The sequence below is a fragment of the Micromys minutus genome (genome assembly GCF_963924665.1).
Source record: "Micromys minutus genome assembly, chromosome: 1".
NCBI lineage: Eukaryota > Metazoa > Chordata > Mammalia > Rodentia > Muridae > Micromys > Micromys minutus.
Window position 1 is genome coordinate 171,325,561 of NC_137969.1, and position 143,792 is coordinate 171,469,352.

At 44.0% G+C, this 143,792-nt stretch overlaps 2 protein-coding genes and 1 pseudogene across 12 annotated transcripts; 1 reads left to right on the forward strand and 2 right to left on the reverse strand.

Moving 5' to 3' along the window:
- Window positions 1-9,216: 9,216 nt before the first annotated feature.
- KIDINS220 (kinase D interacting substrate 220) lies at window positions 9,217-93,508 on the forward strand. Of its 10 annotated transcripts, none has more exons than XR_013975599.1 (34): window positions 9,217-9,343; window positions 16,781-16,921; window positions 18,900-18,998; window positions 20,113-20,211; window positions 21,207-21,305; window positions 21,903-22,004; window positions 24,415-24,513; window positions 27,270-27,467; window positions 29,460-29,558; window positions 30,389-30,487; window positions 30,933-31,031; window positions 33,644-33,821; window positions 35,736-35,900; window positions 36,680-36,859; window positions 37,440-37,605; window positions 40,332-40,483; window positions 40,679-40,968; window positions 42,084-42,224; window positions 42,895-43,138; window positions 44,594-44,682; window positions 46,112-46,256; window positions 48,290-48,452; window positions 66,730-66,908; window positions 68,632-68,858; window positions 70,732-70,845; window positions 71,522-71,578; window positions 76,265-76,297; window positions 78,001-78,033; window positions 81,253-81,384; window positions 83,054-83,152; window positions 84,202-84,438; window positions 86,971-89,591; window positions 91,581-91,641; window positions 93,077-93,508. XR_013975599.1 is itself a non-coding variant. In XM_080940087.1 (34 exons), the coding sequence occupies exons 2-33, from the start codon at window positions 16,814-16,816 to the stop codon at window positions 91,638-91,640; spliced, it is 4,266 nt and encodes a 1,421-aa protein (XP_080796213.1). In that variant the 5' UTR covers window positions 9,217-9,343; window positions 16,781-16,813; the 3' UTR covers window position 91,641; window positions 93,077-93,508. The 10 variants fall into 10 exon arrangements, 9 of the variants coding, with proteins under 9 accessions (XP_080796213.1, XP_080796212.1, XP_080796214.1 ...); XM_080940087.1 differs by having other exon boundaries at window positions 86,971-87,051; XM_080940086.1 differs by lacking the exons at window positions 91,581-91,641; window positions 93,077-93,508 and having other exon boundaries at window positions 86,971-89,844.
- LOC308416775 (dynein light chain 1, cytoplasmic-like) lies at window positions 12,258-12,642 on the reverse strand (annotated as a pseudogene). The gene has a single exon. The product of its transcript is annotated as a dynein light chain 1, cytoplasmic-like (transcript).
- A 26,703-nt stretch (window positions 93,509-120,211) lies between the features above and the next one.
- ID2 (inhibitor of DNA binding 2) lies at window positions 120,212-122,382 on the reverse strand. Its single transcript, XM_080919783.1, has 3 exons — window positions 121,974-122,382; window positions 121,614-121,677; window positions 120,212-120,908 (listed from the first exon to the last, which is right to left on the reverse strand). The coding sequence occupies exons 1-2, from the start codon at window positions 122,319-122,321 to the stop codon at window positions 121,621-121,623; spliced, it is 405 nt and encodes a 134-aa protein (XP_080775909.1). The 5' UTR covers window positions 122,322-122,382; the 3' UTR covers window positions 120,212-120,908; window positions 121,614-121,620.
- Window positions 122,383-143,792: the final 21,410 nt, after the last annotated feature.

The window sequence follows — 143,792 nt, forward strand, 5'->3', positions numbered from 1 at the left end:
GATCTCAGGTCTCAAGGCTTACAAGGACAAGCACCTTCCCCTCATTGAGCTGTCTCACTGGGTCTTAGATGTGCTGTGTGTGTGCTTTGGGAGGTAACCAACCCTAAAGTAAAGCATGAAAGTTGGTACATGGATCTGCAGCCTACAGCAGACTTAGCAGTGAAGAAGGCATCCATTTTCCTAGCTTGAAAGAAAGCTGGCTTTAAAGCCCTGTGGCCCGCTCCTTCTTATCTCATGTCCTGGCTTGAGTTTTGCTCACACTGCATATTCAGTTTCTTCATCAGTGACCTATAGGCCCTTCAGTATGTTCTTGAGGTCTTTTCTTGGTTCTGCTGTGAAGAACTGTGTGTGTGTGTGTGTGTGTGTGTGTGTGTGTGGAGAGAGAGAGAGAGAGAGAGAGAGAGAGAGAGTTTCACCGGCATGTATGTCTGCACCACGTGCAAGTCTGATGACACAGAGGCTAGAAGGCTGTATTGAGTTCCATACAACTAGACTTACAGATGGTGAGCTTACGTAGTGCTGGGAATCAAACCCAGATCTTATTTGCTTTCCATTGTTGAGCCATCTCACCAGCCCTGTTGTGCTCTTACTGAGAAGCTGGGTTGACCATACAGAGAAATCTAGTCATTGTGTTTCATCTGTGGAACACCCTGAGAGTAGCGGCGCCCCCTCCCCCACACTCATTCAGTTACTTTCCCAAGTGCATTATGGCAGTGTCTTTAAGAGCAACGCTTCAGTTGGGTTAAGCGTAAAAGCAGTTTGTATAGGAATTGCTGCTCAAGTTCTGGGTAAAGGAGAATTCATTGCTCCCTTGGCTTGGTAGGATGAGCCTACCCTCTAAGGGAAGCCTTAGAGCCCTGTTCCCAGCACAGAGTGCATGTGCTGGGAGGGAAGGAAGCAGGGCCGGGGGAGTATGGGTACAGGAGGACTTGGCTCTCCTCTGGGCTTAGATGCTGGGATACGTGCCCAGCTGGAGAAAAAGAAAAGCTAGGTCAAGGATTCTTACAGCTCTTAGTAGAATAGGAACAGCAGGGGTTGAGAAGGTTTATTCTGCCAGCAGTATGTGGACCTATTTACCAGTAACTTTTCCCCCAGTTAGACAGGAAGAGTGGGGAAATTGTTTAGCTGTTCAAAGGAAGCTCGGGCCTGCAGGTATAGAACACAGCCTGGGGCTGGCTGTTCATTTAAACGGGTGTTCCTCCTTTATCATAAAGGATTGACTTTTTTCTCCAGGGCTAGGGATGGGATGCAGGGCCTTGTGCGTGCTAGGCCAGTGCCCATCACTGCTCTGTACTCCAGCATCACTTTTCCAGAAAGGATGGTGCACAGAAGGCAGGCACACCATCCTACGATGATTAATCTTTCTCAGCCTGTCTGGACTTAAAACCACCCAAAAGCACACCTCTGGCCCTGTCTGTGAGGAAGACCTACTCTGATGAGAGCATCAACATTTATCTCCTCTCCTGCCTCTCCATTGCAGAGGCAGTATGACCAGCCACCCCCAGCTGCTGCCCTGCCTCCCTGCTGTCACAGACCCTGCCCTCAAACCATAAGCATAATGAGCCGTCCTCAAACTGCTTTTAGTGGGGTATTTTTTAAAAATCATAGAAATGAGAAAAAGTAACAAACTGCCTGTCTAGCAGAAGTTAACAGTACCAGTATGAACCTCTGGGTAAGCTTTTCATTTGTGAGCTTCACAAATGTGTGAATTAAAAAAAAACAATTCTATTTCTTTCAGCCTTCCTAGGTTTAACCTAAACTACAAGTTGTGCTAGTTCGAGCTGCCTGTCGGTGAAGCCAAATATCAGCTTCAGTTTTTAAAGTCATGAAATAGTGAGTTTTCTTTACTGGTCACATCTTCTACTCTATATGTAAATGTAACTTTTTTAATATATTTATTTATTTTATTTACATGAGTACACTGTAGCTGTCTTCAGACGCACCAGAAGAGGGCATCAGATCCCCATTACAGATGGTTGTGAGCCACCATGTGGTTGCTGGGAATTGAACTCAGGACATCTGGAAGAGCAGCCAGTGCTCTTAACCACTGAGTCAGCTCTCCAGTCCCTAAATATAACTTTTATTTGTGTGATGTAATTGTAGTCTCCAGGGCTTCCTGTCTCAGTCTGCTACCCTGGACCTAGTTCTGGAAGCTTCTGGCCTCTATACAATCTTAGCAAATCCTAGAATGTTTTCAGCCTCTGAGAATGACTACTGAAGAAGCTCACTCTTTCTTGTTCTTTCTGAACTGTGGCTGGCTGGTTCAACTTAGCTGTTCTGGCTCAGACTCCTCTCCATGCTGACTGATTCAATCTGGCTTCTCTCCCAGCCTTTGATTGGATTGTTCTACTTGGCCTCAAACTAACTCTGGCAATCTGTTCTAATCTTCTGGCTTTTTGTTCTCTATTCAACCTGTCTTTGTAAATCTCTCCTAGTAAAACTGCTGCCTCTCTCTGTCCAGCTCTCTTAAATTTCCTCTCCTTCCTGTCTCTTCTTGTGAGAGTTAGGCATATCTTATTTCTAGAAGTCACTTTCAAACATAGCTGTATCCTTCTACCAACTAGTTTTACCTTCATTGTTCAGGACTAAAGGTGTGTGCTAAGGGTGTGTCTATAGTCCAGCCAGAGCAACCTTGTTGCTGGATTAAAATTCCTCTATACTACACCTCTCTGTTTTTAAGTATGTTTTGTTTTATGCTTGAGTCTTTGTCATAACTCTCAGAGCTATATATGGCATATTAGGCAATCAGGGCATAGGTCCTGAGGACTAAGCAAGATAAAGCTGGACATGCTGTACCCCAAGGTTGTTTTCTTCACTTACTATCTCTTTTCTTCAAAGTGTATGTGTGTGTATGTGTGTGTGTGTGTGTGTGTGTACACAAGTGTGTACACATTCCAGAAGAGCATGCTGAGTATTGTCACTCTCTGTCACTCCCCATTTGTTCCTTTGAGGTGAGATTTCTCCCTGAAACTTGGGCTCCTGACTTCATGGCTAAGCTGGAAACCAGCAAGCTACAGTGATCTGCCAGTTTCCACCTCCTATCCCACTGCCTCAACTGACCCCCCGCCCAGAGCTGAGGTTACAGGCTGTAGTGGGATACCTGGCTTGTTACATTATGGGTATGATGGTTTGCATATGCTCTTCCCAGGGAATGGTACTATTAGAAGGTATGGCCCTGTTGGAGTAGGTATGGCCATGTTGGAGTAGGTTTAGCACTGTGGGTGCGGGCTTTAAGACCCTTGTCCTAACTGCCTGGAAGTCAGTTGTACAGTAGCAGCCTTCAGATGAAGATATAGAACTCTTAGCTTTGCCTGCACCATGCCTGCCTGGATGTTGCCCTACTTCCATCTTGATGATAATGAACTGAACCTCTGAACCTGTAAGCCAGCACCAATTAATGTTGTCCTTTATAAGACTTGCATTGGTCATGGTGTCTGTTCACAGCAGTAAAACCCTAAGACAGAAGTTGGTACCAGGGACTGAGGTATTGCTGTGATAGGCCTGACCATGCTTTTGTTAGGAAGAATGTGGATTTTGGGACTTTGGAGTTGGAAAGCAGTGGAATGCTTTAAATGGGTGCTTAATGGGTGTCTTGTTTGCCTCTTGTATCACTGGACATAATTTTATGAAAGCAATTTTCTTTGGCAGTTCATCAGGACTTGGACAGAATGAATTAAAACTTTTGTTCACTCTTAGAAAGAATAATAATAAAGTAGATTGTGAGAAAATTCAGGATATATCTAATACAAGGGAACTGCTGGGTGACTATCTGTCACCTGACTTTCTGAGTCAGTAGCACCGAGGAGCATGGGACAGCACACACAGGCTCCAACACACACAGGCTCCTGACATTTGGTTCCATCAGGAGTTTGGCCCTGTGAGTCATAGCATTCTTAGTGCTCTGTGTTTCTAATGCATTACTTTTGGTGAGAACTCCCTTGTGAATGGCTGAAAAATCTCAACTTGCTGCCTTGGCTATTCCATTAAAGTTTTAAATGGAACCACATGCCGCTACAGTGCTGTTTGCTGGGTTTTAGGACATTGTCCTCAGAGCATAGCAGGTATTCCCATCTTCATCAGAGCAGCCATGATCCATAAGGGAGTCTCGAGTCAGGCCTGGTGACCTCTCAGAGTTAGCAGATGGACACCTGAGATCGCAGCTGTTCCCTCCTGCACTTCCTTGCCAGGTGAACATTGCTCTGTCCCCAGATGCATGTACTCTTGTAGTCTTGGGAGGTGGTGGAGTGTGCCGAATGGTGAAGGTTAACAGAAGCCAGGGACTCTATCTCTGCAGCTATGGGGTAATCATCATCCTGCTAGGTTGAGATTTTTCAGTGTTGTGGCTGTTTGGAGTCCCACACACTCCTATAGGTAGGTATCTCAGGAGTAGAGGAGGGGAGGAAGGTAGGAGGTAGTTGGAGGAAGAGGGTCACTGTATTGACTAGTTTTGTGTGTCAACTTAACACAAGCTGGAGTTATCACAGAGAAAGGAGCTTCAGTTGAGGAAATGCCTCCATGAGATCCAGCTGTAAGGCATTTTCTCAACTAGTGATCAAAGGGGAAGGGCCCAGCCCATTGTGGGTGGTGCCATCCCTGGGCTGGTAGACCTGGGTTCTATAAAAACAAAAAAAAGCAGGCTGAACAAGCCAGGGGAAGCAAGCCGGTAAGCAGGTAAGTAAGCCTGTATGGTCTCTGCATCAGCTCCTGCCTCCAAGTTCCTGCCCTGTGTGAGTTCCTGTCCTGACTGTACTTGGTGATGAACTGAATAAACTGAATAAACCCTTTCCTCCCCAACTTGCTTCTTGGTCATGATGTTTTGTGCAGGAATAGAAACCCTGACTAAGACAGTCACCCAGGGTTTGTCCTTATATGTTACCCTAGTCTTTCCCTGTGTTCTTTTCTCTCCCTCTACCACATGTTCACAGTATCATGATGTTCTACCTAACCCATGAGGCCAAGGCCCCAAGACTGCTAAGCCCATGAAAGTTATGAGTCTAAACAAATCCTTCCTGTCTTAAGTGGGTTGTGTCAGATGTCTTATCACAGTGAATCAAAAATAAACAGCAGCCATTTGTCATTTGTTAAGCAAACACCCCCAGAGCATCTCTGCATCAGTGTCCTTTCTTCCCACTGTGACAAAGTCTCTGACAGTAGCAACATGAAATGAAGGAAGGAAGGAAGGAAGGAAGGAAGGAAGGAAGGAAGGAAGGAAGGAAGGGTCTACTTCAGCTCACCGTTGGAGGGTAGAGTTCATGGCAGCAGGGAAGCTGGGGCTTGAAGCAGCTGTGCCATGTCCATCAGCAGCCATGAGGCAGGGGGTGAGGGCTGCTGGTATTCAGGTGGCTCGGCTTGGGAATGCAGCCCAAAAACTGTGGCACTCATGTCTAGGGCAGGGCCTCCCAGCTCAACCCAATCTAGAAACTTCTGTGGCGCGCTCCTCGACCAGCGAGGAAAGACGACCACCACCAGAGGATTCTTCTCAGATCATGCTTTATTGTGGGAGCCTCTTGATTGAAGGGAAGAGCAGGAAGCGAGGGGCCCCAAACTACCCTAGCTGTCCGCTTATATAGGGAGAAGCGCATACGGGCTCACCATGATTGGTTGTCACCAGTCTGCTGACACCAGAGGCCTCGGGATTGGCCGGAGATAGGTTATGTACTGCGCATGAGCAGGGTGCAGTGCCTTAGCTGACAAGAGCATTACTATATATGGAGTTGTTTACCTCAAACCGTGAGGGAGCCAGCGCCATCTTGTAATGGCATCCGCATTTGGCTCCCCACAAACTTCCTCTTGGGTGACTGTAGATCCTGTTGACAGTTAATGTTAACTCCCATAATCTTCAAAACCACTCTTCTTTTCAATGTTGTTTAGAGTATGACTTGACCAGTAACATTCATGCTTCATAGCTCTGGTTAAGAAGCCAGAGAATTTTTTATGTGTTTGTCAAATTCTTTGTGATGAAGACACATTCATCTTATTTACTTTTTTAAAAAAAGATTTATTTATTTTATGTATATAAGTACACTGTTGCTGTCTTCAGACACACCAGAAGAGGGCATCAGATCTCATTACAGATGGCTGTGAGCCACCATGTGGTTGCTGGGAATTGAACTCGGGACCTCTGGAAGACCGGTCAGTGCTCTTAACCACTGAGCCATCTCTCCAGCCCCATCTTGTTTACTTTTAAAAATACTTAATTTTCTAACTCCTCTGGGGTGGGGGAAGCGGGTACCATAAGAGAAAGGGAATCAGATACCCTGGAACTGAATTTATAGGCAGTCATTAGCCCACCAGTGTGGGTGCTGGGAACCAAACTCAGATTGTCTGCAAGAGCAAGTGCTCTGAGCCAGCTCTTCAGCTCTACATGCTTTATAATCACAGGAGAGGAACACTCTAGCTGAGACTGGCCTTAAATTGACAACAATCCCCCTACCTCGTTCTCCTTTGAGCATTGGAAGTATGAGTATGATCTATCATACTGGCCAAGAAAGAACCACTTTAGAGTAAGGTAATGTAGAAAACATGCTGAGATTTCTGTGGCAAAGATGCTAGACGAAGAAACTGAAGCCACAGAGAAGATTAGACTGCTGATCGTTAGGCCAGGGTGCTGATGCTATGGGAAAAGGCCCAGGGCGATTAAATTGCGGCTTTGGTGAGAGCAGTGAGGAGTGGAAAGATAATGCTTGTTTTTCCTTCTGCGTGAAAACACACGAGGAGGTGAGCCGGGCACTCAAAGCCAGTGACTCAGAGTCTTGGCTTGTTGAGTGATTCCCGAGTAAAACCTGTAGGGTGTATTTCTGGGAACGATCTATGAACCAGAGAAAGAGCAAAGGACACGGGAAAGTGTGTCTTTGAGAAGCAAAACAAAACAAACAAACAAACCTGAGAACATCTATCTTAGTTCCGCAGTAGTTGGGTTGGAAGATTGGGTATGAAGGTTCACAGTATGGAAGGAACCAGGGGCTGGCAAATACTTGTTACCAAAATGGAACTTTCCCGAGTCAGAGTAAGTAACCTTTCGCAGAGGCAGGAGGTAATGGATAGAAGCTTGTAGATCAAATACAGCCTCCTTATCTCTCCCAACCCCCACAACATTTTGAATGCTTTTAAAAATCATCTTTACACAATATTATCTAGTCATTCTCGACTCATTAAAAAATTCATTTTACTGCAGAAATGCCTGATTCCAGGGCAGGGCAGGGCAGGGGCTGGCTTTATGATTGTGGGAATGTGTTCCCAGCCTCCCTTGCTTCTCCTCAATGAGCCCATCCTGGTCCCTTAGCCTCCAGTTCCTAACCACAGTGCTTTCCAAAACAGCCCTAGGGTGTGCTCACTGAATGTCTGCAGGGACTTGGTCTCAACAATGGGAGAAAAGGTGGGTTCCTGGAGTAGGGCTTGGGTCTGAGACAGAGACCTGCTTTGCCAAGTTCTTCAAGAATCCCTGGTAGGGCTCTGCAGGGCCTGGATGCTCCTAAATTGGGGACTCAGCACTTTTCTCTTCTGCCTACCTCATTTAGTGCTGTGTTTCCAGGGTTCCCAAAGGCAGGCAGTGGGATGTGCAGGTGATGGGATGTGCAGGTGATGGGATGTGCAGGTGATGGGATGTGCAGGTGATGGGATGTGCAGGTGATGGGATGTGCAGGCCTTGGGGTGTGCAGGCTGTGGGGTGTGCAGGCTGTGGGGTGTGCAGGCTGTGGGGTGTGCAGGCTGTGGGGTGTGCAGGCTGTGGGGTGTGCAGGAATTGGGATGGGCAAACAGTGGGGTGTGCAGGCTGTGGGGTGTGCTGACACTGGGGTGTGCAGACAGTGGGGTGTGCAGGCAGTGGGTGTGCTTGCCCCTCATTCTGTCCTGGTTTCCCCCTGGAGGCAGAGAGCTCAGTGTAGGAAAGCATGTGCCTGGTCCTAAAGGCAGCTTCCTGGCTTGTGGAGGCCGTTCCATTAACCTACTTGTCCTTCTGTTGGAGTTACAGAGCAAAGGTGTGTGCCACAAAGCCCAGTGTGTCCTGGCAGGGTTTGAGGGGAAGGCAGACAGAACAGGGGCAAGGTCTGTGAGGGCAAGCTTTTCAAGAGCCTTACTTATAGGAGCTGTGGGGAATGGGCTCCGCGGAGGAGGAGGGCTATTGAAGAGTTTAACTGAGAAATGCTTAGTGTCCTGAGGGATAAAAAGGGGGTTCTGTGTGGGAAGAGGAGTTGGGAGAGTAGGCAGTCCCATGGGGGAGTTCCAAAGCTTTTAAATAGATCTGAGTGATTAACAGGTACAGCCAGGTGATGGGTTGGTTAGACAGTATGGGGTGATATGTGAGATACTTCTCACTTCCTGTGATGGATCAGGAGGGGCCTATAATGTCGGCCCTATTGGGGATGAGACTGACTGTGTGCAGAATTCTGGAACTCTGAGGCAATTAAGGTGGGTGGAACTGGAGAGGGAGTACCAAGCCTGGAAGAAGACTAGGAAATTGGTGTCACCAGGCCCGAGGAGGGGAATATTGCCAGGATGATGTTGCTGATGGTATTCAGCATGGGTGGTCTGGAATCAGTTAGTAGGTTTTGGTGACCTTCCAGAGACACCTTCTGCAGAGGTGGGACGGGCACAGTCGGGAGGGGTCCTGGGGGAAATGGTGGGTCCTCAGAGAGCTGGAAGGAGGCAGTATGGAGGTCTGCTGAGGCAGTGCACTCTTCTGATGATGGAGAAGGCAGCCTTCGGACTCCTGGACCCTAGAAGGAGAAACTAAGCTGCTTTCATTTGCAACAGAGGACAATGACTTCCAAAGTTGTAATTGTGGTTTATTTTTCTGCTTATAATGCCAAGTATGGGTTATAAATTAACTTTCATAAGACTGAATGACAGGATAAAAAGATGCCTGGGGCACCTGTGGAAAATATACTCATTTAGCTGGGACGGCTGGCAGGTGGAGACAGAAAGATCGGGAGCATAAGATCATCCCTTGGCTACATAGCAAATTTGAGGCCTTCCTGGGCTACTTTGACTCTGTATTAAAACAAAAACAAAAACCAACAAAAAACAAAACACAAAACATCTGAGGCCAAACCAAAGAAGCAATGTCTCCATTCCTTTAAAATAGAGGGAAGGTCATCCAAGTCACTTCAACCCTGCTACTCTTCCTACGCTGCGCTCCAGGGGCGTGGCTATCGGAAGCACCGCCCACCCCACGAACCACGTGACCTGTCAGTTCCTGAGTCTCAGGAAAATGGCCGCCGGGCGTGGTACGGGGACTCTGCGAATAGCTGCGAGCTCTTGGCGTCGTGTCCTCTGACAAGGTCTGCGGCGCTGCGAGTCTTTTCTGCAGAGCCGAGGGCGCCGTCCTCGTCCAGGCCGTGACACGGTCAGTGCGGAGGCGGAGAGGTCGGGTGAGGGAGGGCGACGGAGGGTCCGAAGCCGTGGTGGTGGTGGCGGTGGTGGGGGACGAATCTGTAAGTGACACCGGAGTGGGGGAGGGGGCCGGGGTCGGAGACCCGGTGCGGGGCGTGCGGGCTGAGAGGGCGCGGTCGGTGCAGCGGAGGAACGCGGGGCTCTGGTGCATCGTTCTCGGGTGGGCACTGGCCGCCTTCATTGCTGTCACACCCTTCACTTACTCCCTCAGCAGGTGCCCCTGAGGCTTATCTTCTCGGCTGCTCTGCTTTCCAGGGAGGAGAGTTGTTTTCTTCTGGGCTTTCTTCGCGGAACCCACTGCCTCATTGTACTGTGCTGGCTTTTAAACGCCTTGCAAAATACCGGCAAGCCCCTGATTAGAACGCGTCCATGTTTGCTTTGTCAGCCAGGAGTGTGGGGATTTGTATATTTTCCCCTCTATGTTGTCTTCACGAATAGAAAGGTTTAAACCATTTTAGACCATTTTCTCATTAATAACTGTCTGTGGAGCGCTCCGCTCCCTAGAGGTGCTTGCTAAAAATGCAGCGGTTTTGCTTTTCCAGAGATCACCATTTCTTGGTATGAGGTGTGGCTGAGGAAAAACCCCTTGGAGGTAATTCTGATAGGTTAGTCCCTGCTCATATTTTGACATCACGAAAAACTAGAGGTGTACGTTAAAATGAAAAGACACATAATTTATTTTTAAGGGTGGTTGCGTGTCTCGTTCAGAACCAAAATTGAAAACGCTGTGGCAAGGTGCGTTCTTTGTTCCCAAGCTTTACAAAGACAGTCTACTTGATCAGACTGATTTTGGGGTCCTTGTTAAAAATTTGTTTCTGAGCTCCACCGCAGATCTGCCAAACTGGAACTCTTTGGGTAAGGAGACAGTATATAGTATTCAGCATGCTTTGCAAACAATTGCACACCAGTTTGAGAAGCCTTTTAAACACTTTGAAAATGGTTTCCAGACTATTCTTAGGGGTTTCATTTCCACAATTTCTTTTCACTTCTCCTTTTCTATCTTCCTTCCTTCATTCTCTCTCTCTCCTTCCTCCCCCTTCTCCCCTTCCTTCTTCCCTTCCTTTCTTCCTCCCTTTCTTTCATAGGTCTTAATATGTATCCCTGGTCAGCTTTGAACTGACAGAGATCAGCCTGCTTCTGCCTTTCAAGCCTGTGTGCCACCACTTCATTCTCTAATCCAGCTCATTAAGGGCACCCCACAACTCCAGTCAATACCAGGGTGGCTGGTGTGAAGGGGCAGACACATGTAAATAAATACCTGCTGTCTTCCTTCCTAAGACTTTCCCATGTCCTTTCTTTCCTCTCCATTTCATAGTATGCAAAGGTGCACTTTCTCTGGTATTCATGACAACACAACATTGATTTTCTTTCCCAGCCATATGGTTTATTATTATTTTTTTCACCTAGAATATCTCAGGGTATTTTGTTCTGCCAAAAATTCAAACATTGGGAATTCTATTTTCTTTTTTCCCCATACACCATCAAACCAATTTTATTTCTATAGCAACATTTTCTCACATCTGAGCCTGAAAGTAAAAGGCATCAGCTCCTGACAGTAAACACAGGCCAGATCAAATTAGATTAAACCCCTCAGTGTCTAACCATGCGGCCTTACACCATATCAGTTAGTTGGATCCTGTTGGGTTTCAAATAAAAATAGGTCATAAAGAGGTAGAAGGACTCGATTCATGGAATCCTGTTCAAATAGATAAATTGTCCTGTCTGTGGTCATCTGGCTCCAAGTACCCCATCTTTTCTGCAGATAGGAGACAAATGTCGGCTGTCACAAAACAGTGAAACAATCTTGAGGGGTGCCCATCTGCAACCCCAGCACTTGGCAGGTGGACAAAGGAACACTAGTTTAAGGTTGTCCTTAACCATTACATAGTTTGAGGCCAGACTGGACTTCCCAAGACACCGTCACAAAAAAATAGCCTTTCGAGATGTCATATGGAATATAGACCTGCTGCTGAATCCGAGTCTTAGAATCTATACACAGTAGATAACCTCTGACTGCCACATGCACACACATGAACAGCAAAGTTTCACACTCCTGGTCCTGATAATGTCTAATTAAAATCAAGTGGATAGGAAAACTTGCAAAGTGTAACTGACCTAATGCTCTAAGAAGTATCTTCTGCCACTGTGTTACAGCTTTTTGGCTTCTTAAAAATCACAGTGACAGCCAGGGATGCACAGAGAAACTCTCAAAATCTCCAGTAAAAACACTTGTGAAAATGGAAACAGGCAACCCTACAGGGACTCTTAAGATTCCCAAAGTTAAGTGTGGGTTGGCTGCCTCATCCTCTACCTGCAGAAGTCTCCTGTGCAGGCTTTTCTCCTTAGGCTAAGGTAGCTCTAAATTGCCAAGGGAGAAACTTGACTACAGACCCACAGCTTTACTTAGGTCCTTAAGTGATGCTGTGACTCACATTTACTGATTTCTGAGCACAGCTAGTGAAAGCAACAGCCTAGCAAGCCAACTCTCATCCACGCTGGCCTAGAACCTTTGGCCTCCCAAGTGTTAGGCTGAAAGGGATGGTGCCTCAGACCTGTAGCTAATAAGCCAAATAATCTGGAAAAACAGGTATGACCTGGCAAACATTCCATCAAGAGAACTAAATTGTCTAATCCTACAAAATATGGAGTCCTCAGACTAGTCATTTATCAACTGGCAAGCTTGTCAACCCTAACTTCGTTGAACAAACTAGCAGAGGCATTTACATTTTCAACAGGTTTATTTTGAAAGGAGTTACCTAAGGGAGAAAAAATGGGGGTACAGAAGTATGGACCAGAAAATAAATACAAATGTAAGCTGTTTTACTAATTTTATAACCACAAATGTGTACAGAGAATGATGCCCTGTACTAAACACAACAGACAGAAATGAAGTGTTTCCTTAGCCAGGCTGAAGATCCAGTGTCTGGTGTTTGGAATTTAGGATGCAGTCCTTGGTTTTGGATCATGGGTGTTTGGCACAGTCCATGCCTTTGACCAGATTTGAACAGAAGAATGGCCACCTGACCCAGGTAGAAGTAGATGAAGTGTTGGGCTTCATGTGTCACATAACTACCAAAGTTCCGGCCCACAGTGCAGCGCCAGGTGGGGTTGTACTTCTTGTCAAACTCCTTCTTGATATGGGCTGCAATATCCTGTGCTGTACTTCTCCAAAGCCTGAGCAGCGCACTCCGAGTCCTGTTGCTTCTCTCCCGACATGTCTACAGTTTTGATCACCGCCTTGCGGTCGCACATGGTTACCGTGGAGCAAGGGCCTTAGGGAAGCAGCAGAGGACAGCCGGTCGCTACCTAAGCCATGGCGCATCTCGGGAATTCTATTTTCTTAAGTTTAATATCTTGCATTTCTTTTCCACTTTAATTGCCTGATTCCTTTTATGTAGGATGTCTGTTTTGGTCTCTAATTCATGCCTAGAGTTCTGAGTCTTTTCCCCCTAGTCTGTACTGTGTATGCAAATATTGCTAAATTATATTTTCTATGATCCTGTGTGAGCCTGTCATCTGCTCTTCCAGCTTTTGCTGAGGAATGTCAGTTTTTTTTTTTTTTTTCCTTCCCTGAATCCCTGTTTAGAAGGTATAAGCAGAAACCTTGGGGAAAGGACACTTCCAGGGTCCAGGAGAGGTCAGGATACTGTGTAGCTTCATGATCTTGAATAAGGGTCTACCCTTAGGCCTTACTTAGGAAGAACCTTCCTCTGTTCGTAGCTGCAAGCTCATTCTCTGATGATTGTGATTTTACACATCATCACTAGTGACTTGGACAGTTTTAATTCCAATCCTGGACTGGCCCAGCCTATCTTTTGAGTGTCACATATAAAGATTGCTGGTCTAGCCCTGCGTGTGACTGGTGGTAGAGAGCATACTGCTGAGGGTGGCAGGGGCCCTCTCTGTGGACAAAGACACGCAGAGGCATCCTTTATGTACCTATATAGTTACTTAACTTGACCACTCTCTCATGAGATCCTGCTTGTTCTAGGCCTGTAATGGGTTCTGGAGACATAACAGTGGAGACAGATTATAAGCTTAAAGAGACAGATCTGAGCCGTTGTGGACTTTGAAGTCATAGCTGTCACTTGTATGCAGGGCGTGCTCTGGCTTATTGGGAGTATAAATGCTGGCATTTCAGGTTGGTGAACATGGGAAAATTTGTGATTCTACCAACACTGGGTTGGTTCTACTATATGCCAGGCACTTCTCCAACTGTTAGAACTGAGCAGTGAACAGAGCTCTTATTCTTACCGAACTCCTTGTTGGGGTAGGAAAAGTAGTTTAAATAAGTAAATGGTATGCTGAGTCATGCTAAACACTATCCTGAATAAAGCTGAGTAATGGAACAGTGACAGTAGTGGGCAGCAAGAGCTGTTCTCTACTTAGAGGTTGGGTGTGTCTGATCAGGTAACATTTGTATGGAAACACAAGATGGCCTGAATAAGGAGAAGGGGCAGTTTAAGAAAGGGATTCAAAGCTAGAGCTAGGTGTGCCATGCAAGGATGTGATACTGGGTTGTATTCTAGCACTTAACAGTGTATGCATTTTAAATAGCTATGATGTTGCTTATATAGTTCTTAGACCCCCTCCTTTAATATAGCATAAGCTTTTCAATAAGTACAGTTTTTTGGAAACATTTGATGACAATCTATCAATCCCTTGTGCAAATTTGTCACAGTTTGTTTATCCCTAGGCTTAAAATATGTATACCTGTGTATCTGCCTGAGTTTGTTTATACCATTTGCATGTAGGTGCCCTGGGGAGCAGGCTCCCCTGGGACTAGAATTGTAGGAGATTGTGAGCAGGGAACCGAACCCAGATTCTTGTGAATCTTTCTCCACATTTTTCTTTTCTCCACACATTAGCATTGCTTCCTAGGTGTGAAATTATTGGATCAACTAACTTTTTTAAAGGAAGGGCAAATTTATATAATAAATCTACATGTTATAAAATGTACTGTTGGGTATGGTTTTGAATTTTGACAGGTCCATGTGATTATGTAACACCAGTACAATCAAGAGAGGGAATATTCATTAATTCTCCAATTCTCTTGCATTCCTCTGCAGTGTCTCACCTTTTGTTTTATACTTAACCTAGCAACTCCTGATGTTTTCTGTCTGGTCTGGGTAGTTCTTGTTCCAGAAGGTTATATTTGCAAGGACTCATATAGTGCAATAATAGTATCTGCCCCCGGTTCCTCAAGGTACACGTACTTCCTGCATATAAAACATGAATGATATCCAGGACCCCAGAATTCTTGGCTCCTCACAGCATCAACTCAGTTAAGTTCTAATGCCGTCTTCTAAATCCATCCTGATGGGGCAGTGACACAGTCAACCCAGACCATCTGTGAGCCTGTGGGACTCAGGCTGCAGGCACATGCCTGTAATCACTTCACTGGGAGGCAGAGGCAGAGGATCTAGTTGGAGGCCAGCCTAAGATATTATTAAGAGCCTGTTTCAAAAGCATACAGACAAACAAAAACTAAACCAATGCAACAAAATAGGCAGACAAAAAGACAAGTTTTCTGTTCCAGAGTAGGTTGGAAGGAGCAACTTAATTCTCTTAGCAGAGGTAAAGATTTTTTATTTCGATGAGCCCTCTTCTATCAGATTTCTCATTTTTAATCTACTGTGCTTTCATTTTTATGTTAAAGCAGTTTTCTTAATCAGAGATTGCAGAGATGGTGTGCTTTCTTATAGCAGTTTTGTGCTTTGGGTGTTATATTTAGGTTAGCTTTCAGTTAGAACTTGTATAGAGGGCAGAGTAAGGGCTGAAGGTTTTGCATTTAGATGTCCCATGAGAAAACTACATAAAACAATTTAAAAATATACTTATTTATGCTTTGACCAATTTAATATATGTATACAGTATATCTTCTACTATACACCTACCCCACCCCCTCCACTTCCTCCAGATACCCTTCAGATTTCTACTTTTCCAAACTTACATCCTAGTTTTGGTGGTGTGCCAAGCAAACAGGATACTTTTCTAGCGTGGAGATTGGTAGAGAGCAAGGAAGTGGTCAAGGGGTGGACATGCAGGATTACTGTAAGGCAGCTCAGGTTATTACTTTTATACCCCCATGGTAGGTTGGAATTGCTCAGAGCATGACCTGCAAGAATGAGGGACCAACTATGGGTATGTGTGACGAAGAGAAATGTAGCCAGCAAGCTGAGCACACATGCCTGGGAATAGTGCATGGTCATGTAGTCAAAGGTCTGAGGGAGCTGGAGGAGGCGGGGTCATAGGTGTTCAAGAGGTGAGAGGCCACTCCATTTACATTTGCTTTTTCTCTCTTCTGAGAAGCCATTGGAGAACTTTAAGTGAAAGGCTTCAGTCCAACTTAGTAAGGTTCCAGTACACATCTCAGCGACAGCATCAGTCACCTGCATGCTCATCAAAGATGCAGATTCAGCGACCCCCACCCAGACCTACTAAGTCAAGGCTCTGAGAGGAGGGCCCATGGATCTGTGCTTTGAGCCCTACTGAAGATTCTGATGCATGCATGCCTAAAGGTTCTTTTCTATTTTTGGTTGATAAATACTAATTTTATATACTTACATGTTATGGTCTAGTGTCTCCATGTGTGCATGCATTATGGGATGATCAACTCAGCCTAATTAACTTGTTCATCACCTCACATCCTTATACTTTCTTTATAAGAGAACATTTAAAATAGACCCCTCCCCCCGCTACTTAAGAAAAACACTATATGTTATTGATAAATGGAAGATACAGAGTACAGAACCTTTTGCCCTGGTCTGACTAAAACTCTGTACTGTTGAACCATTTTCCCCTTTTCTGTCCATTCCCACACCCCTGCCTTCTAGCTCGTTTAGAAACCCACTGTGATACGTTATAGGTAGAGAGGTCAGAGTGGCTGGGTGGGAGCAGGGAAACTAGTTTGGAAGCTGTGAGATGCATCAGGATGGCTTGTACTGGGCTAGTAGTAGTGATGGGGGCATTGCCAATAGATATGAGACCCAGACGGGCTTGCTATATTAGATTAGGCTATATATGGGATTCAGTATCACGAAGAGGGCTGAATCACAGGTAATTCTAAGTTCTGGGCCCTAGAAGCTGGAGGGTCCAGGATCTATAGCTGCTGTGACCTGAGGTGAGGATCAGTGACAGGCATAGCTGGGGTAATAGTGATGAAGTTTGGGCTCTATCTGGCTTGGGTTTTGGATGAATTAAATTTGATTTGCACTATGAGTCTGGGAAAGGATAGCTTGTCTGCATTTTGACAGTTGGTGTGTAGGAATTTTTAAAAATATTTCTACCATTGGAGGTGTGTCTGAACACATTTAAGGGTAAAACTGAAGTGTATTTGATCACAACTTTCTAATCAGAATGCACATTTTTGTCTGACTGGTCTTTACAGGTGAATTAAAGCCGGCTATAGATTTCTGTGAAAATGTCGGTTCTCATATCACAGAGTGTGATAAACTATGTGGAAGAAGAGAATATTCCTGCTCTGAAAGCTCTTCTTGAGAAGTGCAAAGATGTAGATGAGAGGAACGAGGTGAGGCCGAGACTAAACTCTTCAGGGATGTGCAGACTGCTCTCTGCACATGATGCTGTGCTGTGGGTGAAGGTGGGAGAGGCAGGCGGTTTCCCCTGCTCTAGCGGGTGGGTTCACAATGTGACTTCCTGTTGAAAGTATTTTAGTCTGTGTTTTGAAAGCTCCTTTTAGCTCCTATGAATTGCTGGATATTGAATTTAGGTTTATTGACTTTCCCCTGATGAGATAGCCAGAGTGCCTCTGGGAAGCTGTATAGAGTGTGTGGACCTCCTCTCTCTTCAGATTCACCTACCAGGCAGAGTTAGGATTAAATATTTTCTCACTGAAGTCTGAAATAGGCATGAGTTGTTCATTCCACAAACCTTTGGATTTTAGATGCTGCATGTTTTGGAGAGTATTATATAAGTCATGCTACTGTTAAATAATTAATTAATTAATGTTAACTTACCTAAGATGTTTCTGTTAAGTGGTATGAGCAAAAACATTGCTCGTATTTCATTAGATGCAGTGTGAGGGCTGAAAACTATTTGATAAGGCATTTTAGGAAATAATAAACTTTTTAACTGTCAAAGTATGTCTTTAGTCTTAAGACATTTCGATTATTTTGCATTTTATGTGTATGGGTGTTTTACCTGCTTGGATGTATGTATGCCTTGTACATGCCTGGTACATGCAGAGGTCAGAAGAAGGCTCTGGAGTAAACAAATGGTTGTGGCCTCAGGTGGGTGTTGGGATTAGAACCTGGGAACTCTGTAAGAGCCACCTGAGCCATCTCTCCAGCCCCTTCTTTCTCTTTTCAGTGCTAGGGATCAAGTTCATGCCCTTATGCAGGCTACATTCATAGCCCTAAAACTGGTATTTTTAATTATGATTTAAAAAATTTTTTATTGAACCCTAGTCATATTCATTCCCATATCCCTTCATGTCCACCCTCTGTCCTTGCAACCTACTCCCAAAAGAAAACAAAAGATAAAAATAAAACAACAAAAAAGAAAAAAGTTGAAAACAAGCATCTCATTGTGGCAGCTCCTGTGTGTCACATACGCTCTTTGCTGGTGTCCTTCCCTGGTGCAGAGTAGGCTGTGTGCTGGACTGAGGCTGCACATCTGACCCAATAAAAAAATGGAGCAAGACTTTAAGAGATGGGTTTTATATGTGCTTATATAATTGGACTTAATTTTTGGTGTAAACTTTTCCCTTTTTAAACTTTTCTGCCTCTATCACTAGATGTCTACTGGTGATGTCTTAACTTGGTGCTTCCCAGTCTGTTCCGTGTCTTGATTGACACCTATGGAAAGTGAACATGTGCTGTGCTTGCAGTGAAGGGGACTTAGTGCTGGAGCTCTGTCTTAGATCCATCTGCTCAAGCTCTGCCCCGTTCGCTGCATTCGCTTTTGGAAGGTGGAAAATATACTTCATGAGTTAAGGTTATGAGAGGAGGCTTAAACTACATGTGCAAGTCATAATGTGTAACATCTAGTTTTTAGTATCTCCTCTGGCTCTGAAATAAAACATGTATGTTTAAAATGTCATTCTATAGCGCATTTTGTATGGAAAATTAGGTCACCATAGGTATTGTGAGATTTTGTATATGTTGTGGTAATTGTTTGCTAGATCCTAGTACTATGATGTTTACTGATTCTGAATGAATTCATAGCTCTAAAAGAGATTAATAATATTATGTGGGTTACACTTTTAATGGCTTTGATATTCATTTTTTTATGGAAATTGAAAACAGGGTCCTGTACATTTGAGGCAAGTGTCCACTAGTGACCTATATAAATATACCCTAACTAGTTTATGACTTTTAAATCATCAGTAAACCAAACCTATAGGTTTAAAGTTGTTGCTAAATTAAGGAAACAGAGGAAACACAGCAGTGCTTTGCACACCTTTGTGAAAAGGTGGATGTAGAGGTGAGCAGTGTTGCAGTGAGAGCACATCGTGTTCTAAGCTTGCTGTCCTGTTTGTTCTCCAGTGCGGCCAGACGCCGCTGATGCTCGCTGCTGAACAGGGCAATGTGGAAATAGTGAAAGAGCTGCTTAAGAATGGAGCCAACTGCAATCTGGAAGATCTGGTATGCATAAACTCACTTCCTCACTAGTCCTCCTCTTCTTTAAATTGTTCATAGCAAGTACTTAAAGAATAATGATTAAAAGTTGTACTTGGAGGGCTGAATGTAGTGATTTATGCCTTCAGTCCCCATCCCAGCACTCAGGAGGCAGAAACAGGCAGGTTTCTGAGTTCCAGGCCAGCCTGATCTACATAGAGTTCCAGGTTAGCCAGGGCAACATATGAGCCATTGTCTCAAAATAAATGAATAAATAAATATTTTTAAAAGTGCTTTGAAACATATCTTACCTTTGCCTAATATGCTACAGGTTTTTTTGTTGTTATTTTTGTTTGTTTGCCTTTTGAATCACTTTTTGCTTTTAACTGAGTATTTCAGCACCTCATGTTTTTTTCCTATGTACATGGTACCCCTGAAACTCCTATCTGTGGACTCAGGTGTCTCTAGAATATTTCACTGTATGACCTATGCTGTTAAGTGATTTTCTGTGATTATATTGTTCCTTGGTAATGGTTTCTTCTGACACTGCTTCTGAGGGACAAATTACCATCCAGTTTCCTTTGAATTCCCGGTATTCTTAGAGTCACTTACAGAATCACATAGCTATAGTCTTTTGCTTTGAGTGACCATTTGAATTTTTTATTTTTAAGACCCGGTCTCATTGTGTAGACCTCCCTCTGCCTCTCCAGTGCTGAGGTTAAAAGCATGTGCCACTACCCTTAATGTGATCATTTGAATTAATTCACTCTCTAAATAAAAGCTAGGACAATTTTGTTCTCATAGTTCCTTGTCACAATCTTTCTAATGTCCTCACTTGCAGCTGCACTGTATTACTGTGTGAGTGTGTGAGTGTGAGTGTGTCTTCATGACAGATTGCAGGCTCTTTAATCTGTGGAACAGTTGCTAGCTATGGGATCACCCTTTAGGTTTTGGTGGCGCTTCTCTCCCCCAATAGTCCTGACATAGGCAGGCTTTAGGCAGCTTCCACTTTGTTCCACAGCCTTAGAGTGGCTCACACAGCATCAGTGGGAAGATTGCCTGGGCTATAAATTCAGGTGCATCCCTCACTTTGGAATGCTGTGTTTTATTTTGAAACATGTCATTTGGATCACTCTTCAAGGATAACTGGACTGCGCTCATATCGGCATCTAAAGAGGGGCACATCCACATTGTGGAGGAGCTGCTGAAGAGCGGGGCCAATCTGGAGCACCGTGACATGGTATGTGTGCTGTGTGAAACACAGGAAACCTTGTCTGTTACTTTTATCCTAAAGACAGGGTCTTTAAGTGTTTTATGACTTGAGGTTGGATGTTGGAATGACTAAAAACATTTTAAACGCTGGTGTTATAGTGTCTCCTGTTTAGAATAGTCATTACTTCAGTTTATCTCAGAATTAAAAGTTCTCAGCTCATTTTTTTGGGGATGATTCATAACATAGTACTTTAAGAAAACTTATTTTATTTGGGTTGGATTTACAAGGTACATCAGATAGTTTAAATGTTTTGGGTTAGTTACAGGCTTTGGAGTGTGAGTCCAGGCTGCTGTCCATGAGCACTGCAGGGCTCAGAGGACATGGTCTGTAGTTGCCGCCTACCTCCTGTTTGGTCATGATCTGGGTAAGCGATACGAGTGAGAAAAAGGAAGATTTCTGTCTTATTCTGTAAGATGTTTAACTTTTTAGGACCTCAGTTTTAGCAGTCCAAGCAAGGAAGGAAATTATCTGCCTTGGTGCATAAAGCACACATCCCATCCCTCAGCTGACAGGTTTGCAGAGTGCTCATGGTGTAAGTTTTAAAGACACTGCAGCTTTCTCTCTCTTCATAGTAGACTAGGCCACACAACAATTTTGCTTCCATGATTTTATGTTCTCAAGCCTAGGGAGATATTACCGTACTTGCCTTGGATGTGAAATGCCCCCAGATATTAGGCCCCTCACCCCCTTCCCTGCTTCTTCTTGCATTCTGGGTACTATGGCTATAAGCAGCCAGAGTGACTCTTAGAAGCATGAACATCCTACTCTAACTTTTGTGATGTTTACTTTACAAACTGCAGCGATCACTTATAGACTTAGCAGATTTTATTCAGTTCATGTTCAATTGTATATTTCTGAGGCTTGAGAATTTAAGACTATCATTGTTATAAAACAGTGGTGTTACAGAGATGCACAAACAGCCTGATTGAAGTTGTTCCTTGCTTGTCCATTTTGTTCCTTAGGGGGGATGGACAGCTCTCATGTGGGCATGCTACAAAGGCAGGACTGATGTTGTCGAGTTGCTTCTTTCTCATGGTGCCAACCCAAGTGTCACTGGTTTGGTAAGCACTAACAAAAAAAAGTGAATTTTTAATGTGAATGGTAAGTTGTCTTACAGAATGTAGGCTTTTTATACTTCATAGTGAATAGAGATTTTTCAGATCATACTGAATATTATATAGAATGCTAGTTTAAGACCCAGTGAGAATTTTATGACAATGAGAATTCTGTACACTATCTTTTTCTCATCTTCTGATGAAAAAGCGAGTCTTTGAACTCAAATGTTCACCATAATTGTGTAACATTTCAGAAAGAGAGTGCGAATTTCTTAGTTACCTTCCCTGTGCATCCTCACTCTGTGTTTCCATGAAGTCATACCATTTTTCTACATGCTCTATTTTTCTGTACATTGTGTACATTTCCTCATTTTTAAATTATTTCACTTATTAATCTTTCCTGTTGGCTAGATAATCACATTAAATAAGCTAACTGCAAAAATAAATGTGTTAAAAAAATAAATGTGTTGATAATATATGTATCATTAAGTCTTAACACATCTTAGTTGTCGGTTTTCTATTATTAGTACTTGTGAATCTATGCTGTAAATGTCCATCTAAAGACTGTCTTCTCCTGTCCCCATGTGCGCCTGTGTACCCCAGCAGTACAGCGTCTACCCAATCATTTGGGCAGCGGGCAGAGGCCATGCCGACATTGTGCACCTGCTGCTGCAGAATGGTGCGAAAGTCAACTGCTCTGATAAGGTGAGTCTCAGAGCCCGTTAGGGGTCTGCTTTGTGTTGTGCTTACTTAAACAGTCCAGGCTGTAAATAGTTTCAGTGGAAGCATCTCTAATGCGTCTTATTTTTGTATTTCAACATTTTTACCAGTGTAGTCACAGGTTATAGATGAGTCTTGTATTTCTGTTTCGGACTGAGTGTTCTCTTGATATTTGTTGGATTAAATTTATTACTCTCAAAAGGTCAGGGCCAATGAACTCATGTTTTTACCGTTTGAGTTTTCTACTATAACTCTTTTTCCTGTTTTTTTGTCTTGTCTGCTGTGTTTGTGTGACAATGATCTTACATTTCAGGTTCAGTTGTCTCTCTTGTGCTTAGTAAAGCTGGTGGTGTGGAGATTGGAAAGCATGGTTGCAAGGTGCATGTGGAAGGGAGGGCAGTGATGGGCCCTTAAGAGGAAAGGCTGGTGGAAAGTTGGTTAGGCAAGGAAAGCCTGAATTGTCAGGACTTGAACTAGAGACTTAACAGGAATTGAGGAGTGAAGGAGAGGATGTGATGGGGAGGGGGCAGTTGAGTAATGTCCTGAAGAAACGGGGGGAGAATAGGATCTGGAGTGCAGGAGAAGCCAGCCTGGCAGGGTGACACACATGGATACTCCTAGCCCCCAGGACGATCACCAGATGACGGCCTGTCTGGACTATGTGCTGAGACTGTGAGAAGTGTGCACATAAAAGGGTTTCATTTAGAGGGAAAGACCAGAATTTGAACTTGAGGAAAAGTAGAGACATTTACTGAGGTGGTTGAGCACTAACTGAAGAGCCATTGAAGTTGACAGGAAGTCAGATAAGGGAGTTCCTCCCAGAGAGCAAGAGTTATTTGTAACGACTTGAATCTGCTCCTCAGGGTCAGCTGACCAGCATGATGGGAAAAAGAAAGGACAGACATTCTAGTGTGTGTATCAGTTTCTTATATATCAGTCTCTCCGGCGGTAACAATGCAATCGATGCTCAAGAAGTGAGAGCTTATTTCCAGTTCATACAATTAAGGCTGTCTGGATGGGCTGTGGATGTGCAAGTCTTTTATCTTTGGGGATAGCTGGATATTGTTTTGTGAGGTTAGGGAAGGTGTTTCTGACAGACAATGTATTTCCTACAAAGGACACTAGAGATGAGGAGTGAAATTGGGGAGTTTATCCTGCATCCCTCATCCTTCCCCTTAAGCCCGTTCTGAGGCATTGACTAAGAATATTGTTCTCCTTCACACACTTCCCCTTTTGTTAGGCCTCCAGTCCCACCTGCTGTATTCACATCCTTGCTAGTCTGTCGTGAGAATTATCTGTCTAGGGCACTGTGGGGTACAGTCTCCAAGAGCATGGTGTGAAGGTGTCTGGGGTCATTCATAGAGACTAGCCACATATGGCTATTTAGATTTAATTTAAAATTAAGTAAGAGTAAAAATTCAGTTTCTTAGTCATAAGCTACATTTTACATACTTACAGTCATATATACTAGAGGCTTCTTACTGTATTGGGCAGTGTGGAATAATGGAGAATTTTTTTTTTAATCCTTACTGGGCAGGCTGTCAGGGTTTATTAAATGTTTATGACCATGTACAAATGTTATTGTTCATAAATGTCACTGTGGGTATTTCCACATCTGTTGATTGGCAGCCTTCTCAAGAGACAACATTACTTTTTATGTGTAATTTATAGTTCTTGATGCTTTCTGATCATGCTTCATGAGGGTGCTTTCAGTTTCTGGGCTGAAGATGTCAAAGATACAAGTTGATTTGGGGTTATGGCTCAAAGTGCAGATCTGAAAGCTTGGTGGGTCCATGGGTTTTTGTTTGGTTAGGTTTAGTTTTGGTTTTTAGTTTTTTCAAGACAGGGTTTCTCTGTGTATGCCTGGCTGTCTTGAAACACACTTTGGTGACCAGGCTGGACTCAGAGATCTGCCTGTCTCTGCCTCCTGAGTGCTAGCTATCTATTGCTAGCTTCATTACTTTGGCCCTGTTTTGAAGCCTCACTTTCTTGTGTGAAAATGTGGTGTTGTGACTTGTGCTTACTCTGTGATAAAGACTTCATGCCTTACTAACTGTGTGGAGCTGTCTGGGCTGTACTCCACACTTGATCATTCACCTTTAGACTGCTAAACTTTCCATTATCAAAAGTCAGGGAAGCAGTGCATGCTGGGTAAGGATATGACTATGGTGGAAAGGTCATCTTGGTTATAAAGTTAAATAAAGTTGATCGAAAGACACTTCATACAAAAATGACTATTCTGGACAAGTAAGATGAGGAAAATAGGTTTTTGTCTAGGACCAAAATTATGATTGGTATATTTATCTAAGAATATTCAAAATATAACTTAATTATAAGTTGTTTTCTTTTAGTTCATGTCTGACAGTAATTTTGAATTCATTACCTGTTTTAATAGTATGGAACAACTCCTTTGGTATGGGCTGCCCGGAAGGGTCATTTGGAATGTGTGAAGCATTTGTTGGCCATGGGAGCTGATGTTGATCAGGAAGGAGCTGTAAGTACCTCTTTTCCTAATCTTTCTAGCACAGTGAAGTTTGTGCTCTAAGGGAATACTTTATGCTAGTACAAACCTAGAAAATTCCCTGGAGTTCTTAAATGATTTCTTTTATAATTTAAATCTTAAATGATTTCTTTTTGAGCTGGGACTTCACTGGGTGGTCTAGGCTTTCAGTGAGTTCATGAACTTCCTGCCTTTGCCTCCCAAGTGCCAAGATTTCTTAAGTGTTACTAACTTTGAAAATAATAATGCTATAATAAAAAAACCATAATGAATATTTGCCTTTGAGAATCTGTTACTAATATACATAAATTTGGGAAACTAAAATCATCAAGAATAATTTTTTAGTAATCTTATGAACTAAAAAGTTCTTTATATCAAGTAGTCTTCTGCCCCCTCTTTTTTTTTAAAGTTTTATTTATTTTATTAATATGAGTACACTGTCGATGTCTTCAGACACACCAGAAGAGGACATTGGATCCCATTACAGATGGTTGTGAGCCACCGTGTGGTTGCTGGGAATTGAACTCAGGAACTTTTAACCACTGAACCATGTCTCCAGCCCTCTGCCCCATCTTTTAATTAAAAATAGTTTTTTGAGATAGGGTCTCACTATGTAGTCCTGGCCTTGTAGAGCAAGCTGGCCTTGAACTCACAGTGATCCTTCTTTTCTGCCTTCTTAGTGCTAGGACAAATGGTCATACCAAGCTAAGTTTTAATTGTAATTGTAGGTATACATCATGCTCCATTAAAATGACTTTTCCTTAACACTGTAAAGTGATGCTAGACTTGGTGGGGTCTTTAAGTTATTTTTTTTCCTCTCAACAAACAGACAGAGGAAGTCAGAAGTGAACGGTTAAGGTTAAAAAATGGGGTCGGATCTAACTGACTACCAGTCATTAGCTCATTATTGACCACCAGCTGTGTATCTCATCCTTGCCAAGAGTGCTGAGGAGCCACGAGGAGTCTCACAAACAGCTTTTTCTTAAAGGTTCTAGGAGTATTTCAGGAACCAGTATTTGTGTGCAGCAAGCAGTTTTAAGGTCCTGAGGACTATTACTATTGTTATATTAAGTTAGACAGCACATGATGGAGTCTGAGAGGAGATACCACCAAATCTCAGGACATCTGAAGCCAAGTTAAACTGTGATTCATATCTGACTTCCTAGGCCAATGGCATCCAGTGTTTTCTCTCTTACCTGATAGGAGAAGCCCTTGTCCAGGCCTTCTAGGCACTGTTCTCCTTGCTGGAACCACAGCAGGGTCCTGGGTCTACTGACCTCTCCTGAGCTATCAAGTAGATGAATGGCTGGTTGTTGTGATGATTTGATGATGAGGAACTCCATTTAACTTGTCAGGAAGGTGTCGAGTATTTTAAAGGACTATTTAGAATATGCTAATGGGATTTTAGGAACTGTTAAAGATCATTTATTAAACTTTTGTTGAGATATGCTCTAATTCTTAATTCATTGTTTGTGTTTTTTCTTAATGCTTCATATAAATAATACTCTTAGTTTCAGTTTGATTCAGTTTACTTGTGTCATTGTCAGTGTCAGCGTCAGTACCAGTACCAGTGTCAGCAACAGTACCAGCGTCAGCGTCAGTGAAAGGGTTGTTCCTGCATGTAGATACAGTATGGGTTATCATTGAGAGAACTGAACTCCGGTAGTCTATACATTATATAACAGAAGTGTGTATTTTTGAAAACTGAAAATACTAATAGCTCAGGGGCTCAGTGGATAAAGCACTTGCTGCCAAGCATGGTGACCTGAGTTCTGTCCTTGGGATCCATGTGCTGCAAAGAGAAAGTGAACTTGTAAGACTTATCTGACCTCCACATGTCCACATGTGCATATGCTTAAGTGAGCACACAGAAAAAATGTAGGGCTGGGGAGATGGCTCAGTGGTTAAGACCACTGACTGCTCTTGCCAAGGTCCTGAGTTCAATTCCCAGCAACCACATGGTGGCTCACAACCATCTGTAATGGGACCTGGTGCCCTCTTCTGGTGTGTCTGATGACAGTGTCAGTGTATTCCATACACTAAATACAATAAAATAAATTTAAAAAAAAGAAAAAATATATAAAAAAACATTTTTTAAACACCTGAACATACGTCTCCAGCCAGTTTTAGCACATGTCTGGTTATTTGTATTGGCATTTTGTCAGAAATAACTTTAAAAATTAAATTTGTTTATTTATATATTAAAAGTAGGCACATGTATGCCACTGCAGACATGTGGCATTCAGAGGACACTGGCAGGAGTTGGTTCTCTCCTTCCACCACATGGAGCCTAAGGATCGAGTGGAGGCCATCAGGCTTGGCACCAAGTGTCTTTACAACTGAGCCTCCTTGCTGGCCCAATCAGAAATGACCCTAGTGACTGGAGAAGTGGTCCAGTGGGAGAGCCCTTACCTAGCGTGCTCAAGGCCCTGGGTTACAAGCCGGCACCACCGACTGTTAAAATGTGATTTATACTTTAAAACTAGTCTGTATGTGCCTTGGATATGTGCATGTGAGTAAAGGTGCCTGCGGAGGCTGGAAGAGGGCGTTGGAGGCGTTGGGTTCTCTGGAGCTGGAGGCACAGTGCCAGTGCTGAGAATCAGATTCTGGTCCTCCCCAAGAGCAGCAAACCCTTAACCACTGAGCCATCTCTCTAGCATTTGCTAAAAGCTCACCTGTTTGGAAATAGTTTTCCGATTTTTGTATGCATATGTTTCCTATGAACACTGACTTCTCTTTTCCTTTCCAAGAATTCGATGACTGCACTTATTGTGGCAGTGAAAGGAGGTTACACACAGTCAGTGAAAGAGATTTTGAAAAGGAATCCCAATGTCAACCTAACTGACAAGGATGGAAACACAGCTCTGATGATTGCATCGAAGGAGGGACATATAGAGATTGTGCAGGACCTGCTGGACGCCGGAACCTACGTGAACATACCCGACAGGGTAGGGGCCTACTTCAGACTTGGTGGTGGTGGTGAAGTAGACAGAGAATTAGTTAGTGGTTCCTTATCAAGACTCTTCACATATGACATGAACTTGTTTTAAGAGAAGTTTTATTCCTACCTTTGAAACCAATGAATTAAAATTTCCAGTCTTGTTAAAGAATGTCCTTGTTTATTTTTGTCAGATATTTCGTTACTGGGAACGTCACACATATGGTTAATTTGTAGCTCTCTTTGATGACTATCCTATAGGTGTTTCTCATAGCTGATGTTATTCATCATTCAGTACTTAGTACCTTTATACTTACGATTTTTTTCTCTTGCCTGACTTCTCTGAGGTTTCATATATGTGTTCAGAACTCTCCACTTGAATGTGTATTTAGTGTGCTTTAAAAACTTTCAGCAAAATAAGATGGAAGTTGGACTGTTTTTGTCTTTTCACTACTGCAAACCGTTTTTCTTCCATTTTCTCTGTCTCAGCGAACAGGCCCACTACCCACTCTGCTGCTTTCTCTTTTCTTTCCCAACCCCATGCAGTTCTGTTGACTCTACATGAAACTCGTCCTTTATATGGGTTCCTCACCACCATTGCCTCCCTGACCTAAGCCACCCTCCCCTGTTAAAACGGATCCTAAGATTCTCTGTTGCCTCTGCTTTACCTCTGCTTGTTGCTGAATGCATGCACTCCTTTGTTGAAGCCACCCAAGCAAGCCTCTCTCTTATACTTTGGATATGTAAACACTTGAGGTTTACAGACCCTGCATGTCAATGTCCTTACTTGAGTCCTTGTCCTCATTTTGTGCCATACTGCCTGCTTAGAAGGCAGCAGCCCTATTAGGTCCCTTCTCTTTCTTTGCACATGATCAGTCCTGCTGGGTCTGGCTGTGAGCACCAGCTGTGCTTTCAGTCTAGAATGCTACCTACACTTGGTGGCTCCTGTTCGCCATCCTGCCTCTACTTACTCCTACCTAGTTGGAAAGGTCCTTAGCTCTCCAGTCCAAATGATCAGTTATGCTATTCTGTTTGCATACTGTTTGCTTTGGTTCATTTATTTTAATTGTTTGTTGTCTTCTGTTAGAATGTAAATTTGCTTACAACTAGGACCTTGTTTTCTTGTTTCCCTTAGTTACAGTTTTCCATAGTTACATTCTTAACTATGACTGGTCTGCTTTGGGCTTATGTATGCTGTTTGTGGTACAGCTAAAATACTATACCATGATGTTAGACTTAGAGCGCTCAAGGAATAATTGACTTGCAGCATGTTGGGGTTCTCAGAATGGAGGCAGGCAATGGCTCGCAGGCTCACTTAGCACAGAAGTCTACAGCTGACCTACAGTTTAGCAATAAAACAACAAGACACCCGCCTATGGCAAAATTAGTATTTGAAGTAGTGAGAAGCTGTGATTCAAAATGACTGTTGCTGGATGAGTGTCATCTGAGGAGCTGTGCTTGGGAGGTATTTAACTTGGTACAGATCCTGTATAGGACGATGAGGTAGCTTGTATGTCCCTTCCTGTGACTGCCTACTGGATGTAACCACGGCCACTGCTCTGGAAGCCAGTCCTGCTGTCCTTCAGAGCCATATCAGCATGCCAACTCAATGCTCCCAACGTAGAGCCTGTTGCTTTTATCCCATGGCAGTCTTTGAAGGGATTTAGTACGTAACATCCAAACTGTGTATCCTGTGATTTCAATCGTATGTATGATGGGAAATAGTCTTCAAAGAGACTAAGTTCCACCTGAGTAATTTATTTTTCAAAGTTTCCATCATGGGATTTCATGAGTCCTTATTCTAAGGACTGTGTCCTTTGTGTCCTACTCAGAAGGTTGCTAATATCAGATATTATCAGTTAATTAAAAATCTCACTTTAGTGATAGTCTTTTTTAAAGAGAGTGTTTTAGAACACAGCTATTACATTAATAAATGACTAACCTTAATTTCAGAACTGTGTTATTTGTTTAGTAACTGATCTTGTTTTTTTTGTCCTTTTAGAGTGGGGATACTGTATTGATTGGGGCTGTGCGAGGTGGTCATGTTGAAATTGTGCGAGCACTTCTCCAAAAATACGCTGATATAGACATTAGAGGGCAGGTATGTGCACTCGGACTGCCGTGACCATGAATGCTGTGTCAAGTAGTCAGGATGTTGCTCCTACTTCTGTGGAGATGAAAATGTATGTCCTAATGCATTGGCTGTGCGTTATTGTTGTTACGTTTTATTGGCACTACTCTAAAGTTCTAACGCACTCCTGTAGCTGACACGCTAGAGGAGTCGGTTCTCAGCTAAAGCCATGTTTTCACTAATGGATGGTCCCTAGATCACCTGTTGCAGAACACTGACAACTCTGTGTCTGTCAGTCTTGTGCATCTGTTTTTAATCAAGTTTTAATTGATGTTCTGAATTTCTGCTTTCCAGGTCTGTGTGAATCAAAGGTTTGGGTTTTGAGCCAGGTAGCTTGGTGAAGGAGCTGTTCAAGATAGTATAGGGTACAGGGTAAATATAGGCGAATAAAATACAAAAGAATGCATGTGTCTGTCAGACACATTCCTACTCACCATCTTCACTGGGCCAGCATATTTAATAATGACCTGCCCATAGCAGAGCTCAGGTATCGGTGACTTGTAACCTGCTTTTTCTCCCTGAGGTCTGACTACATTACACAGTGTACTTTGGGGCTGTGGAAGTGACACAGTGACCTAGTCTTAGAGTGTGTGAGGCCCTGGGCTCCGCCAGGCACCACAGGAACAGAAGACCACTTATTACCTTTGTGGTTTACTCCTTCTTTACTTGGGTAATACTAAGCTTTTCTAGGATCCTTTCATAACGAGTTTCTCAGAAGCAAATCCTACAAGTATAAGTATATATTTTACATTCATAAGTTTCTAGTACTGCATCTCACATGATCTTCTTTCCATATACAGGACAATAAGACCGCATTGTATTGGGCTGTTGAGAAGGGAAATGCGACAATGGTGAGGGACATCCTGCAGTGCAATCCTGATACGGAAATATGCACGAAGGTACACACCTGTTTTGTTCTGTTCTAGGTGATGTCCTGGGTCAGGAAGCACACGGGGAGCTGTTCACAAACCTGAAGAGGTTGCCTCCCCGTGTTCTTTATGTTCTGTTTGGAATGCAGAACACACTTGCTTTACACAACCTCTGTGAGCCAGGTTTGGTTTCCCATACCAGGCATTTTAGCTTTACTTAAATCATGTGAAACTGTATGAGACTTTGGTAGTTAGCTGTGTGTGCAAGTGTCCTATATGAAAGTATATTTGTAATTTCTATAAAAAGTTAAAGTGCCTTAGTCATATAATGCTATTTCTATACAACTCACTGGTTGTATGGGAAAAAAACATCTGCTCATCAGTTTGTAGATTATGTTTTCTTTAGAATATTTCAAATGTGGACTTACTGGGGTAAAGGAAAGCTCTGTCTTTTAAACCTTGTCTGTGCTCACAGGACGGCGAGACACCACTAATAAAGGCCACCAAGATGAGAAATATTGAAGTGGTGGAGCTGCTGCTGGATAAGGGGGCTAAGGTGTCTGCTGTGGACAAGGTAAGAGCAGAGCTGTGCACGGCGCCTGTGGTGAGGTGCTGGTAGGCTGATGGGCATATCTGGAGGAGCGCAGAGTACCGTGTGAGAAGCCAGTGCCTGACCTATTTTTATTGTGTGTGTGAAGAGATGAGCAGCTGGGATTGCACACGGGGGACTTTGATTCTGTTTCAACATCCTGTTGTGGACTGAGGAGGCTTAGTGTGTTGTCTGTTTTTCTTCTGTGACTCATGACCAACTGTTATGGACAGTTAAGGAGTTGTCCTTGACCACCACATAAGGCGGACATCTCAGGGGTAGCTTACCCCAGGAGAAAATTATTCTCCAAGTAGACAGTAGACTGGCATTGCTTGTCTCTTACAGAGGACTGAGATCTATTTCCTAGCACCACATGGAATAGCTCACAAATGCCTGTAACTCCAGCTCCAGGAGATCTGATACATTTGTCCTGTCTCCCTGAGGACACACGCTTACACGCACATGTCCACATACACAGGCACATAAATTAAAATTAAAAACATTAAGAAGGGAATAAAGTTAAAAATGACTTTTAGTTGCTGGGATTTGAACTCAGGACCTCTGGAAGAGCAGTCAGTGCTCTTAACCACTGAGCCATCTCTCCAGCCCTCAAAAATGACTTTTTGAAATTGAAAACTTATACTGGGTGCAGTGGTACATGCCTTTAAGTTCAGCACTCAGAAAGGACTTAGGGGCAGGCTGATCTCTGTGAGTTTGAGGCCAGCCTGACCCACATAGAGAATTTCAGGCTAGCCAGAGCTACAGAGTAAGACACTGTCTCAAAACAAAACAAAACAAGACCCAAAACAAGCAAACAAAAAACAAACACCCAAAGCAAAACAAGAACAAAAAACAAAAGACAGAAAGAAAAAGAGGAAAGAAAGCTTGAATAACCTATTTCTATTTGTGGACAACTTCCCAGAATTGCCTTCTTTCTTGTGCCACTGACTCATAGTTGACACTGTGCCTTCTTTGGAACAAGAAATACATTGGCGTTCTCTATATAGAAGCATCATGGAACATGTTTATAAGTGATTGTTTTGTGGTCATTGTATGTCGCTGTGGGAGACAGAGTCAGTGTGCACTTGCTGAACACATTGGTACTGGGAATTGATAGTGTTCTCACTTGTGCTTGGACAAAAAAGAGGTTGCAAGAGTTCTCACCTGGGATACTGGAGGTAGAACCAGGCCTGAGCACCTGCAAAGCCAAGTGCTAATCCACTGAGCTGTGGCACTGTCCTTTAGTGTCTGAGTGACACCGATGTGAGTCTTGAATCTGGCTTTGCACAGACCATGTCACAGAAATAAACAGGGAAGCAAGGTGCTTGATCTTGCTCTGTGCTTATTTTCAGCATATTTGTGGGTTTTCTTATGTTTTCCAGAGATTTTGTGTGCTGAGGATATCCTGTCTTCTCACAGGCTTGAGAATGGAATAGAGTTGGGTTCTTATGATATGTTGAGTTTGAGGACTGATAGACAGTTGGGGGATGAGGCTCTGGCAAGACATCTAGTGTGGGAACTGGGGGGGTCAGTGCAGGATGTGGGAGAGGTGGCAGCAATGAAGATAGAAGGGTAAAGAACAATGACAGTGATCAAAGTTCACCTCGTAGAGTGTGTGCTGTGTTGTTGGTTTTATAATTATTCTTGGTTATGAAGGTTTTTCCTTTTATGTCATCAGCTATATAAAGTCGGAACTATTTTGTCTTCTGTCTTTGTATCTTCCAGTGAACCCAGCACATGAAGTTCTTTACACTGACTTAGTTCAGTAGTTATTGGAGCACATGCCTAACACAGGAAGAGAACTTACAGACGTGAAGCAGAAGAGCAGTTTAGATAAGGGCCTTCCTAGGAGCCATGGGAAAGACACGCAGGCCTCTTCCATTCAGTGTCAAAGTGACCAGTGTAGATGAGAGCTGGGCACTTAAGTTCTAAGTTTTCCATCAAGGGTTGTCTTCAAGGGAATGTTGGTGAAGCAGTAAATTGAGTACTAGGCAGACTGGGGCAGTTCTTCACAAGTGTGAGTTTTCTTAGTGTGGGATGGGAGTACTCATGTGATTGAAGAGTCTCATAGGGAAGAGGCAGTTAATGCAGGGAGTGAAAGATGAGGAGCATGGGAGCTACTGTAGTGCTCAGAGGAAAGATGTGACATCAAGGATTCATAATGGCAGATGCTTGACAAAGGCTGAAGGGGCTGCTGGGATTGATCAGGATGGCCAAGTACTGCCATGAAGCCTGGTAGAAGAGGACATGAACTAGTTGAGTAAGGCTGCTGATGTCCTTGGCCAGTGATTGTTCTGGTGGACAGAAGGGTGCTGAGGAGATGGTTCTGGCCTGGGAGGCATGCATGACAAAGGCTGTTGTTCTTTAAGTGAGCTGCAGGGAGAGATACTGCATTCTCAGAGCAGGAGCTGGAAGTGGCAAGGAAATATTTCTGAAAAACACTTGTATAGTTCTAGGGAAAGGAAACGAGAAGAATACAGAGATCCAAATTTATAAAAAATGTAAACTCCCAGACCGTCTGCTTTATAGAGGCATAAAGTGTTGCTCGGAGCTGCTTTTGAGAACAGACGAGTTCAGCCTGTGTTGCCATTTTACAGAAAGGTGACACTCCCCTGCATGTTGCCATCCGAGGAAGGAGCCGGAGACTGGCAGAACTTCTTCTACGGAACCCCAAAGATGGGCGGTTACTTTACAGGCCTAACAAAGCAGGAGAGACTCCCTACAATATCGACTGCAGCCATCAGAAAAGCATTTTAACTCAAATCTTTGGAGCCAGTAAGTAATGGGTTTTGTCCCTGACTATGCCTGTACCTGCACAGTTGTGTGTGTGTGTGTCTGTGTACATACTTGCACCTGTACGTGTGTGCCTGTGTGTTTATATATGTGTGTGTACATGCATTTATTTTTGTGCATGTGCATGTGTGTTTTGCTGGAGGTCGAACCCAGGGCCCTGCCAATACTAGGCAAAACCTTTATCATTGAGCAACTCAAACTTTAGTTTTTAAATGATGGATTTCCAATAAAAACATGTGGAAAATAAATGGCTCTGGCCCAAAAAAGATTTTAAAAGTTTTTATTGTATTTATTCACTTTCTTTTATTATGCGTGTATATATGTCTCTCCAGCCCCCCCCCCCCCCAACAAAAAAGACTCTTTAAAAGATTTTTAGTGAGATAAAGGGTAAAGGCTCTTGCTGCTCAAGCCTGATGCCCTGAGCCTGATTCCTGAAACTCAAGTTTCAGATGGAAGAACAGAGCTGATTCCACTGAGTTTTCCCCTTACCTGCCTACTTGGACTGTGGTCTCCTCTATGGCCATCATAATTACATACTTCCTAGCTATTCTTATACTTTTAGAATGTTTTAAAAGTTTTATTTATGCTTTGTGTGTTTCTCTCCCTCCCTCCCTCTCTCTCTCTCTCTCTGTGTGTGTGTGTGTTTGTGTGTTTACGAGCACGCACACGTATGCACACATACCTGTGGAGAATAAAAGAATGTTGGATCCCTTGGAACTAGAGTAACACACCATTTTGGATGCTCACTCTAGATGCTGGGACCAACTTGTGTCATCTGGAAGAGCAGGAAGCCCCAATAACTACTGAGTCAGCTCCAGCTCCTCTTACTTTGTCTGGCTTTTCATCTAAAAAAATATTCTCACTTAGGAGGAATTGGTACCTGAGTCATTGTCCCACGCCCACGCTTCCCGCCGCTAGGAACAGGCGTGCAACAAAATGAACAGCTTCTTCTGCGGATAACCTTTATTGAACAGCACTTTGAGCAGGGGCTTCATGAGCAGGAAACTTGTCTCTGAGTCGGGGACTCCCTACCGAGTTCTACTGTCTAGACGGCCTCTCACGCGCAGTCCCCCATGAACGATCTCTCTGTCCAGTCTCTGTCCACGCGGGACCTCCCGCAATCTCTTTTACTGAGTCTCTTTCCACGTGGTGCCTCTCCGCCATCCCTCCACGTGGGGTCTCCCGCAATCTCCCCACTGTCTTCTTCTTCTTCTCCCGTGGGGGAGAAAATGCACTGCTATATATGCCTAGGAGACTTGTGTTGCTACCTGATTGGTGCATCCTCCTGTAGCTCAATCACGTGCCCCGGGGGTGGGCTGATGACGTATGTGGCGCATGTGCATTAAGTCTCTTGGCTGGGCCACAGCTCTGTTTGCTGAGTTCTCGGCGGGAAGCCGGCACCACGTTTGGGTGCAGCACAAACGGCTCCCTACAAGTCATTAAACCTTTCTGCAAAGAATTATTTTGTCTTTGATCATCTGTTGTATTCTTTAGCAACACTTTATAGTGTATGTACTTAGATATTTCTAGAGTTGAAATGGTCTTGAATTTCTTTCCCATCCATGGCTCTAAGGATTGCACTCAAGGCTCGTGCATGCCAGCGAGTGCTCTCTGCCGACTTGTCCCCAGCCCTGGAGCTGGGATGAGTGACAGAGAAGAAAGCATAACTTGCCAGCACGTTTTCTCCGCTTGTACTGCAAGACGATGTATCTTATCATTAAATAATAGATATAATAGATGCATTATGTTCCTTAAAACATAGTATTTGTGTAAGAACCCCTGAAGCTGTTTTTATGCAGGTTTACATGCTCAAGATAAGGTTGTTCCCGGTCCCAACCCCCAGTCTTCAGTGATAGCAGCATTTAATGTAAGGATGTGGTATGCTTCTAATTACAGGACACTTGTCTCCTACGGAAACAGATGGTGACATGCTTGGTTATGATTTGTATAGCAGCGCCCTGGCAGATATTCTCAGTGAACCCACCATGCAACCGCCCATTTGTGTGGGCTTGTACGCACAGTGGGGAAGTGGCAAGTCTTTCTTACTCAAGAAGCTAGAAGGTAAAGGCATGTTTTCTGAAGTCTTGACATGCTTTCCAGCATTTTGTTGTGCAGTGAAGCTCTGTGAGCAGCTGTGTTGTCACAACGTCTGCTGTGGTGGTTGGAATTTCTCTCCTAGAAGACCCTCCCACAAGTTTTCTTTCTAAAACAGGTCCGTTTGTGGGCCAGCATCGAGTTTAGATAGCCCTTGGCAGTGCATCTCATAGATTCTTCACATACCTGTCAAGTTGCAGATCCTCCAGTGAGGTGTGTGCTGCAGTCAGGACTAAGTGCATTGTTAATATCCCAAGCCTTTTCTGTTCCAACCCATTCTTGCTCTTCAAGCACGGGCTTCAGTACTGTAAAATAAGAATGACTTCAACCTGTGCAGAAACAATGACATGTGGTTCTTTTAGGCTCCTTGTTGTACCTTTAAGAACCTCAGTCAGGGATGAGGGGATCTGATGTTTGGAGACAGTGCTTTTTCTGCTTTTGCTTATGGGAACTATTTCATTTAGTACAAACCATAAAAAGCCATTATAAGTAAAACTTAGACAGATGAGAACAGTGGAGAAAATGGTTTTATGCATTCCAGTATGAAGCAGGACTGTGGGGGATGGACGGGTAGGTGTGCAGTGGGGTCAGGATGCTCTAACTCATTAGAAGAAAATGCTAGTTTACATGATTAAGCAGCAGCAAGATTACCTGTTAAGTGCCCTGCACAAGTTTATATTAAAACAGGAAAGTTAAAGAATTAAAAGTTATATCTAAGCAAAACTTCAAATTGATTTTCCTTTCAGATGAAATGAAGACGTTCGCAGGACAGCAGATTGAGCCCCTTTTCCAGTTCTCATGGCTCATAGTGTTCCTCACCCTGCTGCTGTGTGGGGGGCTCGGCCTCGTGTTTGCTTTCACAGTTGATACAAACCTCGCCATCGCAGTCTCACTGAGTTTCCTGGCTCTCCTATATATATTCTTTGGTAAGTCTTTGGTGTTTTAAAAATCTTAGAGTGACAGCGTACATCCCTGGCTGGAGCGGCTTTAAGCAGCAGTACAGTTGCTCACACTGCAGCAGGACCGACTGACTCACACGGATCTGTCCGTGCCACTCACTGCACTTCAGCAGACCTTGCTGAACGGAGGGCTCCGTGCCTGTTGCTGGCCAGCTCTTGGACATTGTGACCATTGCTGTGCTGTTTAATTTTTCTGAAAGCAATCTAGAAAAGCAAAACGGTCTCTTTCTGGGTTGTCTTCAGTTGCAGAAGAGGAAATAGGTTGATTATTGAAGGAAGTAGTAATGTTGGCAGTTGCGAACATGACAAAACCCAGCTCCTTTGCATCAGAAACTACCAACTTGATTCGCTTATGATTCCAATGCCAATTTTTAGTTTCTGGTTTCACACACCTCCTGTATGTTGAGAAGGTCATTTGAGGGACTCTTCAAGGAGTATTTAAGAGTTAGTATGGACCATAAATAGTTCCATAGGGTTGGCTCTCCTTTACCTGCTGCTTGACTATAGAGAAAACAAGCTGCTAACTAATTCAAACTGTGAATTTCAGTCATCATTTACTTTGGCGGACAGCGGGAAGGAGAGAGCTGGAACTGGGCCTGGGCTCTCAGTACCAGACTGGCGAGACACATTGGGTACCTGGAGCTCCTCTTCAAACTGATGTTTGTGAACCCACCAGAACTACCGGAGCAAACTACAAAGGCTTTGCCTGTCAGGTGAGTTGGTCTTTTGACAGAAGGAATCTTTATTAAGGGTAACAAAACAATTTAAAGAATTTTACAGTCATCATATTCCAAAAAATATTGGAACCTTAGTGTTTTAGTAGAACAAAAGTATATCCCAGTACCTTTGAGAAACATTTCATAATATATCTCCTTCCTATGCGTGAGGTCACTTTTCCATAAGACGAAATCTGCTGATTTGTATGGTATTTTGTTTGTATAGATACCTCTCCCTCCTCCTTGTGCCTGTTACATACTTAAGACTTTTCTGGGAGTGGTGCCAGGGTTTAAACCAGGGTTTTATTGAGTCACACTCCATGATGGGGCCACACCTCACCTCCATTGCCATTCTTTCTGATACCTTCAGGGTAGAATCCTGGCAGAAATAGATCTGAAGTGAAGGCCTAGCTTCTCCTTGAAAGAGCAGTAACCCCTGGAAACCCTGCTCACACTGACTTGTTCTTTCATCATCTCTGCAAGTAGACGGGTGTCTAAAATTATTGAGTATCTCAAATGGAATCATGAGAAAAAGGTGTATAATAAAGAAATAATGAAAGGGGTAAGATTCTAGATGAAAGAAAGTTTTTTTTTTTTTTTTTTTTTTTGGTAGAAAATTCAGAGCAAAAAGCTTCCATAGGAGTTGGGAAAAAGAATTAAAAATCTGTTAAAAGGTTATGAAGTTTTAAATTATAATAAATAAAATATACATAATTTCAGTTAAATATAAGTCATTCTAACCATCAAAACTGTGCTAGGCATATAGGTGAGAAAAAATAAAGGTTAAAAAATGAGCTGGAGAGATGGCTCAGTGGTTAAGAGCACTTACTGCTCTTCCAGAGGTCCTGAGTTCAATTCCTGTCAACCCATGGTGGCTCACAGCCATCTGTATTGGGATCTGATGCCCTCTTCTGGCATGCAGGTGTATATGCAGGTAGAACACTCATATGTAAAATGAATAATGAATAAAGAAATCTTAAATTTTTTAAATTAGGAAAATAATTTACAAATACAGCTGGCCTTTACTCCTAGGCTCTGCATCTCTAGGTGCAACTAACTGTAAATTATAAATATTTTAAAAAATTGTACCTGAATTAAATTGTATAAACTTCTCCTTGATACCATGCAATGTAGAACATGTGTTTACTGTTTACTGAACATAGCATGTTCCTTGCATTAGCTATCATGCAGAATGCAGAGATGGTTTGGAGTAGACAGCAATATGTGCATTTGTATTTTGTATGAGAGACTTGGGCTAATCCTAGAACCAGATACATCTGAATACTGAGGAACCATTGTAATCAGCATGTAAATTTAAGCATTAGAAAGATTTAAAGCTGAGTTTTAAAGGGAAGCATTTGGGGTTGGGGACATGACTCAGTGGTTATCAGTGCTTTCTGCTTTTACAGAGGACTCTGGTTTGGTTCTAGCACCTACAGCGGGTGACTCCAACATCAGGGGGTCTGAAATCCTCGTCTGGTATCCACAGGGATCTATACAATGTGTGTGTAAATACACACAAATTAATCATGAAGTAAATATTTTTTAAAAGAGTAAAGCATACAATATAGGATAACAATGGAAGAAACTTTTACAGAGAATTAAAACAGTTTAAATGAACAAGATGGGAGTTTTGAAACAGAACAACCAACAAAGTATCAGTTAGGACCACAGTATATAGTACAGTGTCATTCCAGACTGTAACTCTGAAGCATGTTTTATCTCCTGGGTTGAAGTCATTATTAGTTTAGACATGGAAGGAAAAGAATGAATTCTGAGACAGAAAATGTCAGGAAATCAAAAATTTTTTTGAAGAATAACTCTGAAAAGAATATTTTACAATTGTTTCTAAATACCTGGTATATGTTAGAGCTATAAATAAAATCAAACATTAGAAAAGTTTACTTAATTTTATTATTTTTAGGTTTATTTTTTTATTTTGTGTGTGTATGTTTCGTCTCATGTATGTCTGTGTGTGTGTACATGCAGTGTGTATGGAATTCAGAAGAGGATGACAGATCTCTGGATTTGGAGTTGCAGACAGCTATGATCTGCCATGTGGGTGCTGGGAACTAAACCTGTGACCTCTGGAAGAGCAGCTGGTGTAACCATTAAGCCATCCCTCCAGCTGAAACCTTGTTTCTAAATGGTATTTCTAGGTTTGGATTTCCTGTGTGTACTGAAGAGTCTTCTGCTCTGACCTCGGCTGGTATTAGAGCACTCTCTCTTCTGCCCCTGATCTGACACAGGCCAAGCTCTGCACCACTCTCTACTTTCCCATTGACCAGTCACACATTTAACACGTTGGTGTCTTTCCTAAGAGAATATCTAACATGCTCAGAGAAGATAATTAATCACACATCTGCTCCACTCCCTTAGAACTTTAAAAGCAAAGCAAAAAATAAATAAATAAATAAATAAAATAAATGGGGGCTGGAGAGATGGCTCAGCAGTTATGGGGGTCTGGAGTGATTCCCAGCACCCACATGGTGGCTCACAACCATCTGTAAGTCCCCTTCTAAGGATCAGACTTCCTCCTCTGTCTTCTGTGGGTACCAGGGATACATGAGGTGCATAGACAACAAACAGTTTCTAAAAGAAGAAACAGGCACTATCTTTAAAAAAAGGAAATGTAGACTAACTGAGAGATGGCATGCGTATGTAGCAGTGTAAACATCTGTGTAACATCCGTGTAACATCCGTCTTGGTCCCCGCGCCTCCAGGTTTTTGTTTACAGATTACAATAGACTCTCCAGTGTGGGAGGAGAAACTTCCTTGGCTGAAATGATCGCGACCCTCTCAGATGCTTGTGAGAGAGAATTCGGCTTTTTGGCTACCCGGCTGTTTCGAGTATTCAAGACTGAAGAGACTCAGGGTAGGATTACTTCCTTCCCCTTCTTCCTTCCTTCTTGGTTTGTTTCTAGGGCTGAGGGAGGGAATAAATGTTCATTTATCTTTATGAGACCATGAATTGAACCTTAGAGTCATCATGTGCTCCTGACCATAAAGATTACAATATTCTGAGTACATAGTATGGTAATAATTGTTAATACTATTTATTCTATTTCAGGTAAAAAGAAATGGAAAAAAACATGCTGTCTCCCGTCTTTTATCATCTTTCTTTTTATTGTTGGCTGTATTATTGCTGGAATTACCCTTTTGGCCATATTCAGAGTTGACCCAAAGCATCTGACAGTGAATGCTGTCCTCATATCCATCGCATCTATGGTGGGGCTGGCCTTTGTGCTGAACTGTCGAACATGGTGGCAAGTGCTGGACTCTCTCCTGAACTCGCAGAGAAAACGCCTCCACAGTGCTGCCTCCAAATTACACAAGTTGAAAAGCGAAGGGTTCATGAAAGTAAGTAGCATCCTTAGAAAAACTGTAGTGGGAATATGCTGCTATTGCCATGCCGACTTGCCATGCTCTCGAAATGTTAGCGTTACATTTTGTTTTGATTTTATTTGTTCAATGGTAGGGATTGAACCCGGGACCTCGTGCATACTAGGCAAGTGCCCTACCACTCAGCTATATGTCCACTTCTGTTGCATTTAATTTAGTTTAGTTAGTTTGTTGTGTTTATAGGAAAATCCATATATACCCCATGTATCTTGTGCACAGCCTCTGTTATCAGTACCTGTCACCAGAGTGTTACATTTGATCAGTTGATGATCAAAGTCAGACTCAGTGCCCACAGATTGCATTAGGTTCAGTCTTGGTGCTGTACATTCTTTAGGTTTGCACAAATGTTTGGTAACATATGCAAGTGTGTTTACTGCCATGAAAGTGCCTGCCTCCCCTGTTCAGACTCTGTCTGTCCCAAAACATGTCACCATCTCAGTAGCTGTGTCTTTCCTATGATGTCATGTAGTTGCAACCATACAGTATGCAGCCCTTTCATATTGGCTTCTTTCATCCTTTTTATGGCTTAAAACTTTTTTGCTTTGTAGGCCTGAATAATACTGGATGAAGAATGTACATTTATTCAGTTATCCACAGAAATATATCTTGACTGAAATTTTAGTAGTTATGAATAAAATTGCTATAAGTATCTGTGTTCAGGTTTTGTATAAATACAAACTTTTAGCTTTTCTGAGTAAATACTAAGAATTATAATTACTGAACTTTATAGCATGAGTATATTTACCTTTGCTAAAAACTAGATGCCACCAAGGAGCCAAGACTAGCGCAGCCGTCAATAGGTGCTTTGGGTGCGATTCAAGTCCAAGGCTTTTGTCATTCAGAGTCTGTAGTTCTGGCAAGTAAGTCTCTCATTCTTTCTGTAGTCTGTAAATTCCTGGTGACATCCTGAGAGTCAAGGATTGTCAGTCCATAACTGAAACCCTTGCATCAGTTTAGATGGAACCACTGCCAGCAGCAAGAAGTCCAGGTTTCCTTTCTTCCTGTTAGACGGGCTTCTCTTGTGCTCTAAAGGAACACGCCTTACCGTCTTGTATCCTCCGTGCTTTGTGCAGGTCCTGAAGTGTGAGGTGGAGCTGATGGCCAGGATGGCAAAGACCATCGACAGCTTCACTCAGAACCAGACAAGGCTGGTGGTTATCATTGACGGCCTGGATGCCTGTGAGCAAGATAAAGTCCTTCAGATGCTGGACACTGTACGTTTCCGCTGTCTCCAGACTTGTCACTGTGGCCATGTAGGATGCGTGACTTCACAAAATATCTTAGTTAGGATGGAAACTGTGCTTCTTATTTAAGAAACACTGCTTTCTTTAGTGAATCTTTCATAAGAACTGTATTTTAAAATTCAGAATTATATCAAAAGATAATGTTTGATTAAGAACATTTCAATCATTTCAGCCTGATGGTGCTTTAGGAAAAAGTACAGCAAAAACTCACATGGAACATCTCTGTGCAGACCAGCGCGTTGTGCTCTGAGATGACAGAGGAAACCCTTAGAATCTGTAGTGTTGTGTCAAAGCAGAATCCGAGGTTTGTTATAAAAAGCAGTGGTTAACCGAGTGTGAAGAACTCACATGTGCTCACGGAAAACTGCCTTGTGTGTTGGTCTTACTTTGTGTAGGCTGCAAGTGTCTGAGAAGGAAACCACATTGACTGCTCTCTTTGTTGGTTTTGCCATTGGTAGATGACAGCACCCTCAGACTGAGCCATCTATAAAAGCTGTTTTTATAGAGAATACATTTTGATGAGAAATGAATGATATTAAAAAAAAAATAAGCACCAAAGGATAGTACAGATTTTAAAAGGTATATTTTTTGTATAATTTAAAATTTGTGTCACATCCATACCTTTCTTCTACCACAACAGGTCCGAGTGCTGTTTTCAAAGGGCCCTTTCATTGCCATTTTTGCGAGTGATCCACATATTATTATAAAGGCCATCAACCAGAACCTGAATAGTGTGCTTCGTGATTCAAATATAAATGGGCATGACTATATGCGTAATATAGTTCACTTACCAGTTTTCCTTAATAGTCGCGGGCTTAGCAATGCAAGAAAATTTCTTGTAACTTCAGCGACAAATGGGGATGTTTCGTGCTCAGATACTATAGGTAAGCATCAAGCCCTAGAGTACCCAGGCTTACAGTAGTCTGTAAGGTTTTTGTAGTTTCTCTTTACTTTGAAAAATGTTCTGTTTTACATCTCTTTAACATCACACAGAACAACTTTGCGCACATGGTGCTTTTATTGGTGACTTTTCTATTGCTGTGATGAAAGACCATAACAAAGGCATCTTGTAGAAGGAAGGGTTTATTTAGCTATGGTTCCAAAGGGATAAGAGTCCAGCATCATCATGGCAGGGAAGCGTGGCAGTGGGAAGTGTGTCAGTGGGAAGTGTGGCAGTGGGAAGTGTGACAGTGGGAACTGTGTCAGTGGGAAGCGTGGCAGTGGGCAGTGTGTCAGTGGGCAGTGTGTCCATGGGAAGTGTGTCAGTGGGAAGTGTGTCCGTGGGAAGTGTGTCAGTGGGAAGTGTGTCAGTGGGCAGTGTGTCAGTGGGAAGTGTGTCAGTGGGAAGTGTGGCAGTGGGAAGTGTGACAGTGGGAAGTTTGGCAGTGGGAAGTGTGGCAGTGGGAAGTGTGACAGTGGGAAGTGTGACAGTGGGAAGTGTGACAGTGGGAAGTGTGACAGTGGGAAATATGGCAGTCGGCAGTGTGTCAGTGAGAAGTGTGATAGTGGGAAGTGTGTCAGTGGGAAGTGTGTCAGTGGGAAGTGTGTCAGTGGGAAGTGTGGCAGTGGGAGGCATGGCAATGGGAGGCATGATAGTGGGCAGTGTGTCCGTGGGAAGTGTGTCCGTGGGAAGTGTGGCAGTGGGAAGTGTGGCAGTGGGCAGTGTGTCCGTGGGAAGTGTGTCAGTGGGCAGTGTGGCAGTGGGAAGTGTGGCAGTGGGCAGTGTGGCAGTGGGCAGTGTGTCAGTGGGCAGTGTGGCAGTGGGAAGTGTGGCAGTGGGAAGTGTGGCAGTGGGAAGTGTGACAGTGGGAAGTGTGACAGTGGGAAGTGTGGCAGTGGGAAGTGTGACAGTGGGAAGTGTGACAGTGGGAAGTGTGACAGTGGGAAGTGTGACAGTGGGAAGTGTGACAGTGGGCAGTGTGTCAGTGAGAAGTGTGATAGTGGGAAGTGTGTCAGTGGGAAGTGTGTCAGTGGGAAGTGTGGCAGTGGGAAGTGTGGCAGTGGGAGGCATGGCAGTGGGCAGTGTGTCCGTGGGAAGTGTGTCAGTGGGAAGTGTGACAGTGGGAAGTGTGGCAGTGGGAAGTGTGGCAGTGGGAAGTGTGGCAGCTGGAGCAGCAAGCCAAGAGTTCACATCTTGCACTGCAAGCAGGAAACAGCAAACACGAAATGATGCACATGTTCAAACTCTCAAAACCCATCTTTCTGGGACACACTTCCTCCATCAAGCCCCACCCCAAACCTCCCAAACAGCAGCATCAAGTGGGGCAAGTGTTCAAACAGCTAGGCTCTGGAGAAACTCACTTTAACCACCACAGTGCTGACTCAGTGCTTCCTTCTAGGAATACCGGAGGATGCGGACAGAAGAGTTTCACAGAACAGCCTTGGGGAGATGACAAAGATCGGTAGCAAAACGGCTCTCAACAGAAGGGTAAGGTGCCATTCATTCCGCTTACTTAATAGTGTGGCTGGTTTTTCCTCAGTGCTGGGGTTGAGCCCAAAGCCTTGGGATGCATGCTATGCAGATATTCTGCCACTCAGCTATGCCCTGACTCTGATTTTTATTTTTTTATCAGTCATTCAAATAAAATTGTTAATGACATCTAGTGTTCTTCAGTAAACACAGTGTTAAGCTCTTGAGATCAACGTCAGTGCTGAGCTCCCTTTCAGTATCAGCTACCTCAGAGCTATCTGGAGTGGTAAGGTCCTCCTCCTCTCCAGCCTCTTCCCAGATCACGTGCTGACTCTGCTCCTTGAGGAGTAAGATTTCATAGCCAGCAAATGATCATAGCCTCACATTCATTCCTGAGCAGGTGCCGCCCCTACTTTTATCTCTTTAGGATCTTAGTTCTTGCCCAACATTTGCAAGGTCTGGATTGTAGTCTCCCCACCCACGTGTGGTTCTGGGCCTCCCCAGTCTCCTCAGGTTTCTGGTTTGATGCTTCAGTCTGTCCGGTCTTATTAGCCCACCCATCTTAGTTGCAGAGCAAACCCAGGTGTGTTTATATAGGCTTGTAAAGTGGGAAGATGCCCACTGGTAGGAGCTTTGCTGATAGTGTCGCTCAGGGGTGGCTGATATGGGCCTATACTGGCATTGCCTCTCTTCTTGTTTGCTATTATTCGGACATTCCTTTGTAAACCTTGTGTCTTTAGCTTTGTGCCCACATGCTTTACAGGTTATTAATTCAGATTTAATATGAATGACAAATGATATAGCCAAAGTCAGGGGAGTGTGTGATTCCGCATTTTGAATTTTCCTCCTGGCTGCCCAGGCTCTTGGGTACCTATGGTTTCATCTACCTTTCCCATGCTTCAGGACCCGGAGAATCTGCCTCCGCTATGTCTGCCCTTCTCTTAGGACATGGGATTCCTTATCCACTCCAGCCCACACTACAGAGTGCCTTCAACATTTTGAGGAAATGCCCGGAAAGAGTGGCTGTGCCTGGGATAAAATCGTGTGACACATTAAAACAACCTAAAATTAGAGATGCTGAATCCCTAGAACCATGAAGGAACTTACTGGCTTTATGTTTTATGGTTCCTGTAGTACAGGCTTCATGGAGCTTGACTGTGATTCTCTTTATGGAGTTCTGTGCACTTCTTATCTGAGACATTTGACTTTCCCTAACTGTATAGTTGACAGTGTGCTGGGCTGTCTGCCTGCCAACTCTAATGTGTAACTGCTCTGGGAAGTGTCTGCCTTAGAAGTACTTGGTTAGCCTGCAGCTTTCTCTTTGGTCAGTACTGTGGACTCTGCTTTTCCCACTGCAGAGCTGGCTCTGCAGTCCGTGTTGTTCTTGCCATAAGCATGCCTGTTAACTCAAGGACAGGTGTCTCTCTCACGGGTGCTGTTGTTTCAGGATACTTACCGCAGAAGACAGATGCAGAGAACCATCACGAGGCAGATGTCCTTTGATCTCACAAAGCTGCTGGTCACTGAGGATTGGTTCAGTGACATCAGTCCTCAGACCATGAGACGGTTACTCAATATTGTTTCTGTGACAGGTGACTTTTATTTTTCATGTACTGTGATAGATGATAAGTTTATTTTTTAAGATGGTTGGTGTTGAGCTCAGGGCTTGTGCAAGCTCTGTGAATGTTCCGCTGCTGAGTTGTACCTCAGCCCCCACTGAAAGCTCTAATTAGCAGAGCACTCTGAGTATGAGCTCTGTTTCTAACATTGGTTGACGGTTTGGTAGCACTTGGACATTTATTTTAAAGTTTCATGATTTCAAAGGTCTTTTGCTTTAAGTTTAGGCTAAATTAATATCACTGAGCACTGTAGCAGTAAATAATAAATAGATGGCTTATCCCTTTATCGGCCCCGCGGTGTCACTCCACAGACACTGCACGAACTCTATCACACAGTCCGCAGGCTGCCCTCTCGACACGATTCCTTTCCCAGGCGGTTCACTCCTCCGCCCCTGTTGTTTCTGTCCTGGATGGATACGACCTCTCCAGTGTTTTTCTTTCCTTCACCGTCCTGCACAAACATGACTCCAAAGCCCAGTAGCTTTTCACACAGGTTTATATATTAAATTCTCAATCCACAAATCTACACAATAAGATTACATCCAATGGACAAAGACACAAACTGCCCTTTTATATGAGATAAATTGACCTACAGAAACCCTTAAAAATATTCATATCTACCTATCACAAATTTAGTCCACCTGGATTTAGGTCTACTCTCTCCAGCTCCATCTTGCTTTTCCCCTTCTTCTCCTCTTCTGTTTTCCTACCTTTTCTCCGCCTACCTCTCCACTGTCCAATCATGTGTCACCCTAACATCAATCCACAGAGAACAATTAATATTTGTGCTGAAATTAAGATTTTATTTACTGCTATGTTGTTTCAGTCTTTATGGTATTTTGAATAAAAATGTTTATAAGACATGGATATTATTAGCCATGCAGTGGTGGTGCACATCTTTAATCTCAACACTCTGGAGGCAGAGTCAGGCAGATCTCTGATCATGTTCAAGGCCAGCCTGGCCTACAGAGTAAATTCTAGGACAGCCAGGCTACATGAAACCCTGTTTTAAAAACCAAAAGCTCAGCCTTCTGTAAGAAGTATATTGCCAAGCTTGTTTTAGTGCTCGACCTTGCATTTTTGTCGCTCTCCCAGAGACCTTCAGTTAGATGTGCACCCAGTTATTCCATAGGCTGTCGCTTGTTTGTTGGGTTTATCACCTGCTTTGCTGAGTGCTAAGTCCATAGCTGGCAAACACTGTAACATAGCGCACGGGCATGGAAGAGGCGCATCCTGTCATCTGTCCAGCAAGGTCAGTGGTGACAGTGCAGAGTGAGGGTCTGAGGCAGGGGAAGAGCCGGGTGAGGGTCATCATCTGTACAGTGAAGAAGGGGACAGGAGGATTCCCATGAGAGCTGTCGGCATGGACTGATGACAGCAGAGAGCTGCTGCCATTTTCAGCAGGAGCCAAGCCTTTGCAGTCCTGTCACAGTGAAGGCCGTGGAAGCCTTGACTCGGAAAGCTTACACTTGCAGTTGTCCCCAAAGAGCATGCCGTCAGGAGGGGTGCTGGGTTAGTCCTCTGAACACCCTAAAGCAGGCTCTTTTTATTCAGTAATGTAGACAAGTTTTAGATACACTGTGATTAATATGATCTACCTCAGTAAGTGGGACGGGAAGTAAATTAAGCCATAAAACAAAGACGGATTCATATGTTGGATTCCATTAAGGACCTGGAGAGGTCCTTAGCAGTCAGCATTGAGGACCACCATGGTGCTTTAGTTTGTTTGTTGGTTTATTTTTTGAGACAGTCTTACTGTGTAGCTCAGGTGGGTCTCAAGACTTCCATACTCTTCTGCAGCCTCCTGTGTGCCAGGATTACCGACGTCTGCCGCTGTGCCCTCTGAATCTTTAAGATCTGGATGTTAGAGGCCATATGAATTCTTGATTTAAGTCTATACTATAACCAAATGGCAAATTTTTCAAATATTTTAATTATTTGTGACTATGCTAAACATTTTATTGAGTATGTCTACTGAGTTTTAAATGTTTATGAATCTGTTAAAGGGCGGCTACTAAGAGCCAATCAGATTACTTTCAACTGGGACAGGCTAGCCAGCTGGATCAACCTCACGGAGCAGTGGCCGTACCGGACATCCTGGCTCATACTGTATCTGGAAGAGACTGAAGGTATCCCTGATCAGATGACGTTAAAGACCATCTACGAGAGGTATTTTATTTGACTGCTTTGTACTTAACTTTGTTTTGAGCTCTAAACACAAATAGTGTGTGAAAAGTCTCTCCTGAGTTTATTCAGTCAGTCTTCCTGGGTCCCTCGGTGGCCTCTGGAGCTGTCGTCACATAGCTGCTGTCCTGGGCGCTTACAGCCCACTTGCACTTCCTCTCCTTACAGCTGTGTACAGTTGTAAGCGTTACTGTGGCTGTTAATAAGTCACAAAGCCAAAATGCTACCGTAGATGCCAGAACACCTACAGTAGCTTCAAGGTCCAGTTGCTGTTCCACTAAATTGTTTCTTCAAGCTGGATGGTGGGGTGGTGCATGTCTTTAATCCTTACAGGGAATCTGACTTCTGGGCTAGCCTGGTCTACAGAGCAAGTTCCAGGGTGACCAGTGTTACACAAAGAAAGCCGTCCTCAAGAAAACAAAAACAAACTGTTTCTTAGAGAAAGAGAACTTGCAGAAACTATGTAAACTTTTTAATAATTGAGTATAATTTTATACTGTTTTAAAATTTAGATAAAATTATAATATGGTTTATATTTTCTAGTCTATAAGAGCTTAGATCATTCTTACGTTGTTGGCATTTGGTTTTTCCTAACTGGTGTTAGAGTTGTAGAGGACTACAGAGTCTATCCACAGTTCTGAGCTCTTCTAGGCTTCTGTTCAAGTGTGTCAGCGGCTTAATCTTGGCATGGCTCTAGAGGGACGGGCCCACGGACAACCATATGCCGTGGAAACTTGGTAGTCAGTCACCCTGGCTTGGACCTGTCAGATGTCATTATATCTGGAGATCATGAATGGGCTTATCCTTGGTTGTAAACTATAAAACTTTATTTCCTGAGCAAATGTGTCTGTCCTAAGTCAGGAATTAGGTAATTATAAATATATCCTAGATGAGCAGATATTACAGTTAAAATGGAACCTTTAGAAAGTTTTCTCCAATGTTACTAGCAAGGAAGGTTGAGGCTCTGAAAGTTACTAACTTCCCAAGTCACATAGTCTCATATGGCAGAGCTGGTATTTTAATCTGGGTCGCTGTGATCTGTGTGGCGCTCAGTGTAAGCACTGCATGTGTTAACTTCACTCTCACAACTCTGAGATAGGTCCTGCTGTCCTTACTTTTCACATTAGAAAACTGACACCAGTGTACGAGAGCTGGGATTTCAAGTGAGGCTCCACACCCTGCCTTGGTGTGTACTGGAAGGGCGCCTTTTGTTGTGTCCACATGACACAGCAGCTTTCCTGGGCTGGGGTCCTGTCTGAAACACTGAAGTTTGTCATGGAGTCAAAGGGCTGAAGTTTCCAGTGGAAATGAGAGCTGCAAGGAACATTGCAAACTACTGTAGTTAGTTTTGTATGGGGTAACAAACCCACAAGACAGATATTGCTGTTTTTTCCCTAAGTGTCTTTGCCATCATAAAAACATGAGTTTTCTGGTAAATAAACTGTTTGCTACTGCCCCTCCTGTCTGTCTGTCTGTCTTTGTGTCTGTTTCTGTTTCTATCTCTGTCTCTCATTTTTAGACAAAGTAGCCATGTTAGTCCTCAGTTTGGCATGGAATGGACGTCACATTTACCTGCTGTGACTGAGAGCACACGGGTCAGAGGCCTGTGACCAATGCTTCAGGAAGTGTATGTAGAGTCCTGCAAATTGGTCTTCTGCTCACTCTGTGACAAGGTTGGGAAGATGAGAAAAGTCTCCAGGCAATAGAATAGGAGAAATAGGAAATAAAGCAGATTTAAAAAACATTTGAAACGTCTCTGACTCAGGTCTGTCCGACAGCAGCTGTCAGGTCCTTGAAGCGCTACTGGATGCCGCACCGTTGTTTGGATATGTGTCTCCCTGAAACCTGTTCTTGTTGCTTTTCTTATTTTTGTGGTCCTAGGTGTAGAACCCAGTGCCTTATGCATGGTGGTAACACACTCTACTGCTAATCCACACCAGCCCAACTTGTTTTTCTTAAGAAGCCAAGATTAATAGGCACTTTCAGTTTCTTTTGTTGCCCTGGTTGACTTACTCATTAACATATATTCATATATTTAGTGTGATTTTTTTTTTTTTTTTTTTTTTACTGAGCCAGAGCTTATATCATTGCCTTTATGCTCTTATGTGTTACAGGGGCTACATGTTTAATTTTCTTTTCTATTTGATAATACTGTCAAACTTAAGCAATTTTTCAAGACTAAGAATAGTACAGACAACACCACATCCCCATCCTTCCTTCAGACTCATGCCACTGTTGACTTCATTGCTTTGTTCAGTTCCATCCATGCGGTCTTCTGAGTCTTGTTCTCTCTTTATGTTTATAGATCTATACCAACACAAACATAGTTTTCCAAAACTTTGTGTGAGAATTTACACATACCATTTGCCTCTAAATGCTTGAGCTTTGAGGACTTATATTCTAACTGAATATAAGTAAAGCATGCATATTTGAAACAAGTAGTGAGTGGGAGAGAAGATGGCTTAAACAGTTTGCCAGTTAAAGTCATTTTCTGGGCAATAAGAAACTTTTTAGTCTAAAACTTCCACTCTTTGGTGAGAGACAACTGCTTGGTGTTTTACTTCTTATGTTTTTTTAGGGAGGAAAGATTTATTTTTGGTTCATGGTTGTAGCCTGTTGTGTTGAGAGGATAAAGGACTAGAAGCTCATGGGATGGCAGCCAGAAGGCAGAGAGAATGTCTGTGTTTGCAGGCTTGCTTCTCTTCCCACTTTCTATTCTGCCTGCACCTGCAGCCCGTAGGGGGATGCTGCTGGCTGTGTGTGTGTCCAGCCTTTGACAACTTGATATTCAGCAAGTCTCTTTAAGCCATTACCTTCCATTTCCACCCTTCAACGGCCTGGCTCATCATGCAGAATGCGTCCTGTCTGTCTGTCCTCAACCTTAACAGTTCCAGTTATGGTGCAGTAGTTGAAGTTCAGTATCTCCTCCAAGACAGTAGACATACTTTTAGCTCTGAATCCTTGCAGTATCAAAAAGAAAATGACATATTTGCAGATGACAGTGGCACAGAGTAAAGATTTTCCTTTCCCAAGCAAGGGAAGGGCTCAGAGCACAGGGAGAGAATAAAACCAAAGCCTGGAAGGGCAGACTTTAGATTCTGTAGATCTGGGTCAGGCGTCTGAGCATGCGCTGTCCTGATTCGATAGGCAACAGGCTCGGGGTCCTTGTCTCTATAGCTTTGCCATCGTAGCCCCATGGTCTTTCTTGGGATGCTCTGTTTATTGCCTACAGCTTCCCTGAAAATATGTCCTATGTACCTGGAATATCTAACGTCCTTCATTGTTCTTAGTTTAGCTCCACCTTCATGATTTATGCATTGTTTCCTCCATTCACACCTGCGTTCACACCAGCCCTGTCACACTTTGCCTGTCTTCCTAGGCTTAGTGTCCATGACCCTGTAACATTTATGTTCTGTATGTCTGCAGACCCTGCGGCGAGGACTCAGCTGCTTTGGCATGCCCCTGTCTCGTAGCAGCCCTTTCCCTTTTCTTTAGAACCTTACATGTGCTACTTGTTTAAAACTAAGGTTTTCAAATTCTTGTGGTTGAGTTTTGCTCTTAATTCTTCCTGTAAATAGAACTAGAAGTTGAGGCTGGCCGTGAGCACAAAGGGGGACAGGGCGGGGTGGGGAGGGGAGAACAGAGCAGGAGCAGGAAGGCAAGAGCAAGAGCAACTCAGCCTCTTCTGAAGTCTTAAAGCATGGACAAAGGCAGGACTTGGGCCAGAGAGATGGCACTTGCAAATGATCTGGGTTTGGTTCCCAACACCCTCTTTTGACCTCTGTGGGCACTGGGCACAGGTGTACAATATAAATTATAGTGAATTTTTTAGGGTAATTATTTTATTTTTATCACATCAATATAGAATAATATATATTTGAGGCAAAATAAGACCATGCCAATTTTCTTTTGTGATTTAGCCAACCTATTACTTTAGACCTCAGCCCTGATGGTCTTGCTGTCTGAGAGCAGACTGATTTTTAAATATACCTTATATGTCTATAAATACTTACAGAGTATTTGTAGTTAGCCAACAAAGAGAGAAAGATAGTGTGGGAAGCAATCTGAAAATTCATAAGGAATTTTAATTAAAATAATTAAATAAAATAATTTGCAATGAACAACTGTAGAAGACAGTTTGCTCAACTTACTGAAAACCCATCTTTTGCTCTAGCAATTTAGATGTCTGTTTCTACTTACCCATAGCTGAGTTCTTTGGTGCTTGTCATTTGAATAATAAAAAGTTTTATTTACAGCTGACAAAAAGCAGCAGTATATAATTGATATTCATTTGTTTTATTAAAGAAATCTGATTTGGTAAAAACAATCGGAAAATAGTATTTTTAACGCTAGTAGTAAAATTTATTTTTTTTAATCCATAAAAAGCCTCATTTATTTTTATAGCAATTTGATGACACATCTGCTTGCTTTATTCAGCTGAAAAAGAAAATGTTGGTTCTTAGTGTTTGGTAAAATTGCTTTGTTAAATTATTTTCTAAATTGTTCAACTTTTAACAAATGACATTTGATACTAACACTGGAAAGCAATTTTAGCTAATTAAGTAGATCCCTCTATAAACCATTGGAACATTAAGATGACATACTGTTCATTCAAGATTATTTTAATTGGTACAATTATTGTAATTTTCTTGCAATTATGTGTTGAGCTAAAAGCTTTTGTCTAGATCATTTGAGGGTTTTTTTGTTAACATACATTTAGTGAGAAGAAAGAAAGTTAAATAGAAACTGTAGATAAAGATTTTCTGTCTACCTTTTAGTGCAGCATTTTAGACAATCATCGAAATATTTTAGTATAAAAGTTTATTTCTGGTATTTTAGACACTTAAAGCAATGATAGAGGCTTTTAAAAGATCAATTTAAATAGTTTTCATGAAGATAATACTTTAAATTTCTGTTTTGACGTTGCTTAAGCAATGATTTAATCAAGAGGATATGGTCAGCAGAACTTAGTGTGAGAGACAGCATCCTTCTGATAGCCTTGGATTCTTGAATGAATCAGTTGGAAGGGTGTTTGTCTCCTAGAGACAGCTGTTTGCTGAGAAACCTTGGACACTAAGATAGGATATTTATGGATCTATCTCAGAACTTTAAATTATTCAATCATTTTAGCAAATATATCATATATTCATTTCTGATATTCAACAAACACTTTCAAAAGCTTAATTGATTACATCTAACCTCAGGGCTCCTAATCTCCCTGTTTCCTTTTCCCATTCCCACCTGTTATCACTTGCGTAAATTACGCAGACCTTTTGAAAGCCTTCATCTGTGATTATCCTCAAATCGTGCCTTTGAGTTGCATGAACCTCCTTGTACAAAATATGTCTATTGTACTAATTTCTGTACTAATTATTTTCTGTCTTAAATTGAAGATCCTAGAAATATCTATTTAAAACATTATTTCATGCATGCTATTAAGGTGTTTTTTTTTTTTTATGTATAGCTTTGAATCTTACTATAATTTTTTTAAAAAACTCTTTACTGATTCTTTGTGAGTTTCATTTCATGCTCTCCAATCCCACCCATGTCTCCATCTTTTCAAATCTGCCTCTGCTTTGCAACCTTGCCACAAAAGAAAATAAAAAACAAAAATTAAAAACAAAAACAAAAAAACAAAAAAAGCACGGGAAACATCTTGTTCTGAAAGCTATAATATGTCACAGTGTGCTCCACACAGTATATCCTTTTGTCCATACATCTTTACGGGCAAAGATTAATTGCAGTGAGTCATTGATTTGGTTTGAGGCCTCGGCTTTCACTACCCTGTCAATACTGCATCCTCATGGGGACTATAATTCTATATTCTTGATATGGTAGGACTTTTTAGAGATTTTCATGTTGCCATCATTCAAAATGTATTAAATTATTATATTATGTATAATTATTTCATAAGCTATGCTATGAATAGTACCAACACACATTTGCTCAGAATGCAGAGGTTAATGTTTACTAGTATCTTTGTCTGTTAAAGAGATTGGTCTAGTTCTTTGCAAAAATCTCCTGATAATTTTTTCATCTAAGAGAGAAAACTAAGTAGGTGTGCACTGAAATAAAGATTCCGTGACTATAACAGAAGTTATATATAAAAGTTATTTATATATAAAATTTAAAAAAGTTATTTATATATAAAATATATGTAAACATAAAAAGAAGTTATTTATATATAAAATAAATAACACTAACAGGGTAGGTAAGTTTTAATATGACAAGTAAGCCTGCACATTGTACAATGAGGTAGAATATTGACAGTTAATGCAAATTTTTGACTTTACACTGTTCATTTATTTTTTAAAGATTTATTTATATATTTTATGTATACAAGTGCTTTTATTTTCAGAATTATTTATTTATTTCATGTATGCGAGTACATTGTAGCTGTCTTCAGACACACCAGAAGAGGGCATCGGATCCCATTACAGTTGGTTGTGAGCCACCATGTGGTTGCTGAGAATTGAACTCAGGACCTCTGGAAAGAGCAGTCAGTGATCTTGACTGCTGAGCCATTTCTCTAGCATTGTTCATTATATTTTTGATAAAAATTAATTGGGAAATCCAGGTTTGTTTATTTATTTATTTATTTATTTAGGTTTTCAACACAGGGCTTCTCTGTGTAGCCATGGCTGTCTGGACCTCACTCTGTAGACCAGGCTGGCTTCAACTCAGAGATCCACCTGCTTCTGTCTCCTGAGTACTGGGATTAAAGGCCTGTGACTGTTAAATCCAGATTTTTAAAGATAAATAAAAAACGAAGGGCAGACTTTTTAAACATTCATTTATTTTTACCTTGTGTATGTGGGTGCTATATCTGTGCACCACATGCATTCAGAAGCCAGAATCCTCTGGAACTGGAATTGTAGAAGGTTGTAAGATACCTGTAGGTACTGGGAACAAAACCCAGGTCCTCTGGAAGAACAGCCAGTGCTCTTAATTGTCGAGCTCTCACCATCCTAGAAGAATTTTTAAAATTTATTTTTGATGCACTTGGAAAACATACCACTCTCATTGTTTGGAAGAAAGAAGAAGTGAGAGAGATTAACTAGGCACCATTCTTGAATTATCTGTTATTGTGTTTTGTTTCTGATTTGTTCTGTTATTGCTACTGGATTTGTAGCCAATCGAAGGCTGTGAGAGAAAATACTGAAGGGGGAAAAAAACTGTAAAATTCATTATTTAGGAAATTGTTTCTTGTTGTTTTGTTTTGTTCTAAGATAGGGTCTCATTGGCTGGCCTGGAACTCACAGAGAACTGACTGCTGGGAAATAGTTCATGAGAGCCTATTATGAGCAGACCCTACTGTAAACAGTAATATTTACTGTAGGGTACCCATGTGCAAGGCTGGCAGAGACACAGAAGTGGTGACAGAGAACCAGGTAGAATTCTGGTAGCTCAGAGGGCCTCTGTATTGCTGAAGATTGCTAGCAGCCTTGTGGGTGATAGAACATCAGTGGTCACTTTGGGAGTGATATTGAGTTGAATTAGGGATTATCAAAACATGGTGCTGGGGAGAGAGCTGGAGGGAGCATCTGCTGCTCCCAGAGGCCCTTTCCTGTGGAGGCTCACAGCCATCTGCGGCTCCAGGCCCAAGAAATACAAGTGCCCTCTTCTGGCCTTTCAGGCGCCCGGCATACATGATATACAGACATACATGCAAGCAAAATACCCATCCGCACAAAAACAAGTAAATAAGTAAATAAATAAAATTGTAAGAAGTCATAGATGTGGGCACTAAGGATAGGGAAAATAATTGATGAACATTATCTGTGGGTATTGGGTTTGTACTGGAGTTCAAGCATCACCAGCATGGTCTCCAGTGCTGTTTGCTTTCTCACAAACCTTACACGTTCCCACCTGCTCGTTTTCTGGACCATCCTCCCCTGTCTCCTATCCCACTCTCTGGTCTCTCAAGCGTGGCTAGTGTGGGAAGCCTGTTATAAGGCAGGCTCCCCATTTCAGGTTCCTTAGTCCATTGCTGGTGTGTTCCTTCATAGGCTCTGCCTTGGGATTTGCTCACCAAGGCCTGCTTTGCTCTTTCTCTAGTGTTGTCTCCTCCTTAAGATGGCAAACTCCACTGACTATAACTTCCTTCCATTTTCACACACATGCACGGAGCAGAGTGAGCGCTTGTGAAAGAGCGAAGAGGTCTGATGGTGCATTTGCACTGGGGAAGGTGGCAGATATAAAACCTTGCTTCATCTCCAGACTCTCATTGTTCTGAGTGCAGGGAAAGGGTTCTTTCATTGTTCTGACGGTGAGTCCCTGTACCTTACTGTACAGCTTATTGTAAGGTTGAAGCCCATGACTGGTGACTGCACACGTCACCTAAAGTTTGCTGGCTTCTTCCTTTTGGCAGCTCACACTAAGATCCCAGCAGCATTTCTGTAGCCTGTAACCAAGTTTATGTTTCTAGAATCTTATGTTTTATAAACCTTCAGTGAAGCAGTGGGTTGTAGAGTTTTCTGCATACTGACACCTTTTCCCAGTACAGTGTTTTCTTACAGACGATCATCTGTGTGTCCTATTAAGAGTCAGTGTATTGAGGTGTAATGGCACATGCTGGTAATCCCAGCACTCAGGAGGTGGAGGCAGGAAGATTGCTCAGAGTTTAAGGCCATCCTGGACTACACATCAAAACCATGTGGCAAAACACCAAATGTTGATAAATAAAGTAAATAAAGGCCATATGTACTCGAACAACCCCATTTTGTTCTGTAACCACTTGGGTTCTGTTAGGTATTAAACAGTTGTTACAGTTAGACCTGTGCTGGGTACATGCTAAGGACAGCAGTACCTACTGTGGTGCCTGAGATGCCCTTGGGAGGTGACATCCAATGGACTGGGCATTGTGCCCAACGCTCCATGCCGGGCTTTGCATAACCAAGGGTAGCAGAGAGCAGGAGTTACAGCCTCTGAGCTGCATCTGGAGTTTCTGCCGCCTGTCTGCGGACAGTCTTCTGTAGTTGCAGAAGATAGCTGGGATCTGTGATGGAAAAACAGTTTTCAGTAATAAGCATATGGCTATTTACAATATATATCAGTAGGAATGTTTCCCAGGTACGAACTTTCTAAAACATTAAATTTATTATATCTATTAAAAATTCAAGTTTGTGCAAACTACAGAAAACTCCACATACATACTCCGTTCTGATGCTGTCAGAGGTGGAAGTGTCAGAAGGTTGTTGGTATTCTTTAGCACTGTGCTTAAGCTTTTACACCTTCGTGTTCATTGAGTGGCTGTTTTATCTAAGTAGATTTTTCTCTAGCTTTTCTTTTGCTGATGTACAGAGAGAAGTAGGGGGCATAGAGAAACAGACAGACAGACAAGAGACAGAGGCAGGACTGACTGAGGATCAGACTCGTAAGGCTCATCTTGTGCATGCTACTGCTGAGCTGTTTCTCCAGATCTTGTTTTTATTCTAATAGAATAAAGTTAATTTTAAAAGTATTTTCTCAGCATTTAAATTCATGGTACCATTGTCAACATTTTATGCTGATAGAAAACTAAGAAATAATTGTAAATGCTCCACAGTATTGTGTAAATACCATCAACATGAAACTAAAGTATATTTATCAAGAATATTGAATATAAACAGGAAAGTTAGTTTCTCTGGAGAATTTTTTAATGTGTAGACATACATTTAATACACAAAAATGATTTATATTAGGTTGACTATTTTACAACATGGAAAAATTATGTCATATATTTTTAAACTCAAGTATTGAAGGACCCATATTTCCTAGAGGTCTTGAGACATCCCTTTACAGATGAGATAAACTGTTAATGCCTTTGTACAAGAAAAATACCAGTGTGCAGTAACAGTGTTGGCTTATTTTGAAGTGAAGCGAGGGTCTAATGGAAACCATGCTACAGTAGTCAGGAAGGCCACAAGATGGGGCTGTCTCACTGGAAACTTTATTAGCATGCCTGGCCATGAGCCAAGTGAAGAGCCTTTTGCTTTCCCACTTCTATAGCAGGAAAATGGGAGGCTGTAATGGAAGGTTGAATTTCCATTAATTTCAATCATTCATTCATTCATTCGTGTGTGGGAGAGCCAAGTGGAGAGCAGGAATTAACCTTGGGTGTCATTCCTCAGAAGTTATCTACCTTGGTGTTTTTGAGAGATATCCTTTTTTGGTTTACTGAAAGATAAGGTTTCTCAGTAGCATGTAACTTACGAAGAAGGCTAGGCTGGCTGGACAGTGAGCTCCAAGGATCTTTATGTTTGCCTTCCCAGTGCTGAGATTACAGGTATGTGCCAGCATGCCTACACTTCCTGAGTAAGCCATTTTCCTATCATAGGGGCATTTTCATCATTGAGATCACAACCATAGACATATAAATGCTTTTGTAATCATATGGCATAGTATTTTAAGTTTTATAGTTCGTTTTTCTTGCAGAATTTTTGCATGTATACATGTGTGCATTCATGCATATGGGTAGAGGGGTATTGTGTATGCTAAGTAATTGATCTACTACTGATCTACCAATTCTCTCCTATAGTTTGATTAAATTCATTTTTGAAAAAACCCCATAGATTTGAACAAAAAAGAATTTTTGTCTGCTTACATATTTTAGCTTTAAAAATATTAAATGTGCCAGATGTGGTGGCCTACACTTTTAATTCCTGCACTGGGGAGGCAGATAGATCTCTGAGTTGGAGAACACCTAGTCTACAGAGTTCCAAGGCAGCCAGGGCTACATAGAGAGATCCTGTTTCAAAAACAAAGTAAATAACAACCCCCCCCCCATAAAAACAATAAGTAAGTAAATAAATAAATAGCAAATAAATAACATTTGTCTTAGGGTTTTACTGCTGTGAACAGACACCATGACCAAGGCAGCTCTTATAAGGACAACATTTAACTGGAGCTGGATTACAGGTTCAGAGGTTCAGTCCATTATCCTCAAGGTGAGAACATGGCAGCATCCAGGCAGGCATGGTATAGGAGGAGCTGAGAGTTCTACATCTTCATTTGAGGGCTGCTAGCAGAATACTGACTTCCAGGCATCTAGGATTGGGGTATTAAACCCATGCCCACAGTGACACGCCCACTCCAGCAGGGCCACACCTTCTAATAGTGCCACTTCCTGGGCTAAGCATATGTAAACCATCATAACTTTGCTGAGTTTATTAAAGATTAAATCTTTAGGATAACATGCAAAGGCTTTGCTTTAAGCTGTAGTGGTCGTAGACTGTCTTTGCACTCAGAGTTTCCATTTACTATGTCTGACATCTCTTATCAGTTGGCAGGAACCTATGATGTTGTCATAGTCAGTACTGCCTCAGAAAAATCTACAACTTTTTTGTCATTTACTTTCATCTGAGCATCTTAAAATACAGACCCGTGATGCCAGAAATCAGGCTGAGATCTTCAGTGGTTGGTACTGTGCTCAACTTCAGTCTCTTGCTGCTCATCTCTTATTGAAAGCATTTTATTACCCTGGGTTAGAATGGTGGTTTGGTCATCTCTGTTGCCAGCCTCTGCTCACTCCCATGCAGGCACTGTGATAAGGCACTGACATCCGTCCTGTGCAACATTTGCCAAGTGAATCCTATGCAGAATCCCTAAATAAAATAGTTTATAAAACTAATTTATTCAAATTAAATATTTAAAGCAAGTTAATTAGAAAACTGAGCTGTTTTGAAGAATTTATGAAAGTGAAGTTATCTGTTGAGGTTTTGTATTTTACTGCCTATTGTAATGCTAAGTGAGGCCCCAAGACCTGGAGTCTGCACTTAGCCTCTGGGACCCTGCCCCCAAGTTAATTCTGATTGGTGGGCGAAAGAGACAGCTGGGGTTGAGATTTTGTGGTTTGGGGTGGGAGATGAGCAGGAGGGCAAAGGAGAGTGGCCGTGGGCTAAGGGTCGAGAGAACGTGGCCCAGAGGGATGCCCGACTGGGTTAAAGCAGCCCAGATGGAACATTGTAAATAATACATGATAACTTGGGGTTATTGATAGGAAAGCAGATTCTAACAGCATGGAGGGTAGGCAGCTGCCCAGCTACTGTGCTGCCTAAGGCATATTTAACAATATAAAGGCTGTGTGTGTCTTCCATCCAGGAACATAATTTTTAATATTCTTTACTACAGTTATGTATTAAGATTGGAATCTCAAGTTCATTTAAGCATCTCTAGTTAGTTTTATAGCAAACCAAGAAAATTTGTTATTATAAATAGATGCTAATGTTGTCAGTTTTCAAATTTCCCTTTTGATGATGATATAACACTTAATTTTCTAGAAACTTACAGGATTGATGGGGAGTCACCAACAGTACAGTGTGTAGTTATCGAAGCCCAGTCCTGCTTCCCTAATGATCCTGTCACCCGGGCCACAAAACAGCTGTTACTCTGATTGTCACACTCGTGCTTAGACACATAGGCTATGGTGCAAGTGTGCTTTCTTATGTAGCTTTATGAGTAAGAAATGGCTTATATTTTATGAAACAGTGAAAGAATATATTTGTGTGCATGAGGAAGAGGAGATATTTTATCACAGGGTCTGAAATTGTTACTGCTCTAGAGGTCGTTAAAGGGACCGACCTAGAAGAATGGAACTGATAGATGAGGCAGACTAAAGTCTCATACAATTACCAACTTTATTCAGACCATCAGACAATTTATACTCGTCCAATTACAAGAGCAAAAACATGCTTTTCCATAGAGCTATGTAGACAAATAACAATAGCTAGTTGTAATGAATTATCTGAAGCAAACTTACTCTTATCTGTTACACTTGGGGGAAACTTGAAAGCATAATCCAAAAACAGTTTTGTATATTTGAAGAAACTGAGCTCACAGGATTTTTGTATTCGTTTCTCGGAGTTTTCTCACAAGTACTCAGATTTTCCTCACACAACTCTATTCTTAGGTCAGTTCTGACAAAACACAAACACAAAGTCAGGAGGACTTGTTAGCAGAACCCTCTGTGTTGGCGATGCTTAGTGTGCCAAACTCTAACACATAACAGCATTCTATAATTCTGTATTTTTTCCACTTAAAAACATGCAAGTCAGTCAGATGGCAGTGGTGCACAGCTTTAATCCCAGCACCCAGGAGGCAGAGGCAGGAGGATCTCTGAGTTCAAGGCCAGCCTGGTCTACAGAGTGAGTTCCGTCCGGGACAACCAGGGTACACAGCAAAAACTGGTCTTAAAAACAAACAAGCAAACAACAAACCCCAAAGCAAGCTCAGCAGCTGGGATTTGGGAGGACAGCTGAGCTAGCAGTGCTTCATTTCCACATGCACTCAGAGAGCGAATGGAAAACCCCGGCTGAAGCCTGCCTGTTGTTTCAGGACCAGAGGCAGAGGAAGAAGCAGTATATAGAAGATCCAGGCTTCTCTTACAGGTGGCACCTTCACCTGGACCACACACAAAAGACTAAAGAAATAGCAGTGGCCTTTGCCAGGTGACACGATAATCAGGCACTCATGTCACTTGGGAGCAGTCAGGTGTGCTTCACATTAGTAAACATTAGAGTTATATGCTTGCTGGTTTATACTAACTTCAGTGTTATGGTAAAGAGCAGTGTCTGACTGACTGGAGAAGTGGCTCAGTGGTTAAGAGCATTTGCTGTTCATGCAGAGGACCCTGGTTTGGTTCCCAGCATGGTAGTTCATAACCATCCAGAATTCCAAGTCCAGGAAATCTGATGCCTCTTCTGAAACCATTCACCAAGTATGCATACAGTGCACATACACACACAGAGGCAAAACACTCATACATGCAAATAATAGATAGATAGATAGATAGATAGATAGATAGATAGATAGATAGATAGACAGATAGATTGTTTAAAAAATATTTGGTTGGAACAGTAAATTATCTCTATTGGACCAAATGGTATTCCAGCCAGAGTAACAAGACAAGAAAAGTAGAAAGTCCCAAATTATATAGTAGTTGTAAAACTATTTCTAATTACAGATACTATGATACCATATAGAGAGTATCCCAAAAAGTCTACAGGAGAGCTTCTAGAACCAACAAATCCAACAGTGTTTAGGATATAGATCAACACAGAGATCATTTGTGTTTCTGTTCTCATGATGTAGATAATCTGGAAGGGTATTGTTTTATTTAGTCAAGGCAGTTAAAGAATGTTCACTAAGAGCCAGGACATTGTTAAGAGAGATAAAAATAAACGGGAGGACACTCACTGTACACAAACAAGGACATTAAAGAACTAGGATATCAGGGCTACCAAGTGTTCCCTTCGGAGCCAATGTAAAAATCTTTGAGAAATCCCAGTAATCTTCATGTGCAGAAAGGACGTTTTTGAAGAAAAACAGAATCCAAAGGCTCACACTTCAAAGCTCACACAAGAACATACACAAGGCAATCAAACAGAATAAACCCAGACAATTATGACTACTTAGGCATGTCACTTGGGGCAGGAATACCAAGTCTATTCACTGAGAAACCATACCTGTTCAACACACAGCTCTCAGACAACAGATTCCCACATTCATCCTTAACTCACAATGCAGACAAAATGCAACATGCTCCACCTACTTTTTAAAGATTTATTTATTTATGTGTCTTCAGACACGCCAGAAGAGGACATCAGATCTTATTTCAAATGATGAGCCACTGTGTGGATGCTGGGAATTGAACTCAGGCCCTCTGGAAGAGCAGCCAGTGCTCTTAAACACTGAGTCATCTCTCTATTCCCCCACCTATTCTGTTCAAGCATTAAATTTTTTTCAGTATCAGAAAGGGCAAAATTTAAATTCTTTTATTCCGAAAGGATATAATATTTAGGAAAAACATGTGTGCATGTCTGTCTGTCTGCATCTGTGTCTGTCTCTTCACTTGGCCGATATTTATTAAGCAACCTAAGCAACGCTATGACAGTGCTATAGGCACTGGAGATGTACTAGGGATCGAAATCAAACTTGTTCCCAACTTTGATGGCAGTGATAGTGTGGAGGAGGGGTGAGATGTTTAAGATACTTGCAGTAGTAGATGTACGTATGGCACGCAGGAGAGTGTAAGGACCTTAGGTGTGTCATCCTAGAGGGATATGAGCTGTCCTTCAGATGTGTCATCCTAGAGGGATATGAGCTGTCCTTCAGGTAGAGAATTGTGCCGAATACGAAGGATGGCTGAGAGTTAAATGGATGAAGACGGGAGGAGAGTGTCTAGGGTTTTGCTCGTCTTTCTACAGATCCTAGTGATCATAAAAATGAGTTTTATGCGGCTAGAGAGATGACTCAGCAGTTAAGAACACTTGCTGGACGCCAGAGGACTCAACTATAGTTCCTCGTACACATGGCAGTTGACAAACTTCTGCACCTCTAGTTTTGAGAAATCCAGTGCTTCTGGCTTCTGCGATGTTCTGCGCGCATGTGCATGTAATACCCACATCCAGTCACACACCTATTGTATAATTTAAATTATTTTTAAAAACAAGTTGCGTTGTATCTTTTGTTTCCAACTCTGGCAGTACAGTGGGTGGCTTTTGTTTTTTCCTTTGTTGCTAGTGATTGAACCTGGGGCCTTGGGTGCTAAGCAAGTGCCTTTTCTCTAACGTGCATCCCTAGCACTGAACGGGCAGGCTTTTTGTCTGTATCAATGTGCGGGTCTTCTGGAAGTTAACTTTGTCTCAGGTGTGATACAGTTCCAAGGCAGACGAGAGTTTATAAAGATGTTTGGATTGCCTAGCATTCATGAAGCCCTGGGCTTGATCATCAGTGAGTGAAAATTGGGGGGTGAGGTGGGATAGTAAATATTAATTTTAATTCCTTATTGGATAATCACATTGTTAGATGACCAGCTTCAGAAAAGATATAATGTCCTTTTTATAAGTTATATATTATGGATCTGCTTATACTTTAAGTTAGAAATTTTTCCACTTAATTTTGAGCCTTACTTTTAATAGAATTGACACGAATGGCTTATGTGAATTCTGCCAAGTAATTCATTTGTGTTTTCTATAGTAAAACACGGTCATTTATAATCAAAATGCCTAAACTTACATGGGTGTTGGCATTAGCAAGTGCTGTTCGATTAGCGGCATCAAAAGAAAGTGCACTTAAACTTCCTGGGAGTGCAGTGATGCCTGGCACTGTAAAATGCCTTCTGCGGGCCACTTAACTGCTGGTAACTCTACTTCACATGATTCCTAGTGCTGAAAATTTAAATTCGCTCTTAAGTGAAAAGTGAAGTTATTTAAATTCTTTAAATGCTAACCTTTGGAAAAAATATCTGAAAAATAAAAGCCCATATGATTTTGATGGCCCACTGCCAAAAGATTATCATTTACATAAACGTCTCTTTTAACAGAAGGGCTTAATGCATTGAGCTCAAAAGGTTAGAGTAGAGACTTCAATCTGGAAAGCAGCAGTAGACGCTTGGCTCGTGAACAGCCGCATTGTTCACCACGCTGAGAACACTGTTCGCATTCAGGCTGAAAGCAGCGCTGGCATCAGGATTCGGTTAATTTGTTTCATGTGACTTGTCAGCTGTGTGTTTTTATCTAAGTCTTCCTAGCCTCTTCTTTTTCTGTTACACTCCTGAAAAATGAACTGCCTTAACTTTCATTTCTAGTGCTTTTTCTACCTTTGCAAATGATACCACATGATTGTTTTCCAGGTTTTCATTACACTTTAACTGTATTCAATAATCAGTTTGAGTGCTGTTTTACTTTATTGAAAATCATCGGATCTTAAAGAACTTTCTGCTTTGTGCATGTGTGAGTCTGTAGCAGGACTTTGTGAAATCCACAGACAGAATCGCTTGCCTTGTTTTCTCACGAGCACCCTATTCTTTCCTAGTTTGCTAATTTTGTTCTCTGGATTTTCCCTCGGATGACTTTTAATATCTGGCTACCAGCCAAGTACTGGGTCTCAGCAATAAAGTGCTGATCCCGAAGAAAAGATGCAGCTGTTGCTAATCTTAGGTTCCATCTCACTTGGAAAGAGAAGGAAAATGTTCTTTCCCCTAAAATGGAGCCCTAGTGCAACGCAAGAGCACGTGCTCTTAAGGAAAAGGCGAGTGCTGTGCGGAGAACAAGCGCCAGGACTTTAGGAGAGCTTCTAGAGGCGCAGTTACCACAAGGAAAAGGCTGCAAGGCCGCGCAACTTCACGGGTGGTGTTGCTGGATCACAGAGCTGTCCTCAAAATCAGAAAGGTGACCATGCCCATCACCTGGGCAGGTTTCTTTCTGGTTCTTTGTAATCCTGTCATCCCCTCTCCACCTCCCCAAGTTCCATGGGAACTGTGATCTGTCCCTGTCAAGTTCAACACAGTCCACTCCCTTTCCCTTCTGTTGTGTTCTGTGATGTCGCCTCTGTCCACTCTGTACCCGACACTTAGTGGACACTGGAGCTTCTCCCAAGTTTCCTGTCTGCCTGTTGGAGCTTCTCCATTGTAGTTTTTATTCCTTTACCTCTGGAACACTCTCTCATGCATTTTAGGTCAGTTTATTTACTCCATGGTGCTTAGTAGGGAGAACCCTGGAGAATTTGAACATTGTGGCCTTTTGTCTCCTTTCAAGACAATTTCATATTGATCATTGTGACAGTGACTATTAAGTGTTTTTAATAACTAAAAGTCACTTACTTTACACTTGAGAATTTCTGGTTGATCCAAAATTGCTTATTGCTTGAACTCAAATATATGTGTACACACACACACACACACACACACTAAGAATACAACATTACTATATTTGATGACTAAATCTTATTCTTTCCAGGCTAACTCCTATGTTTTATCATATCTATTATACAATAAGCACATATTACTTTTACAGTAGAAAATAGCTTTTTATAGAGAAGAAAAGAACCTGTGCTGACACTTTTTTAGTTTGTGTGATTTATTAAAATTTTCCCTGGGGGGTGGGAGGCCCATGGGGGTCACATTGAACAGCCCAGGTCTCAGAAGCAGCCTCTCGCTCATTATGTGATGTGGGCGCCTTCATAGACCAGCTCACTGTGGGCAAGAGCGGCTTCTGTGGTGCTGTGGTGAACCCAGCGTGTGTGTTCCCTTCTCTCTTTGTCTCTCTGGTCCTCACTCTGCTCTTGGCCAAAATCAGTGACATTCTGACTTCTTCATTGTCACCTTAGTCGTCTTGGAACTGTATTATTATTTTTCCTCTTTTAGGTTTCTTATCTGAAATAGGTTTAAATTGAGAGCTAGGTGTGTCATGTGTTCCTTGTGGACAGAAGCATTGAGGTTTAAGAATGAGGAAATTGACTCTGAGAGCAGCAGTAATGGGGTTTTCATCTCTTTCTTTTGAAGAATATCAAAGAATATCCCAACAACTAAAGATGTTGAGCCTCTTCTTGAAATTGATGGAGATATAAGAAATTTTGAAGTGTTTTTGTCTTCAAGAACTCCAGTTCTTGTGGCTCGAGATGTAAAGACCTTTTTGCCGTGCACAGTAAACCTGGATCCCAAACTCCGGGAGATCATTGCAGGTGGGTATTTCAGTGTGGCTTATTCTTCTTCAAGTCCTCAGTGTTTTATGTTTCTATCCTTTCCTTCCCTTTCCTTCCTGTCCCGTCTCCTTCCTCCCTCCCCCCCTCCCCCTTTCTTTCTTTCTTTCTTTCTTTCTTTCTTTCTTTCTTTCTTTCTTTCTTTCTTTCTTTCTTTCTCTCTCTCTCTCTCTCTCCCTCTTTCTTTCTTTCTTTCTCTCTCTCTCTCTCCCTCTTTCTTTCTTTCTTTCTTTCTTTCTTTTCTTGTTGTTTTGTTGCTTTTATTTTTGAGGCAAGGTTGGACCCAGAGTCATTATTGTCTTCCTGCCTCAGTTTCTGAAATGCTGGGATTACAGTCATGTGCCACCATGCCAGGCAGATTTTCCTGTTTCTTACTTAGGTATCTAATTTTATCTTGCTTTATGAAAATTTAAGAAATCTGAACAGAGCATCTGCAGAGGAATTAGAGTAGGACTGAGCTGCTGACTCTGTTGGGTGCTGAGATGTTAGCTGTTTACTCCACTGTGTCTTGGTCCTTGCTCACCAACTTCTCCCTTTGGGACACTGAATTTCTGTTCTGGCTATGCTGGGGATTGAACCCAGGGCCTTGGGCATGCTAGGCAGACACTCTGTCACCAAATATGGCCTCACCCCTTTTTACTTTGAGTTAGGGTCTCAGTAAATTGCCCAAACTGACCTTAAATTTTTTTTTTCATTCTGGAATTAGAGCCCAAACTACCAGATCTGGTTTGCATTTGGGTTTTAGAGAAGCCATTGAGAGGCTGGTGTGCACTGGAGCACGCACAGCTGTGTTGGAACACAAGGGTTTCATGTGATACCTTTCATGCTCATCAGACCGTAACTGAGCTTTCTGGGAGTTATGGAAGGATCACCTTCAATTAGTCTTGTAGAGTGTAATAGATTCACAGCACACGCTGCTCTTGCCCGTGTGTGGATGCTGAGGGAGAGTGGAGAGGAGGATGAGGGCCGACGAGATGACCCTCGGGAGTGGGTACACTTGGGTAGGGGTAATTTCTGACTCTCCTTACACAGTAGGGTGACAACATTTAGCTATGACTTACTGAGTGTTTCCGAATGCCCAGAAGAGGCCATTTCAGATGGTACCATTGCAGACAAATGGAGAGTGTTTGAGGTGACAAATAGGCACATCCACCTCCTCAGTTTGAGCATTATGCATATATACATCTATTAAGGAAGCATATTGTGCCATACATATGTAGTTATTATGTAACAACAAAACATCCAAACTCCCCCAAGTTCTTTTTCTCAGTGTTTACTCTAAGGCTGATGCTTTTGTGGCTGTGTGTTCTGTGTTGAGAGGTTGACTTGTCTCAGTCTGTGGGCCCACAGTTTAGCTCACATTGTATGTATTAGACAAATTTGAGTCTTTTGTTAGCATAATAGCATAATACAAATATATCTTTAAAGAGTCAAAGAATTAGAGTGTTTGGTAACTGAAGAAAGAATCCAAGTGTGGTAACTATTCAAATGGTGAAGAAAAAAAAAAACCTCTTTTATGTACATCAATTGGACTTTCTTTTTTTTACTTAGTCTGTGGGCTAGTAAAGATTTCCTGTCAACTCATTTAACTCAGCTGGAGTCACTGGCAGTGATGAAAATATGTCCTTGCTTAGTAGCTGGCGACAGGACTCATCACCAATGTCCTGTTCTATTTTGCTTTTTTGCGTTGTCATGGAATTTTCAGATGTTCGAGCTGCGAGAGAGCAGATCAACATAGGAGGCCTCCCGTATCCCCCGCTCCCTCTGCACGATGCCCCTCCTCGTCCACCTTCTGGGTACAGTCAGCCTGGGTCTGTCTGCTCCTCCTCAGCGTCTTTCAACGGGCCATTCCCAGGTGGGGTTGTGTCCCCACAGCCCCACAGCAGCTACTACAGCGGCTTGTCTGGACCCCAGCACCCCTTCTACAACAGGGTAAGAGTCAGCACCCTGGCTTTGGAGTGCTCTTCCGGGGGCAGGGTTCCTCTGTCTGTGGGCTCTGGTACTGGTTTGGAACTATAATTTGGCTTTAAATTTAAAGTGTAAGACTTAAATGTACAAGTGTATGATTTTTTAAAAAACCGAGTCTTGGATTTTAGCATGATCTAGAGTTGTAGAGAGTGTGAATGTAAGAATATTGGTCTTTATTTTCTTGATAAAGGAGACACTATGACAACAGTGGTTCCTTCAGCATATTTCGTTGTAGTAATTTATACCAGCATTCATAACAGTGATGAATTCTAGAGCCATTAGTAGTTCTTAGACATATGTGAAACAATAATGGGCCTGCAGTACTCGAAGGGTTAAATGTTATTGCCAGTTAATTCCACCATAAGCCATCTTAATTTCAAGTACCTTTAGTCATATATAATTCTTTGCTTAATACACAATTTCCTAACTAAAAAATAAAAGCACAGTTTCCAGTGGTACCCAAACCATGTTGGATGTAGTTGCTCGAAGTGTCCGTTCTCGCCTTAATGACCCTAATTATGAAATGACACTAGTAATTTCCTGTAGGAAACAGATCAAGAACTATAGTATACACTTGTAAAATCTATTGTAAATTTTAATCCTTCTTTTCTCCCTGGCTAGTGTAACTTCAGGAAACACAGGGGCTAATATTCATAGAGGAGGACTGACGGCAGGGCTTTATCCATGTGAGCTGGCAAGAAAGAGTTTGGGATAAATGTGGCAGAGAAGGAATTGAGAATTTAAATTAAACCTTTATCTTTGAAATATCTATATTGGTAATTAGCTTTGCTGTTTGTAGAGCTGTAGAAATGTGATTCTGTTTTCCTATGTGGACAGGACAACACAGGAGTAGCCAATAGCATTTATGAAAATGTTTGTTCTCTGCCAAAATTACCTGTGTGGTAGGTAGGTGGTGTGGAGTACAGATCTGCAGTCACTGGTCTTAAAATCTGCTGCAGTTTTATATAAGGTGGCTCAATTAATACTAATTAAAGGTGGGAAAATACATTTATTTGAGTTATGAAATTATCTGTGCCGGCATCTTTCATTTATTTTAAGAGCAATAATGTAATATACTTTTAAAGTATTTAATTATTTTTAAGACATTAAAATTTCTCATTTTTAGGTTTAGTGTTTCTGTTATTATTTAATGGTGTTAGTCATACTGTTAAAAGGCATAGTGATTCTATTCTCTTAAAGTGTCAAGAGTAAAGAAGAGAGAAGCGATCACCTCAGTGCAGTGAAGCCTAATGAATTCTGACCTTTGTGTTTCCAGTCCATACAATCTGATGTGTGCGACTAGCTACAAGTAAATGTGGAAGTTAAGTCTTGTGCCAGTAGCAGGCTGCCTGTCTCAGAGTCTAGAGCGCACTCCAGTGTGCCAGGACATCTCTGAGCTCCAGGGCCCCAGTGAGGCTGTCCTCAGAAACACTGCTAGTTGTTCCCAAATGACCAGGGCAGTTTTGGGTTTTAATAACTTTTTTTTTTAAGGCAGAGTATTTTAATAACATTTTTATCTGATTTAAAGAAGGATTTGTTAGTTAATACATAATCATGTACAGTGAACTTGTTAAGATGCTAAATATAAAACAAATGTTTGTGTCAAGTCACAAGGTACAAAACTTGAGCTGTGTTTTAAGCCTATATCTAATGAAGGAGAGGGTGTCATTGTCCTAGCTCTGGTCTGGAGCTCAAGACCAGCGGGTGCACGAGCCTTACGTTTTGTCACTTGCTTTTGAAGTTTGGAGTTGTGTTGGTTGGTTTCACTTGATGAATCTCATTCACTTTGATTTCTGTGATTGTTCATGCCCTTTTTTTGTTACATGTTTCTCCATAGCCATTCTTTGCCCCATACCTTTATACGCCAAGGTATTACCCTGGCGGTTCCCAACATCTCATCTCACGTCCATCAGTAAAAACGAGTTTGCCCAGAGATCAGAACAATGGCCTAGTAAGTATATAAAGGGGTAACTAAAATATTAATCTCATAAAAGAACATGGATACCATCGAAAGCCTTTTCTTTTCCTTTCTGGAGTAAAAAAGTACAACTTAACTTTATAATTTTGAAAAACGAACTATTACGAATATAAAATGTATGTTTTGATTTCTAGTAAATGTCTGTGAAAGACAAGCCATCTCAGTGACTAAATGTTGAGATTTTACAACCCTCTGGCTTGTAATGTAGTGTTTGCTACTAAAACTTTTAAAAACTAGATCTTCATAACTGCTAATTTCTAGTATCTTTATAAAGGGCATGTATGCTATCTCTCTGTGCATTTCCATTGGCATCATAGCTTAGAAGACAGAGGGTGCAGCACTCAGAAAGCATTTCAGTCTGCAGCAGGGAGCCCACAGAATGAGATTGTTTAAACATACTATCGAATAAAATTAACCCAAAACAAAACACATCTGTGTAAAATATAGTAGAGGCTCCTGATGATAAACTTTAAGTAACTATAAAAAAAGTTCCCCGTTAGCATAACCTGAGCTACATTTTAAAGTGGTGGAAGGGGAATGTCGGTCATCCTGGGATTCAGTTATCCGTGCTGTTATCTTAGCATCGTGTTTCTTCATCTTCCATGTTGCTCATCCTGCCGTTACCCACTCTCCTGTTTTATGTTGCTAGGAAGTAATCAAGGAGGATGCTGCTGAAGGGCTTCCTTCACCCACAGACTCCTCGAGGGTAATGGAGTAGTCTTGTGGCGTGGAACACTAGTGTCTGGTTGCTTCTGCAGCAGTAATGATGTCTTAACGCATTTGGCACTAACTCACTCATGGTGTGATGGGCAGTACAGAGTAGCCAAGCACTAATAATCACAGCTCATGAGTTCATTCATACGCGAATGTTTCCCCTGCATTTCCCCCTCTCAGTGGTGTGGGAGGGGCTTGTTTTCTTTGGTAAGAAGGGCTGCTTCCGGGAGTCATCACCAGTATTCAGGTGGATTTTTCCTTTGTGCTGAACATTGTTTACCTTTCTAACTGTTTTTGATTTTTTTTAATAAAAACCATGTACATGGTATAATTCATGTAGAATAACCTTGAACATGTCACGTGTCACCTTTGACACTAGAGGACACATGAGCTGGGTGCTGTAAATCGGCACATCCCTAGCTCCTCACCCTTGCTTCAGGTATGGCCAACGCTGACGGCGGCATCTTGCAGCACTACATCCTCCTTCTATTACTCATGAAAATAAAATGTCTAGACAGACCTAGCGCTGGCTCAGTGTCGGAAGGAAGTTGTGGAACGATATATAAACACACAACAGATTGTAGAGGAAGCCACTAAAGTAATAGTCCTTCCAGACCTTATATTTAATAAGAAATGCCTGCGACGGGCACCCATGAAACCATACTTAAGTCAGTCAGTGTACAGTTAAGGAGTCCAGCTTGTATGTTTTGTGCAGAATGGCATCACATGCAAATGTGGCCTCTCTGATCTAAACCTGTTCTACAATGCTCTAAGCAGTGGAGAATTTCAGGCTGAGGTATTACATCCTGAGATTATCAAGAACATTTAGCTTAACATGTGCATTTAAATAGGTGATATATTTCTAAACCTTAATTTCCTTTGAATTAATCTAGTTAAGAGACAAAAATGAAACCATTTTGTTGTTTTCATTGAGGAGTTGGTTCTTAAGCCATTAACATACTAGCTGAAATGTTTGGATAATTCAGTTATTTACAAATGACAGGCATAGCGAATCACAGCAGTCCTGTTTAGGTGCTTAGGGACTCTGTGGCCCGCGGAACATCACCACTGTATGCAAAAGTGACTCTCAGTTTATTCAGAGAGCCTTTGCTATGGGGAATTACCGGTGCAATTCAGTTCTAGGGACTAAAATTACTCTGTGAATTTCTGATGAAAATCAGATACTGCAAAAGAGTTTATGCCTTTGGTGGTGCAGAAATACAGAAATAGCAGCTCTTCCCATGCACACAAATGTAGGCGAACACTTGTAATTAAAATGTGTCAGTAATTTGCTTTTTCTCTGGGTCCATTAAGGAGAGCATTTGACAAGGTTTAAAATAAGTTTTTTTTTTTTTTTTTTTTTTTTTTTTTGAGCAAGGGGAATAATGCAGTTCCCGAGCCATGCTTAGAAGCTCAATAGTAGGACGTAAAGAAGCTCAATAACCAGGACTCACATAGAGCAGTGTCTGTGTCGGTAAGATAACACACCTCTGTTCTTAGCACTAAGAGGTAGTTTGTAGTTGGCAGAGTAAATAATAAATAGATGCTCACCATGCTTCTTGTGCTTCTAAGAAATTAACAGTGACAACAGTTTACAACTTGTGTCTTGTAGAAAACTAGGAAAAGCAAGTCAACATTTGTTCAAAGCCAATGAAAGCAGTGGTGGAGACTGAAGAACCTGCTAGTCTTAGGCCTTCTCTTGGTGTGCAGAGACACCATGACCAGAGCAGTGCTTATAAAGGAAACCGTTAACTGGGGCTGGCCTACAGGTTCAGAAGTTTAGTCAGTTATCATCATGGTGGGAAACACAGTGGTGTACAGGTAGACATGGTGCTAGAGAAGGAACTCAGAGTTGTATATCTGGATCAGCAGGCAAGAGAGAGACAGAGAGCGCGAGACAGACACTAGGCTTGGGTTGAACATTTGAAACCTCAGAGTCTAGCTCCCAGTGACACACTTCCTCTAGCAAGGTCACATCTATTCCTATAAGGTGACACCTCCCAATAATGCCACTCCCTAGTAACCGAGCATTCAAATCTATAAGCCTATGGGGCCATTCTTACTCAAACCACCACACTGCTAGCTGAACCTGCAGCCATCAGGAGAGTCAGTGGCCCTTTGTGCTGGAAGCTGCTCAGTCCCAGCTGGGATAGCAGGGCTAGTTATTGGTCATGTCTCTTTGGCCAGCATACTCTGCTTAGACATGACGAGAAAGGCCACTTGCAGATAAGCCAAGAGCTAAATGAATGTTTCAGAACAAATTGCGGTATTATTACAGACCCATGATAACATAGAGGGGAAGTGAGGCCAAGAAGTTAACCGACTGTGGTCTTTGCAAAATATAGATGAGCTCGTCTGTTTTTACAAGAAATTTTTGACAAACCTTGGAAGGCAAGTCTTTGTGGAAATAATTTTCTCACACTAACATTACAGAGATCATAGCCTATAAAATACAGCCAAACTAGCAGGTAAATTATAGATAAATATTTGAATGTTTTACAAAGTAGAGGCTTGAAATATAAGCCTTGTGTTGGTTTTGCTCCCTGTAATTTTATGGCTGGGAGAATATGCATGCCAGATCTTGTGAAAGTGAAGATCACATTAGACCTGAGATATGCTCCCAGAACGTTAGAGTTGGAAAGGACTATTGTGTCCTCATCAGAAGGTAGAGAAATTCTTTTTTATAATTGAAATTTAATCTGCACTTCAGTAAAAGCAGTGAGAGCAGCCCCTGGGCCTTTTTCACACCCACCTTTTCTTCTGATGTTTCTCTAGGCACAGCTGAGATCTTGGGGTCTGGTCTAGCCTCCATGGAACAAGTGAGATATAAGGGCTTACACCAGGACACAGGAGCAGGGTGGCAGGGAAGGAGCCAGAATGTAGCCATCTCTGTGGCCCTGTGGCCTGCCTTGCCCATTCCCAGATTGTGAACAGCCTTTGTGGTTAATAGGGCATATGATGTATTCCTACCCCTGCAGAAGCTATTCTGATTCTATGCTTTACCGTCCTGAAAAGGCAGACCTGTTTTTGGTCTGATTTAGATATTGCTAAAGCTTAGCATGTTTAAGTACATTATTACTTACTAGGAATACCCAGATCCTTAAAGACTCAGGACTCAAACTGCTTCAGTTGGGTGGAATTGGTTAGCAGCCGAAAGCAGTGTACATGCTCACAGGTGTTTCATTTATTGCTGTTTCTCAGGTACAAGAGGCATAATTTAGATGAGTTTTGAGGTTTTGAAAGTGCTCATACATCTCTTAAGGACGGGTATGATCTGGAAATCGCATAGGCAGTCCTGTGAACACAGAGTGCACTTACACAAGCGAAGGCAGCTGCACCATCATTAAAGTGGACTGCCATTAACATAGTCTCAGGCTGACTGAAGTGTGGGAGGCTCATGACTATGTTAGGAATGTGAAGCTTTCCTGGATGATTACACTACTCTCAGTGGAGATCTCACCAACATGTTCTTTGGCCTCTACATAGGTTTGCAGTGTGTGGTTCCACAAAGACGTGAATAGCTTTGAGGAAAAAGACTTATATAATTCACAAAACACTCTTAGAAGGCATTGTCTAGAAACACTGGAAAAGTAAGAAAAATGATTTGTCATGAGTGCATAAAATGTATAATAAAAGTACTTACTATTCTAATATATATATATGTGTTCTAAATAATTAAAATATATCCATGTTTATGAACACCAAAACCATTGCTTGGCACACTCACAGTGAGAGAAATGTAAATGCAGCTGAGGCACAGTGTGAGGCCCTAACTGGCTGCTGTAGCCACCTCCTGCTGCTCCATGAGCTAGAGTTAGCTTGAAATGCTCTGGGAGTGTGGGGAGATTATCTCCCCAGGAAACTGCATACAAAGCATTCCGCGTTGTTTGCTCCATATTGCTCCATATTGCTCAGGAGTCCGCTCTAGTGGCAAGGAGAATCTTCTGATGCCCTCAGGGTAGGAAGGGCTCCTTATGGAGGGCCAGTCTTGGGCTAGATCTCCTGAGTGACATTCTGTTAGTGATCTGGAGAGCAGCTTTGAGTTTGCTACTTGTGGTAAGGACTGAATTTCATTTGCAGACATTTTTCCCCCCAAAGGAAGGAAAACCATAGCATTTCTTCATCTTTTAAAAAAATGTTTATTGATTTTTGTCTTCACTGATTTAGCAGTAGGTACCCCTGGCTGATACTAAGTGAGCATTCATTGTCCCAGCATATTTATTGAGCACGTGAAGGCCTATCTAGTGGGATGGAGCAGGAGACAAAATGGAAGGCATCCTGTCCTCATGGCCTATAGGTTGCCGGGCCTCCAAGGACTCACCAGTGTCTCTTTCTTGACCTCCAGGAGATCACTTCTGCACATCATGAAAAGACATGACAGTAATCACTATCAAGTTTAATTGCAAAGAAATTTCAGGATTGCACAGGCAATGTTAAAATAACTTCACAATTTCCTGTATGTTCTTACTATTGTGTTTAAAAATTGAAGAAAACTGTTGATTTAGTAACAGCAACAAATGAAGGTTCAAGCTTTTACTAAACAGGCTCTAGCACATGCAGTAGAATATAAAAAGCTGTTGCTTCTTGAAGGTACTTTATATCCATCACTGCTTTTAGAGCTTATAAATTGTGTTCAAAGCAATGTACATCTGAACCAAGCTGTGTCTTGTTTGCTCAGGAGAAGAGCTGGACAACAAAGCACCTGATGCAGGTGAGGAGTCAGGCACCGTAGACTTTCTTTAGAATGTGGGTGACACATACGCCCCTCACCCTAAGAGACTGACTGTGTGGCTCCGGTGCCCATCATCCCCAGAGACTTCCTGTAGTACTGTCAGCTACTGTATACCATAATAGTGGAATATCATGTCCCCTTTTAACAGTACTTAAGAAGTGGATTTTCATTATTCTATGTAAGCTAGGGGGAAATGCTAGGGTTCCACCCCCTCTCTTTTTATTGGAATATAGTAAAAAAATATATTTACTTTCTGCATGGAAGTCTTTATGCCAGGTTTTGGTTCAATTTTTTTTCCTTTGAATTTTAAGTAAATGGACTGGAATATCTTTATAGGTGATATAGTATGTTGAAGTCCTAGGTATAGTTAGAAGATAAACAGTGTGGGGTGGGTGGGGTGATGGGGCAGCAGTTGAGAGCACTGACTGCTTCTCTGAAGGACCCAGGTTTAAGCTCCAGCCAGCACCACATGGCTGCTCTCCACTTGTCATACCAGCTGCAGGGCACCCACTGTCCTCTTCCGGTCTCCCTGCACTGCATTGATGTGTGCACAGACAGTGCAGGCAAAACATCCACACACGTGTACATACATGAAATTGAAAACATTTTAAGGTTAAAGCAGACAAACATGTTAGTACTTGTTTCCCTCGGCCCTTTTTAATGTAAAGTCCTTACATAGTAGTGTTGGGCCTTATCCATCAGCTTCGGCAGAATTCTTTCTCCAGCAGTTTGAAGAATAAGTTATGTAGTGGTCATAAGAGCACACAGGAGGAAGAAGGGTTGAGTTGCATTTCCAGCTAATTAAGACCTTGTGCTTCTTGTCTGGGGGCATCGTACAGTAAGCCACCTCACTCTGCACACCCCGGTGAATGTGTGTCTGTATAGTCACCTTCTAGAAACTTAGTGAGCTAGACAGTAAAAAAGTAGAAGAGGTTCCCACTGTGGATTCCAGAGACTATTGTTCACAGACGGACGTCTGAGGCGAGGCTAGTGGAGTCTGCCCTTTGTTCACTGAGATAACATATTTAATTGACTTTAAATTTGCGGGCCATCAGGAGACGGTTTTAAGCATTTAAAACCATTTGCCACTGGTTTTTATTAATAAGAAGTACAGAAGAATAACAACAGGTTGTTTGAAATAGAATTCTTAAAGTTTTACAGTATGTCAGTCAAAGAATGTGGCTTTTTAATAAAACATTTCTGATTTGTTAGGCTGCAAGACAACATTTCAAGACATTTCTTTTGAACAGGCAATTGAGGCATCTGTCAGAATCAACATAGTCAATGAAGCAACACATATTTAAAGTCATGTTTCTTACTACTAACTGTCCTTTAAGGTAGTCTGCACAATTAAGCCTTATAAATGTTTTGACAGTTTTAACCTTACATTAAAAAAGTATTGGCTTTCCATGAAAAAGTATGATTTACTTAGTTTTCTTGTTAAATGTACCATGCAAGTTTTTTTAATGAAAAAAAATAACTTTTTAAGAATGTAATTTAAAATTTCTAAGTATCTTCTACTAATAAAACAGTTCCACGCATGTATGTTTCTTGCTCCGTGCTGCTGATACCAAGGTTTGTTCAGAGCTGAGGGGAATTAATGAGGCTTGTATGTGATATGTGTGCTTTGTTGATTTATTTTATATTCATGGCCTTCACTCTGTTTTATTTCTTCCTTAAAGCCGTGTGACTCTGGGTTTAACAAACAAAGACAGGTACAGAAACTCCTGGTGAAATCTCACTTACCTTACTAGGTTGTTAGATGGTCATCGGCTACTTCATGCTGGGCTGTTTATAGATCTGTGCTCATTCTGGGTCTTGGGTTCATTTCCATAGTTGCTTTCAGCCTTTGCATGGCGGTCACTGCTGACTAATCAGTTTTTAGCTTATCTAATAAATTGACTGAAGATATGGTATTTCAGAGTGTACTGTTAATCTACTGACACCAGAAAGCAAATCTGCCACCTCAGGAAATCAGTGTTTTCATAGCTTTGCTTGAATTGGAGGAATTCTGATTAAGATGCATTTTGAAGCTTCCATTTAATGGTTAATAAGCTAATGTATGCTGCATTGAGTTCTCCAAGTAAGAAAGATAAATAAATAAATCTGACATAGACCAGTTTACTGAAGTGATCTGTTCTGGATTACACAGGTGGATTTCAAGGGAGACGGTACATAAATGTTAAAGGATTAGCCTTTGAATTCTTTGTTTCCTCTCAAAACAGTATACTTAGTCTCTTTTAAAAATTTAGCACCTTAATAAATTTGTATATTCCTCTTTTATACTTCGATTAAAATGTATTATTTTGGTTATAAGATTCATTTGATTTAAAAGTAATTTCAATATATATTATTATTACTTTAGAAAAGGCTTGGAAAGTGACATTTCTCCTTCATTCAGAGAAACTATTGGAACGTACATGGTTTTCAAATTAGTAAGTTATTGCTTGATAAAGACTTACAAACAGGAGTCAAACGTGATGTTAACTCCTTGGTTGAGGTGGCCTCTGTGGTGTCAATGCTTAACAGCGATCTTTCTTTCTCTTTTTAAACTAATACATTCTTGGGGTAGATACTTGAAACTCTGCAATGTCCTGTTGAACTTGCTTAGCTTTTGCCCATTCACTGATGGCCATTGGTGGGGTTTATAACACAGCTGCTGTAATAATCGTGTTTGCCTGGTGGGGGATTTCTGCTTCTCTCTGCCATGTGTATTAGTTGGAATTCTATAAGGAAAAGTATCTTCTTCCTAATTCATTTCTTAAGTATTTAGTTTTAAGGCTGAGCATGGTGGCACATGACTTTGGTTCCAGCACTTGGAAGGCAGAGACCAGTTTATCTGTAAGTTCAAGGCTAGCCTAGTCTACAGAGTTCCAGGACAGCCACAGCTACATAGAGAGATCTTATCTCAAAAAAAAAAAAAATTAGTTTTATTAGTATAAATTCTTGGATTTTTTTCTGTGCACTATTATAATATCATAATTTATATTTGTTAATTAAACATTTATTTTGTGATTTTTGAAACAAAAAAGAAAGAAAGCCAATGTAAATATTTTGAGAGCAAGGACCCACGTTAAAGGGTTAGATGATGTTTAAAAGATGGGTATTATTTAACAGTAAAATAAGTGAATTGTGACAAGATGAGTGAATGAACCTTAAACAACACACTGAGGGAGAGTCAGACAGGGAGGGTTATACACTGTAAAGTGCCTGCAACAGACACTTCAGACGCAGAGTTGCCAGGGACTATGGTGGTGTTGAAGGGATGGAACTGCTAATGGGAACAGTTTCTTTTGAGGGCAGTGGCTCACAACTATGTAGAGTTAGTCATTGAATGGTATATTTTATCGTGGAAGCTCCAGGGCATATAAAGAGGAAGTCAGCATGATATTTAGAATTCACATAGCTGGGAATGCGTAGTGAACACACTGGCTGACTAGACAGATACCAGAGGCATGTGCAACGGTATGAAGACCAAAGTTCAGAAAGACTGGTCTTTTGCTGTTATTATTTTAAAAGCAGCTCAACCCTGTATCATGTAAAATATGGCCCAGTTTATGGTTAAATACAAACTCTAAGTGTGTTTGGTGTGGTTTATTCAGGTCATCTGCTTCCACACCTCGATGCACCTGTGTTGCCTTAAGCTCAGTAGAGTCCCTGACCAAGAAGTCACTGCTCCTGCTGTCTGAGTCATACATTCTCATATGACACACGTATGCATGCACACTCACACACATACACGCTCTCACACATGTGAATGAACACATGCCCAAGTTTAAGTGTACACACATGCACTCGCATACATGCATACAAGTGTATGTACACATACATGCATGGATGCACACAAACACACACATGTGCACACACATAATGCATACGTCTGTATTTCTGAGATAGTACAGTTATTATTTTAAAGTACAGGATAATCTACAGTCTCTTGACACTAGTCAACTAAGAGTAGTTCACCTGCCTCTGCTTCCTGGGTGGTAGGATTAAAGGCATGAGCCACCACTCCCAGCCAAATTCATATATTCTTAAGGAGGTGATAAATCTTATTTCCCACATGAACACATGTTGAAGGCCCAACAGGGCAGATTGGAATGCTGTTGTCTTTATCCCGTATGTCTGTTGGCTTCTCTTTATTGTGGCTACAGCTTTCATAACCTTTCCTGAAAATAGTTGGCGCAAAGAAAACAGTTCATTTTCGTAAAACCTAATCAGCTTAGCTTCAGTCTGAATGCACCACTTTCTAGATAACTCATTCTGGAAGCCGTAAGCCAACCTGCTTGTGCACTTCTGAGACTAAAGTGAAGCACACAGGGCCGGACACAGTGAGGCCCTCTTTAGATGCCACCACTTTGGAAGTGTTAGTCTGAATAAGCTAGATTTATTGCTTTGATTTCTTTTTTAAATGAAAGCAGGCTTTTATAGATTAGACCATGTGACTGTTGTAGGGTCTAGAGAGGAAAATTTAGATTTCTTGGATAGTTCTAACATCTTAAGACTACCAAGGTAGTGCATAGGATGTTTAAGATCATTTGATATAGACACTTGAAAATTATTCTTAGACACGACTTTGTATTTTATAAGTGTCTGTAATTTTCTTCTTTTTTACCCCTTAAGTTCTTTCCCTCTTATCGAGGGCAGTGCCCTTATTTCTTAAAGTTAAGTGTAATCATTTGAGGGCTTGACATAGGTCTGGTCCACAGGATGGCCATCTTACAAACGTGGTTTGGGCCAGGCTGTCTCTGCTGTAGAAAATGCTATCATTACATGCCAGATAGCTGAATCTACTCATTAAGAGCATTTTTCTTAAATTCTCTATACATTGGCTGTGTTTTCTTTATTTCAGCAGTATAACGTAATGAATTTCCTGTCACATGACCTCAAATTCTTCATATTAATGCTGCTCATATTTCCCTTGACTTATCCAGGCATCCGTCCCTTCCACCAGCACCTCACTGTTACTGAGTTCGATGACCGTGGATGTCGTGTGTGAGAAACTGAGACAAATAGAAGGGCTGGACCAGAGCATGCTGCCTCAGTATTGCACAACAATCAAAAAGGTGACATGTGTTCGCATCTTATGTATAGGAAGGGTTGAGAGTGCAGGAGACAGGCAGGATGCCAGGCAGCACATCTGTACCCTGAGCCACCAAAGTGCGACACCTCTCAGTGAAATGGGAGCTTTCTGTTTTAGAACTACACTCTCTTTCTTTCTAACTTTGTGAGTAGATAAAAAGAAAGAGTAACTGATTTACAGTGTTACTTAACCAGTGTTTAATATAAGTAAAAATAAAATAGCATGGTGAAAAATATGACAGCCCATTGACTGTGGAGCAGAGAGCATTGGGCGGCTGCTTGGGTACATGCATTACTACCTTCAGCTGTGCACAGTACACATCTCTAATCTGAAACCTCTAGAGTAGGAGACTTTCTTGAGCATGGAGATCAGTATAAGTCAGATACGTTTGTGGATGTTAGGCTTTGTGCTGGATGCTCAGGGAGTAAAGCTGGAATGAATATCCCTGCCTTAGTGGGAAGTGCTGCATTTGGCAGCAGTTTTTGTCCCAAGTGGCTTGGGGAAGGATACCTGGCCTGCAGTATGCGTTGTGTGGTTTTGTAGAAATTACAGAGTGAGCTTCATTTCCCACAAGTTGTGACTTTTGTATCATCTACAATTTATGATTGTGTCATGTTTGAAGAACCATATAGGTTGGGCTTGCAAGTCTGAAGCATCCATGAAAGTTTTTTCCTTTGTTATTAATTTTTATTGGATATTTTATTATTTACATTTCAAATGTTACCCCTTCCCCCCTCTCCCACCTCCCTTACTCTGAAGTTGAATAGTTATGTCTGGAGGTGCAGGAAAGCCATTGCCTGTGTGAGGTTAACTGAGTGCTTCACATCAGTTACTGAATAGAGCATTGACGTTGAGCCTCTGTTGCTATGTCCTTTAAAGAATTATGTGCATTCTTATGTTCAATTTTACTGACCTATGCCTGCATTTGGGCAGGAGTTTAGCACATGCTCATTTTCTTACAGAGTTAATGCATGCCTATCCCTGTCTGTCTGCGTCCGCACCTCCTTACCACCAGCCCCACTCCTGCAGGCGACTAGTCTGCCATGCACAGGCTCCGTATGCTCGTCCCTTTGAATTAACTTATCAGTGGAGCATCTTACCAATCCCAGACACAAATGCTACCTAATTTTACAGTTAGTAGTCAGGCCTTTTTTTCCCATAAAATCAGAAGGCCACCCTGTAATTATACTACTATTTCTTATTTAAGTACAGCTAAAATTACAGGGATCCAAAAAATTGAAAGCCTATTTTTATCATAACTTTAATGGACTGGGAAGATAGTAGCTGGACATTCTGTATGCATTAGAGGTGGAATTGGTTCCGTAGACACAGTTCATTTAGATCTTCGGCAGCTTCCACACTCACAAGCCTAGAAACCATCTTTGCTTCCAGTAACTGTGTTCATCTTAATATTTTCTCAGATTAGAATAGAAAAAGTAATGGTTTTGTTGCTGCCCAGGACCAAGCAAGGGAAAACATTTGAGAGTCTAGTAGGTCTTAAAGTGTGGTTTGTTTCCCTGAAACGCTTGACACTTGGTCAGGCGGTCTGTGTGGTGCGCGACTCACATTGATTGGAAAGAGATGGTGACTGAGGCAGACCTGTAATCACCAGTGGTTCACAGCACTCTAGTCTCTGCTTTGTTCTCACTCAGGCAAACATAAACGGCCGGGTCCTGGCTCAGTGTAATATTGATGAGCTGAAGAAGGAGATGGCTATGAACTTTGGGGACTGGCATCTTTTCAGAAGCATGGTAAGGCTTTTGCAACAACGTTGAGCTACAACACTCTATCCTCCTGTATGGCGTTGTCAGTAGCGCTGTAGAAACCCAGAGATAGGAAGCACTGGCCAAAAACGTTGGTGTTTTGTGCGCGTCACTTGTTTTTTTTTATTGAGTTTAAACTTGTATTCAGTGTGTGTGAGTTGTGTGCGCACGTGTGACAATAATAAATTTGTCATAACTTGAAGAGAAAGCAGAGGTGGAAACACAGGGAAGGAAAGGGATAGAAATGGTGTTAATACAGTACTCATAATCAAAATTCTTAAAAATATATACATTTTTAAATTAAAACAAGAAAAAGAAAAAAGAAAAATAGCCTTGTATTCAACCCAGTATTGTGGGGAATAGTCACAACAGCATGTGGAATCTTGCCCTTCTGAGGACAAACAATTCACTGGTTTCCCATGCTTTTGTTTAACAAAACATGCTCTCCTTGACCAGTATCAGGCGGGCTACACCAGGCCCCTAGGCCTCCACCTTCAGAGTCTGTCCTGGTCCAGTGCTGTGTTAGGCAATATACAGAGCCACTTTAGAAAGCGTCCCGCTTCAACGTGAGCTCACCCTGCTGCTCCTCGGGTTTCCTGTTGACCTCCATCCACTCCCAGGTGAAGTCTGATCACCCTGGCTTCAAATATTGGTTTACCCAGAATCTCTTGAAGACTGAGTCCCCCCCAAACCCCCCCCCCAGCATCCACTTGTGGTTTGGAGTAGAACTGGCTCTGAACTGAGGTCAGCACCCCTGTCACTGTAATTCTCGCTGCTTTCTGCTTGGCTCTGGGTTCTTTACACACTCCAGTTAAATTTTGTTTTTTAAGTTTTAAAAGTTGTACATTAAATGCTAATACTTCTCTTAGCATTGTTAATAGGCTTAAGGTAAGACTTGTCATAAAGTCACTGGACCATCGTAGTGAGAAGTGTGCTTTCTTAGCCTATTACAATGACTGCACTGTACTTTATCCTTAGTGCTCTGAAGCCTCTGTGGTAAGTTTGGCAATGCAGATGATGATTCTTCTTCTCCTAAGGTCTTAGAAATGAGAAGTGTGGAAAACCAGGTGGTCCCTGAAGACCCACGTTTTCTCAATGAAAACTCCAGTGCCCCAGTTCCTCATGGGGAGTCTGCTCGCCGCACTTCCAACAGTGAGCTGCCTCACACGGAGCTTTCAGGCCAGACTCCATATACCCTGAACTTCAGCTTTGAAGAACTGAACACGCTTGGCCTAGATGAGGGAGCCCCACGGCACAGTAATCTGAGTTGGCAGGTATTTATTTTGTGTCATTTTTCATATACTTGGAGAGTAAAGACTGCAAACATGCTGTGCTTTAACTCACTCATTCAGTGTTGATTGAGAACCCAACTGGGCCAGAGGAAGGGCCATCGACTTAAGAAGTTGGGTTTATTTTGAAGGGGAAGGATCAGCAAAGTACAGGGGAAGTTAAGTTATTCGGAATTGACAAGAGTGAAAACAGGAGAGAAGGACGGGGGGCTGGGTCTGGTGGTGCACGCCTTTGATCCCAGCAGTCCAGAGGCAGAGGCAGGAGGATCTCTGAGTTAGAGGCCAGCCTTGTCTACATAGAGTGAGAATGGAGCTGTATTATGGTGATTGCACACTTGCCTTTCTTTTGGTATTTTCCTGTGAGATACAGTATACCAGCCAAAGTGCACCTGTGTGGAAAACTAGCATCTGGCCGTCCTACTGACACCTTCAGTTTGGTTTCCCGTAGCACACAGGAGCACATACTGCACACCACACTTGTTCTTCTCTCATGTTGCTGAGGCTGGCCTTCAACCCCAGGGTTCAGGAGATTCCCCTGCCTCAGCAGCATCCTGAGGGCTAGGAGCACAGGCCTGGCCTGCAGCACGTTTTCTGTGGGGATATTCTTAGGGAGGTGCACACATCAGGAGCAGAGGTACAAGTGAAACATGTGAGGAGGAGGGGCGAGTACCGAGAGATGAGAGGAGCAGAGGCAGTAAGGAGGAAGGAGCTGTGTTCTGGCCTAATTGGGAAGACTAGAGCCTGGCCAGTGCTCCTGGGAGGGGTTCTGTCTGGCAGTAAAAACATTTTTAATGTTCTCCATATCTTAAGTAAAGAATATCTGTATTCTTAAAGTAAAGAATTTCTGCATATCTTAAGTAAAGAAGCTGTTTTATTATTAAATAATGACCAATACAAGAATTGCGTTACAGTGTGCCAAGTTCATACTTGGTCCTTTGGTCTCCTTGTTCTGAAAGAAGCAGTTCCTTTCCTTCCCAGCTTTCTGAGAAGCTGTTCCTCCTTGCCCACACTGTGCAGGCACTTCCTCCTGTGACCTTCCCAGCGCCCAGCAGCTCGCACAGTGCCCTTTGACCTTAGCCTTTGTTCTTAAACTTAGTCAGGTCCCTGGACTGGCCAGATGGCTCAGCAATAAAGATGCTTGCTACAGCCTGTGACCTGAGTTTGGTCCATCCCTGGGACCCACATGCTTTAAGGAGAAAACCAATTCCTCAAAGTTGTTCTCACACCTACATACTTACACACACTTACACACACACACACACACACACACACACACACACACACACACACACAATAAAAAATTATCAGGGCCCAGAAAACTTCTGCATATGTAAGTTATATAAATAGTTAAATAGAACCTAAAAATGTTTCTAAATACTTTTAAGTAATTATATATTAACATAAATAATAGTTTTATAAAAACTACTACTTTTTCAAACAACAAAGTCCAGTGGGAATAGGAATGTTTTATACATATCTTTAACAACTGGCTTCTTAGAAGACTACTAGGTTTCCAGGTCCCTCACATATCTGTGACAACACACGTACATGTAGCTCTGGGCACTTCTGTGTGAATGAAAGAGAAAAGGCACCGAACACCACCACGTCCTGTAGAGTGCAGTTCAGGAGCCACGGGTTCCCCGCACAGGGGCTCACACAGCATTTGAGATCAGCTGCAGTAGTGTGTAGAGGGAGGCATCATTCTTGTAGTCTGATGGCATCCTGTAGGACCTCCTCTAGGAGACAGACACTGCCTCCTTTCCAGAGAAAAGATGGTCTTGCCTCTGTGCCTGTGTTCTAGCCTTTCATATGGTCTGATCGTAAACTCTCTTGACGCAGCCTCTTTCATTTCCCGCTTCTTTTTTCTACTCTTGACTTTTAATTGCTCATTTATTAGCTTTCCTAAGATCTAAAGCAGCCGTAACCTTAAAACCCAGTGTTAGAAACTGAACTTAAATGTCCCCTCTGCCTTCGCCGGGGCCCAGCCAACCCGAAGTTCCCACTGCAGCTCATTTGCAGACCTCTGCTGTCCCCTCCCCTCCATTTTAAGATCATTTCTTTCTCCGAATTAAACTTGGACAGGAACTTTCAATTTTATCAAATAATTAGAGACAGGTTCCTTTATCGTACCTTCAAGACTGTTTTGTTTGTTTGTTCTTGAGATCTGTTGATTTCTTCTTTATCTCTTCTAAGAGGAATTCTTTATAGAAGGTTCTTTTACCTTAAATAAAACAATTTGAAATTTCTAAACACAAATGCTCAGATGACTTATACAACTTGAAATTGTTCTTTGAAATATAAACTGTAAATTAATGTTGCTAAAAATTTATAAGCTAATTACAGAATTCTTCATAAACTCATAGCTTTTGTTAAACTATTAGGTCGATTTCTTAAAAGACCCTAATATTGTGATAACTTTTACATTATTAGTGTACATATGTGTTTCCTAAGCTGATGTTTATTATGTCTTTTCCCCTTCTTATTTGAATTTTAAAATTTTTCTTTCTGTCTTCACAGTCACAAACTCGCAGAACCCCAAGTCTCTCGAGTCTCAATTCCCAGGACTCCAGTATTGAAATTTCAAAGCTTACTGATAAGGTGCAGGCCGAGTATAGAGACGCCTATAGAGAGTACATTGCTCAGATGTCCCAGTTAGAAGGGGGCACAGGGTCGTCAACAATAAGCGGCAGATCTTCTCCACACAGCACATACTACATAGGTCAGAGTTCTTCAGGGGGCTCCATCCATTCTAATCTAGAGCAAGAGAGGGGGAAGGAGTGTGAGCTAAAGCAGGAGGATGGGCGGAAGTCATTTTTAATGAAGAGGGGTGATGTCATAGATTACTCCTCATCAGGGGTGTCCACTAATGAGGCCTCACCCCTGGACCCCATTACTGAAGAAGATGAGAAATCTGACCAGTCAGGCAGTAAGCTACTCCCAGGCAAGAAATCCTCAGAACGGCCCAGTCTCTTCCAGACAGACTTGAAGCTTAAGGGAGGTGGTCTGCGCTACCAGAAACTGCCCAGTGATGAAGATGAATCTGGTACAGAAGAGTCAGATAATACCCCACTGCTCAAAGACGATAAGGATAAAAAGGTGGAGGGCAAAGCAGAGAGAGTGTCCAAGTCTCCAGAGCACAGTGCCGAGCCTATCAGAACATTCATTAAAGCAAAAGAGTATTTGTCAGATGCTCTCCTTGACAAAAAAGATTCCTCAGATTCGGGCGTGAGATCCAGTGAGAGTTCTCCCAACCACTCTCTCCACAATGAGGCAGCAGATGACTCCCGGCTGGAAAAGGCTAATCTCATAGAGCTTGAAGAGGAGGGCCACAGTGGGAAGCGGGGAATGCCACACAGTCTGAGTGGCCTGCAAGACCCAATTATAGCTCGCATGTCCATTTGCTCCGAAGACAAGAAAAGCCCTTCTGAGTGCAGCCTGATCGCCAGCAGCCCTGAAGAAAGCTGGCCTGCATGCCAGAAGGCCTACAATCTAAACCGAACGCCCAGCACTGTGACTCTCAACAACAACACTGCACCCACTAATAGAGCCAATCAGAACTTTGATGAGATAGAGGGAATCAGGGAGACGTCCCAGGTCATTTTGAGGCCTGGGCCCAGTCCCAACCCAACTGCTGTGCAGAATGAAAACCTGAAGAGCATGGCGCACAAGCGAAGCCAGCGCTCCAGTTACACAAGGCTCTCGAAAGACGCGTCTGAGCTGCATGCAGCCGCCTCAGATAGCACGGGCTTTGGAGAAGAGAGAGAGAGCATTCTCTGAGGACAAGAGTGTGACAAGCTTTGAGTTGACCCATCCTCATTACTCATCATGTTTATGCATCACAGGCACCTGCTAGGTGGTCAGGCAAGTGGGGAAGCAGACAGGAGAACCTGGGAAGTCACCGGTCATCCCCATTGTCACCGTCATCACGGGCACTCCAAAGTCTCACTACCACTGTTATGCCCTTTTCTGGCACACACTATGCAGAGTGACAGTAAATACACAAATATGTCGAAGTGTGTTTGAAGTTGAAAGGGTTTAGATCACAAGGAAAAACCTAGAGATCTCCTTCTAAACTCTCCATGTAGCATTTGAGGGAAGTCGTGGTGTTAGATGACACAGAAACCAATTTCACTGTTAGTGTTTAATCTTGGTGAGATATATAGTTTTTAGAGTAGCCCAGAGAGTAAAAGTGAATACCTAGCAAATGGATAGCCAGTTCTGTATAAGAATCATTGCTTTTAAGAGTCTTAAGATTTAAGTAGAAAATAAATACTCAAGAGGGTGATACAAGGTAACAAGAAAGTGAGTTAGCAGAACCCAAAGCAGTGGCCTGGGCCGTGGGGGAATCGTTAGCAGGGGAGGTGGGGGAGGCAGTGTATTCCTGGGGCACTCTGTCCAGAGCCAGCCCTGGCTTCTGACACCATCCACCTGTGCCCTCAAAACCATCTTAGTCTGTTTAGCAACTCCTAAGTGATGCACACCTAACTTAGCTCATGGCTAAGGAAGAAAAAACATTTTTTTGTGGTACTGGTGATTAAACTCAGGACCTCCTAAATCTAAGTCCTGTATTTACTAGCTACATCCCCAGCCCCCAGCATGAGTCCTTCCTCCAGAAATTTGGGAAGACATGGGTCTAAGAGTCCAGTAAACTCTTAATGACGGTGTCGGGAAGCTATTCCGTTAAAGGAGTTGGTGACAGTGACACTGAACAAATTGACAGTTGTTTGCTAACATTAAATCACTGCCTTCTGTACTGCATCAGTTTAACGTATCTTCCTAAGTCAGCATTTTAGTTGGGGGGGGGGAGGTTCTAAAAATGGAGGCATGGTTTTGAAAAGGAATTTGAAAACATACAAGAGAGCAAGAACAGAGCCAGAGCTGGTGTGACCATGACACTTCCCACCATTCTTTGCAACACTAGGAGAATACATACATTTAAGTATCATGTAGGCTAGAGGTGTGCCTGCCCTCGTCATGCATTGAAACTTCTAGTGGTGTGTCCTGAGCCGTAGGCAGCATTGTAGATGGTGAGGTTGCAGGTTCATGCTCATTGAGGTGTCCATCACTGACTGCACCTGTGTGGTGTACTTGATTCTGTGCTGACAGCCGCTCCGTGAAACACTGCCTTGTGTTTGAGTGTAATTGAGCATTTTCATGAAGTACATATGTTGCATGATCTTTAACAGGCATTTTAAAGCAGCACGATGTTACTGACATTATTCATTAGTAGTGTGCAGTATCATGTAATGGGTACTTCAGAGGCAGCTTGGTTCTCCCAGGTGAGTAGTTATAGCTCACAGTCATGGAGTCCTTTGTTCACACTGTCTGCGAAGCCAATGCTGGAGTGCCGAGTGCACACGGGGACTAGGAACAATAAAGAGTTGCATGCCATTCTGACTCGTGGAGTTTTATTCACTATAGCAATGATGATTCCCATTCTGATTAAAAATCGAAACATGGTCTGTGTCTCTGTTTTGTCCTGTGACTGAAGTATGTAAAGACTTACAGGTCATGAAATTGGCAGAATGTTCCAGACTGCCTTTATTGTTTTTCTGAGAGCTATTGGCTGTGAAGCCCCTGTGCCTTACTGGTATTAGCACAGCATCCCAGAGCGCATGGGTAACACAGCACTGAGAAGTCCATTTCTGTAGCTAGAGGCAGATGGTCAGGATCCCTGTAGAATACCAGTTTATTACATGAACATTCTGGACAAACTTGCTGTCTCCTACTGATACAGAAAGTGACAGGCCAGATGGATTCCTGAGTCACCATTATCCCTGAGTCTGCATGTCAGTGTGTGTCTGTGTCTGTAATGCACAGCTCAGTCTGACTCACACACATGTAAAACTGCTTTAAGCCGGATGAAATAATAGAAGAGCGAGCCTTGAACCCTGCCAGTCTCGTAGACTGAGTCACTTGGCTCCACCTTCAGCTGTAGAGGGTGTCTTGACATAGCATCCTAACACTGACACCATGGCCTTCTGGAGAGTTATCTTCTGAGTACATCTGCAGTTCCGGCTGTCCTAGAACACACTTGCTCTGTACACCAGGCTGGCCTTGGACTCAGCCACCTGCCTCTGCTTCCCAGGTGCTGGGATTGAAGGTGTGAGTATACTTTCCCAGTGCTGGATGATTAAGGACCAAGAATCCTTCACGATGAATTTTAAGCTTTGCTGAGCCTATAGTCCATGCCTGTAATCCCAGTACTCAGGAGAGAGAAGCAGGAGAACAGGCATCCAAGGTCAACCTCAGCTACATAGAGATTTTGAGACCAGCCTGGGCTGTGTGACACCCTATCTTGCAAAACTAAAAATGCAAATCTGAAGTATTTTCAATAAGAGAACTTGTTTTTGTGTGTTATTTTGTGTAGGTTTTAAATATAGTCAGGATAATCTTAATTGGCTAACCAAAGTAATTTTAAGAGTTGTATTTGCTTAAATACTCATCTCAAGAACTCAAGCTAATTCGCATGTTCTAATGCTATAATAAAATAATCTATGATCATGATTTTTTTCTTACTAATATTAGAATTTTTGAATGAAATTAAATTTTTTTTCTAAAGTATTAAACTTAAAAGGTTTTAAGACCAAATAATTTTTGGTTACACCAGGAATTCTCAGCCTCTTTAGAAATATCCCTGAATTAAAAAAAAAAAAAAAAAAAAAATCCATGAATTCCTGGCAAACTCCTGAATAGATCAATGTACTTACCAGGAAAAGAGAAACTAGGACCCCCTTTATGGGTGAATAACCTTGAAGGATTAGGTAGAAAGGAGGGTACAATCAAATTAACATTTTTGGCAAATATGTGCTATGGACCCCATCCTGCCTCATCCTCCATCTTCTTTCCTGAGCTTAGCAGACACAGCAGAAGACAGAGCAAATGGGGACCCCCTCCTGCTTGGGGCAGGTGAGCCATCTGAAATGAGTACCCTTGGGCACTCAAGCTGAGGCCTAGGCTGGAGTTACACCAGTGAATTGAGAACTAGAGATTAACAGATAGTGAGCCGGCTGTGGACAGGGTTTAATTGGCTCATCGATTGGCAAAGGTTGAGAATCCCTGGTTGAGACTAATTAAGTAGAAAGAGATTTAAAGTCTTACGCAATGTTAAACCCTTTCCTGCCTAGGAAGAAAATGCTGCCCCTGTGCTAGATAGACAGCGGTTCAGAAGATCCAGTTTAAACTGAGGTATGTAAAAAACTAGTTTTCCAAGTGTTTGGAACAGTTGCTAGTTAACCACTGTCACCCACATGGTTGAAGAGTTTTAAAAATAAACAATCAGCGTTTTAAAAATAAACAATCAGCAAACCTTGCTGCTGTGAGATCCTCTCTCCTAGGACTGTCAAGCTATACCTATGAAGTCTCACCAATCCATGGCTTTCTCAACATGAGCTGAGCAAGGGCAATAGGCTTGCCAAAGTGGATTGGGGCCTGGGGGTGGGGGTGAGAGGGGGGGAATCTCTTGATGCTTCAACCCTACACAGAGCTACAGGAAACTAAGAGATGCTGGCAGTAGGAGAAACGATCTTAACCGGGGAAGAGCACACCAACTGTTAATCCAGTACCAAATGGTCAGCCCTGAAATAATAAGTAACATTGTACAGACTGAGCAGGTTATGTGTATGTTTAGGAATATACTATACCTATATGTATGTAACAGTAGTTAATGAAAAGTAGAGACCATAAGTTTGAAAGAGAGCAATGAGGGGTATATGGGGGAGAATAGAGGGAGGGAGGGAAGAGGAGAATGATTAGTTACACACACACACACACAATCTAGATTTTAGTAAAAGAAGACTTAGCAAACCACAGTCCTTGTCTCAAGGTCCTTTGGCTGTTGGTCTAGACAGGTGCTTGGGTGAAAGGCTTCCTAAGGACATTCTGGAACTCAGAGCTGAAACCCTTTCTGAAGGGTGGGTGGATGGATGCGCATTGTTCTGGTCTCCCAGGAAAGTGGAACATTTTGAGAAGTGATGAGAGAAGTCAATCAAGAAGGAAGGGCATCTACTGATCTTTCATGACTCAGAATAGGATTCCACCATGAGAGTCTGACCAGAAAATCACAGAGCCTGTAGAATGCCACATGTTCTCCCATGCTGCCGTGACTGTCGCCAGCTCTTTACATCTGAAGTGTGCCATCCACTGGTATAGAGCGCTGTTGTGCCTCTGTAAAGCTGAAGTATTATTAGTGAAGGGCCATCTGCATTCCCAGAAACACCAAAGTGTGGAATCTGAATGGAAGTGAATTGCAACATAAATTAGCAGAAAAAAAAAAAAAAAAAACCAAAAAGCCCAAATCACACAACACAAAACATTTCACAGCGTTTAATGCAGTATTATTGTTTCAAAACAAAATATTCTGAATCCTCCTGTGGGTATGGCCTGTGGTCACTGACTGACGGACACTCCCCAGCCCTTTGTTTTACTGCAGTCCAGCAAAGCATGGGCGGGCATATCAGAGCAGATTACTAAACTGTCAAGAGGAGAGTGTGTGAAACTGTTCACACAACAGAATGTGTCCTTTATTCGTGTCCAGCTGTTGGAGGCCATTAGTATCTTGATTATTCGTGCTCATTTTCCAATTTTACCCTATTTACACGTATTTACCTCCTTCTCTTTCAAGGCACCAAGGGCTCTAGAACCTTAGTATCTGCCCATAGACCAGCAACGCTTCTTTCTCATTCTCCTGACAGTTCGGTTAATCTCCCCAGCTGGCTTCCTCACCATGTATAAGGGGGTGAAGAAGACACGGCCACCACTCTAGCCCTGCCATGCATTCAGCCAGAGAAGAAATGTATCACCTTAACCAGATTTATCTGTCCTCTGTAATTATAGGATTTAAGTTAGTTTTTAATGAAGTGTTACTTTTATGAGATTTTAGGCAAAAGCCCAATGTATAGCGAAAAATGTAAATAATCCAGCTTCTCCTCTCATGTCCTATAGCATATTCTTGGTCAGATAACTAATAAAACATAGATATTTTCAAAACTGTCACAGTTCTTTATGCTCGAAAGTTGTATTTCTTAGACCTTTTAGAAGGCATGCTGTTTTTACTTAATGCAAATTAAACTACTTTATTTTGAAAGAGATCATTTTCTTTTGGGAGTCTGTGTTTTCTCCGTTTTGCCCATGTTTGTTTCCATCTTCTTTTGCCTGTGTTTTCTAGGAGGGTGCATTCTATGCTTCCTAGCTTACCACAAGACAGTATTAGCACAGCACCTCAAGAAGAAACTTCAACAAAACTTTTTAGAAAAACCCGATTTCATATAACCCAGGACAGTTGGCAGCAATGCCTGTAAGTGAATAAGGTAGATCGAAACCAGGCTAGTAAAACTGCCAGAGTTTGCATGTGTCCTGTATAATGGGTTACAAATGCCCTGCTGCCCTACAGCTCACCACACAGTTCCTCGGAGGCCTGCCTTCTCCCATTTTCATACCTGCCCTGTCACCTCTCTTGCCTCTCTGTTTATGATTCCGGTGTTCTTTCAAGACATAATACCATGCTTGATTAAAAATTCCCAAAGATGGATACCCACAGCCACCATGGTAGACCACATCCTTTTAAAATGCTCTTCAATGTGTTCTGCACAAGTTTTTAAGTCCTCTTGTGCACTTCAAACTCTTGGTCTAGTGGAGATGCCCATCTCCAGTATCAATGTAATTCTAGAGTCAGACTAAATTGGTATTTCTGAACTTCACATTAGAATCTTGAAGACTATATTCAAGTGTGACTTAGCTGTGGCGAACCCCCAGTTCAGGCTTATAACTACCGTGAGACTGTTTAATGTCAGTACCATCACAGTGCCCAGCTTAACCTTAGCAAGCTCAGAACTTAACTTCAACTTTCTTTCAGTGGGTTATTTTCAGGGACCACCCACATCCATCCATCATTTGCCATCTCAGACCATTCTGATGGCTTGACCTATAAGGGGATCCCATATTCTATATGAACAAGTGATTATGCATTGTTTGAAGAGCTCCTTACCATGTGTAGTAGGCATATCATTCTTAATATCAATTCCCTGGCTTCACTAGAAACTGAGTTTCAGTTTCTTAGCTCTTTGAGAGTTTTGAGTTCTATAAAATGTATTTTGATCACATTCGCACCCCCCCCAGTCCTTCCCATATCTACTTCTCCCTCCCTATCAACTCTATATCCTTTCTAAAAAATATTTTTTAACTTTCAAGACAAATTATGCTGCCCCAAACAATCTTGGATATGTGGTCTTCAACTGGAATGTGGTCGGTTTACCAGAGGCTAAACTCTCAGAGCAAAATGGCCCTTGATTTCCCGAAGCTAACCAACTGCCAGTTGCCCCACTGTTAGGTGTGGGGTTGTGTGTCCAATTCCCTGCTCCATGCTGGGATTCAGTCTGGCTTGGGTTTGCACGGGTTTTATACAGACTCCTGTCCAAACCACTGTGAGTTCATCTCTGCAGCTGCCCTGCTGTGTCCAGAAGGTTTGTCTGCATAATCATCCATCACCTCTGTCTCTTACACTCTTCTCACCCCTCTTCTGAAATGATCCCTGAGCCTTGGGAAGGGAGTGAAGTGACGTGTGTAGTGTGCATAGTGTCTTATATGTTCCCTTTAGGGTTAAACATTTTGCAGTCTCCTATTTTTTGCAGCTTGGTCAGTTGTAGGTCTCTGTGTTGATCACCTACTGCAAATGAAAGCTTTTCAGATAAGGGCTGAGAGATACACTGGTTTATGGATGTGATGAAAGGTCATTAGGAATTGGTTTAATTCTGTGTCCACTTAGCAACATAATTGTAGGTTCTCCCCAGACCTATGACCTGTCTAAATGTAGGTTGGTCGCCCAGTAATGATGCCAGGTATAGGTTTCATATTGTGGAGCTGGCTTTAATTCCAATCAGAAAGTGGCTGGTCACTGTCATGGTTTGAATATGCTTGGCCCAAGGAATGGCACTATTTGGAAGTGTGACCTTGTTGAAATAGGGGTGACACTATGGGCGTGGGTTCATCCTAGCTGCCAGATAGTCCTCAATTAGCAGCCTTCAGAAGATGTAGAACTCTCAACTCCACCTGCACTGTGCCTGCCTGGATACTGCCATGTTCCCTCCTTGATGATTATGGATGGAACCTCTGAACCTGTAAGCCAGCCCTAATAAATATTGTCCTTGTAAGAGTTGCCTTGGTCATGGTGCCTGTTCACAGCAGTAAAACCCTAATGAAGATAGTTCTCATAATGTTCATGTCACTATGGCAGCAATGGGCATGTCTTGCCAGGCATGTCATTGTTGCAGCCTGCAGATGAAAACCAGCCACTAGGGGTGTATCAACTTGATTTCATCATGTTCTATGACTCAGGTACATGGTGCCTTCAGCAGTAGGGTCGTACCATCACCAATGTCATTTATTTTTCAGTCTGTTCATACTAGTTCACGTTACCTAAGTTCACATGAAAACACAGCTCCATATTCTCTCGTGGTCCACCATTCTCAAGGCATTGGAGCCCTCTGGCCCACTATGTATCTGATCAATAATATGGCTGAAGGAGGCAAGGGATAAACAGGGAAGTGTCAGCTGTCCAGACTGCAGTGTTAGGAAAGGTACTTTTGAACTTTTATGCACTTTGGCTTCTCAAGTCTTGGGCTCCTGCTGAGCTGCAAGGCAGGCTGGGAAGTTGGGTGTGGTTCTGTGCCCTGAAGGAAGGTCACAGTGAGGTGAGCACATGAATATGACTTGTATTATCCCTAGCCTATTAAAGATAGTGTCTTCTTGTATTAAACTAACAGGATTTAATTCTTTGGTTTGAGAGCTTTTAATATTTTACTTTGGTACAGTTTATATCCTGATAGGAGAGTTAACTATAATCCTAACGTCTGTTAGGGAGGAGTTTCAGGGGGTTTTCAATCGGCCGGTTCTACCCTGGTTTTGAGAAGTAGGGAGCAGGTCAAGGCTGTGAACAGAGCAAAGAAAGCTTTGCAACCCCTCTAGACCTTCGCATTTAAACACCAGACACGAACTGCCTCCCCGGCAGTGGCAGCTGTCACTCATGGGGCTACTTATACCTGTACACTTGTAGATTTTTAATAAGAGAGTCAGCGAGGCCCAGGCTTTATTTCAGAGGAACACTGGAAGAGACTTCCCAGAAAAGATGAAACCTTGAGAAAAGAGCCTTCCCTTCAGATCCATAGAGGCTGAATACACAGCCACATGTATAGTACAATGGGCTTCCTGAAGAAAGGACAGAGAATGATCTTTCTTTCCTTCTTTCTTCCTATAAATTGTTATTTAATATAATTTGTTTATATATATGTTTATATAAATGCAATGTATTAATAAGTTATTTATTTATATAAGAATTCTTTTTTAAAATTATTTTATTGGATATTCTCTGTATTTACATTTCAAACGTTATCTCCTTCCCCCACCCCATATCCATCCCCTTCCCCCTCAACTTGTCTCCACGAAGGTGCTCCCTCTTCCCAGTCACCACCCTCTCTACCTCAGTGCCTTGGCATTCCCCTACACTGGGAAAACGCACCTTCACTGGACCAAAGGCCTTTTCTCACACATTGATGCCAGACAATGCCATCCTCTGCTACATATGCAACTGGAGTCATGGGTCTCTCCATATGTGCTCATTGGTTGGTGTTTTAGTCCATGGGAGTTGTGTGTGGGGGAGTTGGTTGGTTGTTCTTCCCATGAGTTTGCAAACCCTTTTTGCTTCTTCAGTCCTTTCTCTAGCACCTGTGTTGGGGTACTCAGGTTCAGTCAGACGACGGTTAGCTGCAAGTATCCTCAGCTGTATCTGTATGACTCTGGCAGAGCCTATGAGGAGGCATCCATATCTGGTTCCATATCTGGTTCCTGCCAGTAAGTACTTCTTGGCTTCAGCAGTAGTACTTGGGTTTATTGGGTGCGTATGGGGTGGATCCCAGGTGAGGCAGTCTCTGGATGATCTTTTCTTTAATCCCTGCTCCTCTATTTGTTCCTGTATTTCCTCCTGAGAATATTTTGTTCTTCCTTCTAAGAAGGACTGAGGCATCCACATTCTGGCCATCCTTCTCTTTGAGCTTCATAAGTTCTGTGGGTGGTTTCTTGGGTATTCCTAGCTTTTTGGACTAATATTCACTTATAAGTGAGTACATACCATGAGTGCTCTTTTGTGACTGGGTTACCTCACTCGAGTTGATAGCTTCAAGTTCCATCCATTTACCTAGGAATTTCATGAACTCATTGTTTTCAATAGCTGAGTAGTACTCCATTGTGTAAATGTACCACATTTTCTGTATCTATTCTTCTGTTGAAGGACATCTGGGTTCTTTCCAGCTTCTGGCTGTTATAAATAAGGCTGCTATGAACATGGTTGAGCATGTGTCCTTGTTAGATGTTGGGGCTTCTTTTGGGTATATAAGAATTCTTAACAGGTTTTCAAGGGGGTTAGCCAACTTCCTGCCATGTGATCTAGTCTGGCCCAGCCTATGAGTCCTTGCCACATAGGCAGGCCCTATATAGGATCATAAACATAGCTTGCATGTTCAAAGGGGAGGCAAGGCAACAATACAGAGAACTTTCTTACCATCTCTGAGGGGGAGGAGGGGGGAGAGACAGACTGCCCTAGAACCTGGCTGGAGCACAGATACCCAACAAGAAAGAAGATATCCTAGGAACTGAGCTCTTAGTTTTAGAAGCTGGTGGACAGTCAGGCTGACTGAACTCTTGTTGGTAAACAAACCCTTCTGCCATCTGACTTAATTGACAATTTTCCAGGTGTTTTGTGTTTGAATTTAATTGAGATGCCCTTTTCCCCCATTATGAGATATTACAAAATGTCCTTCAGCAAGTCAATCAACACCAGCATTTTCTTCTTCTTAATGATTTCTAAAACAAAGCACATCCAGTAATTGATGGGACCTTGCTTAGTTCAGTGAGCTATTGTTTTTGTGTGTGGCACAGCCAAGCTGAGCTGCATCTCCGGCAGGTTGACTAGTAGTGGGTTACATTCCCTTGGACCCTCCCACCGCCCCCATTCCAATCTGCTATTTTAGCAGCAGCTACTCCTCATCCTGTATTTATTTGGGTATTCAAAGTAGCACAGAGATTGCTTATTAAAAAAAAAAATAGCTTACCTCTGTGCCTGACAGAATTCTAAGATCTTTTCACATATGAACTAATCTAATTGTCACGACAGCCTCATACAATTGTTTTCACTGCCCTTCAGTTCACAACAGAGAAACAGAGACAGTGAGTGAGTCACACAGCTCCCAAATGGTAGAGCCAGAGGCTGGGTCCATGCACTGACGCTGTGTGTCCTTTGCTACCATGTATGCTTCATTCTTTAAGAGGCAGGGACCTGTTACTTCTTATGTCTTCCCAACACACATTTGATTTAGCTTGACTTGTATGGCATCATCATGGATTCTGCCTTGCTTTGAAACAGAGTTTGAGACTCTCAAAGACATAACTTAGAAAGGGAAGGCTTGGGCTGGAGAGATGGCTCAGTGGTTAAGAGCACCAACTGCTCCTGAGTTCAAATCCCAGCAACCACATGGTGGCTCACAACCATCTATAATGAGATTTGATGCCCTCTTCTGGTGTGTCTGATGACAGCTTCAGTGTACTTATAATAAACAAACAAACAAACAAACAAATAAATAAATCTTTAAAAGAAAAAAGAAAGGGAAGGCTCAAAACCTATCACCATGTAAATTATATTTTTGAGAACAAGAATCTTAATATCTTTAAGTCAAACTAATTACTGTGAAACATTTCATTTTTTGTTTAAAAATGTTTTGGCTTCATGTTGCTGTCTCCTGTCCTGATATTCTTCATGACTTAGCAGTGCATTGCAGCTTGGATATACTCTGTCCTGACGTGCTCACCTGACCTCCACTCCCCATCTCCTGCTTGCCAACACTTCTGCTCCTCTGTGTCCACCGTCAGAACTATGCATTAGACCATAATTCTAAACGCCACTACGCTCTGTGATGAAATATAAGAGCCTAATAAATATTAATAGAGAAGTAGAGTGTTTCTATTTTGAAGTGGAGTTTTTGGGTTTTTTAATGACTGTGATAGTTGTCCCCTGAGAAAGAGCAAACACAACAGAGGCCTCGTCCCAGTCACCAAGGCTTTGACAGCACAGTCACAGCAGACAGTCAGGGACACTTCAGCTTTGTATAACCATCTGTCTGATGACCTTACTTGCTACAAAGCCAGACACAGCTCTCAGCAGTTGGCGAGGATTAGCTACAAGCCCTTACTGAGTGTGGAGTCTATCCCATGGCTTCTGAGAGCAGCTTTATCTGTTCACACAGGGCACCTCCATCCCAACTCTTTTTTCTTTCATGTTAGTTATCTTACAAAGTAGCAGGTTCTCTTCTGGCTTGTTTATATGGCCCTAGCTTTTATATTGACTAGCATGAAAGAAGAGGGTCAACTGGAATCACAAGCGTGTCAGTAGGGAGTGGGAGGAGATGAGAAAAGTCACCAGAGGATGAATATAGTCGGAGTCCGTTGTACATCTATATGACAGTGTCATCATGAGACACATTATTATGTATAATCAATACATGCTAATAAAAAGACTAAGACCAACTTGCCAAATCAAAACAATCAGTAAAAATAAACAAACATCAACATTGGGACTTCCTCATTTGCAAATGAAAGGACTGAGAGTCATGGAAGCTAATTCCAAGGTAAGGAAGAGCAGCAACCAGCGCCCAGCAAGATGCTGCCCAGATCAATGGCAGCTGCAGGTGAGCTGTCTGCCAGGCTCTGGGCCGAATCAAGAGGTGATGGGTGAGCTGGGTGAATGCCAGTCCTCTTACTCATCAGCATCAGTGCCCAGTGCTTGGTCTCCCCATCTCTCTCTGCCGTCTTCTTTGACCCTCAGTAGCCAAGGATTGGGACCTGAGGCCACCCTGACCCTGGACTCACTCCACCTATAGGTCTGTGTGTAGTTCATCATGCTGAGACCCGCCTGGGCTACCGTGGAGTGGAACCTTGCCTGACAACAACAGATGAGTGTAGGGGTGCAAGACCCATAAACACGGTCAACCCCATGTAAAATATTCTGCTTATTATCGGTGTGTGGGGGCGGGGCACGCAAGTCTAGAATTATTTCCATTCAGGATGAGAACTGAAGTTCTGAGAGAGATAAACACTCAACACTCTACTAGGCCAACAGACTGATTAGAACTCCCCAGGTGGGGAGGGTGGGGTGTTGCAGATCCAGAGACAAATTATCTTGGGCTATCTTTATCCATTCATCCCTGCCCCTAATATTCTTCTGGCTGATAGGTGAATTCTTTCAGAATGCAGGAACAGACCCTTAGCTTCCACTAACCAGGATGTACATCGTCTGATAGCGACAGAGCAGAAATTCTCCCACGTTCCTGCAACCCGTGGGATGTGTATTCCTCCACTGATGACTTCCTGTGTTCTGTTACTACAAAAACGTCCTGAAGCTGTTACCACATTGTCATATGGTGTTTGGGGTGACCCGAGTCTATGTTCCTGGGCTGTGGACACTGATATTTGACTTCAGAATAAACCCTGTGTTTCTCGTGCTGTTTGAAGAGAGACCACTCCTATCTTTCTGAGGTCTGTGGTCAGCAGACAATCGGATGCATGGCTCACACTCTGATATGGTCTCAGAAATTTCAGACCAAGTGTTATTTTGAGTTGCTCGGTCATTAGTCATGTCTGTTCATATCTTTGTCACTAGACTATACACTGACTTGAATTTTGATTTGAAAGATAGAACTAGTTTGTTAATGACACAAAGTAAATCTGAGTTTTCTTTTCTTTTTTTAAGTTTCTTTTCTTTTCTTTCTTTCTTAAAGATTTATTTATTTTACTTATATGAGTACACGGTAGCTGTTTTCAGACACACCAGAAGAGGGCATCAGATCAGATGGTTGTGAGCCACCGTGTGGTTGCTGGGAATGGAATTCGGGACCTCTGGAAGAGCAGTCAGTGCTCTTAACCATTGAGCCATCTTTCCAGCCCGAGTCTGAGTTTTCAAACTGTTTATGATAAGGGCTTTTTACCAAATGGAGGTCCGTTCGTGAGGGCATTTGCATACTAGCAAAGGCTGAGTCTATGCCTCACATGACAAAATATATTTAACTCACATCTATAAGAAGAATTCTACCAAAACATTATGTGGGGGAAAGGTTATCAAATGGGCTTTTTGTGTCTTTTAGTCTTCTCTGGGAATGAGCAACTCTTACATAGTAAAAGTAAACCCAGTGGTTCTGATTCGAGCAGCTTCCAAAGAGGGAGAAATGGGACTCAGAGGCTGGGGAAATGGTTAAACCGAGCACTTTCCAATTCTCCTCTTTAACTGTGTTGATTTATTCTTTATGTGCGTGTATTTGTGTTTGTGCAAGTGTATGTGCATGTGTGTGTGTGTGTGCCTATTGCACATGCTTTTTTGCACACACTCACAAACCAGAAGAGGGTATGAAGTGTGCTTCTCTATATTTCTTTGAGGCAAAGGCTCTCTCCCTGAACCCCATGCTCCCCCATATTGGCTACGCTAAAGGCCAACATGCCTCAGCAGTTCCTGTCTCTGTACCACCCCCCCTGGAGTTGTAGGTATGTTAATACTTGCTGAGTGTGTGAGCTCATAAGACTAGGGCTGTGAACTGGGTGCCTCTCATCTTGAGCTGACAAAACCCCAAGTGCAGTGACTTACAGGGACTGACATTAGCCACCACCACCATAGCTCACCCCGTACCCCTACACTCCCCTGCTGTTGTTAGGGTCCAGATTTATCAAGCATGTGACGTGAACCTCCAGGTGGCTCTTCCTTTTCCCAGGCGGAAACTTAAGCCCCAGGTTCCCACATGTAGTAAAGCCCACCGCACTGCGGGGTGACTTAGAATGAATCAAACTTAATGCACAATCAACAAACGCATGCACGAACACACCCACCCCCCACCCCCAAACTTAGTAGCTCAAAACAATATACATTTAACATGCACCATATCAGGGGTTAGGAGTCTGGGAACAGCTTCCTTGGGTGGTTTGCAGTTGAACAGTTTATGAGACCGTGGTCATCCTAAGGTTAGACCAGGTAGTCAAATATGTTGCTATGCTCACCCGAGTACTTCAGGCTCCTCTATGGCACTTAGCTCAAAGGCCCAGTTTTACTGACATCTGAGCCTCTTAGGGATACTAATATGGCAGCTGGCATCCTCCGAACAGAGCACAGGCAGAGGGGGTGCCCCGCACAATGCTGTACTGTGTGTTTTTAGTCTGTTTGTGAAGTGGGTCTTCATCACTGTCAGTCACACCAACCGGCTCTGCTACAAGAGGAGATTTGGCAGGGGGCAGAACGTCACCTTTGGGCAACACTGGGCTGGTGGGGCTGAGTGTGGTGTCAGGTGTCATTGTCAACTTGATGGACTCAGGTAGGACGAGGGTAATCTCAAAATATACCTTTGGACGAGGCTGTTAGGGTTCCAGAGAGAGGTTAAGACCCATCGGAGACCTGCCGGTTTTGGCCTCAGCCTTTGGGAGGCAGTGGCAGGGTGATCTCTGTCAGTTTGAGGCTGGCTGTCTCCATAGTGAATTCCAGAGCTACAGAGTAAGACTCTGGAAAAAAAAACAAAACAAAATCGCAAGTCCGTCCTAAAGTGGACAGTGCTGTCGCTTGGTCTGGGGCGATGGACTTCGTGAGAGAGGACGGAGGAGAGAGCCGGGTGAGTACCAGCCTTTCCTCAGCCACACCTTCCCTGCTGCTAAGGACAACTGTGCCCTCAAATTGTGAACCAGAGGAACCCTTCCTCGTTTACCTTGTTTCTTGTTGGGTATTTGGTCACAACAATAAAGCACAAAAAACAAACAAAACCCAAAAAACTAAGACACGTCTCCGCAGACACCACCTCATGTGCAGAGGCCAGGGTTCACCATGAGAGGAGACCCTGTCCCTCAGACTCATGGCAGGAGCAGCTCCTCTTGCAGAGGCTAACTTCCCACTGCACACACCGCCATGCTGAGGCTCTGCAGAAACATTTGGTGGAAATGGCAGGGATAAATTTGGCCTTGCAACTCCTCCAGGCTTATCTTTGCTGTACCACCAAAGCTCTCGATTTAGTAGAGATGCTGGCATTTCTTCCAGCTGCCAACATGTCTAGGTGTCAATGGTTTTCTTGTGTCCTTCAAGGTCCAGCTATCTCAAAGGTATTTACCAGGCCACACTTAGCTTGGATTTGGACCCAAGAAAATAGCCGGTTCTGTAAGTATTGCTATAGAAGACAGTAAGTCATCAGATCACTGACCTCTCCCCAAACATTAGCCCATCCACCGATAACATACCTCCTGAATTCTAGCTGAACTTTGAGCAGAAGTGGAAGATAATAGCATTTCTATTTTCACAGTGGCAGGGATAATTCAGGCATATTTGTAAGTCAAAGTACGTGTTATATCTCTAATAATATGAGTTATAAAATATATATGTGTGTATCAGATACACCCAAATTGTCCTTGCTGTCTAGACTTATATACATACAAAGTAAACTCTCCTTATATTAGGGTTTTTCTTTTAAGTGATATCTTCATTTTGTATTTAACGTGTCTGAGTATTTTGCCTGCGTGTATACATGCGTGTATATATGCATGTATATATGTGCATACAGCACTCACGGAGCCAGTAGAGGGTGTTTGATTTCCTGGAGCTAGAGTCACAGATGGGTGGATGCTGGGAGCTGAACCCCCAATCTCGGAAAAGGCAGCAAGTGCTCTTAACTGCTGAGCCATCTCCCCAGCCCTCACGGACATAGTTTTTAGTTTAGACAGTCTTACTATTAGGTTTTGGGGACTTGAAATGAGCATTTTCAAAGCAGATGCAGAACCAAGGTGACTCAGTTCCCAGGCCATTAGCCAAGGATAACACTCAGGAGCTCTTCCTCCTTCCCGCCCACCACTGAGGGTGAAGTACACCGTGGGAGAGCCTTGCTGTCCTTGGAAACATTGTTCTTCATCTCTATGGTGTAGGTTCTTACTTTTTTGATTTATTTATTTATTATATATAAATACACTGTAGCTGTCTTCCAACACACCAGAAGAGGGCATCGGATCCCATCACAGATGGTTGTGAGCCACCACCATGTGGTTGCTGGGAATTGAACTCAGGACCTCTGGAAGAACAGTCAGTGCTCTTAACCATTGAGCCATCTCTCCAGCCCCTAAATAATTTCTTTTTAAAGAATATGTATATGTGTTTTATTTGCATGTATGTCTGTGTTCTGTGTGCACACCTAATGTACACTTGAGGAGGCCAGAAGGGGGCTTTGGGTCTCCTGGAAGTGAAATATACATGGCTGTGAATTGCTGTGTGGGTGCTGGGATCCAAACATGGGCCCTCAGGTAGAGCAGCCAGTCCTCTTAACCAGTGAGTCATCAATATTTCTCCCTCCTTCCCTCCCTTCCTCCCTCCCTCCCTCCTTCCTTCCCTCCCCCCTCCCTCCCTCCCTTCTTCCCTCCCTCCCTCTCTTTTCAGCCAGGGTTTCTCTGTGTAGCCCTGGCTGTCCTGGAACTCACTCTATAGACCAGGCTGGCCTTGAACCCAGTGATGGGATTGAAGGTGTGCACCACAGCATTTCCGTCTTTCTTGAGGGTTGGTAGCCCTTCTGGTCCTAGTGACTAGTTGAAATGAACTAAAGGAAGGAGGTTCTGAAAATGTTGGACCTTCCACAGTGATGATAAAGGAGGTAGCTTTATCATCACTAGAGAAAGAGAAGGGGCTTGAGTTTTATATCTGATGTTGATATTCTATCCCAAGATAGTATATATTAAAGATTTTTATACGCTTAACGTTTTCTCTGTTAGGCCTTTATATTCTTAGCTATAGGCAAGAACCCAAGTTTTCTGAGAGCCTATAGCCAAACCATCAGTGAAATGGAAGGGAGAAAAAAAAAAAAAACACCCAACATTCCTACTGGAAGCCATGTGCAAGCGAGACACAGCGACAGCATCGCACCAGAAAGCCGCTTCTATTTTCTACATCTCTGTCGTTATACTAGGGGTGTGAATTTTAACTGACATTTCCCAACTAAGAGAAAAGCACTGGGGGAGGGGCAATCAGATTTCAGGAGAACACTGGTGGCCACAGCATGCTTGCCCTGCAACCCAGACAGGTCTGTACGCGCCTGTCCATGGCTGGTTTCCATCTCCCCAGGAGCACACCAGGAATCCTTTCAGCCCCTAGAAGACCGCGTGTCTCAAATAGACTGGGAGCGCCCTATGTGGAGCACGGGGACATTCAGGTGCATTTTCTGCGGTGACAGATCAACCGTCAGGAGGGTATTTGTCCCTCTTTCTCTCTGGGGTGATCTGTAGTCCTTCGTATTTTCTAAATCTGGCTACGAAAAATACCTGTGACTGTTCCGCAGCTCTAGGGTTCTAGGCAGCACAAGGGGGGGGGTGCCCTTCGGGTTTCCCTTCCCTTAAACCTGAGATGGACGTCGTGACCCCCTCCAGCGAGAGGCAGTGACAGTGATACCCCATGACATTCACGACTAGGTCACAAAAAGCTATCCCATTTGGCTGTTTCTCAAGACCTCCCACCCTGTGTGTGTGTGTGTGTGTGTGTGTGTGTGTGTGTATGTAGCTGCCATTTTTGTGAGGAAGTCCAGGCAGGAGAAACCAGACATACAGGAATTGCCAGTGACCACTAGCACTGGCCAATAGAGGTGGTTCACGCCTATATCCCAGCCCTCAGGAGGCAGAGACAGGTGGGTTTCTGTGAGTTTGAAGCCAGCCTGGTTCAGAGTGAGTACCGGGCCATCTAAAGACATAGCGCAGCCTGTCTCAAACTTGAAAAGCATGTCTGAGAACAGCTTCGGGATGCTCCAGCCCTATCTCCCCTCTGACCACAACTATAGGATGCACCTTATGCAAGAACGTCTGGTTAGGGCTGGAGAAATGGCTCGGTGAGTGGGTGCTTGGTGCATAAGATGAGGGGGCTTGCTGGCTGCCAGCCTCACCCCAGGTTCAATGAGAGACCTTGTCTCAAAAGGCGTAAAGCAGAAAGCAGAGGGACAATGCAGGCATCCGATGTCTTCCTGTACAGGGTGTGCACACACTGCAAACTCTCACGGTCATTTTAGCATCAATAAAGGACAGTTAACAATAAGAGACCTGACTGAGACGAGAAAGACAGAATACTGCCAACACAGGGTAATGGTTGTCTTACACCATCCCATCTGGGGAAGGTTCTAACGTGATAGCTGATATCTCAAGTACAGTCTGAAACAGAAAGAGACCAAGCATTTTAGAATTATAATCTCTAAACATTTTTGTTCATGCAAACCCCTTCGCGTTGTGTGAAGATACGTATATTCTCACACTTTTCTTCTTGCCATCGAAAATTTTTGTATCGGTTTAAATGTCTGCAAAATAGATTCTTGAGGCAAAACATTACATTATTTTGTCAATGCACCCAAGGGGCGAGCTAGCAGGGCCCTTTGAGAGCCGTGATCACCAGCGTTAAGACATGGGAGCACCCTATCTTCTTTTGTGATTAAAATGTCACTTTAAACCTCCAGGCTCCCCCCCAAACCCTGTTATCGCTTTCCTTCTTTTCCTATTGGTATTCGTTGTGACATAATTCATGAGTAACAGTTCATCTCCATTGCCAATTGGGTGTATTTAGTGTCACCTTGGAGATACGCCTCTGGCCACGCTTGTGAGGGCGTTTCCTGGGTGGCTTACCTGAGGATGTTAGACCTACCTGAAATGCAGGTGATGCCACCTATGGGCTGGGTTTCTGGCTGAATAAAGATACATGGAGAAGGCAAACAGGGTCTGCACCGCACCCCCTTCTCTCTGCTTCCTGACATGTTGACAGGAGACACAGTCATCAGTGAGGCAGACCCCAACTGCAGTTGCAGCCGGCTCTGGTGACAGGAATTGCACTCCGAGGGCTGAGCCTGGGAGCTGAGCCCCCTTTGTGTCCCAGAGACCTTCCGGTTCCTTGTTCCTCCTCCCTGTGTTGTCTGCAGGTACCCTCCCACAAGCCTGGCACACCTCATTGTTACTTCAGCAGGCCCTCAGGACACATGAGACCAGTGCCCTTCCCCCATAGGAAGCCCGGAAGATGACATTCTACAGAATACTCTAGAGTTAAGTGTCAGGCTCGGCTTTTGTCCCATCAAGTCAAGGTCTCAGTCTGTAGCCCAGGTTGCCCTTGAATTAATTTTGTAGCTTAGGTTCTTTTTTTTTTCTTTGTGTGTGTGTGTTTTCGTGTGTGTGTGTGTGTGTGTGTGTGTGTGTGTGTGTGTGTGTGTGTTTAGTGTGTATGTGTAGAGGTTCTATACTGATCTCCGGAGTGTTTCTTCGTTACTTTTCACCTTAGTCACCGAGTCAAGATCTCTCCATCGAACCCACTGCCTGCTGGTGTGGCCAGTCTAACTAGCTTAACTAGCCAGCACGTTCCTGGGGTTTCCCGTCTCTGAGTCTGGGCTGTTGGAATTATGGCTGCTGTGCCCACTAGGCATTCACATCTATTCTGGAGATCTGAACTCTGGTCCTCAAGACAGGGCAGGTACTTTAATTGCCGAGACAGCTCTCCAGCTCACAGGCTGGCTTTGAACTTGCCGTGATCCTCCTGCCTCTGCCTCCTGAGTGTTCAGACTATAGGCATGCACTGGGATGCTGGGTCCCAGCTGGAATGAGGTTTTCAGTGACTCTTGTTGGTGAGGATGTGCTGAAACGGAGCTACCATACCATCACACCCACTGCTTTCTAGGCGTGGAAGGACTTTGCACTAGTGTGAGTCAGTGTAGGGGAGTGCTCTGGGGGTCAGGGATCTGAACGACCCAGCCTGAGTTGTTTTCCTGTTGTCACCAACACAGGGCACTGGGACCTGGCAAAGTCTTGCCATCAGACCTGATTCTCTCCTAGGACTATGAGCAGGACTCACTGGGCACCCCTGGAGTCTCTGGGAGAGAATTCCTACCCATCCTGCATAGTGTGGAAAGACCCTGTACTTAGGTGGCCCTGTCCTCCACCTTCACCGCCAACAGCATAGCATCTTTAGGATCTGCACTGTCTGGCAAAGGTCATCTGTGTGGCAAGATGCTGTCTGTGCTTCCAGGATAGCCCAGGGTGTTATCTCACCTCAAGTCTCAACCAAGTTTTGTTGGGGGTGCTGTTGATGGAGACAAAGTCTCATGTACCCCAGGCTGGCCCTGACCTTTCGGTGAGACCTCTTCTGCTGCCTTTAGAGTTCCGGGTTACAGGCACGTGTCACCATTTCCAGGTCAAGTTCAGGGAGTTCCAAACAGGCCAAGTGTTTTGGCTCTGGTTCCTTTTATGCAAACAGCTCGCCGCCTCTTTTTCCACCACTGGTTTGTGTATGAGCACATGTGTGTATGTGGAAGCTGGAGAAAGACATCATAAAGTGTCTCCTAATCCTCTGCCTTATTGTTTGAGAAGGAGTTCAATCACTGCACCTGACGCTCTCTTGGCCAGAGAATCCTGGGGTTCACCTGTCTCCACCCCACAATGCTGGGGTAAGAGGCAAACACAACCATGTGGGTGCTGGGTGTTTGAACTTCTTACTCACTGATAGTGTCCCCAGCCCAGCCCTATATTTTATAATCAGTAAATACTTTTAAAAATTAAATTTAGCCACAGACCCCAAATACCTGGCTTGATAAAATGGCATCAAAACATTATCTGGGCCCAGGACTCCTGGCCCCGAGTCTCCAGCCCATGCCTTTTGGATCTGTTTGGAGTTCGTCTGGAGACAGTCATCAGAAAGTTAAAAACAGATGCCGGGGTGTGGGAAGGATGAAGCTGGAGATGTGGCTTAGTTGGTGGAGTGTTTGCCTGCCATGCAAAGGCTCTGGGTTCAATCCCCAACAGTACATAAACAAGACAAGGTGTGCGTGTGTGTGATGTATGTGCACATGAGCTAGTGCCCTTGGAGGCCAGAAGAGGGCGCTGGATCTCCTAGAGTTGTAGTTAAATAGTGAGCTGCCCAGTGAGGGTTCTGGGAACTGAACTCAGGTCCTCTGAAAGAGCAGGAAGAGTCTGAAATCCCCCAGGCTGTCTCTCCAGCTCCTTATTGCCTGTTTTAGCAAAAATCAACTCATGTTATTTCACAGCTAAATCAGAGGAAAAAGGTGGAAGAGCTTATGAGAATGCGTTAATGTAAGAAACTCTGAAGGTAAAAAAATGTGTTTTGGAAAGGGTAGAGGTTTTGAGAAAGATGGATTCATTTTGATTCCCGCGGTAACAATAGAAATATATTGTAAACGAGGCATTCAACTTCAGCATTTGTTGCAATATTGTAATTACAGTTATGAAAATCCTGAGAGGAAACAATCCACATCAAATGTAGAAACAAATTAGCTTAATGTGCTGAGTTCTTGCAAACAAAATCTACCCTCCAGGTTAATAACTGATCCATTTTGCAGACAGCTTGTCGGAGTTGGTTTGCCTCTCAGACATCCATCACCTAAACACATACTTACTGAGGTTCATGGATGTGTCTTCATTTTACTTGGCTCTTTTTGAGGGGATGGAGTATGTTTGGTATGCATGCATGTGTGTGTATGTTTGCATGTATGTGGGAACACATGTGTGAAGACTTGAAGTTGATACCTCCTGTCTCCTTTGGCCTTTACTCATTTTATTGATTGGGGCAGGGCCTCTCAGTTGAACCTGGATCTAGCTCGTGGACTAGTCTAGCTAGCTAGTTGTGTTGGGGATTCTGTCTCCGCCTCCTGGGTACTGGGATTGTAGATGACTTCGAACCTGCTTAGCTTTGAAGTAGATTCTGTGGATCTGGACTCTGGTCCTCACATTGGCATGACCTGCTTAACCTACTGATTGCTCTTCTTATTTGATCCCGAGACCCCCAAAACCAAGTGGGGACAAAGTCAGATGTAGTTGTACGCACCTCTGATCCCAGCACTGGGGTGGCAGAGGCAATTTGAGGTCAGCTTTGGAGCCCATCTCAAACTCTGAGCTGCTGGACGTGGTGGTAAGCTCATGACTGTAGTTCTAGAACTTGAGAGTGCGGGCAGAAAAAAATCAGGAATTCAAGATCACCCTGGGTTTGCAAACAAGTTTCCAGACAGTATCAGCCACACAGTTCCTGCTCAGAGTCCAAACACTCACAGAGATAGGCACACACAAGCACACCCCTACCCGCTGCATAGCCACAGGGCTTTACTCACACCTCCGATGGTAATGTTAACTTCAAAGATTGCAAAGCTGTCTAGGGACCCAAATTTATGATATGAAATTGAATGTCGCCACCGTGACAACTTCATCGTTTATTCTTTTATTAAGGTGATGTTACCAGCAGGCAGGTGCATTGTGGGGTAGAAGGTGTTTGCACCTACTGCTTGCTTCTGCTCAGTTTCTGCTCAGCTCCCCAGAGGAGTTCAGCCCTCCTCATGCAGAGGACTTTCGGCCTCCAAGCAAGTTGAATGGGAAGGGCAGTCACCCAGCCTCTCTCTCTGCGGACTTCCCCTGCCTCTCCTGTTCCTGCTGCACTCACTGCTCCCCCTCCAGACCCTCCCTCCCCGTACTGCTACCCCCCCCCACTCTGTTGTCTCAGGGCCCTTGCACTTACTGAGCCCTCGACTGTCCTGTAACTTGGCTAGAGGACACGGCTTGGCTTGATGTTTAATTAAGCATCAAGTATTAACAAGTAAACGGAACAAGAATAATGTTGCCGGGGGGGGGGGGGGGGGGGGATGTCTCCAGCCCTGAGGCTAAAGATCTCAGGAAGGGAGGGTTCAGCTGGGTCATTACTGGCTGAGGGAAGGCCAGCCACTGAGCTGGCTTTTCCGGTCTTAGAAAGGCTGCTCCTTGCTCTGCCCTGGGGAGTGGGTACTCCTTGGGAGGCTGGGATGAGGAGGTGTAGGGTGCGGCTTCTGGGAATCGTAGGTGGGCAGGGCAGCAGCAGCCCCCGCCCCAACTGGCTGAGACCCGAAGAGTTCAAGCACCTGAAAGAACAGGACATGGCTGGGTTTGGAGCTTAGCCTAGCTAGACTTGACCTCCAGTCTCTTGCTCTATGCCCCTCATTAGCCCTCAGATCACAGCCTACCCTCCCTCAGCCCTCCCCGCACCCGTGCATGGTGAGGCGCCTCGCAGTAGATGCTGATGCATAGAATGCTTCAGTCAGTACGAGCTGCCGCGTGTGGAGCAGAGATAGACAGCCCAGGGATGGGGAGCCAGGCTCGCTCAGCTGGGGTTGACATTTTCTTTCTACAGAGGACAGATTTCGATATAAACTGCCCCCATCCGTCGTCTTGTCCTCTGCACATGCAGCTCAGGACCTTCCGCGGATCCCAGAAACCTGGAGTGGGATCCCAGGTGCGCTGCGGTTTTTCTCTACACAGTGGGGGTAAAGTCATTTCAGCGTTTACTGTTTAAACTAATACGCAAGGCAATCATAACATAGGGTGCTAAAAGTTCCTCGGAACCGTGAATTATTGCTAGAAATTTCCCACTTAACATTTTCAGACCACAGTTGACCCAGGGAAACCAACCATACAAAGTGGCTAAATGGCGAAATTTCCATTCAGGCTTTGGGTTCTCCCCAATGGTTTCTGCGTTATTGCATTTCTCAGTCAGGCCAGGGAGTGTCCCTGGGGATGGTCCTGCCTGTGTCCAGTCCCGCCCGAGTGATTAGAATTACTTCCTACCAGTTATGTCTGCAAGCGTAGATCACATATTTGCCAGGCACAAAATCAGCTTGTAGAACGTGGAACTGACTTCCTGGTGAGGACATTGCAAACCAGAGCAACTCAATCAGTTTGGATTAAATTCAAGCATGAGTTTTTTTTTTTCCCACTTAAAAACATACTTTAGGGAGTTATAATTTCAGTTGGCATTTCTAATGTGTACATTTTTTTTTTTTTTTTTTTTTAACTGATGGTTTCAGGCAGCTCTGATAAAACCAGAATGCTAAGAATGGCCTTTACTATCTGGGCCTGGCTTTACTTCCAGAGGAGTTTTGAGATGGAGTCTGAAGAGATGTGTGAGTTTTGATGAACTTTCTTCCGGAGCCATGTAACAGCTTGATGCCAACTTCAAAGCCTGCCTGTGCAGCAACCTGAGGGGAACACAGTTGTTCTTCTCACGTGCAGGATCTAGATAGATGTGTGAGTGTGTGTGTGTGTGTGTGTGTGTGTGTGTGTGTGTGTGATGAACATAGACAGGAGGTTATGTATGTGGTATGAATCTGATGTCAAACTATAGGGGGAAGGGAAGCCTCAAGATGGGGCACAGTAGGAGGTGTGAATAAAACAACTTAAAAGACATTAAAGTGTTTTTATTGGGGGGAGGCTGGAGAGATGGCTCAGTGGTTAAGAGGACTGACTGTCTTTCAGAGGTCCTGAGTTCAAATCCCAGCACCTACATGGTGGCTCACAACCATCTGTAACAGGATCTGATGCCTTCTTCTAGTGTGTCTGAAGACAGCGAGTGTACTTATATATAATAAATACATCTTTTAAAAAATGAGAGAGAGAGAGCGCACACTAAGTCTAACGTTTCCATCATCTCCCCCCAATTCTACTTCTACACTGATGTCTGTGTCCTACCCTCCCTCCTCCACCCAAGACAGGGCTTCTCTGTGTAGCCCTGGCTGTCCTGAAACTCATTATGTAGTGTGTAGACCAGGCTGTCCTGGACTTCTCAGAGATCTCCTGTCTCTGCTTCACAGGTGTGGGAACTAAAGGTGGTGCTGCCATTGTCAGGGGTAGTGATAATTCATAGTTCAGCAACTGTAACTTCTGGGTAGCCTCCTAGGCTGTGGTCCGCTGGGCTCATGAAGAGATGTGTGTGCAATTACACTAGACATATTTAGTTGCCATCAACCTGACATAGAGCCACCTGGGAAGAGGGTGCCTCAACAGAAAGTTTCTCCTCTATCACTTTGGCCTGTGGACGGGTCTGGGGGGGCATTTTATTTATGAGGAATTGATGTGGAGATCCCAGCTTACCGTGGGCAGTACCATCCCTAGGCGGGTGTTTCTGACCTTGACCCCCGACCCCAGTCAGAATCAGGTGTGGGTGCGGGGACAGGGGCAGGGTTTCTCTATAAGTTTGAGACAAGCTAAGGGTACACAGTGAGGCCTAAGAAGGAGGGAGGACAGAGGAGGAGGAAGAAGATAGAGGAGGAAGAAGATAGAGAAGGGAGAGGATCGAGGAAGAGGAGGAGAAGAAGGAAAGCAGCAACCTGAATAAATCATGGGGAGCAAGCCAGTGAGCAGCATTCCTCTGTGGCGTCTCCTTGAGCTCTTATCTGCAGGCCCGGGCCCTCCCTCAGTGGTGACTGTAAAATCCAGAGCTGGGCATTGCTGTGATGAACCTGACCATGCTCTTTTGGGGGAGGATTGTGGGAGAGTTTTGGAGCATTTTTTGGCTCAGAGTTTAATGAGCTGTTGAGGGAGCTCAGCAGGCAGGCGTGCCGAGAGCGGTACAGATGCGGAGCCGTGGCCTGTGAGGTTTCAGAGGGAGACAGGACCTTCATCAGGGCTGTCGGTGTTTTGGATTAAGAATCTTTGGAAGTGAAACATTTGCTTTATCGGACAACTGATGCTCATTAGCTGGAGCCAAAGAATCAGCTGTGGTCAATAAGAGATCGGCATCACCGCAGTAAAAAAAATCTGGGAAGAATTTCCTCGGGGTCAGCGCACAGAGCTATGGGACATCACAAGCGGGCGGCCAAACTTGGTAATGTGTGGAATCTCCCACATGGTCTGGGCAGCAGGGAAGGAAGTTGGGGGACTGAAGGGACCACGGAGAGAAACTGAAACTTGGTAGCATGCAGCAGGATCAGAGTTCCTGAAGAGAGGCAAGAAGGCTATTGGTGAATGTGTAGTCTCGGTTGCAGGGCCAATCCCAGCCTACTGGAGATGCCAGGACTGCGGAATCCACCAAGGACAGGAGCAAGTACGGAATGGAGAATTCTTAGCCTATGGAACAAGCTGTGTTTGTTTTCTATTAGTATTTGTTACTGCGCAGTTGGAAGTGTGAACTACGACCCTGATTAAGACGAGGCATGCCTGACGTTAGTTACCGGCTGGATGAATACTTTTCATACATAGCTGCGCTGCCACCCAAGCCTCATGTGGTTTGCCTCCCCGTCCTCTTGAGCCCCACTTTCGATATTTCTCTCTCTCTCTCTCTGCAAGTTCCACAGGCCCAGCTTCCGTGTATCTATTCTTTCTTCAGTGGTTCCTAACCTCGATTTTAACCTGTGCACAGAGTTTTGAATTTCAGTGGGTTAAGTCTCAAACCCTGGGACAAACAGCTGAGGTACCTCTTAACATATCAAAGCAGACCTGGCCACCAGGTTCTGCCAGCATCCCTCCGTCCCTCCCTGTTACAGGGTATGGCTGGCAAACCAAGTCTCCTTCTCTACAGAATCCAGCCATTTTGGTTACCTGCCCTTTTTGTCCTTTTGCTCTTCTTGACTGCTGTAGCTGGTTCCCCTCCCTTCCCACATAGTCCAGTCCCACTCTGGACTCTCCCAGGTGTCCCTGCCTCTGGCCGTTCTCTCCCTTTTATCTACAATAAACAGTTCTCTTCCACCATACCTAGGAATAGTCCTGTCCTGTCCTCCCCTCTCTCTTTCCTTTCCTCTCCTTTCTTTCCTCCCTTTTCTTTTATTTCCTTTCCTTTTATTCCTTCCTTCCCTTTCCTCTCCTTCCTTTTCTTTTCTTCCCTTCTTTCTCTTTCCTTTCTTTTCTTTTCTTCCTTCCCTTCCCTCTCCTTTCTTTTCTTTCTTCCCTTCCTTCCCTTTCCTCTCCTTTCTTTTCTTTCTTCCCTTCCTTCCCTTTCCTCTCCTTTCTTTTCTTTCTTCCCTTTCTTCCCTTTCCTCTCCTTTCTTTTTTTTCTTCCCTTCCTTTCCTTGTGTTGCTTCTTTAATTTTCACCCCACAGTGACCACATCACTTCTATTTCATTCATTTGAACATTTTCTGTCTTTCTAAAGCATTTTATGGTTTTCTTTTGTTTTCAACCAGTGTATTTTTTCCTAACCATTTTCTGTTCGTAGTTTAGATTCTCTGTATTGATTTTCCCCTTCGTTGTGCATGCCGCATATCCTACCCAGTAAATAGTTTCTAGAGCTGGTTATGTCTTTCTTCAATTATAACGGCCTCTCATGCAGCCATTAGATATGAAAATTCTGTGCATTTTCTCTACCAAACAAACAAGCAAATGAAAAACCACACAACAACAACAACAACAACAACAAAAACCCTCTACTTTTGTCAGTTGGGTTCTCAGGGAGTCACATACTGATGATTTAACCTTAATTAATTCTTCTTGGCATTAACATTCCTATAGTAAGTGGGTGTGTATATGAATCTCCACTTTAGGTAAGGGCAATCTGGTTGTGAATTTGAAGAGAAACTGCCTTCCCATGATGAGATGGCCATGAATCCCAGGTTCTTAGCACGTACAACAATGGGACAGGTCACACGGTGACCACAGTCGGGTCTGTGTTTAGTAAGAGTTTATTATAGAACACGGGATGGAAGTTGGCTTGGGTTAGCATGTAGCTCAAGAGCTCTGGGGTCTTTGTAGTTGTTTTGAATTTAGGTAGAGGGAGGAGCTGATCCTCAGGGGCAGGAGTGGGGTTGATTCTTGCCTTGGTTGACAGAGGAGCAGTTCCATAACTTTGGACTGTTCTTGAATTGGGTGTATGTCCCCTTTAGTTTTAAGCATCGTGCATGCATCCTGAGATGGCTGTAGAGAGAATGTCTTGTGTGTTGTCTGGATGCATTGCCTATCAGTTAAGAAGCCTGTGACCTAGGCAGGAAGTAGAAGGTGGGACATCTCGGAGGAGAAAGAGTTCTGGGAGACCATCTGGGAAGATGTGGTAAAATGGACACATGGTACCTGAGCCCAGGTAACCAGTTACATGACAGAGTGTAGACTAAAATAAATGGGGTATGTAAGTTCTATCTAGTCAGAGAAGAGACTGGATAGGCGGCCAGTGTAGTGTTTGTAAATATATTTGAGTCTGAGTCTTATTTCTGGATGCATAGGGAGGGAAGGGAGAACCAGGGCCTAATCCTAAGGATGGTGAATAGGGACTTTCCTCTGACAGATTATTTCAAGGACTGTAACCCTCAGAGTTTGTGCCCAGCACTGCTGCTATCTTGTTTATCTCTCCTACCAGGAAATGCCTCTTGCCCCCAGGAGGAGCCCCACAGGCGGTATCCCAGAGGGAAGGGGCAGACACATTCTTGTAAGGGGAGCTGCCCCAGAAATCTGGGCTGTTTTACAGATCTGTTCTACTTTGTTTTGATCCAGTCTGATCCCCCAGCTTGCCACATCTGTGTTCCAAAGCCCCCTTTTTTTAGAGGGGTCCCCTTACCTGACCACTGGCTCAGATGTATGCACACTGCTCTCCCCCCCACCCCAGTTCGTGTACACCCTTAGAAAAGCTCCCCGCTCCCACAGTCTTGGCCAGTGTGACCACCTCCAGGCTTCCTGGGTCATCTCGCTGCTATCGCTTACAGGGTCCCTGCCATGTCCCGTGGGACTCTTCCTGGGGAGAAGTCAAGACTAACCAAGCAGAGGAAGGATTCCATAAAGCTGAACCAATGGATTTATAATAATAGATTTATGACAGTTATTTACTTACAGGATTATGGGCAATCATGGGCAGGGGGTTATCCCACCTAGAAGCCTGTGGGCAGCCTGGGTAGCAGAAGGGAGGGTTCATTGGCATCTCAGGCCAGGATCTTCTGGCTTCCTCCCCCCCTTTATATAGGAGAATCCCCAGGCTCACACTTGTTAGCACAGACCTAGCAACTGCTGGATTGTTCTGCTTACTGCAGACTTCAGGCTGAGGAGGAGATCACTGAATTTAAGGGTTTCTACATCAGCTTTTCACTAGCAAGAATAATACAGTCTTTGCTGTTAGACTCTAACCTGGAAGCTCCTCTACCAACAGGAAGCAACCATAGACTGAAGTGGTTTGTCCACTGACTGGCTGTGTGTGGACCAGCTTCTACACTGTGGGAGGAATACACATCTGCCTGTCTCTTAAGGATCTTAACCCAGCACTGGGCACCGAGAGAAAACTGACCTATGGCATTGTTTGACATTATTTTTTCACTCCAGTGTGACCATTAATTCTAATTGTGAGATAGTGCAAGAAAAAGTTCTTTATCTCTCAAAATTCCAGATAAACTACCGCATTAACAGAATCTGTAGTAGACAATACCACGGACCAGAGAAACAAATTCCACATCATCCTGGAGTCAGAGTTATCTTAGCTTGTTAAAGAACAGAGCTTTCTCAGAAGAATGACGTCAAGGGCTGAGGAGGTAGCCCAGTGGTAGGTGCTCGCCTTGTATTATCAAGGCCCTGAGTTTAATCCCTGGCATAATAAGTAAATAAACTAGTGTAAGGAAATTAAAAACCTATGTGGTGAAGAATGTCAGTGAATAAAGAATAAGCATGTTTAAACTTGCCTCAATATTATGATTAAAAAAATCTCAAAATCGGGGGCTGGAGAGATGGCTCAGTGGTTAAGAGCACTGGCTGCTCTTCCAGATCCTGAGTTCAATTCCCAGCAACCACATGGTGGCTCACGACCATCTGCAATGGGATCTGGTGCCGTCATCGGATAGTAGCTATAATATGCATACAGTAAATCTTTTTTAAAATTCTCAAACTACTCAAATTTAGAAGCTGAATTTTTGATGCTGATAAAATGTACATGAACCATCTAGACCTACATCTTATTTAGTGGAAGGAAAAAAATGGCATTAGGGTCTGGAGTAAGGAAATTTTGCTCATTCTTATCCCATTCTGATAAAGCACTGGTCTGTAACCTTACCGACGATATCCTTTAATACAGTTCCTCGTGTTGTGGTGACCCCCAATCATAAAGTTGTTTCCGTTGCTGCTTCATGAGTGTAGTTTTGCTACTGTTGTGAATTGTAATGTAACTGTCTTATATGCAGGCTATGTGATATATGACTCCATGAAAGGGGTCACAACATACAGGTTGGGGTTCTGGTTGAAAGGTATGAAGCAAATCAGGAAAAGTAAAGGTTTAAGGCGAAGTTAGGGACAGAAGAGCAGAAACATGCGGCCAAACTTTCTGACCTAAGAACCATGTAACCACTTTTCCAGTCACAAGCTGTTGGCGGGAGACACCATAGTGTAAGATGCTAATTGTTGTGAGCAGTAAGAAGATAGAGCAGCTTTATGTATTTGTGCTAGAGGAAGAGTCGTTAGGGATGACATCAGTCATTTTTTGAAGGTAATATATCCAGGGCTTGGTCAGGATAATGCTGCTGGCCACCTGCTCATAGCTAGTAGCATCCACGCCCCATACAGCAGAGCCGAAGGCCAGCAGCGATCCTCATATTTGCCAGAAGGTGGCGCTCGGCCTCCACGGCATGACTAGCGGCAGTTCGAAGTCCCCTCCAAAAGGTGCCACATCCCCCAGGCTGCAGCTAATTAGAAGTCATCAGGTGCTCCAAAGGGCCCTGCCTTTCAGATGGCACAACTGTACCCCAGGGTCAGATCCCCAAGGCCATCGGAGGGGAGGATGAGATCCGGCAGTCATGAGTCTGAGGACAGGCAGGGGTGGGGCAGCAACTTGTTCTCTTATACTTCTCTCCCGGGGTGTGTGTGTGTGTGTGTGTGTGTGTGTGTGTGTCGGAGCAGAGCGGTGGTGGTGGGGTGGGGTGACAGAGTACATGCCGGGTTGGCCGGGTGTGCATGCAGGCGCTATAGTAGGCAACAGGTAACTAGTGTGTTGGGCGGCTGCCAGGGCCTCTCGGGCAGTTTCCAACCCAGGTGTAATGGTCAAAGCCCGCATCCCAGGTATATTCATTAAGGAAAACCCACCCCTGCAGGAAGGAGGGGGGTGTGTGACCGGAACCGAAGCTGCCCCTCCTCCACTCACCAGGATGGATTCGGTGACAGGGGAAACACCTCAGCCAAGGCAGACTAGCAGGCGCCACCCAAACACCTGCTTGGCCTAGAAAGTAGCACCAGGTGAGCTGTAAGTACCTCTTGTCCCATTCTTTCCCTAGGCTGTGCCTGTCTTCCCTGAGCTACCTTCCAGAACCACTCCACCCCAACCAAGTCACTTTCAATTTGGGAACTAAACTTAAGCACCTATTGACTGCATATTCAAATTAGCAGCCCAGAATCCTCAAGGCTGGGAGAGCTGGAAAGGTTGGTGATACCTTTTTTGGCGAGTGGGAGGGGCTTTTCTCGCACCTTCCCTCTGTTCCTTGCAGTTCAGAACTCAGTCAAGGGTGAAGAGCACTTAGTAGCCACAGGACCAGGAAAGCAGCTGGTCCAGGCAGGCCTGGGTGAGCCACAGGTGGAGGAGAGGAAGGAGGAGTTCTGGAGTTTGCAGCAGGTTCAACAGCTTAATTCTCAGGGGTAAACAGTGACAGTCAAAGCCCCTTTGCTCTTTCTAAAGCTGGATCTTGCTCCAAGGGTGTCTTTCTAGACTGTACACTTAGTCAATGACCCAACTCAAGGGAGTTCCCTCCTACAAACCCTGTCCCAATGCAGACACAGAATCAAGCTGCTAGGTATTGAGTTCCAGTTCCCATCCCTCCTAAAGGCAACAATGTTTTCGGTCTACTGGGCTGCCATGGGACACTTGAGAGATGGGGAGAGATCAGAAGGAGGTGTCCCAAGCAAACACAAGACATCTCACAAATCATTCAGAATCCAGGATTGATGTCAGACACATTTTATTATAATCTTAATACAGTCTACATAAATTTGAACTGGTATTTATTTGGGTTCAGTTATAACATAGCATAAAAAAATCAAAGCACTGTTTGAAATAAAGCAAGCAATTGACATTCAATAAACACACTTGATTTATTTTGTATAAAAGGGTTAAGTTTACAACTAAACTTTTATAAAAAGTTTAGCATAAGTACGTCATTACATTTTAATGCAGAAATAGGTTATTTCTGCCACTATACAAGAAAACTCTAATTAAAGAGTCCACAAGGTTTCACTCAATATATATATATTTATATATAAATATATACACAGCATTCAGTAGGCTCGCGTCAAAAAGGCCATTTCTGACCAAAGACTTCATTTAAGTAACCGAATACTGGGTCCTTCTGGCATTCACGCTCCACCTTTGAAAAAAGGCAAAGTCTGCTTAGATTGGGCAATTCCTTGTGATTTTTTTTTTTTTAACGTTTTCGCTCCCCATGGTGGGAATAGTATATAAAGAAAACCTTCCAACTGTAGAAAGGGCATTGAAAGTCTCTCATAAATAACAGCATCACAGTCCAGGCCGGAGAACACCTGGGGAAGATGATCATTCTCAGTTTTCCTTCCGTTTTCTGTTTTAAAAAAGGTCCGTTCAACTTGTTCTCCTGGTGAAATGGTTGATCACAAAGCAAAAGTCTTAAAAGATCCTGTAGACTTCTTGTGCAAAAGGAAAAGAGAAAGTAAGAAGAAAAAAAAAAGTCCCCAAATGCCTGCAAAAGATTGGGAGAGAAAGGCAGTTTAGGAGAATGTAACCTTGGGGCAGAGGCGGGCAGCCTGGCGCCGAGGAAGCCACAGTTTGAGCATTTAACCAAACCCTGGCGTCCAGATGCAGCACACACACCCGGCCCCAACAGCACAAATTAAACATGAAAATAGAGACTCAAGGGGAAAACTTCCCAAACCCAGTCTCCTATTTGGATCTCTAACAGCTCACTCATAGGCGCCAGTCTGCTTCTTGTAACAATTATTTGATTGAAAACAGCCCCTCGGTTAACAGATAGGGAAATCTGGATCCCGGAGCGCAGGGGTAAGGCTCGGGGTAGCTAGCCAGAGAAATCTCAAGAGGACTTCAGTTTTGGGGAAGGAGAATCACAATGGAATTTGTGGCGATAAGATTAATTACAGCTGAGGTTAGTACTTCATAGTACCGCCACTGGGCTCATAAAAGCCAATAACACTTCGCCCTGACACCTTCATAGTAAGTTACGGGCATTCTCCTCCCCCTCCCCCTTTGTAAAGGCAACTGTTCTGTAATCCTGATCAACCCCAGTGACAAGCCCTTTCATGCCTCTCTGGTAAGACAAGCGGCACCCGTAACACAGTGAAGTAAGCATGCATTTACCAAATCAAACATTTAACGGACACACAAGCACATTACCGAAACGCGCACACAGGAGGCACCCGCAAACACTCACCATTTATTTAGCCACAGAGTACTTTGCTATCATTCGACATAAGCTCAGAAGGAAATTCAGACGCCTGGAGAGAAAGGATAAAAGGCAGGATGTTAGGCAATCTTAAGGGAAGGTAGCACCCCCCCCCTGCCCCGCTCCTTTTACGAAAGTGCCAACAAGTCCCATTAAACAGGTTCATGCTACAATGCTGACCCAGACGCAACCCACACTGAACTTATAAGTAGCGATTTCACATGACGCTCAATGTACAGTTTTCTTGGAAATAAAGTTAATGAACCTGTCTCTAGGATGGGCTTTAAGAGTGACAGCTCGGGCGACCCGGAGCATCTGGGCAGCGGGATACTTGCAAGCGAGTCTCACCTGCAAGGACAGGATGCTGATGTCCGTGTTCAGGGTGGTCAGCGGCGTCCTGGACGCCTGGTTCTGTCCAGGTCTCTGGTGGTGCAGGCTGACTATAGTGGGATGGGAGTCCAGGGCGATCTGCAGGTCCAAGATATAATCGATGACGTGCTGCAGGATTTCCATCTTGGTCACCTTCTTGTTCTGGGGGATGCTGGGCACCAGTTCCTTGAGCTTGGAGTAGCAGTCGTTCATGTTGTAGAGCAGACTCATCGGGTCGTCCACCGGGGTTTTGCTCCTGGAGATGCCCAAGCTGTGGTCGGACAGGCTGTTTTTCCTAACGGATCTCACGGGACTGAAGGCTTTCATGCTGCTCGTAGGAGGAGAGGCTGGGAGGGAGCCGCCGCAGGGGGCCGAGCTGGCTGCGCCGCACAGGGCTCTGTTCAGAATGAAGCGCGAGCCGGGCGGGGCGTCTTTTATGTGCACTCGCCCAGGCCGCTCAATCGGGCATCCCTGGATCGCCATTGGTGGAAGGGGTCCCGTCCATCATACCGGGCGAATTCTCCCATTGGTGGCTGAGAGCTCTCGGTTCTTCCGCGTTCGCAGCCAATGCCCGTGGGGTAGGAGGAGCGGGCGAGAGCCCAGCTGGGGTGGTAAATTGAGTACAGTGTGCGCTGGGCGCCCAGGGGGCCTGAGTGTGCAATTGTGCCCGCCTGGTTCTAATTCCCAAAGCTGGCAGGACCCCTGCTCCGGGGGTGTGCCCGGAGCTAGCTATCCCCGCCCCAGGACTTCCAGCGGCCCCACGGTCTCCGCACTGCAGACGGGAAGTCACAGGTCGCTAGCGTTAGGGAAGAGGCTGAAGGGAAAAGAAGCGCGCCTTTGGGAAGTCACATTTGTAGAGTTCCTTCTTTTTAGATAAAGAAAAGCTATTTAAGGGGAGGAGGGGCGGAAAACCTACCCACATACACATTCGCGACAGGTTTAGCGCGGGGCCTTGCAGCTTGGATCAACGCGGGAGGCCTTCTCGGAAACCCAGTGACACGAATTGTAGGGGAACACTGTGCGGTCTCCTTCAGACCACAGAAGGGCCCCGAGGGACCGAGTACGTCTGGGACCCCCCTCCTCCCCAAGGATGAGGCAGGGTTAGTGTAATGACTCCATTAATCGAAGGTCATTAGTGGGTTTGCACATTGGAGCTACATTTACATACACTGCCCTTGGTCTGTGCCCTTCAGTGTAGGTGGCAAAGCGATACGATTAATTATGCACAAATCGTGATTTCTGGTGTCACATTCCAGCACTTACAGCTCTCGGGAAGCTCTTTGTCAGGTAGGTGGTCCTAGCTATTGACTGACAGCTTATCGCTGCGTTTAAAGGAAATTCTGTTACGTACCAGGTTTGGAATCTTTCAGCACCCTTCCTAGATGCAGCTGCATTTTGGAAAAAGTTTGGAGCTCTTGCCTCCAATACTTTAGTTCTGAATTCTTGTTTTGCTGAAGACTACCATATATCCGTCGTGCATTAAAGGGGAAAAAATTATCTTAAGCCCAGAAAGGGTTTTTGGTCTCAATCCTCCACATCCTCTGAATGCAGTAAAGAGAAAGAATGCAGAATCTGGGCAAAGCTCCGTGGTGGAGAAACAGTATTTTCCCTTCAATTAATGATTAATTCCTCAGCTGGTGGGCCAGGCAGTCTCTGACCTCCACGTGACAGCCATGTGCCCCTAGGCTTCTCTCTGAGGGGGCAGAGTCCGGTGGTGTAGAGGTGGTAAAATCTGGCCATCTCAGCTTGGAGGCTGCAGGAACTCTGCCCTGCAGAGAAATCTGCACAAGGCTTGCAGTACCTCCCGCAACTCAGCGACAGTGTTCAACTGACAACTCGCCTCTGTTATTAAGCTGGAAGTGATTTACTATCTGAGTCCCCCCCACCCCCCAGTTCGAGCCTCTTGATGTACTTGTGTGCATGTGTTTCTGTCACATACGTGCCACAGCGGAACAGATTTTGTTTTGACACTTTTGGTTCATGATGTTATACTCTGAGTATTTTACAATAATAGCCAATGTAAACAAACATCTCTGGGATTCTCAAATTATTACTTATGATTCTTGGACATTGCATCTCTGCGGTACTGACGCATTCTTAGCTTTTTCCAAGGACACCGTATGTTAGCCCCCGTGCCAGGCTCATTATCCCAACAGAAAGGCCCTAGGCTGGATGAGTGCTGTGCAGCGTCGCTCCACACTGGCAGCGACGCACGAGCGCCTTCTCCCAAGACCGTTCCTGTACCCTGATATAGTAAAATTGCTAAATATGGTGAAAGTTTTCTGGCGTTTCTTTCTCTGGCTGCCATGCCAGAGTCCAGTCTGCGGGGCTGCGCTGAATCCGATTCTGTTGGCACCCGACCCAGTTTTCGCATTCATTTAAAGAACATCTTAAGGGGATTGCGAAACTGTATAAGTTAATGGCTGAAAAGGACGGAGTTACCCGTAAGTCTGTCGCGGCAAGCCTGGGCTGACATTTCTTAAAATGATGTTTCGGGGCCGGGGATCTGGTGGGATCCTTTTTCGGAGCAGCTTATAATGACATTTAAAAAAAAAAAAAAATAAAGAAAATCTGCCCACTGGTATGGCTGTGGGTTTTCATCTGAGAGCCCAGAAGTTCAAATGGTCCCAGCTGCAGGACGCGCCCAGATGCAGAAAGGGCGGGATCCGTGGGTGGTGGGAAGGTGTGAAGGGCTTCCGGTGGTGTGTGTGTGTGTGTGTGTGTGTGTGTGTGTGTGTGTAGATATTGGCCGCCCCAGCTACCCACGCGGATGCCCCCCATTTAAAGCAACAGACCCACTTGGAGTTGCCCGAGCCCTGCTACTAGGCCCCCGGGTCCCCCACCGTGTCCCGGCCACGCGCGGTAATCAGAAGCAGGTCCCGGCCCAGCCACCTTGGCTACTATCCCCGCGTGATGCCACGAGGGCGGGAGGAGCGGGCTCGGCGGGGGCGAGTCTCAAGGTCTTCCCTGCACATCTGGCGCAATTGGGAGCTCTCGCCTTTCTTCCCCTCGGTTTTGTTCTCACAGCTGTGTCCATTCCGCCCGTGACCCCCCGAGTGATCCCTGACAGGTGATGAATTGGCAGCAGCGGCGGCGGCAGCGGCGCGCGGGCCAGGCCGCGGCGGGGCCGGAGCCGGAGCCCCGGAGCAGACTCTCTGGCGCCAGGCGCGTGACGCCGCCCATTCACGCCGCCCTGCAGCCTTGTCCTCGCGGCGCCGCTCAGGCGGCTGCCATAGCAACCGCGCCGTCACTCAGCGCGCGCGCCCAGCTGATCAATGCCTGCAAGGCCCGGCGGTCCCAGGCTCGCCCTGACCGGGCCGTCAGCCTGCGCGCACCTGCAGCCTCTGCACGTCTTAAGTTTCGAGTGATTTGGGGGAAAGAAGGAAGACGGAGAAGAAAAGAACAGGGGAAAAGGGGGGGGGGGTTGTAAAGAGAGGAGAAAAAAGGGGGGCGGGGAGGGAGAAGAAAAGAACTCTTCCTTCGCAAAAGGGGGTGGGAGTGGGGGTAATGCGGCTTAGACCTTGCCAAAGCAAAAGGTTTTGCTTTATTTCATTTGTTTTTGCAACGAGAGGCGTGGAGCTGGCGGGAGGGTAGAAGTGGCTGCAAAGGAGGTCACTGTCTCGTCGCAGGACAAGATTTATTTATGCTTCTGGATCTTCTTGGTTCTCGCCCGGATGGCTTCGACTCCAAAAGGGGGGGAAAAATCTTTGAAGGATCCTTTTCCTCGACCCCCCACCCCACCCCGTTCTATGAACATCCTCTTAGGGATTCTCAGTGATTATGCAAAAAGCATCAGACTTTTCCAGAACAGCCCCCCCCCCAGGTGGTAGGATGCACTGCTGCCCGCGGTCTTCTGGCCTCTCCGAGACTCAGCTTGCAGCTCCCGCTTCTGCCTGCTCCTCCCGGCTACAACTGCGGTGGGGGGTGAGAGGTGGGGGGGGGGGGCAGGCCTAGCCCCTTCACAGTGCTGAGTTTTCTCTTGCCAGCACCTAGAGTCCAGAAACTTGTAAGTCGGCCTGGAGACGCAGACGCCTCCTCTGTCCCGGTTTATCTCCAGGGAAAGCTCCCTTTTAGGAACCAGATGCCAACATTTCCGGATAGTTTATGGCACCCGGATCCCTCAAGGGTGCTCACCCACCGCTGAGTGTTAGCGGCAGCTATTCGTCGCCTGTCGGGCACAATCGTCCTCTGCTGGCCCTAAAACCCAAGGGTGAGGGGTGGGAAAGCTCGGGATTTGGGGGAGGGGGTTTGGCGAACAACCCGCCAGAGCTGTTATCTGGCTTATCCGAGTTTGTTGTGGTTTTCGAGGAAACAGCATCTGGGTTGTATAAGGAAGGATTCGAGTTTTTGCTTTTCGTGTTTATTTAATACCTTGGCAAGAGGGAGCCCTTATCCTGAAACCAGATAAACCGAATTTGGGTTTAAAAGGGCCTTAGACGAGGAGCGCTAGGACTGAAGGAAAAAGAGCAAAGCCACGAAAAGCAAACAAGAGGATGTTTGTTTTTCTCTTTGGGGTAATTTTTTTTTGAAGACTCTTACACTTCGTCTCACACACAGCTAATAAATGGCATTAGCGAAGCGCCGCAGCTACTACAATGGCTTTAGCCTTAAGTCGGCCCGCCCTTGCCTTGCCACAATTCCGGCCATAACTCCTTCTAGGATTCCTTCACAGTTCTGTTTACCTGCAGATCTCCAGCCCCAGACTTTAAAAAAAAAAAAAAAAAAAAAGCCGTGCCAAATCCAATTGCTTGCCACTGTCTGATCCCCTTTTAGAAGGATCGCTTTCCAGCCTGGTTCAAAGAAAGCCAAGGTTTGGGAAGTTCCGCGGAAGGGTCCGATTTAACTACGAAGTGCCGCAAATATTTTGTTACCAATACTGTGAACTACTCCGATTTGCGGCCGCTTTTGGCGCTGACAAAGGATTTTCCTGCGACTTTTATTCCGGTCACCAAATTAAAAAAAAAGAAAAGTAACTGGACGCGGCGATAGTCTTGGAAAACAATCTCGGGCTGCCTGCGAACTGGCGGGAGCGGGGGCTGGCGTCGCCCAGTCTGCGCCACCGGGAGGCGCGCGCCGCGGGTCGGGCCACCACCGGAGCCGGGGTCACCGAGGGGACCCCAGGCCGCAGCCCGCTGGGCGCCCCGCCCCCAGCCCGCCAAGCCCGAGAGAGCGCAGCGCACAGGCCACCCGCGTCTGCCCACTGGCGTCCGTGGGAACCCGCAAGCAGCCTGCAACAAGGGCGGGCTTGTCCGGAATCAAACTGATTCTTAATATTATAATGCCTCACCAAAAGCAAAACCTGGCCCGGCTTGGGAGTCCCTAACAAGAAACACATTGTGTGTGCTGCCTCCGCCTTGGTTGGCTCCAGCCTCGTTTGCGCGCTGGCCGCACTGCAGACAGCCAAGTCCAGGGCTGCAGTCTACCCGAGCCCTGAGCCCGCACCACGTGCGCCTGGGGGGCACCCCTGCCGCTCCCCTGGCGGGGTGGGGCCCCTAGAACTGCTCCGTGCGCCTGCAGGGCTCTTGCCTTTTGGGAGCTCTGCAGGCCACTGGGCTCATCATCTCTCTGCACATCTGATCCAATTCAGGCAGAGCTTGTTAAAAACAGTTTGACGTTTTTCTACTGCCCTCAATATTTAGACGTTTCTCCCCCAGACTTCCTCCTCCATAAGGGTAATTCACAGACTTCTCCGCGGTTAGAGGGAAAACACACGGGGGTCTTGAAACCACCACCACCCACCTCTCACCGCGTGCCGGTCACTGTTGCCTCCACCCCTGGCCCCAGGCACGTGTCTCCTCTTGCCTTGTTCTATGGGAGAGGGCAAGACCTGGGCTACATCCTCAGAGAGGTGACTACAGTTCACTGAGAAAGCCAGGACCATTTCTGGGATTGTGAGCTAGACCCAGGGATTTGGGTTGGTCTAGTCAGACTGATGGAGTCCTTAAGTCTGATGGGCACTGTGGCACTGGGCGTGGCCTGTTGACTTTGGGACATTGTCTTTTGGTCAGAGCCTGGAGGAAAGGGAATTGGACCATACATTTATTTTTTTATTTTATATTGTAATTTTCTTTTGAGAACTTCTTAAATGAGCACCGCATCTACATTATTCCCATCCCTCCCTCCGTGGCCAAACTCAGTGTTCCTCTCCCCAACACGTGGTCTCTTCTGTTACTATTGCTGCATGTGTTACTAAACACACACAAACACACAGACTTACTGAGTCTATGCGCCACAAGCATCCAGGGCCGACCCTGGGATTGGACATCCAATCTGGTAGCTCTTCCTAGAGGTCTCAAACGGTTCTCTCTGAGCAGCCACCATCTACCCTTTACATCTAGGGTGGAACCAGGTGGAATTCCCACCTCTTCACGTGGCCTGTGGTGTTGTCACCCTGCTGGTCTCGTTCAGGAAACCATATTGTTGAGATTTCGTGCATGCATTTTCCATGTCTAGGGGACAGTGTTTAGCAACAGGCGCCTTAGGTATGGGGGAGAGTTTAGGCACCGTCCGGTCATTTATTCTCTGCATTTGGACCAGTGGTGGATCTCGGTAACAATCTCCATCTGTTGCAAAAGGAAGCTTTCTAAACGAGGTAAGAGCTGCACTGAGCTGTGCACAATGATGAATATTTAGAAATACAGGACCACAGAGATGGCTCGGTGGCTCCGGGCACTGGCTGCCCTTCCAGAGGACCGGGGCTCAGTTCTCAGCACCCACATGGCAGCTCACAACTGTCTGTCACTCCAGGATCCAGTATCCTCACACAGACATGCACGCAGACAAAGCACCAGCGCACATAAGACAAAAATAAATCATTATAAAACGTCTACTGATTTAGGAACATGGATGTTTTAGTCTGTCCTCCAGGGTCTGTCACCTCTAACCATAGGCTACGCCATTAAGTTTTCAGAACTAGATGTGAGTTCCCTCCTATTAAATAGATATGAAACCGAGTTAGATAGCTGTTGGTAAAACGGATTAGAGTTCCATTATTTCGCCGTTGCTGATACATTGCTGGTCCGGTCATGGGTGTGGTTCATAGGCTTTACGGTGGGGTAGGACTGCCCATTGCTCTTCCGTGGGCAGCTTACATGGCACTTGTGGAGCAGGCATCCAAGTCAGCTCCTGTGTCCAAACCGCGTGTTGTCTTCAGCAAGAGTCTTACCTGGGAGGAAGCCGAGGGCAATGGCAAAGCCCACATTGCTTTAGGAGACTTAAGTTCTGGTCAATAACTCATGCCTGGCACTGGGGTTTGATTAGATAGTGCTTGGCTCTTGGGGTGTGGGCAGCATCACCCCATGTGGTATAACTCCATTAAAAGCACACACACATGTCTATATGCATGTACATATTACACACACATATCTCTGTGCATGTACATATTACACACACACATGCACACACATATCTATATGCATGTACATTTATACACACATATCTCTGTGCATGTACATATTACACACATACATGCACACACATATCTATATGCATGTACATTTATACACACATATCTCTGTGCATGTACATATTACACACACATGCACACACACATATCTATATGCATGTACATTTATACACACATATCTGTGCATGTACATATTACACACACACATGCACACACACATATCTATATGCATGTACATTTATACACACATATCTCTGTGCATGTACATATTACACACACACATGCACACACACATATCTATATGCATGTACATTTATACACACATATCTCTGTGCATGTACATATTACAAACACATGCACACACACATATCTATATGCATGTACATATTACATACACATATCTGTGCATGTACATATTACACACATGCACACACACATATCTATATGCATGTACATTTATACACACATATCTCTGTGCATGTACATATTACACACACACACACACACACACACAGTTGTGGCCTCCATTAGGGAGATGAAATGACTAATGACTCAGACTCATGAGCCTTAGTTTCCAGAGGCTGGGTATGGGAGCCCCTAGGTAGAAGCTGTTGGCAGCTGCCATAGACCTGGTCTGTGGAGGTTACCCCTGAGAAGACACCGGGGAGCCTCACTGCAGGAGGGGTGCACGGCCAGCTCTTTTAGTTGATGTTACTATTGCACACACAGCCAGGGACGTGGGATCCAGCTGAGGCTGCAGCCCATCCCTACCTCTACACATCCCTCTCCTTTCCCCTTTCCTCCCTTTCTCCCTCTTCCTTTTCTTTCCCTCTTTCTTCCTCCTTCCTTCCCTTTGAGATCTCAGTAGATTTCATGGCCTTACACGATCTCCCTGCTACAACCTCCTCGGACTATTGGAATAGCTGTAGGAATACCCTTTCCCTGCTTGCTTAGCTCTTTCATGTATCCTCAGCTGAGTCACTGTGGCCCATGGCTCTCTCTGTGAAGAGAGCGTACCAGGTCTCTCAGTTCGTGTCTCCACTGAACCCTCCTGCTCATAGGCCTGGGTATGACCAAGAGCCAGCGCCCAGGTTTCCTCTGCCAGGCTGTCCAGACTGGAGGGCAGAGCCTCAATCCCAGGAGCCCAGCCTAGGCCTTTCTGAGTTTGAAGACTGTGAACCAAGCCTTTGTACTGGGTGACCCAAACCTTTCTGGAAATGCTCTGCATTGATTTGATTCTTTGGGAGAAATGCAAGCTTTAGCTAAGAAAATATTTACCACAAATGCTTTATGGTCCCTTTAAAAGGCCATATTTTGAAATAGGACATGTTTAGGAGTCCTCCAATACTCTGTCCTGCTAATTGCCTTTGGGCAATGGTTCTCAATTTGTGGTTCACAAGCCCTTTGGGGAGTTGAATGACCCTTTCACAGACAGGGGTTGCATATCAGATATTAACATGATTCATAACAGTAGCAGAATTACTTTACAGAATTAAGTCACAACACAAATAATCATGACAACGTGAGGAGCTGTATTAAAAGGTCACAGCATTAGGAAGGCGAGAGCCTCTGCCCTTGCATACAGGAAAGGGCCAGGCTCTCAGGGGTTTAGAGAAAACATGGTCCACTGTGCCCTGAACCCTGGCTACAGAGAGAGGAGCCCTGACTATTACTGTTGGTGGTCTGGCTCCCCTTCCCCCCTCCACCAAGCTGCAGTGTGGCAGGTGGATGTGGTCCTGGGAAAGTACCCAGCTCTGATGATACCACATTCCTTTGTCACATCTGAGAAGGAAGAAGATTGTAGCACCTCCCTGTGACTTTATTTTGACTGTTCCATGCACCTCCCACAAAATGCCTAAGAGAGCGTATTACTCAGCTATATGGACACCCACTGATAGCTTAAATTTTAGACGGAAAAGGAATAATTGTTTTTATAGAGAGTATGCTTCTATATTTATCTGTTACGTCTAATGACCTTCTCAGTGATTGATCATAGGAAAGAAGATGTTCTTGGAGGGCTGGCTCAGCCTTTAAGAATGATTACAACTCTTTCAGCATCCCCTCTTGCCTGGTTTCTGGGCACTGTATGCACATGCTTCCTCCCCTCCCCCTCCTCCTTTCTTCCTCCTTCCTTCCCCATTCCCCTCTCCCTCTCCTCTTCCCCCTTCTTCCTCCCCCTCCCCCTCCTCCTTTCTTTCTCCTTCCTTCCCCATTCCCCTCTCCCTCTCCTCTTCCCCCTTCTTCCTCCCCCTCCTCCTTTCTTCCTCCTTCCTTCCCCATTCCCCTCTCCCTCTCCTCTTCCCCCTTCTTCCTCCCCCTCCCCCTCCTCCTTTCTTCCTCCTTCCTTCCCCATTCCCCTCTCCCTCTCCTCTTCCCCCTTCTTCCTCCCCCTCCCTCTTAAAAAGAAGTCCTCATGAGAGATCTTACCTGGGCAAGAGAAGGGGCTTCTAGCTATGCTTTCAGAACACTGAGGAAAGGAATTCTACTATGAAGTCCTCTAAGACCGAGAGGCCAGAGACGAACTCTGTGGAGCTTAGTGTACAAGCCCAGATTCACAAGTCCTTTACCACTTTGCTCACAGTGCTCCCTTTGCTTAGACTGGCTCACTGTATCAATTATAAGGTGGTGTCCTGACTCTACCCAGTGGAGATCCCTCTTACATTTGGGACAGAAGACTCCAGATGCTTCCCAGGTCATGTCTGCTGATGTGTGTGGCTTACTCAGACATGGCTGAGCATACAGGAGAAACTGTTGAAAGTGAATGAAATAACTGGTGGCTCACCTTTTGGTAGATCTGTGAGTTCAAGTGCAGTCTGTTCTACAAGCCAAGTTCCAGGACAGCCAGGGCTGTTGTCCAGAGAAACCCTGTGTGAAACAACGCACAAGCAACACAAAACAAAACAAATGGAGGAACGAATTTATCATCAACAGAGTTGGCTGAGGCAATGCCAGCTGCTGTGCTGAGCCAACCAGAACTCTAGACATACTAAAAAGTCTCCTAAACATGGGTGTTACCGAATAACATGTAGCTTCACTGGAGCAATAACTTTGGGGCAATAGTATTGCTTTATAATGTGTCTATTATATTCTCTATAGGGCTCCTAAGGTGTTTGTATCTGATTCTATCAGATCTGAAGACAAAACAGGGCTTGATGGTCCACACTGGGGAGTGAGACAGACCAGCTTCTACTTTGTCATTTAGAAGAAGGCTCCTAACTCTGGACACAGTTAACCCTGAGCCAGCTTGTTCCCTATGCCTCCTGGACTGTCAAATTGATGTTCCTGCTCTCTCCTCACTAGGTTCAAGAAGAACTCTCCCTTCTTCTAGTGTGACAACCAAAGATGTCTCCTCACATGACTAGGAGCCATTGCTGTGGCTGAGAGCCAGAACTCAGTCTTACAGCCACACTTTACTGCAATGAAGACTGGGAGCTGTTGGCTCCAGGACCCCAGGAAGAAAGGACAACTACCTTAGGGGCTCATGGTCAGTATCTTTGAGTGTGACCTTTGGCTTATTGATTCTTCTGGTGTTGGTGGTACACTGTTGCCTGTTTCAGAGCCATTTCTTGAGCTGGGGGGATGGGGAGAGAGAGAAGGGATGCAGTAAGAATTTGGGTGATGGGCTGTTGGATCTCGGTACTGTGACAAGAGGAACCACAGTCTTGTTCTACAGCATTCATGGTTAAGAGTAGATGTAGTGGAGACGTTGACACAGGAAAGGGGGTGACAGCCATGTTTAGAATCCACTTTTGAGTATATAACACTTCTAAAGGTGAGAATGTTCTTAGGCCAGCCAGGGTGGGAATGAGTAAGGTCAGTGGCAGAGTTAAAGTATAGGGTTGTGATGTCTGTGTCTTCCCTGAGGACCCTTGAGTCATGCAGAGAGCTGAATGGTGCCGGAGAGAGCCGGAGATGTAAACATGCGGTCTGTGGGTGTGTTCCCAGAGAGGAGCTGTCACTTGGAAGCACAATAAAAGGATTGCCCTGTTGGCATCAATGGCCTATTGGGTGATCATATAATTAGTTCTGGGTGAACTCGAGAGGAAACATGTTAGGAGCTGTTTTCATAGTCCTTTTATAAACGTTTACACCAGTTAATGACTACGCAAACAAATGCCTTGAAAACACATCAGGAGTAAAACAACAATGCCTGGTGCACAGGGGGAAGTCAGCAGGCTCAGGAGGAGTCAGATCTCATCCCAGGATGGGAAGAGGATGAGTTTTCTTGGATGCAGAAATTGCAGCCAGTATGACTGACAGCACCAGGGAAATAGAGCTCAAAGATGTTCACCCACCCACCCACTTACCTAGATATTCACCCACATATTCACCTATCCACCCATCCATCCATCCATCAACCCATCTATCCACCCACCCACCCACCCATCCATCCATCCATCCTTCCATCCATCCATCCATCCATCCATCCATCCATCCATCCATCCATCCATCCATCCATCCATCCATCTATCCATCTTACCCATCCACTCTTTCATCTACCCATCCACCACCTGTCTACATATCCTGTAAGTACCAAATGCCTACCACATACCAGAAAAATCTCCTAGGTTATAAAATATTGGTGAATGGAGCTGAGAAAAGCCTGTCACCATCAGGGTCTTCGTTCACTCCTGTGGGGGAGAGAAAGCAAGCACGCTGGAGAATAGATGAACAGTTCACTGTGAGATTGTTGGAGCTGTGACAACAAAGCAGGGACTGGGAATGAGAAGTCTCAGAAGTGATTTTGGATAAAGTGGCCCCGGGAGACTATACTGAGATGGTGACAATTGAAGGGAAAGGTGACGAGAGAACAAGGTGGCATCCATGACGTGACCTGGACAACAGAATTCTGGAAGAGGGAACGACCAGCAAAGAAGATCCAAGGTGTGTGTGCACAGAAGGCCATGGAGGATGGAAATGACCAGTGTGGCAGGAATAGAGTCCTAGGGGGTTAAGTATAATTTATTGTAAGCATTGTTTATTTGAAACGTAATTCTCAGTGTACAGAGGGACGGAAGTACAATCTGTGATCCTCCTGCCTCAGATTTCTGTGTGCTGCAGTTATGGGTGGGTGCAACTGTTCCCAGCTTCATTTTAACAATCTTAAACCATGTGTTTCAACGGCATTAGGTGCAGTCACATCTCTGTGCCACCATCGCCACGGCCATCTCTTGAAGCTTTCTACCTTTTCCAAGCGAATCTCTGAACCCAGTAGACAAACAACCTTTTTTTTTTTTTTTTTTTTTTTTTTTTTTTTTTTTTTTTTTTAAGCGCTGGCCTTGGTGGTCACTGCTCCTCTCGCTCCCCACGATACCACCCTAGAGTCCTCCCATTATTTGCTTCTTCTGTCAGGTCTGGGGTTCCTCCTAGGCCGAGTGTGTGAGTGTGAACAAGATCCTGATCTTAAGTCACACCAGTAGGTACTTAACTTCCTGAAGCCACAGGAGGGTAGATGGGCTTGCACCAATATCCAGAGGCCTTGCCACAGTGAGATGGCCCAGAGCTTAAGCAGCCACTCTGACAGATCTGCTTCCTCTGAATGCTTAAACCCCTCCCCCCAATACCCCCAAAAACCCTGTATCCAAGCATCAGGACTGCTTGATTGGCTCTGTGGAGAGCAGAAGCCATGCCTCCCTCTGTGGCATGTGTGTGTAATCTCCCCAGTCACCAGTAAGGAGGGTAAGGCATTTAGATGACCTCTGGACTCCGTATACAGTGAGTAGGTGTGACACAGCGGTGCTCTAAGTGCCTGGGATTACCCAGGTGCCTTACGAGTCTGGTTCTGGGTTCTTCCCTTGTCTGCCTTTAGGCCTATGACCCCAGTCTCGCTGGAAGGAGGGGTGCACATCTATTTTTCTGGGCTCTTGGAATCTACACATGCTGAGGGCTGGCCTCAGCAATCTGGCTGCTTTCCGATGCTGAAGGCCATGCTTACTCTGCCCCTTGAGGGCACACCCGCCCCTTCCTGAAGTTCCACCATTCGGAAGGAGGAAGCCTTATTTTCTGTGTTCACACCTACTGAACCTGGCTGCAGTGTAGAGAGGGTCAGATAACAGATGGAAACAGCCAAGCCACGGGGGCTCCATCCTATCGGTGAATGAGGAGGCTTGGCTCGGAGAGGTGAAGCACCATGTCTGAGGTCACAGATCGCTAAGACATTGGGGAGCAAAGCCCCTACAATCAGCTATGTCTTCTTCATTTTAGCTTCATCCTTTCTCTTCAGTCAAATATGGGTAACTGGTAATTGTTCTAGATGGAACAGAGCAATGACACCCACAGGTGACACTCCTTGTGTCTGCTCAGCTCAGCTCAGCAAGCTTCAAGAAGCTGTGGACCATGAGGCTGAATTCTACCCAGACCTGCCTAGTCTGTGAGAGTCTGGGCCATCTCTGCAGCGATGGAAGGAAACAACACTTTAGAATGAAACTCTTGGCCACTTCTGGTTCATGTAGAAGTGAACTGTGGCCTTGGGGCTATACGTGTGGGTCACCTGCTCACCCTGTGTATCCATCCCCTCCTGGAGAGCCTGGGTCCCCTGTCGGGTGTTGGCAGCACCTCAGCATTACCTGGAGTTTTATACTTCTTGATGGTCATGGTCAGTGGTGCTGGAAATGGTGATTTGGGAACAGCATGGAGCTTCTGAGGGAACTACAGCGGTTAGCCTCATACCCCTAAAAATATCAATATTCATCAGCAGGATTAATCAATTCATTTTTCGTTGTTGTTTCTGTTAGTTTGTTTTCTTTGTGTAGCTCTGGCTGTCCTGGAACTTGCTTTATAGATTAGGCTGGCCTGGAACACAGACATCTACTTAAGTGCCCCTGGAGTGCTGGGATTGAAGTGTGTGCTACCATGCCCAGTGTCGTGTTAGTTTCATTTTTGAAGATAATTTAATATCAGAAGTAATGATACAGTTATAACTTTTTCATTTATTTATTTGAGATTAAGTACTGTTATGTCATCCTGGCTGGTTTTATGTTTTGACTCAGCCTCTGGATAATCTTGCCCTTACCTGCTCAGCCTATAGGGTTTTAAACAAATTTATAAATATAAATATAAATATATATATGTATATATATATATATATATATGTCATTGGTGGTGGTTGTTTGTTCTTGGTAATAATAGTAATGGTGGTGGTAGTAGTGTATGTGTGTATGCATGTGTGTGCCTGTGTGTGTGTGTGTGCATGTGTGTATGTATCCATGTATGCAGACTACTGTTTATGCATGTGTGTGCCTGTGTGTGTGTGTGTGCATGTGTGTATGTATCCATGTATGCAGACTACTGTTTATGCATGTGTGTGCCTGTGTGTGTGTGCATGCATGTGTGTATGCATGTATGCAGACTACTGTGTATCTGTGGAGGTCAGAAGACAACTTGCAGGAAGCCAATTCTCTTCTTATATTATTTGGGCTCTGGGTACAGAACTGAGATCTGTTAACAGCAAGCCCATTTACTTGCTGAGTCAGCTTATTACCCTCCTCAGTTACATTTTTTTTTTAAAAAAACTAAGTTGGGCCAGGCCTACAGTCCCAATGCTTGCTCTGGAGGTGGGGGTGAGGGTGGAGAGACTAAAGTCCAAGGCCAGCCTGGCCATGTGAGACCTCTCACCAACAAATACCAACAAGCTCTAAGTCAAGACATCTCTCCATTTTGATGCTAACGAGTTCACTTTTGTTATTGTAGGGCACATTTGTCCCATGGGTCTCTCCATCCTGCTCACTGGGCCATCTCTTAGCAGCATGCTCTAGGGAGCTCAGTCGGTACTGCCTCCAGCCCTGTGAGAGAGGCCTGCTGGGCCTCAGCCCTAGTGCACCCATCTTGAACTGATTCCAAGCTCTGCCTTCATTGGCAGGGAAGGCAGGGAGGACACTGCCAGCCCCAGCCTGCCCCAACCTGCTGGTGACCTCTCCAGGGCCCTGGAAGCCCAGTGACTCAGCATGACTTAACAACCTGGCTTTCCATGGGAGCCGAGATAATTTGCCACATGTCCAGTACAGGATAAAAGTTGACACACTTTGGAAGAACAATTCTAAGTTAGTAATGAGAGGAAAAAAGAAAGCCAGATGTCTTTCCACTCTAGAGACAGGTTTTAGGACAGATACTGGGAGGTTCAGTCTGGGCCTTGCTGCTTTGGTCCAGTCTGGGGATTGCTATGGGTTTTTTCTTTTTTTGGTCAGAAGTGATAGGGTTTATTCCAAACTCTAAGGTGATGTAATATGTTGACCTTCTCTTTTTTATAAGCTACGTGGACAGATGGCCACTTGACAAGGTTGTACAAACACTGGCACTCGGCTAGCTCTGAGGTAAGAGTTGGGGTTTCTATTGCTGTGACTCCCATGGTGATTGGGGTACAGGCCTTCTTGATGCCCTCCTCTTGGAGGCTAGCTAGCTGGAACCTCTCTTGGGGTCTTTCTGCTCAGCCTGCCTCAAAGGACAGCATGAGCTGGCCTCCTGTCCTTCAGGAATGCTATGTGGAGCTCATGTGACCACCTAAAACTGTTAGCTGAATTCCTTCTTTCAGTGCTTTTTTCAGTAGGACTGGGTTGTTATGTTTTAGAAAAAAGTGGCTGCTTAGATCAGCCAATGGGCAGGGAGGTTGGAAGGGTTTTCTTGTCATTTATTTTTTTATTTGTCATGCTAGGGATAACCCAGGGTATCCCATGAGTTAGGCAAACACTTTCTACCCCTAAGTGACACCTCCAGCCCTTGTATCTCGCTTCAAACTGCTTTGAAGTCTATTTAATGTTTTAAGGGGAAGGAGTCAAGGGCGAAAAATCTAGATTTGGAGATGAGCCCGTTTAAGGATTCTCACTTTAGATTCAGGGTTTGATACCAAAGCAGGTGGTTTCCTTGCGTCTTGCCCCAGCTTTGGGTTTCCCAGAGTGTCTGGCATGGAGTATGTGGGGACTGAGAGGTGAGCATTGACGATGTACTTGGGAAGCTCTCTCTCTACCATGTTACCCACTGGCTCCATGGACTCATATCCACACACATGCTGTACTGAGCATGTCTGTGTGTTACAACATGGTCATGTAAGGAAGCCCAAGTATCAGAAACAGAAGGGCATGGATGTAGTCAGTGCGGAAACAGTGGAAATTAGACCAGGCACACACAACTAAGCCCCAATAGATGGCCTACAGAGTCAATAGTAAATTAGCCACTGAGGTTTCTTTGCTCTGCTTTACAGGACTGGGCATCTAAGCCAGATCCATGTGTGTGTCAGACAAATGACCTGTCATGGAACTCAACCCAGAAGGATAATTTAAACCCACATGACCACCATTTCTTTTAATTTAGTTTTCCCCCCTGGCTTTGAGAATAAGACATAAAAGTCATCCTTGACCTTCATAACCATATTCTCCCCTCCCCCTGGGGCTGTCACTTTTGTTCTGACAGATGTCAGGCCTGTTAGTTTCTATGGCTGGTGGTGGATACTCGGGACTCTTGGCTCTGTCATGTCTTTGATGTCACACTTGGTTCTAGATTCTTCCTCTTTGAATCATTAAAACTGTTCTTTTCCAAGAAACTGTGCTGGTTTGAATGAGAATAGTCTCTATAGGCTCAAATATTTGAATGTCTGGTCACCAGGGAGAGGCTCTATTTGAAAGGATTAGAAGGGTTAAGAGGTATGACCTTGTTGGAAGAAATGTGTCACTGGAGGAGGGCTTTGAGGTTTCAAAAGTTCATGCCAAGCCTAGATTCTCTCTCTGCTCATAGATCATGGTGGAAGCTCTGAGCTACTGCTCCAGCATCTGCCTGGATGCTGCCATGTTCTTTGCAATGATGATAATGGACCTTTGAAACTGCAAGCCAGCCTCAATAAAATGTTTTCTTCTTATAATAGTTACCTTGGTCATGGTCTCTTCACAGCAATAGAATGGTGACTAAAACAGGCACCTACACTGGCTATCTATGAAGATCTATCTATCCCTCTCCCTGAACACCCTTCATGCCCCACTTAATCTGGCTGACCCTCATCATTCAGGTCTCATAGGCAAGTTCCTCTGACTATTCCTCTGGTCTTCTGTGATGTGTCTGCTTTGTTCCCTCTCCCTTCTTCAGAGCCTACCTATGTGTGTTTACTACTGTTTAGAGCGTTGTTTGAGCTCCTTCTACTGGGATACACATGGTCCAGGGCAGTGTCATGTATGTAACAGGTAAAACAGGATCTGGGGCCAGTTTTCTGTATTCTTCTGGATACAAGTGGGCAGCAGTTCTTTGTGACCTAGCATATCAGCATTACCCAAGGCCTTCTATGCCCATTCTCGGGCCCATTTTGGCTGAGTCACTGCCACTGGGCTGGCCTAATGTGACCCAGTGGCACCACATAGTAGCTGCTGGGCTCTGTGAGGACAGGAACGGAAAGAAAGCCATTTCTCTGACAGCCTTCTGCTTCATATTTACTCTGTATTCTGGGTACTTCAAAGCCACCAAGGGTGACCTTGGGACCAAATGCAAACTCAGAGGAGAAAAAGGTTGTCATAAGAACAAAACTATTAAGGACAAAGCTTGGATGAGGCTGCAGGAGAAGAAGCCTCCAGCCTGAGGTCTGGAGTTGTATTTGGTGGGATTAGAAGATACCAGGACATCCTGTTGGCATTAGGAGAGGCATGTGAAAGTCCAGAGCCCAAGTGGGAGAGGTAAATAATTAATTTGTAGGTAGCATTCATTTTTATCAGACTAGACTGTTTAATTTGTTATGTCCATAAACATAAAATATTGCCAGAAAAAGAGCCCTAAGGTCATTTCATGTTCCTTCTAAAGTCAGTTGAAAAACCATGGTCTAGAGTGATGTAAGGCTGGATTGAGGTCACACGCTGCTGGACCTTCTGCCTGGGGGTGGCTCCAGGCTTGGTGAATGTGGCTGCTGGTTGGTTGTCTCTGACCTTCTCCTGTACCTCAGCCACTGTTGTCCCCAGGAGAGATGCCTACCCCTGGGAGATATGTTTCAAGATTGACTCTCTTCTTTCCTCCTCCTCTTCCACCTTCCTTTCTAACTCCTACTTTCTTCCTGCTGCTCCTTCTGAGAGCCTGGCAGGTGGAGCAGAGAAGGCCTTGGGCTTGGGGGAAACCTTGGTACTTCAGCTTGTATAGACTTTCTAAACCTTGGTATGCAAACTCCTTTTGGTCTCTCATTTTTTTGTCTACATATTTCCAGGTGATAGCATGAGAGTTATCAAAACTAAGTTATTCACCAAAGCAGGACATCAGGGTCTTACTGTTGTCTTGATCTGTGGTGGTTTGAATGAGAATGGCTCCCAAAGTCTTCTGTGGTTGAATGCTTGGTCCCTAGTTAGTGGAATTGTGTGGGAAGGATTAGGAGGTGTGGCCTTGTTGGAGCAGGCATGTTGCTAGAGGCAGGCTTTGAGATTTCAAAACCCCAAGCTGTTCCCAGGTCCCCAGTTTCTTTTCTCCATGCCTTGTGTTTGCAGATGAAGATGTGAGCTCTCACCTACTGCTCCAGCACCATGCTTACCTGCCTGCTGCCACGTTCCCTGCCATGATGGTCATGGACTCACCCTTTGGGACTGTAATTCCCAATAAAACCCCTTTCTTTTATAAATTGCTTTTTTTTCATGGTCTTTCTCCACAGCAATAGAAAAGCAACTAAGACAGGGTCCAAGTCTCTTAGAGGTTCAGCTTGGATGCCCTGAGGTGCAGCTCAACCTTGCTCTCTTCCACTGTTCCCGTCAAGTCACCTGGGTCACCTGTCATGTCCCATCTAGACTACCTGTGATGACTGCTTTGATGTATTTTTGTGCCCAAGTCTTCTGACTGATAAGAGTTGAAGATTTAAGAATAGTAATGAATTGGTCAAATTTTTACATTCTTCCTCTTCAATGGTTCCCTTAGTAATACTCCAGCACCAAATTGATTTCTTATTAGTCTGATGTCCCAGCATGAACCCCTGGACCAGTTCTTCATAGACCTGGGCCTCCTGCCCTCTGGCCTGGAAGGTTTTTGTCTCACTCTATAGTCCATGGTCACAAATTCATGATAATCTCCCTGTTTTAGCCTGTGGGGTGCTTGGATTACTAGCAGGCATAACCCTGTCAAGCCATACCAAGAGCCTTCTTTAGTCTAACCCTAGGGTTAGGACAGCCCAGTTTTTTCTTTGTGACTAGATGACTCTACCCTGTGAGGATTTCCAGAAAGACATCAGTAATGTTCCATTTGAGTATCTGGTACTCATTTGCTGATCATTTCTGCTTCTCTTCCACTCACTAAACTCCTTAGCGACCTGCCAATGGTGTCTCCTTTTACTACCAGTTCCTGGCATCTAGCACTGGGACCAGTGTACAGAAATTCGAAATAATATTCTGAGCAGAAATGGAATCAGTCTGTGGATAGGACACAAAAGACCTGCACATGGCTGTGGAGTAGTGTCCCACGTTGGTGGGATTATTGGACAGTTTTCCACTCCAGGAACTCCAGGCCTGAGGAGGACAGAGTTTAAGGCCCATAGAAGAAGCACAAACCATCAAAGAGCGCAGAGAAATGGAAAAAGAAGATGGAAGCTTGCATCCTGCTGCCTCAGCAGATGAAGCCAGACTAAGCCTTGCATCCGGCTCTTCACTCCCTGTCTCCAGAGGCAAGGCTGGTGCAGGAGGGCAGGGTGTGAAATCGCTGGAGCTGCGGAGCTGCTCAACAAAGCTTTACTGTTGCGTTGCCTAACACTGAAAAGTGCTGCCTCTTCAAGAGAAGGGGCATACATTGCCCTTTACATTGTTTTTAAGCCAGGCTAGCTGGTCCTTCCAACCTCTAGCAATGTGGTATGGTGGTGGTGGGATGATGGGGGTGAAAGAGTATGTGTGTGCCAGGGTTCTCTGATCTCTGCCTCACTTCTTCCATTAGGAACATGCTTCAGTTATGGACGTGGAGTTTAGTGTTGAGGCTCAGGTCTTTAAGCTTGTATAGCCAGTGCTTTATCTACTGAGGTGGTACCCAGTTCCATCCTTTTGTGTTAGTTTTAATGTCATTTCTTGAGATGCTTACTCCCAGTGAAGATGTATGATGATGATCTAAGTTTCTGGTCTCCCATTAACAGAGATATACCTTTTCCAAGGCAGGTGAGGCAGTGCAGCCTTGGTCCTATGTGGAAGGTATTAACAGCAAATTATGGTGATGTAGAAATCTCCCAGGGTACAACCACTCTGGAAATCAGCCTGGCGGGTCCTCAGAAAATTGGACATAGTACTACATGAAGACCCAGTTATTCCACTTCTGGGCATATACCCCAGAAATGCTCTAACATACAATAAAGACACATGTTCCACCATGTTCATAGAAGTTCTATTTATAATAGCCAGAAGCTTGAAAAAACCCAGATGTCTGTCAGTAGATGAATGGATACAAAAATTGTGGTATATTTACACAATGGAGTACTACTCAGCTATCAGAAACAATGACTTTATGAAATTCCTAAGAAAATGGATGCATCTAGAGAATATCATCCTGAGTGAGGTAACTCAGTCACAAAAGAACAGACAAAATATGCAGTCACTGATAATTAAATACTAACCCCAAAAAGCTCTGAATACCCAAGAAACAACTCACAGACCATATGAAACTCAAAAAAAAAAAAAAAAAAAAAAAAAAAAGGCCAAAAAGTGTAAGCCTCAGACCTTCTTAGAAAACAGAACAAAAACAGTAAATGTATAGCACCCTCTCAGAGTGGGGTACACCTAGACCTTAAATTATTAATAACTCAAGAGCTAAGAAGATAGCTTTGTGGCAATTTTTGGTATTTAAAAATCATTATGTTTAATCTTTACACACCAAGAAAACTTTGACTATTTCCATGTTACATCTTGTTTTACATGTACTTTATGCTCATTGTAACTAGTAAGATTTCAATGCATACTATCAAACTTTTTTTAAAAAAATCAAGTACTGACAAAAATATATTCATATAGTTTTATGCCAAAAGCTTTTACAAATCTGTACATGTATCTCTGTTTTTTTTTTTAAAAATAAAGTTGTAAGAAAAAAAAAAAAAAAAAAAAACAACATTCCTCTGTGCTTCCAGCTCCAATGTCCTCTTGCTAAACCTGTCATTAGGGATTCTTCTGCTGGGACTGCAAGCTAAATAAACGTTCTTCTCAAAAAACAAACAAGCAAAACCTCCCAGGGCCGCTCCCCTCTCCACCTGTAAGGTGCCACACTGCAGAGGCTGCTGGCCCTCTTTGCTTTGGAGTGAGATGTGTCACTTCTGGCCCTTGTCTTCGCAGGCTGCAGTCACCTCTTTCCAGCCAGTCAGTGATCCCTTGGAAGGAGTTAAAATCACCACATCACTGCTAAGTGCTTATGGAAGTTTAGGGTGGAGCTTAGCTTCTGCATGTCCCCTTGGCATTGGCTGCTTGGTGCTTCTGGGTGTGAGATGCAAT

What these genes read in the sequence shown, in the direction of transcription:
- KIDINS220 (XM_080940086.1), top strand. Translation starts at nt 16,814, where the DNA reads ATGTCGGTTCTCATATCACAGAGTGTGATAAACTATGTGGAAGAAGAG. An exon ending in ATACGGAAATATGCACGAAG is followed by an intron (nt 30,488 to 30,932) that starts GTACACACCTGT and finishes CTGTGCTCACAG; the next exon opens with GACGGCGAGACACCACTAAT. An exon ending in GGTTTAACAAACAAAGACAG is followed by an intron (nt 78,034 to 81,252) that starts GTACAGAAACTC and finishes TGACTTATCCAG; the next exon opens with GCATCCGTCCCTTCCACCAG.
- ID2 (XM_080919783.1), bottom strand. Translation starts at nt 122,321, where the DNA reads ATGAAAGCCTTCAGTCCCGTGAGATCCGTTAGGAAAAACAGCCTGTCC. An exon ending in TCAGCATCCTGTCCTTGCAG is followed by an intron (nt 121,678 to 121,973) that starts GTGAGACTCGCT and finishes CTTTCTCTCCAG; the next exon opens with GCGTCTGAATTTCCTTCTGA.